This window comes from Salvelinus alpinus, chromosome 31 (genome assembly GCF_045679555.1).
Source record: "Salvelinus alpinus chromosome 31, SLU_Salpinus.1, whole genome shotgun sequence".
In the NCBI taxonomy this organism is placed as follows: domain Eukaryota; kingdom Metazoa; phylum Chordata; class Actinopteri; order Salmoniformes; family Salmonidae; genus Salvelinus; species Salvelinus alpinus.
This window is the reverse complement of record NC_092116.1, coordinates 30,210,042-30,354,220: the sequence shown is the minus strand read 5'-3', so window position 1 is coordinate 30,354,220 and position 144,179 is coordinate 30,210,042. Positions and strand designations below refer to the sequence as shown.

The following is a 144,179-nucleotide window of genomic DNA, read 5'->3' as shown; positions in this document are numbered from 1 at the left end:
GTTCCTAGTGCAGAGCTTGATGTTGATGGGATTAGAACACAGGCCAGTCACATTAGCCTCTGCGGTAGTTAGCTAGTTCGCTAAGTTAGCTACGTCCGTACCTCTGCTCAACTTCTGGATACGGTAATTGATGACATGACTGTACTTGCGTGTAGTTTGTACATCCAGGTACTGAGCACCACGCCATGACTAAACGTAACAGTTGTTGTCTACACAAAAATAAATGGTTATTCACAAGCTGATGTTCTAGGAACGAGTGGCTGGTCCAGTGAGTAACGTTAGCTACCTGTTGATACCCATTCTCAAATGGATCCACCTCGACAGGGGGCGGTACTACATCCTGAAGTCGCTAGGAATTCTGGATATTGTGGTTTGCTTACAACCAGGAAATGTAGATGGCCTGTTTCTAACAGAGATGCAAAAGCTGCATGTGGTCAGGAAATTCAAAAGAAAATTGCACATGTGAATTTCTTTTTTTGGGGGGGGGAAGTCAGAATAGTAAAATACACAATGTGCAATTATGACATGTTGTTTGTGCATCAGCAGTGTTATGTCAGTCACTTGACAGTCAGTCAATTAGCTATGTCAGCTAACACACATGATATGGCTAAGTTATCTAAACTCATTATCATGGTCGAATTACTGGCCCGGGGGGGGGGACCCGTTTGTTAGTCTCACTCACAGCTATGTAGGTAGACTACTAATGTACTAAACCGATGCTCTCTCTCTCCAGGGTAGTTTCACAGCTATGTAGGTAGACTACTAATGTACTTAACTGATGCTCTCTCTCTCCAGGGTAGTTTCACAGCTATGTAGGTAGACTACTAATGAACTTAACTAATGCTCTCTCTCTCCAGGGTAGTTTCACAGCTATGTAGGTAGACTACTAATGTACTTAACTGATGCTCTCTCTCTCCAGGGTAGTTTCACAGCTATGTAGGTAGACTACTAATGTACTTAACTGATGCTCTCTCTCTCCAGGGTAGTTTCACAGCTATGTAGGTAGACTACTAATGTACTTAACTGATGCTCTCTCTCTCCAGGGTAGTTTCACAGCTATGTAGGTAGACTACTAATGTACTTAACTAATGCTCTCTCTCTCCAGGGTAGTTTCGGGGGGCTCTGTATGCTGTATGGAACAGTGACCCACAACTCCTCATCAGACTCCATATTGGTCCAGACCTCCAGTTCTCCTTCTCTCTGTTACTTTGTCTCTGCTATCTCAGTCTGTGTAGCCGTGTTCTGTTTCTCTATATCCCTGTACTGGATATATACATGCTGCCTGGATGGAGGGGTTAACAGGTGAGTGTGTATGGGGGAAGGGGGGGGGGGGGTTGTGTGTGTGTGTACGTATGGTTGATGGCTGTGACACAACTTACTGTATGTCCTATGAGACTTTCTGAGTGTGTGTCATGCCGAGACTTTGTAAAACCATCCATTTAACTTAACCTCATGATATCCTGCTCCTTCAGGAAAGTGTTCAGACCCTTTGGCTTTTTCCACATTTTGTTACGTTACAGCCTTATTCTAAAATGGATTAAATATATAAAACATCCTCATCAATCTACACACAATAACCCCATAATAACAAAGCGAAAACAGATTGTTTGAAATTTTAGCAAATTTTTTGCAAATAAAACAGACCTTATTTACATAAGTATTCAGACACTTTGCTATGAGACTCGAAATTGAGCTCAGGTCCATCCTGTTTCCATTGATCATCCTTGAGATGTTTCTACAACTTGATTGGAGTCCACCTGTGGTAAATTCAATTGGACATGATTTGGAAAGGCACACACCTGTCTATATAAGGTCCCACAGTTGACAGTGCATGTCAGTGCAAAAACCAAGCCATGAGGTCGAAGGAATTGTCCCTAGAGCTCAGAGACAGGATTGTGTCGAGGCACAGATCTGGGGAAGGGTACAAAAATGTCTGCAGAATTGAAGTTCCCCAAGAACACAGTGGCCTCCATCATTCTTAAATGGAAGACGTTTGGAACCACCAAGATTCTTCCATGAGCTGGCCGCCCAGCAATCAGGGGAGAAGGGCCTTGGTCAGGGAGGTGACCAAGGACCCGATGGTCGCTTTGACAGAGCTCCAGAGTTCCTCTGTGGAGATGAGAGAACCTTCCAGAAGGACAACCATCTCTGCAGCACTCCACCAATCAGGCCTTTATGGTCGAGTGGCCAGACGGAAGCCACTCCTCAGTAAAAGGCACATGACAGCCCGCTTGGAGTTTGTCAAAAGGCACCTAAAGGACTCTCTGACCATGAGAAACAAGATTCTCTGTTCTGATGAAACCAAGATTGAACTATTTGGCCTGAATGCCAAGCGTCACGTCTGGAGGAAACCTGGCACCATCACTTCGGTGAAGCTTATGCTGTTGGGATATTTTTCAGCGGCAGGGACTGGGAGACTAGTCAGGATCGAGGGAATGATGAACGGTGCAAAGTACAGAGATGCTTAATGAAAACCTGCTCTAGAGCGCTCAGGACCTCAGACTGGGGTGAAGGTTCACCTTCCAACAGGACAACGACCCTAAACACACAACCGAGACAACGCAGGAGTGGCTTCGGGACGAGTCTCTGACTGTCCTTGAGTGGCCCAACCAGAGCCCGGACTTGAACCCGATCGAACATCTCTGGAGAGACTTGAAAATAGCTGTGCAGCGACGCTCCCCATCAAACCTGACAGAGCTTGAGAGGATCTGCAGAGAAGAATGGGAGAAACTCCCCAAATACAGGTGTGACAAGCTTGTAGCGTCATACTCAAGAAGACTCAAGGCTGTAATCACTGCCAAAGGTGCTTCAACAAAGTACTGAGTAAAGGGTCTGAATACTTATTTAAATGTAATGGTTCAGTATATTTAATACATTTGCTAAAATGTCTAAACATGTTTTTTGCTTTGTCATTATGGGGTATTGTGTGTAGATTGATGATTGGGGGGGGGGGATCAGATTTTAATCATTTTTAGAATAAGGCTGTAATGTAACACAATGTGGAAAAGGACAAAGGGTCTGAATACTTTCCGAAGGCACTGTATGTCTGAATCTGACCGTGTGTGTGTCATGCCGAGATGTTCACATTTTGAAACCATTCTACCCATAATTCAACATTCCGCAATGTCTATGTAACCTTATGACCGGTGTGTGTTTCCAGAGAGCGTGTATGTAACCTTATGACCGGTGTGTGTTTCCAGAGAGCGTGTATGTAACCTTATGACCGGTGTGTGTGTTTCCAGAGAGCGTCTATGTAACCTTATGACCGGTGTGTGTGTTTCCAGAGAGCGTCTATGTAACCTTATGACCGGTGTGTGTGTTTCCAGAGAGCGTGTATGGCTGAACATGAGCCTGGTGGTGTGTGGAGTCTTTCTCTTCTTCCTCCTGGTGACGGGCTGTGTGTTGAAGGTCGGAAGAGACTCTCTGTGTGACTCTGTCCTACACGCTGTCCCCAAAGTCACCAGGTACCATAACACGTCTAGATTCACAACTTCTTCATGTTAAATCTGTGGTTACTGCTACTACCAGTACAACAACAACAAAATTCCGTACAGTTTTTATCCCAATAATGCTAAATAAAAATAAATAGTAACACAATAAAATAACAATAATGAGGTTATATACAAGGAGTAGCAGTTCTGAGGCTATATGGAGGGGTACCAGGTGGTAATGAGGCTATATGTAGGGGTACCAGGGGGTAATGAGGCTATATGTAGGGGTACCAGGGGGTAATGAGGCTATATGTAGGGGTACCAGGGGGTAATGAGGCTATATGGAGGGGTACCAGGTGGTAATGAGGCTATATGTAGGGGTACCAGGTGGTAATGAGGCTATATGGAGGGGTACCAGGGGGTAATGAGGCTATATGTAGGGGTACCAGGGGGTAATGAGGCTATATGGAGGGGTACCAGGGGGTAATGAGGCTATATGTAGGGGTACCAGGGGGTAATGAGGCTATATGGAGGGGTACCAGGTGGTAATGAGGCTATATGTAGGGGTACCAGGTGGTAATGAGGCTATATGGTAGGGGTACCAGGGGGTAATGAGGCTATATGGAGGGGTACCAGGGGGTAATGAGGCTATATGTAGGGGTACCAGGGGGTAATGAGGCTATATGTAGGGGTACCAGGGGGTAATGAGGCTATATGGAGGGGTACCAGGGGGTAATGAGGCTATATGTAGGGGTACCAGGGGGTAATGAGGCTATATGTAGGGGTACCAGGGGGTAATGAGGCTATATGGAGGGGTACCAGGGGGTAATGAGGCTATATGGAGGGGTACCAGGGGGTAATGAGGCTATATGGAGGGGTACCAGGTGGTAATGAGGCTATATGTAGGGGTACCAGGTGGTAATGAGGCTATATGGAGGGGTACCAGGGGGTAATGAGGCTATATGTAGGGGTACCAGGGGGTAATGAGGCTATATGTAGGGGTACCAGGGGGTAATGAGGCTATATGTAGGGGTACCAGGGGGTAATGAGGCTATATGTAGGGGTACCAGGGGGTAATGAGGCTATATGTAGGGGTACCAGGGGGTAATGAGGCTATATGGAGGGGTACCAGGGGGTAATGAGGCTATATGGAGGGGTACCAGGGGGTAATGAGGCTATATGGAGGGGTACCAGGTGGTAATGAGGCTATATGGAGGGGTACCAGGTGGTAATGAGGCTATATGGAGGGGTACCAGGTGGTAATGAGGCTATATGGAGGGGTACCAGGTGGTAATGAGGCTATATGGAGGGGTACCAGGTGGTAATGAGGCTATATGGAGGGGTACCAGGGGGTAATGAGGCTATATGTAGGGGTACCAGGGGGTAATGAGGCTATATGTAGGGGTACCAGGTGGTAATGAGGCTATATGTAGGGGTACCAGGTGGTAATGAGGCTATATGTAGGGGTACCAGGTGGTAATGAGGCTATATGGAGGGGTACCAGGTGGTAATGAGGCTATATGTAGGGGTACCAGGGGGTAATGAGGCTATATGTAGGGGTACCAGGTGGTAATGAGGCTATATGGAGGGGTACCAGGTGGTAATGAGGCTATATGGAGGGGTACCAGGTGGTAATGAGGCTATATGGAGGGGTACCAGGTGGTAATGAGGCTATATGTAGGGGTACCAAGTGGTAATGAGGCTATATGTAGGGGTACCAGGTGGTAATGAGGCTATATGTAGGGGTACCAGGTGGTAATGAGGCTATATGGAGGGGTACCAGGTGGTAATGAGGCTATATGGAGGGGTACCAGGTGGTAATGAGGCTATATGGAGGGGTACCAGGTGGTAATGAGGCTATATGGAGGGGTACCAGGGGGTAATGAGGCTATATGTAGGGGTACCAGGTGGTAATGAGGCTATATGTAGGGGTACCAGGTGGTAATGAGGCTATATGTAGGGGTACCAGGTGGTAATGAGGCTATATGGAGGGGTACCAAGTGGTAATGAGGCTATATGGAGGGGTACCAGGTGGTAATGAGGCTATATGGAGGGGTACCAGGTGGTAATGAGGCTATATGTAGGGGTACCAGGTGGTAATGAGGCTATATGTAGGGGTACCAAGTGGTAATGAGGCTATATGTAGGGGTACCAGGTGGTAATGAGGCTATATGTAGGGGTACCAGGTGGTAATGAGGCTATATGTAGGGGTACCAGGGGGTAATGAGTCAATATGTAGGGGTACCAGGTAGTAATGAGGCTATATGGAGGGGTACCAGGTGGTAATGAGGCTATATGTAGGGGTACCAGGGGGTAATGAGGCTATATGTAGGGGTACCAGGGGGTAATGAGTCAATATGTAGGGGTACCAGGTAGTAATGAGGCTATATGTAGGGGTACCAGGTGCTAATGAGGCTATATGTAGGGGTACCAGGTGGTTGAGGTAATATGGAGGGGTACCAGGTAGTAATGAGGCTATATGTTAGGGGTACCAGGTGGTTGAGGTAATATGTAGGGGTACCAGGTAGTAATGAGGCTATATGTTAGGGGTACCAGGTGGTTGAGGTAATATGTAGGGGTACCAGGTAGTAATGAGGCTATATGTTAGGGGTACCAGGTGGTTGAGGTAATATGTAGGGGTACCGGGTAGTAATGAGGCTATATGTAGGGGTACCAGGTAGTAATGAGGCTATATGTTAGGGGTACCAGGTGGTTGAGGTAATATGTAGGGGTACCAGGTAGTAATGAGGCTATATGTTAGGGGTACCAGGTGGTTGAGGTAATATGTAGGGGTACCAGGTAGTAATGAGGCTATATGTAGGGGTACCAGGTAGTAATGAGGCTATATGTTAGGGGTACCAGGTGGTTGAGGTAATATGTAGGGGTACGAGGTAGTAATGAGGCTATATGTTAGGGGTACCAGGTGGTAATGAGGCTATATGTTAGGGGTACCAGGTAGTAATGAGGCTATATGTTAGGGGTACCAGGTAGTAATGAGGCTATATGTAGGGGTACCAGGGGGTAATGAGGCTATATGTAGGGGTACCAGGTAGTAATGAGGCTATATGTAGGGGTACCAGGGGGTAATGAGGCTATATGTAGGGGTACCAGGTAGTAATGAGGCTATATGTTAGGGGTACCAGGTGGTTGAGGTAATATGTAGGGGTACCAGGTAGTAATGAGGCTATATGTTAGGGGTACCAGGTGGTTGAGGTAATATGTAGGGGTACCAGGTAGTAATGAGGCTATATGTAGGGGTACCAGGTAGTAATGAGGCTATATGTTAGGGGTACCAGGTGGTTGAGGTAATATGTAGGGGTACCAGGTAGTAATGAGGCTATATGTTAGGGGTACCAGGTGGTAATGAGGCTAATATGTAGGGGTACCAGGTAGTAATGAGGCTATATGTTAGGGGTACCAGGTGGTTGAGGTAATATGTAGGGGTACCAGGTAGTAATGAGGCTATATGTTAGGGGTACCAGGTGGTAATGAGGCTATATGTTAGGGGTACCAGGTAGTAATGAGGCTATATGTAGGGGTACCAGGGGGTAATGAGGCTATATGTAGGGGTACCAGGGGGTAATGAGGCTATATGTTAGGGGTACCAGGTGGTAATGAGGCTATATGTAGGGGTACCAGGGGGTAATGAGGCTATATGTAGGGGTACCAGGGGGTAATGAGGCTATATGTAGGGGTACCAGGTGGTAATGAGGCTATATGTAGGGGTACCAGGGGGTAATGAGGCTATATGTAGGGGTACCAGGGGGTAATGAGGCTATATGTAGGGGTACCAGGGGGTAATGAGGCTATATGTAGGGGTACCAGGGGGTAATGAGGCTATATGTTAGGGGTACCAGGTGGTTGAGGTAATATAGACCTCTCTTTCCTTTAGATGTCATCTTTTCTGAATTGTGTGGGCAGTAGTAGTTTGTAAACTGTGTCAACATTCCTCTAGAAAATGTTTAAATTCTGGATTTACTCCCATCTAGATGTGAACAGGCTCAGTCTAGGACCTGGATCAGTCCTTACACGGGAACTCAGTTCTACACTGGACTGTACAACGCTGGGGTCAGTATTAACACAGTACTACTCTGGACTGTACAGGGCTGGGGTCAGTATTAACACAGTACTACTCTGGACTGTACAGGGCTGGGGTCAGTATTAACACACAGTTCTACACTGGACTGTACAACGCTGGGGTCAGTATTAACACAGTTCTACACTGGACTGTACAGGGCTGGGGTCAGTATTAACACACAGTTCTACACTGGACTGTACAGGGCTGGGGTCAGTATTAACACACAGTTCTACACTGGACTGTACAGGGCTGGGGTCAGTATTAACACACAGTACTACACTGGACTATACAGGGCTGGGGTCAGTATTAACACACAGTTCTACACTGGACTGTACAGGTCTGGGGTCAGTATTAACACACAGTTCTACACTGGACTATACAGGGCTGGGGTCAGTATTAACACACAGTTCTACACTGGACTATACAGGGCTGGGGTCAGTATTAACACACAGTTCTACACTGAACTATACAGGGCTGGGGTCAGTATTAACACACAGTTCTACACTGGACTATACAGGGCTGGGGTCAGTATTAACACACAGTTCTACACTGGACTATACAGGGCTGGGGTCAGTATTAACACACAGTTCTACACTGGACTATACAGGTCTGGGGTCAGTATTAACACACAGTTCTACACTGGACTATACAGGGCTGGGGTCAGTATTAACACACAGTTCTACACTGAACTGTACAGGGCTGGGGTCAGTATTAACACACAGTTCTACACTGTACTATACAGGGCTGGGGTCAGTATTAACACACAGTTCTACACTGGACTATACAGGGCTGGGGTCAGTATTAACACACAGTTCTACACGGGACTATACAGGGCTGGGGTCAGTATTAACACACAGTTCTACACTGGACTATACAGGTCTGGGGTCAGTATTAACACACAGTTCTACACTGGACTATACAGGGCTGGGGTCAGTATTAACACACAGTTCTACACTGGACTATACAGGGCTGGGGTCAGTATTAACACACAGTTCTACACGGGACTATACAGGTCTGGGGTCAGTATTAACACACAGTTCTACACTGGACTATACAGGGCTGGGGTCAGTATTAACACACAGTTCTACACTGGACTATACAGGGCTGGGGTCAGTATTAACACAGTTCTACACTGGACTGTACAGGGCTGGGGTCAGTATTAACACACAGTACTGGACTGTACAGGGCTGGGGTCAGTATTAACACACAGTACTGGACTATACAGGGCTGGGGTCAGTATTAACACACAGTACTGGACTGTACAGGGCTGGGGTCAGTATTAACACACAGTACTGGACTGTACAGGTCTGGGGTCAGTATTAACACACAGTACTGGACTGTACAGGGCTGGGGTCACTATTAACACAGTTCTACACTGGACTGTACAGGGCTGGGGTCAGTATTAACACACAGTACTGGACTGTACAGGGCTGGGGTCAGTATTAACACACAGTACCTGACTGTACAGGGCTGGGGTCAGTATTAACACACAGTACTGGACTATACAGGGCTGGGGTCAGTATTAACACACAGTACTGGACTGTACAGGGCTGGGGTCAGTATTAACACACAGTACTGGACTGTACAGGGCTGGGGTCAGTATTAACACACAGTACTGGACTGTACAGGGCTGGGGTCAGTATTAACACACAGTACTGGACTATACAGGGCTGGGGTCAGTATTAACACACAGTACTGGACTGTACAGGGCTGGGGTCAGGATTAACACACAGTACTGGACTGTACAGGGCTGGGGTCAGTATTAACACACAGTACTGGACTGTACAGGGCTGGGGTCAGTATTAACACACAGTACTGGACTGTACAGGGCTGGGGTCAGTATTAACACACAGTACTGGACTGTACAGGGCTGGGGTCAGTATTAACACACAGTACTGGACTATACAGGTCTGGGGTCAGTATTAACACACAGTTCTACACTGGACTATACAGGGCTGGGGTCAGTATTAACACACAGTTCTACACAGGGCTGGGGTCAGTATTAACACACAGTTCTACACTGGACTATACAGGGCTGGGGTCAGTATTAACACACAGTTCTACACTGGACTATACAGGTCTGGGGTCAGTATTAACACACAGTTCTACACTGGACTATACAGGGCTGGGGTCAGTATTAACACACAGTTCTACACTGGACTGTACAGGGCTGGGGTCAGTATTAACACACAGTTCTACACTGGACTATACAGGTCTGGGGTCAGTATTAACACACAGTTCTACACTGGACTATACAGGGCTGGGGTCAGTATTAACACACAGTTCTACACTGGACTGTACAGGTCTGGGGTCAGTATTAACACACAGTACTGGACTGTACAGGTCTGGGGTCAGTATTAACACACAGTACTGGACTGTACAGGTCTGGGGTCAGTATTAACAGAAAGTAATGACGTCAGATCTCATTAACAGAGACTATTATTTGCTTCTACTCTCTCCCTCTTTCTACTCTCTCCCTCTTTCTACTCTCTCCCTCTTTCCGCTTCTCTCCCACTTTCCTCTCTCCAGACAGCAGTGTGGGTGAACTTCTTTTTCTGGATTCTGATTGGCGTACTGGTGGTGATCCAGAGAGGTCAAGGGTCAGATTCCAGAAGGATGACACCCTCTGAGACCGAACGTTTTTTCCCAGGCCAGGCCCAGCAGCAGTGACTCATAACCGTCTCGCTGTACGACCTGTTGACGCTCACACACAAACACACATATCTATCACTCCTCACTGTCTGACCTGCAAGAGAATGAATTAACCTTAGTGTGTGTGTGTGTGTGTGTGTGTGTGTGTGTGTGTGTGTGTGTGTGTGTGTGTGTGTGTGTGTGTGTGTGAGAGAGAGAGGCTGTGTAGGTTTCTCACAGTCGTTCTTCTTCTACTGTTCCTGGGCTCGGTGTGTATGTGGACCTCTGAGTACTGCAGACTAGTGAAGCAGAGATGTTCTACAATGGAATACAGTATATTACATAGTGTCACTGTAGGGGTTCACCTTGTTTTGAAACTGTTTTACTGAGAACAATTAATTTACCTTTGTTAAGCTCTTATACATTTCCCTGTGGTCCCTCCATCCGAAGTCCTTTCATTCTTCCTGTATTTAGGGAGAGAGGTGTGTGACTGGCTAACAGGGACATCCAATTGTCTCAGATAATATCTCTCCGTGTGTGTCCACTCAGGACCACAGACAAACCAAGTCAGTCGGCATTGTCACACTGTCCTACGCAAACACACACTAAGATTCCTTCCTGGCTACTCAGAAGCTAAGCAACCATTTTGTTACTTCATTCCCTTTCTGCCTGCAATTATTTGTACTTTTTATTTTATTTTTATGAATATTGAAAAGCATAAATGTGTATTTTGATTTGAATGAGGTTTTGTTGATGTTCTTTTACAGAAGTTTCTAAAACAGTTATCGACCAATAACAGTAGGTGTGAGCAGAGCATCTTGACCAATAAAGATGCATTGGTTTGTCAGATATCCTTCCCTTTTTTTATTGTAGTTTCCATCAGAGACACCTGATCTCTCCTCTACGACATGAGGGAAAGGCTACTGTAGGCCAGACAGATGTTTACATGCTGTTTCTTTACATCGCTAAGCTACTGTAGGCCAGCCAGATGTTCACATGCTCTCTCCCAGGCTGTTTCTTTACATCGCTGAGCTACTGTAGGCCAGACAGATGTTTACATGCTCTCACCCAGGCTGTTTCTTTACAATGCTAAGCTACTGTAGGCCAGCCAGATGTTCACATGCTCTCTCCCAGGCTGTTTCTTTACAATGCTAAGCTACTGTAGGCCAGACAGATGTTTACATGCTCTCTCCCAGGTTGTTTCTTTACATCGCTAAGCTACTGTAGGCCAGACAGATGTTTACATGCTCTCTCCCAGGCTGTTTCTTTACATCGCTAAGCTACTGTAGGCCAGCCAGATGTTTGCATGCTCTCTCCCAGGCTGTTTCTTTACATCGCTAAGCTACTGTAGGCCAGACAGATGTTTACATGCTCTCTCCCAGGCTGTTTCTTTACATCGCTAAGCTACTGTAGGTTCTGCTCCGTAAAACTAAATGAACATGACTCCAGACTGTATAAAAGTCTGTCAAATGTGGCATTAGCCTTTTTCTGTGTGTGTGTGTGTATATATATATATACACGCACGCACTACTGTTCAAAAGTTTGGAAATGTGCTTGTTTTTGAAAGAAACGCCACTTTCTATTCTGGTTAGAGCCAGTTTGCGCTGTTCTGTAAAGGGAGTAGTACACAGCGTTGTACGAGATCTTCAGTTTCTTGACAATTTCTCGCATGGATTAGCCCTCATTTCTCAGAACCAGAATAGACTGACGAGTTTCAGAAGAAAGTTCTTTGTTTCTGGACATTTTGAGCCTGTAATCGAACCCACAAATGCTGATGCTCCAGATACTCAGCTAGTCTAAAGAAGGACAGTTTTATTGCTTCTTTAATCAGGACAACAGTTTTCAGCTGTGCTAAAAATAATTGCAAAAGGGTTTTCTAATGATCAATTCGCCTTATAAATGATAAACTTGGATTAGCTAACACAACATGCCATTGGAACACAGGAGTGATGGTTGCTGATAACGGGCCTCTGTACACCTATGTAGATATTCCATTAAAAATCAGCCGTTTCCAGCTACAATAGTCATTTACAACATTAACAATGTCTACACTGTATTTCTGATCAATTTGATGTTATTTTAACGGGGGGAAAATGTATTTCAAAAACAAGGACATTTCTAAGTGACTCAACTTTTGAACGGTAGTGTGTGTGTATATATAGCTAGTGTGAGAACTGGTCTTAAAGCAGCACATCTATTGATTAGGGATGGGAGATGAGGTTCGCTATATACAGCGGTATGTGGACACCCCTTCAAATGAGTGGCCGGCTATTTCAGCACACCTGTTGCCGACGGGTGTAAAATCGAGCACACAGCCATGCAATCTTCATAGACAAACATCGGCAGTAGAATGGCCTTAATGAAGATCTCAGTGACTTTCAACGTGGCACCGTCATAGGATGCCACCTTTCCAACAAGTCAGTTTGTCAAATTTCTGCCCTGTTATTGTGAAGTGGAAGGCCACACAAGCTCACATAACGGGACCGCTGAGTGCAGAAGCGCGTAAAAATCGTCTGTCTGTTGCAACCATTGGCGGCTGCTGAAGGGAGGACGGCTCACAATAATGGAGTCAATGGAAGGGTATCAATCACATGGAAACCACGTCTTCGAAGTGTTTAATGCCATTCCATTTACTCCATTCCAGCCATTATTATGAGACGTCCTCCCCTCAGCAGCCTCCTCTGGTTGCAACACTCACTAACCGGTTCAAAACCTCCTCTGGAAGCGATGTCAGCAGGAGAACTGTTCGTCGGGAGCTTCATGAAATGGGTTTCCGTGGCCGAGCAGCCGCACACAAGCCTAAGATCACCATGTTCAATGCCAAGCGTCAGCTGGAGTGGTGTAAAGCTTGCCTCTATTGGAGTCTGGAGTAGTGGAAACACGTTCTCTGGAGTGATGACTCACGCTTCACCATCTAACAGTCCAACCGATGAATCTGGGTTTTTTGCGGATGCCAGGAGAACACTACATGTCCCATTGCATAGTGTCAACTGTAAAGTTTGGAGGAGGAATAATGGTCTGGGCTGTTTTTAATGGTTCAGGCCCCTTAGTTCCAGTGAAGGGAAATCTTAATGCTACAAGTATACAATGACATTCTAGAAAAGTACGTACTTCCAACTTTGTGGTAACAGTTTGGGGCAGGCCCCTTCCTGTTTCAGCATGACAATACCCCGGTGCACAAAGCCAGGTCCATACAGAAATTGTTTGTCGATCGTTGTGAAATAACTTGACTGGCCTGCACAAAGCCCTGACCACAACCCCATCAAACACCTTTGGGATGAATTGGAACGCCGACTGCGAGCCAGGCCTAATCACCCAACATCAGTGCAAGGGGGGACCAACTACATATTAATGCCCATGATTTTGGAATCAGATGTTTGACGAGCTGGTGTCCACATAGTTTTGGTCATGTAGTGTAGCGTGATGGTTAGTGATGATAAATAGGGTTAGAGAACAGGAGACGGTGTACGTTGTTAAAATAATTATTTATTTAACTAAAGTCTGCCAGACTTATTTCCAAGGGTGTGTTCACACCGGGACTCCATCGCAGCCTTGGTTTCCAGCTGTTCTCCTCTCTACCTCTCTCTCCTTTCTCTTCTCTCTCTCCCAGTTCCTCCCCCTTTTCCCCTCTCCCTTCTCTCTCTCTCTCTCTCTCGGTTCCTCCCCCTTTTCCCCTCTCCCTTCTCTCTCTCTCGGTTCCTCCCCCTTTTCCCCTCTCTCTTCTCTCTCTCTCTCCCCCTTTTCCTCTCTCCCCTCTCTCTTCTCTCCTCTCCCCCTTTTCCTCTCTACCCTCTCTCTTCTCTCTCTCCTCTCTCCCGGTTCCTCCCCCTTTTCCCCTCTCTCCCGGTTCCTCCCCCTTTTCCTCTCTTCCATTCAGAGTGTCTTGCTGAGTTTCCGGTGCATTCTATCACTGGCCTCCATCTGAGCCTTGGTATCCAGCAGTTCTTCTAACTGTCTTCTCATCCAGGCCATATCCAGCTGGGTGGCTTGACACTGTTAAATCAATCAATCAATCACTTATCTGTCTACATATATAAATAGCGATCCATCCACAAATCAATCCACACCTCACCTGTTCTCTCAAGCAGGCCGACTCCTCCCTCAGTGCGGCGGCGGCCACGGCTAGCTGCTCACTACGCTCCCGACACTGGGACTGCATCTTAACTGCGTCGGTTAAAAGGGACTCGATGCTCACTGCTACGGATTCACACTGGTCCTTAGACATGGTCTGAAGAGAGACGGAGGGATGTGGAGAGAGGAGGAGAGGAAAAAGGCATTTAGAGACTAGTCCTTTGACATGGTTATGGTGGTGATGGTTGGACTACACAGGTGGAGAGAGAGAAAGTCCCCAGATAGGATAAAGGTAAAGAGAAAAAAAAGCTTCACATCTACAGCAGTGGTAGCTCGACATGTCCGTCTGTGTAACTCTCTAAACACTGGACACACACACACTGGAAACAGATTCACAAAACACTTGTTAAGAAGCTTCTTAAGATAGGAACTATGTGCAATTCCTCAACATCTTAAGATATCATTTTCTTAAACGCTCATATCTTCTTAGAAACTTCTTAACTATCTATGTACGTAAGAATATTGCTGCTAGGCAACCGATCTAGCTAGCTATGTAGCTAGCAATGTCAATTGCGTTAGCATATTTATTACCGAGATTACTGTTCTAAAACATGTTCTTGGGTTTAAAAGAATCAATACTGAAACTTTCAGGTTAAGTTTGTGAGTGAATTAAACATGATAAATGGCTTTTATGAGCGTATTTTCTCAACGCCCTGAGTTCAACATGAGGCTTTAACCATCTTGGAATAAATAAACATTTCCAAGATGAAATCAAACAACTTTATTTTCAAGAATCATATTTCTTCTTTACTTTAATTGCTTATGTTTCTCCTTAAGCAAAAAGTTAAGAACATTTCCAAAAACTTCATGAAGAATATCAACTTAGCTTAACTTCATAAATCTATAGTTAAATGTGTGTGGGCAGTTAAGACATTTTGTTCTTAAGGTTTTGTGAATCTGGTTACTGGACCCCATACGTCCAGAGCTTAGCCTGGCATCTGAAGCTTACAGGGGCTTGTCTCTCCCCAGCAAGCCCCTGGCATAACAACCAGGTGCAAGCCTGACCGGCCCCATAGTGTGTGTCCCACATTTAAAGAGCTTTAAACACAAACACATATGTGAGCTGAGGGATGATACCTATCTAGGGCTCACAGCATTTAATCGACAGTGTGTGCGTGCGTGTGAGTATGGTGACGCAGACAGAGACACAGACAACCAGGTCACGCCCTCTAACCTGTGTACAAACAAGATCACCGTCTGGACAACCCTAGCAGAGTGTTTTATAGAGCTGGGACATCTTTTAGAATGTAGAGTAGTGTTCCAATTCTAGATGTTCAGTCACATGACATTATTTGTTAATGGTGGCGTTGCCATGGCTGCCATAGAATGGTGTAGGGTCATGTAAATGACTCATAATGCAGAAACCTCATTGGTCCAACTATAGTAGTTGTTCACCTAGCAGTAGCTAGATGCTGTAGTCGGGGGGGGGGGCATCAGTCAAACACGGAATATTAAATACTTCAGATAGAACTGACTGAATGATCCATGAGGCTAGAAGTGGCCTGAAAGAGGCTTACTCCTGGCTTATCTAGCGTAACCCTTCATCCCCCTCTCTCTCTCCCTTTTTTTGTGTGGCTTTGACACATAAATCAAATGTACAAAAACAACAAAGACATCTAAAATAAAATGAATTTAGTCAATAGCAGGATTCACACTAGCCCTTTTGTATTCATTCATTTGTTCCGTTGTCATAGCAGTTAACAAGACTTTGACGACATTAAAGCTTACCAAAAATGACAGGTGCCTTTTCAATATGGAGCACCTTGTTCAGGTAGATCCTCAGCTCGTTTTATTCTCCTGTTTTCTGGACGTTCGACTCAACACCGTCTCTCTCTCTCTCTCCTTCAATGATCTGTCTCTTCCGTCACCAGTGTCTTTCTTCTCTCCCTTGAACATGCCCGATACTCGACCGCACGTTAATCCCACCAGATTAGAGAGAGAGACAGAGAGAAAGAGAGCGCAGTAAGCTCCTCTACAATCCATTTAAATATCCAGGAGACACGATATAAGTAAACGAACAGGTCCAATCAAGATCCTGGTTATTAGGCTTACAGCAAATTAGGCCCTCTGCTGTTGCTTCATTTCACAGCTAGAGGGCGCCAGTCACAGCACAAAAAAGTATTAAAAGATATTTAGCCAGTGGTGCTAGACATTTTCTATATAAAATGATAAGTAGCATATTGTTTTTAAACAGGTGCCTGTTTTTCTCCTTTGACAATACAACAGCTGATTTCAAACGGGGCAAAAATGAATTATTCTGTAAAGTACTCAGGTAGGATACTCTCGTGCTTCCTCAGCGGAAAGAGGCGATCGAGGAGGGGTGGACAATCTTCTGTCCTACTAACAAATTGACCCTCTCCTCGACCACCCATCGAAGAAGTCACACTGACTGACACATTGACTTCAATAGAGATCATGTCCAAATAGACCAGAATGGTATAGCAACATCAGAGAGAGAGGGGGAGAGGACAGACTAGGGTCCCCCAGCCGCATCATAATTCACACGGGCACAAACGACCTGAGGGCCCAGCAGGCAAGGGTGGCCACAGCACTCAAGGGAGTGATTGAAAAAGCTTCTTCCACTTTCCCCAACGCACAAGTGGTTATCTCCACCCTGCTACCACGAAAATACTTTCACCCTGCCACCATACAATGGGTGAATGCAAACATTTCCCGGGACTGTGCCTCAAAACCTAATGTATATCTGGCCCACGACTCCAAGGCAGCAATCTAAACTTTTGCCAGGACCCTGAAGGACGTCACCCTCAACCGTAGCCCTAGCACCACACACAGGAGCAACAGAGCAACGGACACCCCGCACAGACCAACAGAGCAACGGACACCCCGCACAGACCAACAGAGCAACGGACACCCCGCACAGACCAACAGAGCAACGGACACCCCGCACAGACCAACAGAGCAACGGACACCCCGCACAGACCAACAAGACAACCTCCCAGACCTGAAGGACCTGCACTGAGAGAACCCACGCCAAGAGGACCTACACCCAGACCACAGCATCACCAGCCACACCCCAACCAGCTGAGACCACCCCAAGCAACCCACGCCCTATATAGCCCACCCCATGTCAGACCTATGCCCCTTCTGCCCACCCCATGCCCCCCGCCCCAAAGGCAAGGACCTCAACATGACAGCAGGACATATGTCCAGGCTGTGAGCAGAGCAACAGGCTCAACCCCCGCTATTACACCCCCCCAAGCCCCATCCTGCGACCTAAGAGGTATGTATCAGATGGTCAATATGCTCTGCTCACACCTACTGTGATGGTCCGGGACTAAACCACACAAAAACAACACTAGACACTATGGAACACAAAGCTTTTACTTTCTCATCCTGGAATATACAAGGTCTGAGGTCATCTGTCTTTGGCCTAAAGAGCAGGAACCCAGACTACATCAAAGAAATTGGAAATACAGACATTGTCATCCTACAAGAAACATGGTATAAAGGAGACGGACCCACTGGTTGCCCTCTAGGTTACAGAGAGCTGGTAGTACCATCCACCAAACTACCAGGTGTGAAACAGGGAAGAGACTCAGGGGGCATGCTAATTTGGTATAGAGCAGACCTAACCCACTATTAAATTAATTAAAACAGGAACATTTTACATCTGGCTAGAAATTAATAAGGAAATGATCTCAACAGAGATAAATGTCCTCCTGTGTGCTACCTATATCCCCCACTAGAATCCTCATACTTTAATGAAGACAGCTTCTCCATCCTGGAGGGGGAAATCAACCATTTCCAGGGACATGTACTAGTCTGTGGCGACCTAAATGCCAGAACTGGACAAGAACCTGACACCCTCAGCACACAGGGGTCAAACACCTGCCTGTAGGTGACAGATTCCCTCCCCCATATGCCCCCAAGACACAACTACGACAACATAACCAACAAAAACGGGTCACAACTCCTACAGCTCTGTCGGACGCTGGGTATGTACACAGTCAATGGTAGGCTTCGAGGAGACTCCTATAGTAGGTTCACCTATAGCTCATCTCTTGGTACTGTAGACTACCTTTTCACTGACCTCAACCCAGAGCCTCTCAGAGCATTCACAGTCAGTCCACTGACACCCCTATCAGATCACAGCAAAATCAGTCTACCTGAACAGAGCTTTGCTCAATCATGAGGCATCAAAGCCAAAGGAACTGAATAATATTTAGAAATGCTATAGATGGAAGGAAAGTAGTGTGGAAATCTACCAAAAAACTATTAGGCAACAACAAATTCAATCCCTTTTAGACAATTTCCTGAACAGAATCTTTCACTGTAATAGTGAAGTTGTAAACTTGGCAGTAGAAAACCTAAACAGTATATTTGACCTCTCAGCTTCCCTATCAAATATAAAAATGTCAAACAGAAAACCTAAGAAAATGAACAACAATGACAAGTGGTTTGGTGAAGAATGCAAAAATCTGAGAAACCTGTCCAACCAAAAACATAGAGACCCAGAAAACCTGAGCCTACGCCTTCACTATGGTGAATCACTAAAACAATACAGAAATACACTACGGAAAAAGAAGGAACAGCACGTCAGAAATACGCTACGGAAATTAACAGCACTACTATCATTAACAGCAGACTAGTTAATTTCCTCAGTGATAACAATGTACTGAGCAAATGTCAAATAGGCTTTTTACCTAATTACTGTCCACAGACCACGTATTCACCATGCGTACCCTAACTGACAAAAAAACAAACCAAAACAAAGGCAGTCTTGTTGTTGATTTAAAAAAAAAAAAAAAAAAGCCTTTGACTCAATTTGGCATAAGGTTGGTGTTGGGGGAAAAATATAGGACAGTATGAAATCCATGTACACAAACAACATTTGTGCGGTTAAAATTGGCAAAAAACACACATTTCTTTCCAAGGGGCCGGGGGGTGAGTCAGGGATGCAGCTTAAGCCCCACCCTCTTCAACATATACAGTGGCTTGACTTTTTCCACATTTGTTTTTACATTACAGCCTTATTTTAAAATGGGTTCAGATTAATATTTTTCCTCATCAATAATGACATCACAATACCCCATAATGACATCACAATACCCCATAATGACAAAGTGAAAACATGTTTTTAGAAATGTTTGAAAATGGATTAAAAATGAAAAACTGGATTGAGACGCTTTGGTACAAACACCAAATTGAGAGTCTTCATGCAGAATATCCTCCATGTACAATGTAAAACAACAAATAATGCATGCAGAGCAGAATTAGGCCGACACCTGCTAATTATCAAAATCCAGAAAAGAGACGTTGAATTCTACAACCACCTAAAAGGAAGCAATTCACAAACCTTCCATAACAAAGTCATCACCTACAGAGAGATGCACCTGGAGAAGAGTCCCCTAAGCAAGCTGGTCCTGGGGCTCTGTTCACAAACACAAACAGACCCAACAGTTTATCCTGGCTGGTGTTCAATTCTGCTCTCCGTCAGATCCTGTATACCTTGTGAAGAATAACCTTGTTGTGGTAGCTTGTGTCAACAGAACAGCCAGCTCTGAAATTATATATCCATTTAGCAGGAACACAATTAGACCCAACCAAATCATGAGAAAACAAAAAAATAATTACTTGACACATTGGAAAGAATTTACAAAAAAACAGAGCAAACTAGAATGCTATTTGGCCCTAAACTGAGAGTACACAGTGGCAGAATACCTGACCACTGTGACTGACCCAAAGTTAAGGAAAGCTTTGACTATGTACAGACTCAGTGAGCATAGCCTTGCTATTGAGAAAGGCCGCCGTAGGCAGACCTGGCTCTCAAGAGAAGACAGGCTATGTGCACACTGCCCACAAAACGAGGTGGAAACTGAGCTGCACTTCCTAACCTCCTGCCCAATGTATGACCATATTAGAGACACATATTTCCCTCAGATTACACAGATCCCCCAAAGAATTCAAAAACAAACCCGATTTTGATAAACTCCCATATCTACTGGGTGAAATACCACAGTGTGCCATCACAGCAGCAAGATTTGTGACATGTTGCCACAAGAAAAGGTCAACCAGTGAAGAACAAACACCATTGTAAATACAACCCATATTTGTTTATTTTCCCTTTTATACTTTAGCTATCTGCACATCAGTACAACACTGTATATATATATGACATTTGAAATGTCTTTATTCTTTTGTAACGTTTGTGTAATGTTTACTGTTAATTTTGTATTGTTTATTTCACTTTTGTTTATCTATTTCACTTGCTTTGGTAATGTAAACATATGTTTCCCATGTCAATAAAGCCCTTAAATTGAATTGACAGAGAGACAGAGAGAAAGACAGACGAGACAGAGAGCGAGAGAGAGATAGACAGAGAGACTGTTCCCAAATTAATATAGTTGGTTCAGAGTTATTTTTGATATTTCAAATTGCATGTCCTGATCGCGTCTGGTGTGGATGAATCCACATCCTGGTGTAGTCAGCATGTAAACACTAACCTTAACTTCAGGCATTAACATCGAAGGATCATACTTAAAATATTGATGTCATCATGTGATGACATGCATTCGGGAAGTAGCTGTAATATCATAGAGAACCACAGGGGGCGCTAAAACCTCACCATGTTGTTCCTGTCTGTCCTCTGGAGCTGTAATATCATAGAGAACCACCGGGGGTGCTAAAACCTCACCATGTTGTTCCTGTCTGTCCTTTGGAGCTGTAATATCATAGAGAACCACAGGGGGTGCTAATACCTCACCATGTTGTTCCTGTCTGTCCTCTGTAGCTGTAATATCATAGAGAACCACAGGGATGCTAATACCTCACCATGTTGTTCCTGTCTGTCTTCTGTAGCTGTAATATCATAGAGAACCACAGGGGGTGCTAATACCTCACCATGTTGTTCCTGTCTGTCCTCTGTAGCTGTAATATCATAGAGAACCACAGGGGGTGCTAATACCTCACCATGTTGTTCCTGTCTGTCCTCTGGAGCTGTAATATCATAGAGAACCACAGGGGGTGCTAATACCTCACCATGTTGTTCCTGTCTGTCCTCTGTAGCTGTAATATCATAGAGAACCACAGGGGGTGCTAATACCTCACCATGTTGTTCCTGTCTGTCCTCTGGAGCTGTAATATCATAGAGAACCACCGGGGGTGCTAATACCTCACCATGTTGTTCCTGTCTGTCCTCTGGAGCTGTAATATCATAGAGAACCACAGGGGGTGCTAATACCTCACCATGTTGTTCCTGTCTGTCCTCTGGAGCTGTAATATCATAGAGAACCACCGGGGGTGCTAATACCTCACCATGTTGTTCCTGTCTGTCCTCTGGAGCTGTAATATCATAGAGAACCACAGGGGGTGCTAATACCTCACCATGTTGTTCCTGTCTGTCCTCTGTAGCTGTAATATCATAGAGAACCACAGGGGGTGCTAATACCTCACCATGTTGTTCCTGTCTGTCCTCTGGAGCTGTAATATCATAGAGAACCACCGGGGGTGCTAATACCTCACCATGTTGTTCCTGTCTGTCTTCTGTAGCTGTAATATCATAGAGAACCACAGGGGGTGCTAATACCTCACCATGTTGTTCCTGTCTGTCCTCTGTAGCTGTAATATCATAGAGAACCACAGGGGGTGCTAATACCTCACCATGTTGTTCCTGTCTGTCCTCTGGAGCTGTAATATCATAGAGAACCACAGGGGGTGCTAATACCTCACCATGTTGTTCCTGTCTGTCCTCTGTAGCTGTAATATCATAGAGAACCACAGGGGGTGCTAATACCTCACCATGTTGTTCCTGTCTGTCCTCTGGAGCTGTAATATCATAGAGAACCACCGGGGGTGCTAATACCTCACCATGTTGTTCCTGTCTGTCCTCTGGAGCTGTAATATCATAGAGAACCACAGGGGGTGCTAATACCTCACCATGTTGTTCCTGTCTGTCCTCTGGAGCTGTAATATCATAGAGAACCACCGGGGGTGCTAATACCTCACCATGTTGTTCCTGTCTGTCCTCTGGAGCTGTAATATCATAGAGAACCACAGGGGGTGCTAATACCTCACCATGTTGTTCCTGTCTGTCCTCTGTAGCTGTAATATCATAGAGAACCACAGGGGGTGCTAATACCTCACCATGTTGTTCCTGTCTGTCCTCTGGAGCTGTAATATCATAGAGAACCACCGGGGGTGCTAATACCTCACCATGTTGTTCCTGTCTGTCCTCTGGAGCTGTAATATCATAGAGAACCACAGGGGGTGCTAATACCTCACCATGTTGTTCCCAGTTTTTCCCCCTCATCAATCTATACACCATATCCCATAATGACAAAGCAAAAACAGTTTTTTGAAATTTTTGCAAATGTATAAATAAATAAATCACATTTACACACACAGTGGCAAGACAAAGTATGTGAACCCTTTGGAATTACCTGTATTTCTGCATAAATTGGTCATCAAATTTGATCTGATCTTCATCACAACAATAGACAAATACAGTGTGCTTAAACTAATAACACACAAATTATTGTAATTTTCTTGTCTATGTTGAATACATCACTTAAACTTTCACAGTGTAGGTTGGAAAAGGTATGTGAACCCCTAGGCTAATGACTTCTCCAAAAGCTAATTGGAGTCAGGAGTCAGCTAACCTGGAGTCCAATCAATGAGACAGATTGGAGATGTTGGTTAGAGCTGCCTTGCCCTATAAAAAAATAATCACAAAATGTGAGTTTGCTATTCACAAGAAGCATTGCCTGATGTGAACCATGCCTCAAACAAAAGAGATCTCAGAAGACCTAAGATTGAGAATTGTTGACTTGCATAAAGCTGGAAAGGGTTACAAAAGTATCTCTAAAAGCCTTGATGTTCATCAGTCCACGGTAAGACAAATTGTCTATAAATGGAGAAAGTTCAGCACTGTTGCTACTCTCCCTAGGAGTGGCTTTCCTGCAAAGATGGCTGCAAGAGCACAGCGCAGAATGCTCAATGAGGTTAAGAAGAACAGCTAAGTGTCAGCTAAAGACTTACAGAAATCTCTGGAACATGCTAGCATCTCTGTTGACGAGTCTACGATACATAAAACACTAAACAAGAATGGTGTTCATGGGAGGACACAGTGGAAGAAGCCACTGCTGTCCAAAAAATACATTGTTGCACGTCTAGTCCTAAGAAGATTTATGTAAATAAGGTATGTCTGTTTTTTTTATTTTGAATAAATTTGGCTAAATTAAATTTTAAAAAACTTTCGCTTTGTCATTGTAGTTGATTTAATTTAATAGATTTTAGAATGAGGCTGTAACGTAACAAAATGTGTAAAAGGGGAAGGGGTATGAATACTTTCCGAATGCACTGTAGATTAAAAATATCGTACAATATGTTGAATTTCTACATCGGAAAAACAGCAGGTCTTCAGCTAACGTTTACTATCAGAAAACAAACTGGGCAGCAGCACCTGTTGGCAAATTAATCTATAGTACAATCTATCTACAGTCCATTCTAAGCCCTATCCTGTCCTGCATATATAGAGAGGGAGGAGGGAGAGAGAGGGATAGCAAAGAAAAGAAAACATTAGCTTGCATTCCTGTATTATGGACCAAGGGCTAAAAATAACATTTACAGAAATACTAGAAATACTTAAATACATTTTGCTCATTGAGCCACAATAAAATAACAAAGTTGTAGCCCACACATACACACACAGACACACAGACACACACACACACGCACGCACACAGACACACACACACACACACACACACACACACACACACACACACACACACACACACACACACACACACACACACACACACACACACACACACACACACACACACACACACACACACACACACACACACACACACACACACACACACACACACACACACACACAGAAGAGCAGAGCAGGACGTGTGAATCATCACAAGGTAAACCAATGATATCCTGGTATATCAAGCAGGGTGACTTTATTATTGGTAACATTCACCATCAGTACCATCACAGGTATTGTAGCATATTCATTCAATTACATTTATTATCGGAAATATATAATAGACCTTTCCTTTTAGTTTGCGTGAATATAAAGCTGTGTTGATAGAGGTGGCCAGTAAAGTAAACACTGTATTACAATGTTAGCTCGTCCATTCACTTACCCCAACCGACTAGCTGGCCAGCACACACAAGACTTGGTTCTGAGATCGGAGATTAGTGGAAACCAACAGGGTCATAAAATAATCTGGGATTTTAAAATACAGATGATAATCCAGACTGTATGTCTGTCCCCTGTAGACCATAATGGTACTGACCAGTAGTAATATCTGTCCCCTGTAGACCATAATGGTACAGACCAGTAGTAGTAATATCTGTCCCCTGTAGACCATAATGGTACTGACCGGTGGTAATATCTGTCCCCTGTAGACCATAATGGTACAGACCAGTAGTAATATCTGTCCCCTGTAGACCATAATGGTACTGACCAGTAGTAATATCTGTCCCCTGTAGACCACAATGGTACTGACCAGTAGTAATATCTGACCCCTGTAGACCATAATGGTACTGACCAGTAGTAATATCTGTCCCCTGTAGACCATAATGGTACTGACCAGTAGTAATATCTGACCCCTGTAGACCATAATGGTACTGACCAGTAGTAGTAATATCTGACCCCTGTAGACCATAATGGTACTGACCAGTAGTAATATCTGACCCCTGTAGACCATAATGGTACTGACCAGTAGTAATATCTGTCCCCTGTAGACCACAATGGTACTGACCAGTAGTAATATCTGACCCCTGTAGACCATAATGGTACTGACCAGTAGTAATATCTGTCCCCTGTAGACCATAATGGTACTGACCAGTAGTAATATCTGTCCCCTGTAGACCATAATGGTACTGACCAGTAGTAATATCTGTCCCCTGTAGACCACAATGGTACTGACCAGTAGTAATATCTGACCCCTGTAGACCATAATGGTACTGACCAGTAGTAATATCTGTCCCCTGTAGACCATAATGGTACTGACCAGTAGTAATATCTGACCCCTGTAGACCATAATGGTACAGAGCAGTAGTAGTAATATCTGACCCCTGTAGACCATAACGGTACTGACCAGTAGTAATATCTGTCCCCTGTAGACCATGATGGTACTGACCAGTAGTAATATCTGACCCCTGTAGACCATAATGGTACTGACCAGTAGTAGTAATGTCTGTCCCCTGTAGACCATAATGGCACTGACCAGTAGTAATATCTGACCCCAGTAGACCATAAAGGTACTGACCAGTAGTAATAATATCTGTCCCCTGTAGACCATAATGGTACTGACCAGTAGTAATAACAACAGTACAATCATTAATAGTATCTTATATAAAGCAGAGCAGAATAATAACAGGTTGAAATATCAGGAGGAATAGTTTTTGTTTTGGAGCTTTTTGGTGCCTGTTAAAAAAAAAGTAAGTTTAAATCTTAATCCAAGTTGAGCAAACGCTTTAGTCTTTAACTCTGTAAATGGCCCCTCTTTCTCCCCTCAGAACTGACACATCCTCACGTGTAGACAAATAGTAATGTGTACAGCACTGGACTGTTACAATGACTGGAGTGTGTTAGTGGGTACACTGTTATAGCATAGACCTTACAAAGGCTAGGTCTTAAATGATACTCTATTCCCTATGTAGTCCACTACTATTGGCTCTAAATGAGGATTTTATTTTTTATTTAACCTTTACAGGAATACAGATGTAGGATCTTAATTTGAGCCAGTTTGCTACAGCAGGAAAATAGTCCTGCAGCAACAGGAAATGTGGATTATAATAGCATTTTTTTTGTAGGGGTTGATATTTTTCTGTAAGGGAAAAGTCTGAAAAAAGTATTCAGAAGCCTTTTTAAACCTCAAATCCACTACAAGATTAAAATTTCCAGCATTGCAGGACAGTTGTCCTGCAATAGGATGATCAAATTAAGATCCTACACCTGTAGGGAATAGGGTGTGTTTTGAGACTTGCTTAATCGTAGTAATAATATAATGGTCATTATCAGCCTGTCCACATTCGTGCTGCAACACAAAGACATTCCAACAGCTTAGCGATGAATTTACAGCCACAAAATGTAACCGACGTCTACAAGCACGTGGCTCCACAGTTGGCTGAACACGCAAATGGAGATCAGTGTGTGTGTGTGTGTGTGTGTGTGTGTGTGTGTGTGTGTGTGTGTGTGTGTGTGTGTGTGTGTGTGTGTGTGTGTGTGTGTGTGTGTGTGTGTGTGTGTTTTCTCTTGGCACTCTACCTGCTCAGAAAGAGACAGAAGCGGTGTGTGAATATAACGGCACGAAAAGTAACCAAATCAGGTTGAAGGCTTAGTCAGGAAGTGAAGTGAAGGCTCAGTGTGTGTGTGTGTGTGTGAGAGAGAGATAGCTAGGTCCACACAATCAAAACCAGGGCATCTGTTTGTGGTCTAGATTCATTCTGGAAGGTTCTTTTCATTTAGTAGAATAAAATACTACCATCTCTCTCTCTCTCTCTCTCTCTCTCTCTCTCTCTCTCTCTCTCTCTCTCTCTCTCTCTCTCTCTCTCGGCTGGAAGTCCTTGGTCAGCTGGCTATGTTTTTCAGTGTGCAGTAGGTTCTTGGAGAGAGAGATCCATAACGAGGGGGCCGTCCGTGAAAGCCAACCCAGGGGCTTGAATCGCAGCCCCTGGACCGACCTCTGACCCCCATAGAACCTCTGACCTCTAACCCTAACCCATAGAACCTCTGACCTCTAACCCTAACCCATAGAACCTCTGACCTCTAACCCTAACCCATAGAACCTCTGACCTCTAACCCTAACCCATAGAACCTCTAACCCTAACCCATAGAACCTCTGACCTCTAACCCGTAGAACCTCTGACCTCTAACCCGTAGAACCTCTGACCTCTAACCCTAACCCATAGAACCTCTGACCTCTAACCCTAACCCATAGAACCTCTAACCCTAACCCATAGAACCTCTGACCTCTAACCCGTAGAACCTCTGACCTCTAACCCGTAGAACCTCTGACCTCTAACCCTAACCCATAGAACCTCTGACCTCTAACCCTAACCCATAGAACCTCTAACCCTAACCCATAGAACCTCTGACCTCTAACCCGTAGAACCTCTGACCTCTAACCCTAACCCATAGAACCTCTGACCTCTAACCCTAACCCATAGAACCTCTGACCTCTAACCCGTAGAACCTCTGACCTCTAACCCGTAGAACCTCTGACCTCTAACCCTAACCCATAGAACCTCTAACCCTAACCCATAGAACCTCTAACCCTAACCCATAGAACCTCTGACCTCTAACCCTAACCCATAGAACCTCTGACCTCTAACCCTAACCCATAGAACCTCTGACCTCTGACCCCCATAGAACCTCTGACCTCTAACCCTAACCCATAGAACCTCTGACCTCTAACCCTAACCCATAGAACCTCTGACCTCTAACCCTAACCCATAGAACCTCTGACCTCTAACCCTAACCCATAGAACCTTTGACCTCTAACCCTAACCCATAGAACCTTTGACCTCTAACCCTAACCCATAGAACCTCTGACCTCTAACCCTAACCCATAGAACCTTTGACCTCTAACCCTAACCCATAGAACCTCTGACCTCTAACCCTAACCCATAGAACCTCTGACCTCTAACCCTAACCCATAGAACCTCTGACCTCTGACCCCCATAGAACCTCTGACCTCTAACCCTAACCCATAGAACCTCTGACCTCTAACCCTAACCCATAGAACCTCTGACCTCTAACCCTAACCCGTAGAACCTCTGACCTCTAACCCTAACCCATAGAACCTTTGACCTCTAACCCTAACCCATAGAACCTTTGACCTCTAACCCTAACCCATAGAACCTCTGACCTCTAACCCTAACCCATAGAACCTTTGACCTCTAACCCTAACCCATAGAACCTCTGACCTCTAACCCTAACCCATAGAACCTCTGACCTCTAACCCTAACCCATAGAACCTCTGACCTCTAACCCTAACCCATAGAACCTCTGACCTCTAACCCTAACCCATAGAACCTCTGACCTCTAACCCTAACCCATAGAACCTCTGACCTCTAACCCTAACCCATAGAACCTCTGACCTCTAACCCTAACCCATAGAACCTCTGACCTCTAACCCTAACCCGTAGAACCTCTGACCTCTAACCCTAACCCGTAGAACCTCTGACCTCTAACCCTAACCCGTAGAACCTCTGACCTCTAACCCTAACCCATAGAACCTCTGACCTCTAACCCTAACCCATAGAACCTCTGACCTCTAACCCTAACCCATAGAACCTCTGACCTCTAACCCTAACCCATAGAACCTCTGACCTCTAACCCTAACCCATAGAACCAAGAGAGTATCCAGTAATCCATATAGATTCCGGCCTGGGGGGAGGTTGGAGAGAGAGAGGGGGGGGGGGGGGTATGCTGCTTTAAACTCAAGGCCCAGTCCCTCACCTCAAACGCTGGCTAGATGCAGACAGCATTGAAAGGCAAAAGTGACAGAAAAAGAGATTATTAAAAATATATTATTTTTGTTCAAAGGCAGTCGGGTTGAGATTGGAGTGAGGTCATCTACAAACGGTAGCGTATTACGTACGTAGTACACTACTTCCATACACTATGAGGTACAGTGTACATACACATAGGGCTGTCCCATAAACGCAGGGCACTACATAGGGAATAGGGTGGGATGTGAGAGCAGTGGATGCTGCTGAGAGGAGGAGCAGTGGAGGCTGGTGAGGGGGAGGAGCAGTGGAGGCTGCTGAGAGGAGGAGCAGTGGAGGCTGGTGAGGGGGAGGAGCAGTGGAGGCTGCTGAGAGGAGGAGCAGTGGAGGCTGGTGAGGGGGAGGATCAGTGGAGGCTGGTGAGGGGGAGGAGCAGTGGAGGCTGGTGAGGGGGAGGAGCAGTGGAGGCTGAGGACGGATCATAATAACGTCCGGAACGAAGCAAATGGAATGGCACCAAACACCTGGAAAATAATGTCTTTGATGTATTTGATACCATTCCACTGTTTCCACTCATCTCGCCAATTAAGGTGCCAGCAACCTCCTGTGGTAAGGAGACTATAGGAGGTCAGAGAGGAGGATCAGACATCCTCCATTTTGTTTTGCTGTGCTGGGTCGTTGGCTGATTAAGAAGACAGGGTCCAGTGTGATGGACCATAGATAGCCTGTAGAGCTGACGGTGAAGCCAAACATACAGGGAGTTTCTGTCCACGGTTTATAGATGGACTGGTTCATGATAACAGTCAGACGTGTGGATTCTCAGTGTCCATGTTTATACATATAGCATGCTGACCTGCCTCTGAGTGTTCAATTCAGTTGAAACTACAATAATATAATGTTCCCTTTAGTCCTCTCTTTTAGTTGAAGGGGAATGGAACTCTCCTTCTCCCTCTGTCCTTCAGTTGAAGGGGAATGGAACTCTCCTTCTCCCTCTGTCCTTCAGTTGAAGGGGAATGGAACTCTCCTTCTCCCTGTCCTTCAGTTGAAGGGGAATGGAACTCTCCTTCTCCCTCTGTCCTTCAGTTGAAGGGGAATGGAACTCTCCTTCTCCCTCTGTCCTTCAGTTGAAGGGGAATGGAACTCTCCTTCTCCCTTTGTCCTTCAGTTGAAGGGGAATGGAACTCTCCTTCTCCCTCTGTCCTTCAGTTGAAGGGGAATGGAACTCTCCTTGTCCCTCTGTCCTTCAGTTGAAGGGGAATGGAACTCTCCTTCTCCCTCTGTCCTTCAGTTGAAGGGGAATGGAACTCTCCTTCTCCCTTTGTTCCATGGAAGACAAAATAAAAGGAGTGCAGATTCTCTGTTTTGTCTCCAGCATCCTGTCTTTTTTGCCCTCCTCTCCTCTGACTTAAGAGAGCAGATCCTAAATGGTGGCATCAGATGTCTGTGCTCGGCTGTCTCTCTGTCCGTCTCTCCTCTTCCCTCCTCTTCCCTTATTCCTAAGCAACCGTTCTTCTAGGCTTTGTCCTAAAAGCCACCCTGTTCCCTTTATAGCGGCTAGCCTCTTCGCCCCGGGAGACCTGTAACTTTACACACTGATCTCCCATACCCCGAAACCATATTTACCAGCCCTCTAGTTGACCTAAATAATGTGTGAAAAGAAACATTTATATCCAACTTTTCCTGAGTTGACCCGAATTCACACCATATCTCCTTAAAAGGCGGTGTGCTGCCATCTGGGATCACGTGGTAATCTATATCGAACAGAAATATCAAAGCAACATACAAAAATGTCAACGATTTGACGGAGTTACAGTTCATATAAGGAAACCAGTCAATTGATATGAATTCATTAGGCCCTAATCTATGGATTTGACAGGACTGGGAATACACATATGCATCTGTTGGTCACAGATACCTTAAACAAAAAGTTGGGGCGTGGATCAGAAAACCAGTCAGTATCTGGTGTGACCATGTGCCTCATGCAGTGCGACACATCTCCTTCACATAGAGTTGATCAGGCTGTTGATTGTGGCCCGTGGTGGAATGTTGTCCCACTCCGCTTGAATGGCTATGTAAAGTCGCTGGATATTGGCGAGAACTGGAACACGCTGTCGTACACGTCGATCCAGAGCATCCCACACATGCTCAATGGGTGACATGTCTAGTGAGTATGCAGGTCATGGAAGAACTGGGAAATGTTCAGCTTCCAGGAATTGTGTACAGATCCTTGTGACATGAGGCTGTGCTTTATCATGCTGAAACATGAGGTGATGGCGGCGAATGAATGGCAAGACCATGGGCCTCAGGATCTCATCACAGTATCTCTGTGCATTCAAATTGCCATCGATAAAATAAAATTGTGTTCGTTGTCCATAGCTTATACCTGCCTATACCATAACCCCACCACCACCATGGGGCACTCTGTTCACAATGTTGACATCAGCAAACCGCTCGCCCACACGACGCCATGCACGCTGTGTACCATCTGCCCGGTACAGTTCAAACCGGGATTAATCCATGAATAGCACACTTCTCCAGTGTGCCAGTGGCCATCGAAGGTGAGCATTTGCCCTCTGAAGTCGGTTACGACGCCAAACTGCAGTCAGGTCAAGACCCTGGTGAGGAAGACGAGCACGCAGATGAGCTTCCCTGAGAGTTTGTGTAGAAATTCTTTGGTTGTACAAACCCACAGTTTTACCAGCTGTCCGGGTGGCTGGTCTCAGATGATCCCCCTGGTGAAGAAGCCTGGGCTGATGTGGTTACACGTGGTCTGCGGTTGTGAGGCCGGTTGAAAGTACTGCCAAATTCTCTAAAACGATGTTGGAGGCGGCTTATGGTAGAAAAATAAACATAAAATTCCCTGGCAACAGCTCTGGTGGACATTCCTGCAGTCAGCATGCCAATTGCACGCCCACTCAACTTGAGACATCTGTGGCATTGTGTTGTGACAAAACGGCACATTTTAGAGTGGCCTTTTATTGACCCCAGCACAAGGTCCACCTGTGTAATTATTATGCTGTTTAATCAGCTTCTTGCTATATCACACCTGTCAGGTGGATGGATTAACTTGGCAAAGGAGAAATGCTCACTAACAGGAATGTAAACAAATTTGTGCACAACATTTGAAAGAAATCCATTTTTTTTATACGTATGGAACATTTCTGGGATCTTTTATTTCAGCTCATGAAACATGGTACTTTACATATTGCGTTTTATATTTTTTTTCAGTGTAGCGTCGGAAATGATTACATGTAAATGTTTATTTTGACCACAGCTCACACATTGTACAGCCCAAAACGACTGGTAAGGTATCCCGGATCCTAGATTTGCCTTCAGTGACGGGAAAAGTTGATTGGAAATAGGTCAACCAGAGGTCTGTTTAAATGTGTTTTTCGGGGTACGGGATGTCGCCGTCAGCGACGAGAGATCTATGTGCAGTATGGGTCTATGTGCAGTATGGGTCTATGTGCAGTATGGGTCTATGTGCAGTATGGGTCTATGTGCAGTATGGGTCTATGTGCAGTATGGGTCTCCCGGAGAGAAGAGCACTAAATAGGGAATAGGGTGCATCCATCCTTCTATAGAGCCTCCTACAGTATCCTACAGTATCCTACAGCCTCCTACTGTATCCTACAGTATCCTACAGCCCCCTACTGTATCCTACAGCCTCCTACAGTATCCTACAGTATCCTACAGCCCCCTACTGTATCCTACAGTATCCTACAGCCTCCTACAGTATCCCACAGCCTTCTACAGTATCCTACAGCCTCCTACAGTATCCTACAGCCTCCTACAGTATCCTACAGCCCCCTACTGTATCCTACAGCATCCTACAGCCTCCTACAGTATCCTACAGCCCCCTACTGTATCCTACAGTATTCTACAGCCTCCTACAGTATCCTACAGTATCCCACAGCCTTCTACAGTATCCTACAGCCTCCTACAGTATCCTACAGCCTCCTACAGTATCCTACAGCCCCCTACAGTATCCTACAGCCTCCTACAGTATCCTACAGTATCCCACAGCCTTCTACAGTATCCTACAGCCCCCTACAGTATCCTACAGTATCCTACAGCCTCCTACAGTATCCTAGATCCTCCTACAGTATCCTAGATCCTCCTACAGTATCCTAGATCCTCCTACAGTATCCTACAGCATCCTAGCATAGATATCTGGAAAACAAACATTCCAATGTGCAGTCAACGGCCTTCCACTTAAGACTGCTCTCTCACTACAAACCTCTCTCCATCCCTTTCTTTCTCCCTCCCTCTCCTCCTCTTCCTACATCCCTATCTCTCTCTCCACCCCCACCTCTCTCTCTGTCTCTCTCTCTCTGCCTCGCCTCTCTCTCTGTCTTTCTCTCTCTCTCTCTCTGCCTCGCCTCTCTCTGTCTTTCTCTCTCTCTCTCTCTGTCTCTCTCTCTCTCTCTCTCTCTCTGCCTCGCCTCTCTCTGTCTTTCTCTCTCTCTCTCTCTGCCTCGCCTCTCTCTCTGTCTTTCTCTCTCTCTCACTCTGCCTCGTCTTTCTCTCTCTCTCACTGTTAAGATATTTTATCAAGGTTTAAGATAAATGATTAAATAATTCTACCCAGAAACTTAACCATTAGGATTAGAGGTTATGTAGCATGTACAGGGGGAGAAAGGAATGTCTGTGTGTGTGCCTAAAGAAAACTAAATGGATCATTAACCTATGTTTGAACCGACTAAGCTATAACTCTGTGGAGATAAGGGAAGACAGCAAAAGCCCCTCTAGCTTTTCCATATCTGGGGGGGGGGGGCTGGAACTGTCTGCTAAGTGGTAATAAACTGTGGTGAGACTTCAGGAGATAATCCAGATTAGTGTGTATGTATGTGCGTTAGTAATAGAAGGGATAAAAATAACGGTTTTGTATATGCACGTCAGAGATCTCTCGAGAATAAACGCTATTGATTAATTTGGACACGGGTCTATGTCTATTTTATGCAAATAAGGATCTTACAAATTCTTAGAAACGGACAGAGTGTTTGCTTTGTTATAATTAAATTGGTTAACGAACATAAAGGAAACAAATTCCTTCATCACTCACTCTGCCTCACCTCTCTGTCTCTCTTTCTTTCTCTCTCTCACTCTGCCTCGCCTCTCTCTGTCTCTCTTTCTTTCTCTCTCTCTGCCTCGCCTCTCTCTCTCTCTCTGTCCTTCTCTCTCTCACTCTGCCTCGTCTCTCTCTCTGTCTTTCTCTCTCTCTCACTACAAACCTCTCTCCATCCCTTTCTTTCTCCCTCCCTCTCCCCCTCTTCCTACATCCCTATCTCTCTCTCTCCACCCCCCCTCTCTCTCATATTATCCAACGTCTACCAATATCTTCCCTTTTTCTCTCAGTTGATTTACATCCCCCTCTTTCTTGTCCTGTTCTACAATATCCCCTCCTTTCCACTGTCTCTCAGACTATGGCAACCATTCTTTTTCCATTTAATCTTTTTATTCCTTTCTTTTCTGTTAGTTTACTATTGTGTCCATCACGTCATCTCCACCGTGGCAGCTCTCCTCTCCGTGTACGATCAACACCGGGAAGAAAAATGCATCGTGGTAAGACGGAGGCCTATCCCTCACCCCCTCATCCACCTCTCCTCCTCCCTCCTGCTCATCGTGGTAAGACGGAGGCCTATCCCTCACCCCCTCATCCACCTCTCCTCCTCCCTCCTGCACTTCTTCCTCATCCCTCTCTCCCTCCTCTTCCTCCTCCCTCTCTCCTTCCAGCACTCCTCTACTTTCCTCATCATCCTGACCCTGCCAGGACCCTAACCCCAGAAACCCTCCTCCTCCGTCTTCCCCCCGTCCTCCTCCCAGTCCTCCCCCCATACTACGAGAGTGAAATAGACTTGCTGGTCTCGGCCGTGTCCCTAGAGAAAACCCACTACGACTCAACACTAACCTGCCACCACCCTGACCCCCACCCCCTACGCCATTCGCCCTCATCCCAGCCACAGTGCCGTTCAGCAGGGCTTGATTCCCCGTCGGGGCCCTTAGCCTGGAGGGCAGGCTTGAGCTTGACGTGGTACTCCGGCACCGGGGACAGCTCTGGAGGAGGTAAGCCGTGGAGAAAGCCACTGGGCGGGTCATGCTGACTGGAAAGCCTCCCTGGATGGAGCCTGGAGCTCCAGGTGTGGAGGAGGTGGTGTTAGTTCCTCCTGTTCCACTAACTCCTCCATTACTCTCTCTCTCCAAGTCCATGAGAAGAGCTTCGGAATATGAAGGAACCATTTGTTGATTACAGCGAATGTGCCACTCCAGCTCCGTCATATCCACCGTGTTCACCCGCGATATCGCTCTGTAGCTCGACCCGCCGTTGCCACTCCTCTCGCCTGTCGTTCCTCCGTTCTCCGTCACTCCGTCCTCACGGATCGTCTCCTCTCCGAACAGTTTCTCCACGTGGTAGTGTACATGGGCCGTGCAGTACTCCGACACGACCCGGATGGGCCAGGAGAAGAGGAACGCTGAGGCTAGCCAGAAGACCCGGTGTCGGGAATACCACGGTTGCCGGGTCGGGTCTGGGAACGCCAGAATATGCTCCTTGAAATCCACGTTCTTTAGATGCATCCCTTCCCGTGCTTCCATGTAATCGTCCAGACCCTCGTTGTCTCCGAAGAAGCGTGCTCGCTGGGTGAGGTATGCAGCCTCCGCACGGGCGCTGGCAAAACTGAAACAGAGGAACAATTGATTCATTGATTGATTAATTCACTGATTTGATTTATATAGCGTTTTTACAGTAGCTCAAAGCAGGCTAAGGTGAGAAACTCACCTAGCTGAACATCTAGAATTCCAAATGTGTGTATGCTGTGTGTATTTGTGTGTATGCTGTGTGTATTTGTGTGTATGCTGTGTGTATTTGTGTGTATGCTGTGTGTATTTGTGTGTATGCTGTGTGTATGCTGTGTGTATTTGTGTGTATGCTGTGTGTATTTGTGTGTATGCTGTGTGTATTTGTGTGTATGCTGTGTGTATTTGTGTGTATTTGTGTGTATGCTGTGTGTATTTGTGTGTATGCTGTGTGTATTTGTGTGTATGCTGTGTGTATGCTGTGTGTATTTGTGTGTATGCTGTGTGTATTTGTGTGTATGCTGTGTGTATTTGTGTGTATGCTGTGTGTATTTGTGTGTTTGCTGTGTGTATTTGTGTGTATTTGTGTGTATGCTGTGTGTATGCTGTGTGTATTTGTGTGTATTTGTGTGTATTTGTGTGTATGCTGTGTGTATGCTGTGTGTATGCTGTGTGTATGCTGTGTGTATTTGTGTGTATTTGTGTGTATTTGTGTTAACCTGAAACACTTGGTGAAGCGTAGCCTGACAGCCGGGTGCTCCTGAAGTCCCTGGAGCTCCTTGGAGACGTCTTTAACCCCGTGGCGACCGTAGTCAAACTCAGAGCTGGAGGCGTGGGTGTTAACCCTCTCATGGTATACCTGTGAGCGAGGGGAATAAAAAAAAAAAGTTTATTGTTTTATAGTAACGCTGTCCTATTTTCAGAGTAACTATAAGGACATTTCTACTTAAAGTGACAATGTGTAACTTTTTGGCCGACCCGACCAAATTCACATAGAAATATGTGTTATGGATCATTCATTCTATTAGAAAACAAGTCTAAGAAGCGGTAGATCTGTTCTATGTGTGCTATTTCTATGCTTCCAGAGCTTCAGTTTCATTTTTTGCCTTTTTTACTTTCGGTTTTGCTTCAAACAGCTGAAAGAAAAATATTTTTGCTTATACTTCCGAGTGGCGCAGTCGTCTAAGACACTGCATCTCAGTGCAAGAGGTGTCACTACAGTACCTGGTTCGAATCCAGGCTGCATCACATCCGGCCGTGATTGGGAGTCCCATAGGGTGGCGTACAATTTGCCCAGCGTTGCCGGGGTAGGCCGTCATTGTAAATAAGAATTTGTTCTTAACTGACTTGCCTAGTTACATAAAGGTTAAATAAAAATGTTTTTAAAATATACAATTTTTTCGGTATCCAATTGGTAGTTACCTTCTTGTCCCATCGCTGCAACTCCAGTACGGACTCGGGAGAGGCGAAGGTCGAGAGGCATGCGTCCCCAGAAACATAACCCAGCCAAGCCAAGCCGCACTGATTCTTGACACAACGCTCGCTGAACCCCGAAGCCAGCCGCACCAATGTGTCGGAGGAAACACCGTACACCTGGTGACCGTGTCAGCGTGCAGTGCGCGCGGCCCGCCACAGGAGTCGCTAGTGCGCGATGGACAGGGACATCCCTGCCGGCCAAACCCTCCCCTAACCTGTACGACGCTGGGCCAAACCTTCCCCTAACCCGGACGACGCTGGGCCAATTGCGCGCCGCCCCATGGGTCTCCCGGTCACAGCCAGTTATGACAGAGCCTGGACTCTAACCAGGTTTTCTAGTGGGACAGCTAGCAGTGCGATGCAGTTCCTGCACCACTCAGAGGCCCTGGAAAATATATTTCACAGTGGTTTAGATGGTACAATGATTCTCTACACTGTACTAGCTTGTTTTGTCACATAAACTGAAATTAAGCGAACTATTGAGAGTTTTAGCAACCAGGAAATGATTGATTTCTGCATAGTGCAACTTAAACATTTGAAGCTGAAATTGTAACTGAACAAAGGGGCAATATCGTCAGAACGTTTTGCCCCGGACTTACTTTTAGGGCCTCAATTCTCAGGTGTTCCTCTACTTCTTCATGCTCACCTGTGTAGTGGTATAAGGATCTCCGTTGTGATACCTACTCACCTGTGTAGTGGTATAAGCGTCTCCGTTGTGATACCTACTCACCTGTGTAGTGGTATAAGCGTCTCCGTTGTGATACCTACTCACCTGTGTAGTGGTATAAGCATCTCCGTTGTGATACCTACTCACCTGTGTAGTGGTATAAGCATCTCCGTTGTGATACCTACTCACCTGTGTAGTGGTATAAGCATCTCCGTTGTGATACCTACTCACCTGTGTAGTGGTATAAGCATCTCCGTTGTGATACCTACTCACCTGTGTAGTGGTATAAGCATCTCCGTTGTGATCGCTACTCACCTGTGTAGTGGTATAAGCATCTCCGTTGTGATACCTACTCACCTGTGTAGTGGTATAAGCGTCTCCGTTGTGATACCTACTCACCTGTGTAGTGGTATAAGCATCTCCATTGTGATACCTACTCACCTGTGTAGTGGTATAAGCATCTCCGTTGTGATACCTACTCACCTGTGTAGTGGTATAAGCATCTCCGTTGTGATACCTACTCACCTGTGTAGTGGTATAAGCATCTCCGTTGTGATACCTACTCACCTGTGTAGTGGTATAAGCATCTCCGTTGTGATCGCTACTCACCTGTGTAGTGGTATAAGCATCTCCGTTGTGATACCTACTCACCTGTGTAGTGGTATAAGCATCTCCGTTGTGATCGCTACTCACCTGTGTAGTGGTATAAGCATCTCTGTTGAGATACCTACTCACCTGTGTAGTGGTATAAGCATCTCCGTTGTGATACCTACTCACCTGTGTAGTGGTATAAGCATCTCCGTTGTGATACATACTCACCTGTGTAGTGGTATAAGCGTCTCCGTTGTGGTACCTACTCACCTGTGTAGTGGTATAAGCATCTCCGTTGTGATACCTACTCACCTGTGTAGTGGTATAAGCATCTCCGTTGTGATACCTACTCACCTGTGTAGTGGTATAAGCATCTCCGTTGTGATCGCTACTCACCTGTGTAGTGGTATAAGCATCTCCGTTGTGATCGCTACTCACCTGTGTAGTGGTATAAGCATCTCCGTTGTGATCGCTACTCACCTGTGTAGTGGTATAAGCATCTCCGTTGTGATACCTACTCACCTGTGTAGTGGTATAAGCATCTCCGTTGTGATCGCTACTCACCTGTGTAGTGGTATAAGCATCTCCGTTGTGATCGCTACTCACCTGTGTAGTGGTATAAGCATCTCTGTTGAGATACCTACTCACCTGTGTAGTGGTATAAGCATCTCCGTTGTGATACATACTCACCTGTGTAGTGGTATAAGCATCTCCGTTGTGATCGCTACTCACCTGTGTAGTGGTATAAGCATCTCCGTTGTGATACCTACTCACCTGTGTAGTGGTATAAGCATCTCCGTTGTGATACCTACTCACCTGTGTAGTGGTATAAGCATCTCCGTTGTGATCGCTACTCACCTGTGTAGTGGTATAAGCGTCTCCGTTGTGGTACCTACTCACCTGTGTAGTGGTATAAGCATCTCCGTTGTGATACCTACTCACCTGTGTAGTGGTATAAGCATCTCCGTTGTGATACCTACTCACCTGTGTAGTGGTATAAGCATCTCCGTTGTGATACCTACTCACCTGTGTAGTGGTATAAGCGTCTCCGTTGTGATACCTACTCACCTGTGTAGTGGTATAAGCGTCTCTGTTGAGATACCTACTCACCTGTGTAGTGGTATAAGCATCTCCGTTGTGATACCTACTCACCTGTGTAGTGGTATAAGCATTTCTGTTGAGATACCTACTCACCTGTGTAGTGGTATAAGCGTCTCCGTTGCGATACCTGGTCACCTGTCTGGTCCGTCTGACGTAGTGGTAACTGATGGCCTTCCACCAGATACAGGGAGTAGCCTGCTGGAGCCTTGTGACACGCTCATACACCTGGACACACACACACACACACACACACACACACACACACACACACACACACACACACACACACACACACACACACACACACACACACACACACACACACACACACACACACAATATATCAAAGTCTAGTTGTTCTCTTCACCAAAGTCAATTAAAATTCCCCCCAAAATAACGACGGATGGAGTAACGACAGACAGGGTAACGACGGACGGGGTAGCGACGGACGGGGTAGCGACGGACGGGGTAACGACGGACGGGGTAACGACGGACGGGGTAGCGACGGACGGGGTAGCGACGGACGGGGTAGCGGCGGACGGGGTAACGGCGGATGGGGTAACGGCGGACGGGGTAACGGCGGACGGGGTAGCGACGGACGGGGTAACGGCGGACGGGGTAACGGCGGACGGGGTAACGGCGGACGGGGTAGCGGCGGACGGGGTAACGGCGGACGGGGTAACGGCGGATGGGGTAACGGCGGACGGGGTAACGGCGGACGGGGTAGCGGCGGACGGGGTAACGGCGGACGGGGTAACGGCGGACGGGGTAACGGCGGATGGGGTAACGACAGATAAGGACTCACAAGAGTCCCAACCAAAACAAAAGTCAGTAGCATACCTCTGCCGTCTCTGCGTGAGCCAAAATGGCGGTCTTGGAGTAACAGTGCCAGCACTCCACCAGATACACCACGTACAGCATAGCTAGGAAGGCTAGAGGGATGTACACATAACCACTGGAACATGGGCTGTTAGAGGAGGGGGGAGAGGAGGGGAGGGGAGGGGGGGAGAGGAGGGGGGAGGGCGGAGAAAGGAAGAGAAGAGAAAGGTCATGTTCATACAAACATAGTCAAACTTTATTTAAACACTTGTGTTAGGGATGTACAGATAGCCACTGGAACACAGGCTGTTAGAGATACAAACACAATCAAACTGTGGATTTAACTTCATCTAAAGTTCATTTAACTTCATTTAAAGTTCATTTAACTTCATTTAAAGTTCATTTAACTTTTATTTAAAGTTCATTTAACTTTTATTTAAAGTTCATTTAACTTTATTTAAAGTTCATTTAACTTTATTTAAAGTTCATTTAACTTCATCTAAAGTCCATTTAACTTCATCTAAAGTGCATTTAACTTCATTTAAAGTTATTTTAACTTCATTTAAAGTTATTTTAACTTCATCTAAAGTTCATTTAAATTCATTTAAAGTGCATTTAACTTCATTTAAAGTGCATTTAACTTCATTTAAAGTTAATTTAACTTCATTTAAAGTGCATTTAACATCATTTAAAGTGCATTTAACTTCATTTAAAGTGCATTTAACTTCATTTAAAGTGCATTTAACTTCATTTAAAGTTAATTTAACTTCATTTAACTTCATTTAAAGTTAATTTAACTTCATTTAACTTTATTTAAAGTGTATGTAAAATCCCATCAACATGTTCTTACAGCAGTAGAAAGAACAATAAAACCATCAAACAAACGAGAAGATTAACATTGAACATTAACATAGAAAACACACAAGGAAAACTTCAGCTGTATACAAGTATTTTTAGGGTAGTGGGAGAGGTTTAAGGCCAGAGTGACACACACACTAACTAACCTGTCGTGCTGGAGGTGCAGCTGAGGTAAGTCAGGGAAGGTGGTGGCGGTCGTAGCCGAGACAACAGCATACTCCCCGGAGCCCAGAACTGGGACGCGGCAGACGACACACCAACCCAGCGTGGTGAAACACCCGTACATGAGGAGAGTGAGGACGAGGCACTTCCAGTAAGACTCACGACACAGAGAGGCAGCCAGGGACTGCTGCAGGGGAAGCTGCTATTAGGACAGAGAGAAGACAGACAGACAGACAGACAGAGGAGGGACAGACAGACAGACAGACAGACAGACAGACAGACAGACAGACAGACAGACAGACAGACAGACAGACAGACAGACAGACAGACAGACAGACAGACAGACAGACAGACAGACAGACAGACAGACAGACAGACAGACAGACAGACAGACAGACAGACAGACAGACAGACAGACAGACAGACAGACAGACAGAGACAAACAGAGACAGACAGACAGACACACAGAGACAGACAGACAGAGACAAACAGAGGAGAGACAGACAGACACACAGAGACAGACAGACAGACAGACACACAGAGACAAAGACATATAGACAGACAGAGGACAGACAGACAGACAGACAGACAGACAGACAGACAGACAGACAGACAGACAGACAGACAGACAGACAGACAGACAGACAGACAGACAGACAGACAGACAGACAGACAGACAGACAGACAGACAGACAGACAGACAGACAGACGAGGAAGGGAGGGAGGAGAAGAGAGAGAAAGTTCATATTGAGGAGAGTTATGAGCAGACACTGTTGCCATTGGAGGGAGAGAGGAAGGAAGAAGGGCAGGACAGAGAAGCTGTAATACACAAGGATAATGGTGTAATACACAAGGATAATGGTGTAATACGCAACGATAATGGTGTAATACACAATGGCAATGTTGCAATACACAATGGTAATGGTACCATAAACAACGATAATGCGGTAATACATAATAATGTGTAATACACAACGGTAATGCGGTAATACACAAGGATAATGCTGTGATATGCAATGATAGTGATGTGATACGCAATGATAATACTGTAATAAACAATGAGAATGCTGTAATACGCAATGATAATGTTGTGATACAACAACGATAATGCTGCAACACATAACGGTAATGGTGTAATATACAATGATAATGCTGTCATAAACAACGATAAGGTTGTAATAAACCAGTGGTTCCCAAACTTTTTATAGTCCCGTACCCCTTCAAACATTCAACCTCCAGCTGTACCCCCTCTAGCACCAGGGTCAGCGCACTCTAATGTTGTTTTTTGCCTTCATTGTAAGCCTGCCACACACTATACGATACATTAATTAAACATAAGAATGAGTGTGAGTTTTTGTCACAATCCGGCTCGTGGGAAGTGACAAAGAGCTGTTATAGGACCAGAGCACAAATAATAATATAATAATAATCAATAATTTTGCTGTTTATTTAGCCATCTTACATATAAAACTTTATTTGTTCATCAAAACTTGTGAATAACTCACAACAGGTTAATGAGAAGGGTGTGCTTGAAAGGATGCACATAACTCTGCAATGTTGGGTTGTATTGGAGAGAGTCTCAGTCTTAAATCATTTTCCACACACAGTCTGTGCCTGTATTTAGTTTTCATGCTTGTGAGGGCCGAGAATCCACTCTCACATCGGTACGTGGTTGCAAAGGGCATCAGTGTCTTAACAGCGCGATTTGCCAAGGCAGGATACTCTGAGCACAGCCCAATCCAGAAATCTGGTCGTGGCTTCTAATTTAAATACAATTTTCACAGAACCGCTTGTTGCAATTTCGATGAGGCTCTCTTGTTCAGATATCGGTAAGTGGACTGGAGGCAGGGCATGAAAGGGATAACGAATCCAGTTGTTTGTGTGATCCGTTTCGGGAAAGTACCTGCGTAATTGCGCACCCAACTCACTCAGGTGTTTCGCTATATCACATTTGACATTGTCCGTAAGCTTGAGTTCATTTGCATACAAAAAATCATACAATGATGGAAAGACCTGTGTGTTGTCCTTGTTAATGCAGACACAGAAGAACTCCAACTTCTTAATCATAGCCTCAATTATGTGCCGCACATTGAATATAGTTGCGGAGAGTCTCTGTAATCCTAGATTCAGATCATTCAGGCGAGAAAAAACATCACCCAGATAGGCCAGTCGTGTGAGAAACTCGTCATCATGCAAGCGGTCAGACAAGTGAAAATTATGGTCAGTAAAGAAAACTTTAAGTTCGTCTCTCAATTTAAAAAAACGTGTCAATACTTGTGCACTTCTTTCTGTATATTGTAAAAGCGTTACATGGTCGCTGTCCATATCATTGCATAGTGCAGAAAATACACGAGAGTTCAGGAGCCTTGCTTTAACAAAGTTAACCATTTTCACTGTAGTGTCCAAAATGTCTTTCAAGCTGTCAGGCATTCCTTTGGCAGCAAGAGCCTCTGGGTGGATGCTGCAGTGTACTCAAGTGGCGTTGGGAGCAACTGCTTGCACACACGTTACCACTCCACTATGTCTCCCTGTCATGGCTTTTGCGCCATCAGTACAGATACCAACACATCTTGACCACCAAAGTCCATTTGATGTCACAAAGCTGTCCAGTACTTTAAAAATATCCTCTCCTGTTGTCCTGGTTTGCAGCGATTTGCAGAATAGGATGTCTTCCTTAATTGACCCTCCATAAACGTAACGGACATATACCAGGAGCTGTGCCAGGCCTGCCACGTCTGCTGACCCATCATCCAGCTGCAACGCATATAATTCACTGGCTTGTATGCGAAGCAGGAATTTTTCTAAACATCTCCTGCCATGTCACTGATGCATTGTGAAACAGTGTTGTTTGATGAAGGCATTGTCTGTATAGTTTTTTGGGGCCTTTTCCCCCAGCATTGTCCCAGCCATATCCACGGCAGCAGGAAGAATTAAGTCCTCCACAATAGTATGGGGCTTGCCTGTCCTAGCCACTCGATAGCTCACCATATAAGACGCTTCTAGCCCCTTCTTACTAATGGTATCTGTTGCTTTTATCCATGTCTTACTACTCGAAAGTCGTCTTTATTCTCGCAAATAAAAAACTTCTGTAGCTTATTTTTCACATTTCCATGTTCCGTTTCTAAATGTCTGCGCAAGAGTGAAGGTTTCCCACGAGAGAGTAACGGTTAATGTGATTGGATGTTAACTATTTGACTAGGCTACCTGACATTGTGTTGTTATTTCGCTGAACACTAGATGGTTTAATTTTATTTTTCGCAGTGAAATGAGGCAACTCAGGCGAGAAAAAAACCTTACCCAAATGTATAGCCCCGTTGGAAATTATAATTTTTTATTAATAATGTGAATCACATTTTTATTTGGCGTACCCCCGACGGCATGCGTACCCCAGTAATACACAATGACAACAGGTAATGGCGGACTGAATGTAGTTATGTAGAGCACCTCAAGATAAAAACGTAATATTCAATATCGGCAAGTTAGACTAAATATTAGCACTACACAATCTGGTGGGTGATAACCTTCAATCTGGATAATAACACAAAACAAATCTTAAGACTAGAGACATTTATCGACAAATATTGCGAAAACAAGCAACACCCAAACATGACGGAGAGTAAGACGGGGGAACCGATTTCAAAACGAAAACGTGACTCTTCTACAGACGATATAATATTTTCACCACCGGAAATGGTAAAGGTCGAAACCGATCTGTTAAAATCAATAAATGACAAACTGGGTATACTTGAATTAGTCAGTAAGGATATAAAAGAGTTGAAGGCAAGCCTCGAGATGAGTGATGAAAAAGCTGCGACATTGGAGAAGGAAACACACAAGCTAAAAGTGACAGTCAGTAAGATTGAAACCCAAGTGAATGAACTTAAAAAGGAGAACATCGTTCTGAGAGAAGCCTGACTGTCACGTTCTGACCTTAGTTCCTTTGTTATGTCTTTATTTTAGTTTGTCAGGGCGTGAGTTGGGGTGGGCATTCTATGTTGTTTTTCTATGTTTTGTTCTGTTGTTAGATTTCTATGTGTTGGGCCTAGTATGGTTCTCAATCAGAGGCAGGTGTCAGTCGTTGTCTCTGATTGGGAGCCATATTTAGCTAGCCTGTTTTTCATTGTGTTTTGTGGGTGATTATTTTCTGTTCTGTGTTTTGCTTCACCGTAGAGGACTGTTCGTTTGTCGTTTTATTGTTTTTGTTCAGTGTTCATTATTATTATTATATCAATATGGACACTTACCACGCTGCACATTGGTCCTCCTCTTCTTCCAACCACGACGAGCGTTACACCTACTTGACATACAGACTAGATCCATGAGAGAGAATCTGGTACTTACAGGTATCCAAGAGAAAGAAGGAGAAGTTCCTGAATCTGAAGTTAGAGAGTTCCTCCTTACAGCGCTTCAGATTCCACGCCAAGCTATCGACAAAATCCAACTCGAACGTGTAAACCGCTTCGGACAGAGAGGGCAGAGGTACGAACGCCCGATCGTTGTCAAATATGCTTCCTTTAAAGATAAAATAATGGTTAAAAGCCTGGGTAAAAGACTTGCTGGGATCAAAATTGGCATGAATGACCAGATCCCGAAGGAAATTGCAGAACGGCGTAAAGTTCTGTATCCAATTAGATAGATTTTTTAAAAATAGATTAAAAGGGAAACGAGTAGCTCTTGTCATCGATAAACTATATATTGATAACCAGTTGTTCAGAGACACAGTTGTTCAGAGACACACACACACTCTCCGTTACAGTAATGTCCAGTAACAGTAATGTCCAGTAACAGTAACGTCCAGTAACAGTAATGTCCAGTAACAGTACCATCCAGTAACAGTAATGTCCAGTAACAGGAATGTCCAGTAATGTCCAGTAACAGTAACGTCCAGTAACAGTACCATCCAGTAACAGTAATGTCCAGTAACAGTAATGTCCAGTAACAGTAACGTCCAGTAACAGTAACGTCCAGTAACAGTAATGTCCAGTAACAGTACCATCCAGTAACAGTCATGTCCAGTAACAGTAATGTCCAGTAATGTCCAGTAACAGTAACGTCCAGTAACAGTAACGTCCAGTAACAGTAACGTCCAGTAACAGTAATGTCCACTAATGTCCAGTAACAGTAACGTCCAGTAACGTAACGTCCAGTAACAGTAACAGCCAGTAACAGTAAAAGCCAGTAACGTCCAGTAACAGTAACGGCCAGTAACGTCCAGTAACAGCCAGTAACGTCCAGTAACAGTAACGGCCAGTAACAGTAACGTCCAGTAACAGTAACGGCCAGTAACGTAACGTCCAGTAACGTCCAGTAACAGTAACGTCCAGTAACAGTAACGGCCAGTAACAGTAACGGCCAGTAACAGTAACGTCCAGTAACAATAACGTCCAGTAACAGTAACGTACAGTAACAGTAACGTCCAGTAACAGTAACAGTAACGTCCAGTAACGTAACGTCCAGTAACAGTAACGTCCAGTAACAGTAACAGTAACGTCCAGTAACGTAACGTCCAGTAACAGTAACGTCCAGTAACAGTAACGTCCAGTAACAGTAACAGTAACGTACAGTAATGTAACGTCCAGTAACAGTAACGTCCAGTAACAGTAACAGTAACGTCCAGTAACAGTAACGGCCAGTAACAGTAACGGCCAGTAACAGTAACGACCAGTAACAGTAACGGCCAGTAACAGTAACGGCCAGTAACAGTAACGGCCAGTAACGTAACGTCCAGTAACCGTAACGTCCAGTAACAGTAATGTCCAGTAACAGTAATGTCCAGTAACAGTAATGTCCAGTAATGTCCAGTAACAGTAACGTCCAGTAACGTAACGTCCAGTAACAGTAATGTCCAGTAACAGTAATGTCCAGTAACAGTAACGGCCAGTAATGTCCAGTAACAGTAATGTCCAGTAACAGTAATGTCCAGTAACAGTAATGTCCAGTAACAGTAACGTCCAGTAACAGTAACGTCCAGTAACAGTAATGTCCAGTAACAGTAATGTCCAGTAACGGCCAGTAATGTCCAGTAACAGTAACGTCCAGTAACAGTAACATCCAGTAACAGTAACGTCCAGTAATGTCCAGTAACAGTAACGTCCAGTAACAGTAACGTCCAGTAACAGTAACATCCAGTAACAGTAATGTCCAGTAACAGTAATGTCCAGTAACAGTAATGTCCAGTAACAGTAATGTCCAGTAACAGTAACGTCCAGTAACAGTAACATCCAGTAACAGTAACGTCCAGTAATGTCCAGTAACAGTAACGTCCAGTAACAGTAACGTCCAGTAACAGTAACATCCAGTAACAGTAATGTCCAGTAACAGTAATGTCCAGTAACGTCCAGTAACAGTAACATCCAGTAACAGTAATGTCCAGTAACGTCCAGTAACAGTAACATCCAGTAACAGTAACGTCCAGTAATGTCCAGTAACAGTAATGTCCAGTAACAGTAACATCCAGTAACAGTAATGTCCAGTAACATCCAGTAACAGTAACGTCCAGTAATGTCCAGTAACGTAACGTCCAGTAACAGTAATGTCCAGTAACAGTAACGGCCAGTAATGTCCAGTAACAGTAACGTCCAGTAACAGTAACATCCAGTAACAGTAACGTCCAGTAACAGTAATGTCCAGTAACGTCCAGTAACAGTAACATCCAGTAACAGTAACGTCCAGTAACAGTAATGTCCAGTAACGTCCAGTAACAGTAATGTCCAGTAACGTCCAGTAACAGTAACATCCAGTAACAGTAACGTCCAGTAACAGTAATGTCCAGTAACATCCAGTAACAGTAACATCCAGTAACAGTAACGTCCAGTAACAGTAATGTCCAGTAACGTCCAGTAATGTCCAGTAACAGTAACGTCCAGTAACAGTAATGTCCAGTAACGTCCAGTAACAGTAACATCCAGTAACAGTAACGTCCAGTAACAGTAACGTCCAGTAACAGTAACGTCCAGTAACAGTAACGTCCAGTAATGTCCAGTAACAGTAACGTCCAGTAACAGTAATGTCCAGTAACGTCCAGTAACAGTAACGTCCAGTAACAGTAATGTCCAGTAACAGTAACGTCCAGTAACAGTAACGTCCAGTAACAGTAATGTCCAGTAACGTCCAGTAACTGAAAAAGAGGAGAGAGAGAGGAGAGAGACGAGAGAGAGGAGAGCGACAGAGAGGGGAGAGAGAAGAATGGGGGAGGTTTGACATTGATGTGCTAATGTTGTCTGTAATGTCTGTCTGTGTTATGGTGAGAGGGAGGCAAGGAAACAACAGACCAGATGAAGAAAGAGAGGAAGTCACCAGAGCCCTCACCGAATCAAAATCAAATCAAATGTTATTGGTCACATACACATGTTTAGCAGCTGTTATTGTGGGTGTAGCGAAGTGCTTGTGTTTCTAGCTCCAACAGTGTAGTAGTATCTAACAATTCACAACAAAACACACAATACCCACAACCTAAAAGTAAAAGAAGGAATATATGCATGTAAATATTCGGATGAGCAATGTTGGAGTGGCATAGACTAAAATAATAATAATAATATAGTATAGACATATGAGATGAGTAAAGCAAAAATATGTAAACATTATTAAAGTGACTAGTGTTCCATTATTAAAGTGACTAGTGTTCCATTATTAAAGTGACTAGTGTTCCATTATTAAAGTGACTAGTGTTCCATTATTAAAGTGACTAGTGTTCCATTATTAAAGTGACTAGTGTTCCATTATTAAAGTGACTAGTGTTCCATTATTAAAGTGACTAGTGTTCCATTATTAAAGTGACTAGTGTTCCATTATTAAAGTGACTAGTGTTCCATTATTAAAGTGACTAGTGTTCCATTATTAAAGTGACTAGTGTTCCATTATTAAAGTGACTAGTGTTCCATTATTAAAGTGACTAGTGTTCCATTATTAAAGTGACTAGTGTTCCATTATTAAAGTGACTAGTGTTCCATTATTAAAGTGACTAGTGTTCCATTATTAAAGTGGCCAGTGATTTCATGTCTATGTATTTGGGGCAGCAGCCTCTAAGGTGTAGCGTTACGTAACCGGGTGGAAGCAGCCTAGTGATGATCTTGAGATAGAAGCTGTTTTTCAGTCTCTCGGTCCCAGCTTTGATGCACCTGTACTGACCTCGCCTTCTGGATGATAGCGGGGTGAACAGGCAGTGGCTCGAGTGGTTGTTGTCCTTGATGATCTTTATGGCCTTCCTGTGACATCGGGTGTTGTAGGTGTCCTTGAGGGCAGGTAGTTTGCCCCCGGTGAAGCGTTGTGCAGACCGCACCACCCTCTGGAGAGCCCTGCAGTTGTGGGCGGTGCAGTTGTCATATCAGGCGGTGATACAGCCCAACAGGATGCTCTCGATTGTGCATCTGTAAAGGTTTGTGAGGGTCTTAGGTGCCAAGCTGAATTTCTTCAGCCTCCTGAAGAACTAGAGCCCAGATCAGGACCTTCCTTCTTCCCCTTAGTGGAAGGCCTCTCCCTTCTTCCCCTTAGTGGAAGGCCTCTCCCTTCCTCCCCTTAGTGGAAGGCCTCTCCCTTCCTCCCCTTAGTGGAAGGCCTCTCCCTTCTTCCCCTTAGTGGAAGGCCTCTCCTGTAATTGAGTGTCAGAATCGGAGGGAGGGTGGGGGGGTGGGCATCTCTCTAAATATACAGTACAAATACCTCAGGATCTCGAGAACCCCTCTTCCTTTCGCTGAGCTGTTGACAGACAAACTGGAACACCCTGCAGGCTTCTGTTGTGTTCGTATTGTGACGATTCATTCACAAACTCCAACTGTTACATCCAGCGGAACCTGGAGAATCTCTTTTAGGCAGACCTGGGTTTACTCTGGCGGAATGGAACCAATGGATTAGTCTCCCTGCTTTCCAGGCACTCCAGGCAGGCTACATCAAACACTCAATAAGTATTGGAAAGAAAATAAGTTTGAACCAAGTCCAGATGTCCAGTCAGCACTATGTCCTTCCTTCTCGCTCTCTCTCGCTCTCTCTCTCTCTCTCTCTAGCTCCAACCCTGTGACAGCCAGCACTATGTCCTTCCTTCTCTCTCTCTCTCTCTCTCTCTCTCTCTCTCTCTCTCTCTCTCTCTCTCTCTCTCTCTCTCTCTCTCTCTCTCTCTCTCTCTCTCTCTCTCTCTCTCTCTCTCTCTCTCTCTCTCTCTCTCTCTCTCTCTCTCTCTCTCTCTCTCTCTCTCTCTCTCTCTCTCTCTCTCTCTCTCTCTCTCTCTCTCTCTCTCTCTCTCTCTCTCTCTCTCTCTCTCTCTCTCTCTCTCTCTCTCTCTCTCTCTCTCTCTCTCTCTCTCTCTCTCTCTCTCTCTCTCTAGCTCCAACCCTGTGACAGCCAGCACTATGTCGACAATCTGCAACAGCTCTGATAACTTGTCTCCCCACACACCACTGCTGACTGCAAGGCCTATCTGTGAGAGGTGCCAAAGATTAAGGGCATTCTATACCTCTCCACCCCCCCATCCCTCTCCCTCTCGCTCTCTCTACCCCCTCTATCTCTCTCTCTCCACCCCCCTCTATCCCACTCTCTCTGCACCCCCTCTACCCCTCTTCCTTTCCACCCTCTCCACCCCCTATCCCTCATCCTCTCTATCTCCAACCCCTCTCTCTTCCCTCCATCCCCCTCTCTCCATTCCCCTTCTCTCATCCCTCTTCCTCTCTATCCCTCTCGCTCTCTCCATTACCCTCTTCCTCACTCTCGCTCTCTCCATCCCCCTCTTCCTCTCTTTTTCCAAACACCTGAAACTGATTTTTTTCCTTCAATCTAGAGACATTAATTATATGTAAAAACAAATATGTATATTTTTCTGCATATGTAAGCATACAGTGGTTCCTCAATTAAAAAATTTGAGTTTATGCCGCGACCGTTTGTGGTAGATGGTGGCATTCTGTCATTGCACCACACTATCACAAGAGGAAGTTAGAACGCAGATCTATTGGTAGTCTAAACTGTGGCACAAATTGATTATATTTTCCTAAATTAATGAAGGTGTGAATGTTTTCAGTCCGAGAGTCTCTTCTCTGGCACTAGAGTCCTGCATCAGGCAAGAAAATGATTTCCTGGCGGGTGGTCCTGGAGTTGAGCAAGAACTTGAGTAAATACAATGGCGCAAAATGCACTTGACATGTGGAATGACGATTTTCAAAAAATATGTACGGTGGGCTTTTGGTTTCTCTCCTACTAAAAACAGAAATAAATAATTCTAAATAACAAACTGTCTTTATTTACCACTGTGTGAAAGACTGACATCTATATAAATCTATATAAAGTGAGTTTCTGAAACACGGAGTCCTTTGCTGACACGAAGAAGAAACTGAATGGAAGGGAGTCCAGCGAGGAGAGGGAGGGGAAAAAGACTGCCCATATTATCAAGACCTGAACTACTTCATTTATTTATGAAATGTACTCGTTTATTTGGGCAATTTAATACATTTGTCAGCATAAAACTGAGTGACTCACTCATTCGCGGCTTTGGATCAAAATAAATAAGTACCAACATCGTTTCTGATAGATAAATAAATGTTTTGACCAAGTTAATCTGCTTATGTTGTGTGTTCAATTATTTGTGACATTGTGGTCACAATGAAGAATGTAAACAAACTAAATCCTTGTCACGGCTGTCGTAGGAAGGAGACCAAGGCGCAGCGTGATAAGCGTACATTCTTATTTATTTATAGAACGAACACTGAACAAAACGAACAAAATAACAAATCGAACCGTGAAGCTAATATGGCTAGTGCAGACAGGCAACTAAACATAGAATAAGAACCCACAAAACCAAAAGGGAAAATGGCAACCTAAATATGATCCCCAATCAGAGACAACGATAAACAGCTGCCTCTGATTGGGAACCAATTCAGGCCACCATAGACCTACATATGCCTAGACTTACAAACACCCCATGACATACAAAAACCCCTAGACAATACAAAACAAGCATACCCACCCTCGTCACACCCTGACCTAACCAAAATAAATAAGAAAACATAGATAACTAAGGTCAGGGCGTGACAGTCCTATTCATAATAAATAATCAGATGCGTGTTGCAAGCTTGTAATTTTTGTAAGATTTTATTTTATATTTTTAGACAATACAAAACATACACATACAAACATCAACTACATCACACCTCCATCTCCAGACCAACTACATCACACCTCCATCTCCAGACCAACTACATCACACCTCCATCTCCAGACCCACTACATCACTCTCTCCAGACCAACTACATCACTCTCTCCAGACCAACTACATCACACCTCCATCTCCAGACCAACTACATCACACCTCCATCTCCAGACCAACTACATCACACCTCCATCTCCAGACCAACTACATCACACCTCCATCTCCAGACCAACTACATCACACCTCCATCTCCAGACCAACTACATCACACCTCCATCTCCAGACCAACTACATCCCACCTCCATCTCCAGACCAACTACATCACACCTCCATCTCCAGACCAACTACATCACACCTCCATCTCCAGACCAACTACATCACACCTCCATCTCCAGACCAACTACATCACACCTCCGTCTCCAGACCAACTACATCACACCTCCATCTCCAGACCAACTACATCACACCTCCATCTCCAGACCAACTACATCACACCTCCATCTCCAGACCAACTACATCACTCTCTCCAGACCAACTACATCACACCTCCGTCTCCAGACCAACTACATCACACCACCATCTCCAGACCAACTACATCACACCTCCATCTCCAGACCCACTACATCACACCTCCATCTCCAGACCCACTACATCACACCTCCATCTCCAGACCAACTACATCACACCTCCATCTCCAGACCAACTACATCACACCTCCATCTCCAGACCAACTACATCACACCTCCATCTCCAGACCAACTACATCACACCTCCATCTCCAGACCAACTACATCACACCTCCATCTCCAGACCCACTACATCCCACCTCCATCTCCAGACCCACTACATCCCACCTCCATCTCCAGACCAACTACATCCCACCTCCATCTCCAGACCAACTACATCACACCTCCATCTCCAGACCAACTACATCACACCTCCAGACCAACTACATCACACCTCCATCTCCAGACCAACTACATCACTCATCTCCAGACCAACTACATCACACCTCCATCTCCAGACCAACTACATCACTCATCTCCAGACCAACTACATCACACCTCCATCTCCAGACCAACTACATCACACCTCCATCTCCAGACCAACTACATCACACCTCCATCTCCAGACCAACTACATCACACCTCCATCTCCAGACCAACTACATCACACCTCCATCACCAGACCAACTACATCACACCTCCATCTCCAGACCAACTACATCACACCTCCATCTCCAGACCAACTACATCACACCTCCATCTCCAGACCAACTACATCACACCTCCATCTCCAGACCAACTACATCACACCTCCATCACCAGACCAACTACATCACACCTCCATCTCCAGACCAACTACATCACACCTCCATCTCCAGACCAACTACATCACACCTCCATCTCCAGACCAACTACATCACACCTCCATCTCCAGACCAACTACATCACACCTCCATCTCCAGACCAACTACATCACACCTCCAGACCAACTACATCACACCTCCATCTCCAGACCAACTACATCACACCTCCATCTCCAGACCAACTACATCCCACCTCCATCTCAACTACATCACACCTCCATCTCCAGACCAACTACATCACACCTCCATCTCCAGACCAACTACATCACACCTCCATCTCCAGACCAACTACATCACACCTCCATCTCCAGACCAACTACATCACATCTCCAGACCAACTACATCACACCTCCATCTCCAGACCAACTACATCACATCTCCAGACCAACTACATCACATCTCCAGACCAACTACATCACATCTCCAGACCAACTACATCACATCTCCAGACCAACTACATCACATCTCCAGACCAACTACATCACACCTCCATCTCCAGACCAACTACATCCCACCTCCATCTCCAGACCAACTACATCACACCTCCATCTCCAGACCAACTACATCACACCTCCATCTCCAGACCAACTACATCACATCTCCAGACCAACTACATCACACCTCCATCTCCAGACCAACTACATCACATCTCCAGACCAACTACATCACATCTCCAGACCAACTACATCACTCTCCGCCACACGGCCTCAAACTGCACCGTTTTGTTTCTCTCCGTCGCCCACAAACACGTTCAACATTTAGATAATAAAGCATTTAAAGGCTGACATTGGTTGATTTTCATTTTTTAAGTATATGTTTTTTCAAGATTGACGAGAAAAGTACTGCACCCTTATATGCCGTGTCTTGAAACATGCAAACAGACTAATGATTAAAAGTTAGTTTCCAGTGTAATACTTCTGACAGCTAAATGTCTACCTCCGCCCACAACTGTTGGACTTTATAACATTCCCAGAAGGCATGGATTATCATAACCTGATGAAAAATGATGAACCTGGTAATTTAATTTAATATAAAATATATTTAATATATTTAATATACTGCATATGGATTTAACCTTCTGAATGAATGATTATATTGAAGATAGAAGCCGCCTCTTTAATGAGTTCCGAGAGCCGATCCGTTACAAAACAAAATAATGTATGTTTATTAACTGTTAATTGTTTATTAATTGTTTTTATGACTACACACAGTAGGCTAATATTCCTCTTTTCCTTGCATTAATTAATTTGTCTGCATGTCTATTCAACATTTGGCTAAAAGGAAACCATATTGAACAGCTGCAGTACCAGTGACGACACATATGGAATCACCTAGTAACAAAAAAAAGACCAGTCAAAAGCTTGGACACACCTACAGTTTTTCTTTATTTTTACTATTTTCTACATTGTATAATATTAGTGACGACATCAAAACTATGAAATAACACATGGAATCATGTAGTAACCAAAAAAGTGTACAACAAATCAAATGTTTTTCAAATATTTTTAGATTCTTCAAAGTAGCCACCCTTTGCTTTGATGACAGCTTTGCACACTCTTGGCATTCTCTCAACCAGCTTCGTGAGGTAGTCACCTGGAATGCATTTCAATTAACAGTCTTGTCATTCTCTCAATAGCAGAACAATAGACTGTTGCCGAGTTTAGGGGCTTTAAATGTATTAATGGATGTTAGCGAGGTAAGTCACTTCACCCGTCTCTTTTGCATAGCCCACCAAATACACGGGTTTCTAACCATATCTGGATGGATCCATAACGAATTACTATGGGAATAAATATCACTGAATGACAGAATAAAGTATGATAATGCAATTGAAGACAACAAATTGTTACTTACTGAAACACCCAAAGTCATCCAATTGTTATCATAGGATTTTGAAGCAATAGCCAACCCGCGTGTGGTCAACTATTTCAGCACCGTTTCACGCTGCCTTGAGACAATCATGGGGACTGGTCTTTTTCGGGAATCATTCATTAGCCTACAATTAGGGTGTGGAAATTTTAGGATTATTTTGCTCTTCACTCGCAGTCGCTTAGTAGCCTAGGCCTACTCCCGACCGGTAACGTTGTACAGCGCCATATTATCCTAACTGAAACCCTGAGGCCTACTCCCAACCGGTCACGTTGTACAGCGCCATATTATCCTAACGGAAACCCTGAGGCCTACATAGGCTACAGTAAGAAATGCATTTTCGTTTTTTCTTGGAATAGAAACGCCATAATATTAATCAATTTAACTGAGCGACGTTTCAGTATAAACAAGAAATACAACATTAATTTACAAACCAATTACAATCAATCGCATATAGTCTGTTCTAACAAAAATAGGTTTTAAAGTCTCTAGTGCAGCCAATATTAAAAACAATCAAATGCATTCGTGAATTCAATCTCTTTAGCCGACATGTTGAGGTTTATTCATTGTATAAGTGTTCAAGGATCCCTTTGTTATTTAGTTTTATAACTAAAATGCTTGACTGTATTTAACGACATGGATGACTTGTATGTTGTGTGATGACATGCACAAATGAGTGAATCATTGATTGATATCCTGTATATTGAAATACAGTAGGTCTTTTTGACAATAAGTAAGTTACACTAAGACAGCTACAGTAAACAGGACTGTTAGGCCGTCAGCTCCATGTTCTTTCAATAACTCAGCTTCTCACAGACGCCCTCTGGTGGTCGAAACTAGCTTCAACGGCAACAATGGCTGTCAGTAAAATACTATGACTTCATGCACTTCAACATTCCACACAATTCCTCAGCACCCCACCAAGCTCTGCTGCAGTATGATGCAACTTTTACAGGAAGAATCCCTGTACCTCTCCTCAAAGTACTCCCATACAGGACTTCGCTGCTGTCGCTTGACATTTTCCTGACATTTTTCCAACTTTTCCAATGACGTAGTGGTCGATTGGACTCCAAAATAATTGATCCTCGACTCCTGGTGATGACTCTTAAGATTCAGTATTTTTGGAACGGAGGAGACTGATTAGTTGCGTACTTTCGAGAACACAAACACTTGCATTTTTCAAAAGCGAGCTAGCGAGGGACAGAGAGGGAGGGGAGGGCCACAGTATAGTCGGGTCAGCCACCAGACAGACAGAACCGTGCACTAGGCTTATCTATCAGTATAGGCAGGTCAGCACCCAGTCAGAACCGTGCACTGGGTCTATCTATCAGTATAGGCAGGTCAGCACCCAGTCAGAACCGTGCACTGGGTCTATCTATCAGTATAGGCAGGTCAGCCACCAGTCAGAACCGTGCACTAGGTCTATCTATCAGTATAGGCAGGTCAGCCACCAGACAGAACCGTGCACTAGGCTTATCTATCAGTATAGACAGGTCAGCACCCAGTCAGAACCGTGCACTAGGCTTATCTATCAGCAATCAATAGCTGTTTTTCAATTTCTTGGCTTACAATGTCTAGCAACTTCAGTAAAGCAGGGTCAATCATCAATGAATAAGCTATGATCTTCTACACGCAACAGACCGAATACTGAACAACACACTGGCATCATTAGCGAAGAGAAAGAGCAGGCAGGCCAGCGTGAGGGAGGAGAGAGCAGGCAGGCCAGCGTGAGGGAGGAGAGAGCAGGCAGGCCAGCGTGAGGGAGGAGAGAGCAGGCAGGCCAGCGTGAGGGAGAAAGAGCAGGCAGGTCAGCGTGAGGGAGGAGAGAGGAGGGGGCAGGCAGGCCAGCGTGAGGGAGAGAGAGCAGGCAGGCCAGCGTGAGGGAGGAGAGAGCAGGCAGGCCAGCGTGAGGGAGGAGAGCGCAGGCAGGTCAGCGTGAGGGAGGAGAGAGCAGGCAGGCCAGCGTGAGGGAGGAGAGAGCAGGCAGGCCAGCGTGAGGGAGGAGAGAGCAGGCAGGTCAGCGTGAGGGAGGAGAGAGGAGGGAGCAGGTAGGCCAGTGTGAGGGAGAGAGAGGAGGGAGCAGGCAGGTCAGTGTGAGGGAGGAGAGAGCAGGCAGGTCAGCGTGAGGGAGAGAGAGCAGGCAGGTCAGCGTGAGGGAGGAGAGAGCAGGCAGGCCAGCGTGAGGGAGGAGAGAGGAGGGAGCAGGCAGGCCAGCGTGAGGGAGGAGAGAGCAGGCAGGTCAGTGTGAGGGAAAGAGAGGAGGGGGCAGGCAGGCCAGCGTGAGGGAGAGAGAGCAGGCAGGTCAGTGTGAGGGAGGAGAGAGCAGGCAGGTCAGTGTGACAGAGGAGGGAGCAGGCAGGTCAGCGTGGGGGAAGAGAGCAGGCAGGCCAGCGTGAGGGAGGAGAGAGCATGCAGGTCAGCGTAAGGGAGAGAGAGCAGGCAGGTCAGCGTGAGGGAGAGAGAGCAGGCAGGCCAGCGTGAGGGAGAGAGAGCAGGCAGGTCAGCGTGAGGGAGAGAGAGCAGGCAGGCCAGCGTGAGGGAGGAGAGAGCAGGCAGGCCAGCGTGAGGGAGGAGAGAGCAGGCAGGCCAGCGTGAGGGAGGAGGGAGCAGGCAGGTCAGCGTGGGGGAGGAGGGAGCAGGCAGGTGAGTGTGAGGGAGAGAGAGAGAGGAGGGGGCAGGCAGGCCAGCGTGAGGGAGAGAGAGAAGGGAGCAGGCAGGTCAGTGTGGGGGAGGAGAGAGCAGGCAGGTCAGTGTGAGGGAGAGAGAGGAGAGAGCAGGCAGGTCAGTGTGAGGGAGAGAGAGAGCAGGCAGGCCAGCGTGGGGGAGGAGGGAGCAGGCAGGTGAGTGTGAGGGAGAGAGAGGAGGGGGCAGGCAGGCCAGCGTGAGGGAGAGAGAGAAGGGAGCAGGCAGAACAAATCGTATGCATATGTCTTGGTAATCTGTATCTTGCAATGTCTTGTCTAGCATGCCTCTCAAATTCACCAGGCATTTACAGCCTATCGTCTAGTTAGGCTATAACATGGAAAATAATATGTTTTGTGATTACCGCACTGTAATGGCTTCCGGGTATCTAGTCATGAGGTTGTAAAGGTTGGGAATCTATCTGGGCTAAAAACAACTTCATTACAATTGCTAGGCGGCTAGTAGTATTACAGAGAAACAACTATCATTTATTATTTTATTCCATTTTTTGACGAAAAATAAAATCTTTACAACAGGATAAATCTGAGAGGGCATGTGCCCCTGTTCCCCCTATGGGTGTGACACCTCTGACAGAAACCTTAGTGACAAACAAGAGAGAGAGACAGACAGAGAGAGATACAGAGGAAAGAGAGAGACAGAGAGAGAGAGAGACAGAGAGAGAGAGAGAGAGAGAGAGAGACACAGAGAGAGAGAGACTTTGGCAATGTTAACATATGTTTCCCATGCCAATAAAGCCCCGTGAATTGACATAGTTTTTTTTATTGAATTGAGAGAGACAGAGACAGAGAGAGAGAGATACAGAGAGCGAGAGATACAGAGAGAGAGATACAGAGAGAGATACAGAGAGAGATACAGAGAGAGAGACAAAGGAGAAGCCAGAAAAAAGACAGATTGTCCCTCCCAGGGAACCGTACTACTGCCAAAAAAAACAGCCTCTTTTTCCTCTGTTGTGATTTGACACTGACTGCACCATGTGTATGTTTCCTGTGTCATCTCCAAACATTCACATCTAGGGTACGTGTCCATCTACGAGCCTAGATGATGTCACCACTGACAGTTGGCTACCACGTGTTTTCTAGCCTTTCTGTGTGAGGTCATCGGGCAAAATGTTTAGCAGAGAAAAATACAACTGTCAGTAAAACCGTTAGTTGCCATTTTACAACAACAACAACAACAGAAAAGGCCCTAAACGATTGGCAGGAGAAGAGGTTTTCTCCCTCTATTTCACGATCGACAGTTGAATCAGCTGGATTCTGATTGGCTATAATTAGTGGACTCGAAGTGCGTTGGTTGGCGAAGCAGGGAGGAAGGGAGCGAGCAACAGAGTGGAAAACAGATGGCTCACGGTATGGAATATAATAAATCAAGAAACGGTAAACGGACAAAACTGACAGCTGAGAACAATGTTTATATCTTCAAAAATGTTCAGTTTGCCTCTCTCTCTCTCTCCCGTAAAAATGTTCAGTTTGCCTCTCTCTCTCTCTCCCGTAAAAAAATCACTAACCTACACGTCTGCTGCCAAAGGCTTTCTTCAAACATGACTAGCCCTCCCCCTTATAATTGATATTAGTCGAGACGGGGATCCCTTGAGAAATCTAATTTAGTGAGAGAGGGGGAAGCAGATAGCAGTGGTGTGTATTCATGGAAGCCAAGGGAAGCCAGGCTTCCCCAAACAAATTGGGGGGAAAAAAACAACAACAACAAAAAAACATTTTAGCCAGGTAGCCTAGGACAACAAAAACTAAAAGTGTGTACTGTATAACAGAGTGATAGACCGTTTACTGTATAACAGAGTGATAGACCGTTTACTGTATAACAGAGTGATAGACCGTTTACTGTATAACAGAGTGATAGACCGTTTACTGTATAACAGTGTGATAGACCGTTTACTGTATAACAGAGTGATAGACCGTTTACTGTATAACAGAGTGATAGACCGTTTACTGTATAACAGAGTGATAGATCGTTTACTGTATAACAGAGTGATAGACCGTTTACTGTATGACAGAGTGATAGACCGTTTACTGTATAACAGTGTGATAGACCGTTTACTGTATAACAGAGTGATAGACCGTTTACTGTATAACAGAGTGATAGACCGTTTACTGTATAACAGAGTGATAGACCGTTTACTGTATAACAGAGTGATAGACCGTTTACTGTATGACAGAGTGATAGACCCTTTACTGTATAACAGAGTGATAGACCGTTTACTGTATAACAGAGTGATAGACCGTTTACTGTATAACAGAGTGATAGACCGTTTACTGTATAACAGAGTGATAGATCGTTTACTGTATAACAGAGTGATAGACCGTTTACTGTATGACAGAGTGATAGACCGTTTACTGTATAACAGAGTGATAGACCGTTTACTGTATAACAGAGTGATAGACCGTTTACTGTATAACAGAGTGATAGACCGTTTACTGTATAACAGAGTGATAGACCGTTTACTGTATAACAGAGTGATAGATCGTTTACTGTATAACAGAGTGATAGACCGTTTACTGTATAACAGAGTGATAGATCGTTTACTGTATGACAGAGTGATAGACCGTTTAGGCAACATCAAAGAGAAGAGGTCATTTGTGTTTCACTACAAGTAGGGTGAGTCAACATGTTTTTTCAACTTGCATGCTCAAACACGCACACGCACGCACACACACACACACGCACGCACACACACACACACACGCAAACACACACACAGACAGACAGAGAAATCAGTACCATGGACAGCCACGTCATATTTAGCTTACGTTGGACTAAGTCATTTTTTGGTATCTTTTAGTTGTCACTGTGTTAGACTAATCAGAGGTGATTAGATGATGTGGAAATGGTGCTGGACTAGTGAAGGAAGCTCCTGTATACTTTGCGACGTGAGGTAACTAAATCAACAGTTGTTTAGTAGTCTGAAACTGTTGGAAACTTGAACTTGATGCTGTAGGTCTGGTAACTGTTGGGTAACGTGAACTTGATGCTGTAGGTCATGTAACTGTTGGGAAAACGTGAACTTGATGCTGTAGGTCATGTAACTGTTGGGAAACGTGAACTTGATGCTGTAGGTCTGGTAACTGTTGGGAAACGTGAACTTGATGCTGTAGGTCTGGTAACTGTTGGGAAACGTGAACTTGATGCTGTAGGTCATGTAACTGTTGGGAAAACGTGAACTTGATGCTGTAGGTCTGGTAACTGTTGGGAAACGTGAACTTGATGCTGTAGGTCATGTAACTGTTGGGAAAACGTGAACTTGATGCTGTAGGTCATGTAACTGTTGGGAAACGTGAACTTGATGCTGTAGGTCTGGTAACTGTTGGGAAACGTGAACTTGATGCTGTAGGTCATGTAACTGTTGGGAAACGTGAACTTGATGCTGTAGGTCATGTAACTGTTGGGAAAACGTGAACTTGATGCTGTAGGTCTGGTAACTGTTGGGAAACGTGAACTTGATGCTGTAGGTCTGGTAACTGTTGGGAAACGTGAACTTGATGCTGTAGGTCATGTAACTGTTGGGAAAACGTGAACTTGATGCTGTAGGTCTGGTAACTGTTGGGAAAACGTGAACTTGATGCTGTAGGTCTGGTAACTGTTGGGAAACGTGCTAAATGTTTCGTGGACTTCACAAGACAGATGTCGCTCTCTGGTTTAGTGATGAAACAAAAGTGTGGTTGACTTTACTCTGCCACTGTGTCTTCTTATTGTCTCGGCCTTAAGGCCTGTACAGTATATCACGGTGTCAAGACGCATCAACTAACAGGTTAGAGAGCAAACAACGCTACTATCACAACACACGGGTTGTAAGAGGACGGAGAGATGGAGGGAGAGAGAGAGACGGAGAGAGAAAGAGATGGAGGGAGAGGACAGCGAGATGGAGGAGGAGAGAGACGGGGGAGAGATGGTGAAGACAGAGAGATGGAGAGATGGTGAGGACAGAGAGATGGAGGGAGAGATAGACGGGGGAGAGGACAGAGAGATGGAGGGAGAGAGAGAGACGGAGAGAGAGAGAGAGAGAGAGAGAGAGATGGTGAAGACAGAGAGATGGAGGGAGGGAGAGATGGTGAGGACAGAGAGATGGAGGGAGAGAGCGACGGGGGAGAGGACAGAGAGATGGAGGGAAAAATGGAGGCAGAGGACAGAGCGAGATGGAGAGAGGACAGAGAGAGATGGAGAGAGAGGACAGAGAGAGATGGAGGGAGAGGACAGAGAGATTAAGGAATAGAGAGATGGTGAGGTAGGTAGATGAGGCAGGGAGCAGCGGTTGTGGCAGGGAGACTGCAATGCAGACATGCAGCAGACTGCACAGGAAATATGGAGCGGGAGATGGAGGGAGAGAGAAAAGGAACGGGGGAGGGATGCAGGCATGGCTGAGGATGGAGAGATGGGAATATCAGCCTACCAAAATAAACATCCAGGCTGTTGTCTTGAGTAGGACTACTTCTATATGCTGTGGAATAGGACAGGCTACTGCCTATTGATAATGTGTTTAGGACAGGTTACAGCTGCCTAATCATAATGTGTTTAGGACAAGCTACTGCTGCCTAATCATAATGTGTTTAGGACAGGCTATAGCTGCCTAATCATAATGTGTTTAGGACAGGCTACAGCTGCCTAATCATAATGTGTTTAGGACAGGTTACAGCTGCCTAATCATAATGTGTTTAGGACAGGCTACAGCTGCCTAATCATAATGTGTTTAGGACAGGTTACAGCTGCCTAATCATAATGTGTTTAGGACAAGCTACAGCTGCCTAATCATAATGTGTTTAGGACAGGTTTCAGCTGCCTAATCATAATGTGTTTAGGACAGGCTACAGCTGCCTAATCATAATGTGTTTAGGACAGGCTCCAGCTGCCTAATCATAATGTGTTTAGGACAGGCTACAGCTGCCTATTCATAATGTGTTTAGGACAGGCTACAGCTGCCTAATCATAATGTGTTTAGGACAGGCTCCAGCTGCCTAATCATAATGTGTTTAGGACAGGCTCCAGCTGCCTAATCATAATGTGTTTAGGACAGGCTACAGCTGCCTATTCATAATGTGTTTAGGTCAGGCTACAGCTGCCTATTCATAATGTGTTTAGGACAGGCTACAGCTGCCTAATCATAATGTGTTTAGGACAGGCTACAGCTGCCTAATCATAATGTGTTTAGGACAGGCTACAGCTGCCTAATCATAATGTGTTTAGGACAGGCTCCAGCTGCCTAATCATAATGTGTTTAGGACAGGCTCCAGCTGCCTAATCATAATGTGTTTAGGACAGGCTACAGCTGCCTAATCATAATGTGTTTAGGACAGGCTACAGCTGCCTAATCATAATGTGTTTAGGACAGGCTACAGCTGCCTATTCATAATGTGTTTAGGACAGGCTACAGCTGCCTAATCATAATGTGTTTAGGACAGGCTCCAGCTGCCTAATCATAATGTGTTTAGGACAGGCTCCAGCTGCCTAATCATAATGTGTTTAGGACAGGCTACAGCTGCCTAATCATAATGTGTTTAGGACAGGCTACAGCTGCCTAATCATAATGTGTTTAGGACAGGCTACAGCTGCCTATTCATAATGTGTTTAGGACAGGCTACAGCTGCCTAATCATAATGTGTTTAGGACAGGTTACAGCTGCCTATTCATAATGTGTTTAGGACAGGCTATAGCTGCCTAACCATAATGTGTTTAGGACAGGTTACAGCTGCCTATTCATAATGTGTTTAGGACAGGCTACAGCTGCCTAATCATAATGTGTTTAGGACAGGCTACAGCTGCCTAATCATAATGTGTTTAGGACAGGTTACAGCTGCCTGGTCATAATGTGTTTAGGACAGGCTACAGCTGCCTAATCATAATGTGTTTAGGACAGGCTACTGCCTAATCATAATGTGTTAAGGACAGGTTACAGCTGCCTATTCATAATGTGTTTAGGACAGGCTACTGCTGCCTATTGATAATGTGTCTAGGACAGGCTCCAGCTGCCTAATCATAATGTGTTTAGGACAGGCTCCAGCTGCCTAATCATAATGTGTTTAGGACAGGCTCCAGCTGCCTAATCATAATGTGTTTAGGACAGGTTACAGCTGCCTAATCATAATGTGTTTAGGACAGGCTACAGCTGCCTAATCATAATGTGTTTCAGAGGGCTGCATCAAACAGCCTGAAATACACTACATGGCCAAACGTATGTGGACACCCCTTCAAATTAGTGGATTCTACTATGTCAGCCACACCCGTTGCTGACAGGTGTATAAAATCGAGCACACAGCCATGCAATCTCCATAGACAAACATTGGCAGTAGAATGGCCTTATTGAAGAGCTCAGTGACTTTCAAAGTGGCACCGTCATAGGATGCCACCTTTCCAACAAGTCAGATCGTCAAATTTCTGCCCTGCTAGAGATGCCCCGTTCAACTGTAAGTCCTGTTATTGTGAAGTGGATTAATTTAGGAGCAGCAACGGCTCAACCGCAAAGTGGTAGGCCACACAAGCTCACAGAATGCGACCACCAAGTGCTGAAGCGTGTAGCTCATAAAATGTGTCTGTCCTCGGTTGCAACACTCACTACCGAGATACAAACTGCCTCTGGAAGCAACGTCAGCACAAGAACTGTTCATCGGGAGCTTCACGAAATGGGTTTCCACGGCCGAGCAGCCGCACACAAGCCTAAGATCACCATGCTCAATGTCAAGTGTCGGCTTGAGTGGTGTAAAGCTCGCCGCCATTGGACTCTAGAGCAGTGGATACGCGTTCTGTGGAGTGATGAATCACGCTTCGCCATCTGGCAGTCCGATGGACGTATCTTCGCCATCTGGCAGTCCGATGGACGTATCTGGGTTTGGCGGATGCCAGAAGAACGCTACTTGCCCCAATGCATAGTGCCAACTGTAAAGTTTGGTGGAGGAGGAATAACGGTCTGGGGCGTTTTTTCATGGTTCAGGCCTCTTAGTTACAGTTAAGGGAAATCTTAATGCTACAGCATACAATTACATTCTAGACGATTCTGTGCTTCCAACTTTGCGGCAACAGTTTGGGGAAGGCCCTTCCTGTTTCAGCATGACAATGCCCCCATGCACAAAGCGAGGTCCATACAGAAATGGTTTGTCGAGATCGGTGTGGAAGAACTTCACTGGCTTGCACAGAGCCCTGACCTCAACCCCACTGAACACCTTTGGGATGAATTGGAACGCCGACTGCGAGCCAGGCCTAATCGCCCAACATCAGTGCCCGACCTCACTAATGCTCTTGTGGCTGAATGGAAGCAAGTCCCCACAGCAATGTTCAAACATCTAGTGGAAAGCCTTCCCAGAAGAGTGGAGGCTGTTATAGCAGCAAAGGGGGGACCAACTCCATATTAATGCCCATGATTTTGGACCAGCAGGTGTCCACCTACTTTTGTAGTACCATGTAGTATATTATATGGAGAGCCATTATAGTGCCTGTAAGAGTATTTAGACACTTAAAACTAGTCGTTTCGAATTGTTCACTTTTTTGTTTGTTAATTTAATCTAGTTTATCGACAACATGCGGCATGTCCACGCTCAGACATAATGTAATTTACAGTAGGCCCCTATATGTAGGCCATAATTGTAAATAAGAATTTGTTCTTAACTGACATGCCAAGTTAAATAAAGGTTAAATTAAATAAATAAATATATATCAGTATGAATGTTATGTCCACATACTTCTGGTCATGTAGTGTATATAAGGTGAGTGAAATAGGGCACCTTGCTTTTCACTGCCCTTTCATCCGCACCGTGGTAATGTTTTGTCCCTATCTGGATGTGCTATAGGCAACATTAGTTTCCCCTTTAACTAAACACATCTTGTGGAAAATTTCAAACAATACTAATAGGCTATAGTCAGACTATGTTTAAAAAAAAAATTGAATTAACCAATAATGTATGTTGATGCTCCTACTATGTACAATATTCAATTATGTTTCCATATGATAACAATAGCCTAATATATTTAATATGCCATAAACTATAGTTTTTTTTTTTTTACAGTTTCACTCAATTCATTCTAATTAACTTAATCATTATGACACACCCTTCATTGTTGTCATTGGTTCGAGCATTCATGACATCACCCTGAAGAAGGCACAGAGATGCAGAAACGTTGGTGTTTTTTTTTTTACCCAATAAATGACTGGGAGTTTATATATAGAGCGTGTGACTGTGTTTATTTTTATAGCTTATAGTTTATATTCCACGTTAGTCAGCACCTCTACATAAAATACGTTTCTCTGGGTGTGTGCCAGCTCATGTTTTTTATAGGACTATAGACCTACCATCCCTATAAATTGGCAATTCATTTGTAGGCTAAAAGTGTTGAGTAGGCCAAGACATGCATCTTCAGTCACGTGTTATCATCTACAGTAAAACTTGCACCATCACCCATGACAACAAGGCCACCGGAAGCAAAGGTGTCAAATCTATAAAAACTAAGGATAAACTAAAAAGGCGCGTCTGATCTATTGATGGACCTTAAAGACAATTAGGCTAAGCGCGCCTGTCCCCCATGTAGCCTATACACCCAGTCATTCAGCCAGTCAGTCAGTCACACCGCAGTGTTCCCCTACCTCCTCTCTCCCTGCTCGGTCTTCTAAGGTCTCCTCTCCTGTCTCCGGTGGTACTGGCACCTCCGTCTGCATGTTATCTTTCCTCTTCCACCCTGACACGTGCCCTACCGTTAGCCCTACGGTTAACGGTGCCAGGGATGTGGACCCACCCCAGCAGTGGCGGCCCTGGACAGAGGCTGGGACCACCTCCTCGGCACGGAGGGAATCACCCCATCCGTCACCGGTCGAGATCCGGTTTCACTGTAGTGATGACAGTACAGCCTGCGGCAAATGCGCATAATCCACGCCGATTGAAAGTCGTCTCTGTCGGGATCAGAAGAGTTCATTCACCCGGTGCCTCTCGGTTCTTCTTCACGCCTTCCATGGTTTGATTAATTCACCTTTCCCATGCAAACATAGCATAGATTAGATAAAAACCCACATTTCTTCCGTTAAAGATTAGATTAACGCCTGTTCGTTAGTCCTGTGCGCTTCAGTGTTTGGCGGTGATAACCGTGATGCTTCTAGGCTTCGTTCTAGACGCAGGTGGGGCGGTGTGTGTGCATACGCTCGAGATGACTAATGCTGAGTTCATGTGCTATTCGGAATTAGAAAACTCTGAAATGTCCAACTTGCTAACTGGTTGTTCAATCGGTTAGCAAGTCGAACATTTCCGAGTTTCCTAGTTCCGACTAGCACATGAACGCGGCAGGAGCCAACGGTTACTGTTTCGTTCAGAGTGAGCACGAGGGGCAGGCACGAGAGCGCTGATGTGAAAGATGGATGGGTAGGAGGAGGATGTGAAGGCAGACAGCGATCTCGGTAAAAGGCAAAACCAGGAACAACCGATTCCTTTTCTATGGTAAACAGTTTATTCTCTGAATTAAAATAAATAAATAACAACGATAAAACCCATCTCTGGTAGTTATTTTCTTTCTATTTTGTCTCCTTAGAACTAGAAGGTTCCACCTACTCATCCTTCTGCTTGCCCACCGACGTCGCCCACCACCTGAGCATATAGCCAACATACATTAGAGATGCGCAGGTCAGCTGTTTGTTCACCTGGTCACCAGCATTTGCTAATAACAACATTCTCAACCGTATAATTATATGTGTTCAAGTGAACATTTGAGACATGCAAATAGCCTACCGAAAAGCATAAGCAGAAACGTAGGACTAGGAGGTTGCGGATGTGTTATTAGCAATTGTGGGTGAGGGTGACCAAACAGCTGACCCATGCATCACTAATCCACCACAGGAGGTTGGTGGCACCGTAATTTGGGAGGACAAGCTCGTGGTAATGGCTGGAGTGGAATGGTATCAAATACATCAAACACATGTAATCCACACAGTATTTCATGACCCTAAAACCGCCAACCACACACTTCGGGAACTCTTATACGGAACTCACTTCGGAACTCTTATATACGGCTATACAAACAAGTCATATCACCATGATTTACATGACTCATCATTAACTCTGGTTCCTGTATGTGACTGACCAATATCTCACAAGGTTTCTTCTCTCAAAACTGAGAACTTGAAACTGAGATACCTCTTTCGGTTCTCAAAACAATGTTCTGGGCGTACTGACAAATTGCTTATACTTATAGTGAGGATCCCTCCAAGGCACAATCAGTCACTCGCATTAATCCAGTGAAATTAGTCGGCAGAAAAGCAACTGTGTACAATCTGATACACACAAATATAACATGTTCCCTCACAGTCCTTTGGGTGGTGGACCATTCTAGATGCACACCGGAAACTGTTGAGCATGAAAAACCCAGCAGTGTGTCACGTTCCTGACCTTATTTCCTTTGTTCAGTCTTGTTTAGTTGGTCAGGACGTGAGCTGGGTGGGCATTCTATGTTATGTGTTCCTAGGTTGGGTTTATTGTTTGGCCTAATATGGTTCTCAATCAGAGGCAGGTGTTTGTCATTGTCTCTGATTGGGAACCATATTAAGGTTGACTGTTTTCACTGTTTATTTGTGGGTGATTGTTGCCGTGTCTGTGTTTGTTTCGCCACACGGTACTGTTTTCGTTCGTTTGTTCACGTCGTTTATTGTTTTTGTATTTTGTCAAGTGTTTTTCGTCTTCGTTGATAATATTAAATTATGTATTCAAACCACGCTGCGCTTTGGTCCGATCCTTGCTCCTCCTCAGACGAGGAGGAAGACGAGCGTTACACAGTGTTGCAGTTCGTGACACAAACCGGTGTGCCTGGCACCTACTACCCTACCTTCTGAGTCACGCACATCCATGTCTCAAGGATTAAAAGTCCTCCGTTAACCTGTCTCCTCCCTAATGGCGGGTTTAGCATGGAAATCTTGGTGGGGCAAACACAATTTTTTTAAATGCATACCAGCAAAGCCACTACACAACACAAAACAATACATTCATTGCACTACTATAACGGTGACAAACGGTGCCCACAAACTGTTAACATAAAGCTGTCCCAACAGCAGAGTCCCAACACGTTACCACTGCTACAGCTGGCTTTCAGCAGAGCCTTGTCTGACAGGGAAACAGTTCATTCAGCCTCATTTACTGCCTTTTAAGAAAACATAGCTGATATGGCTGACTTGCTGAAACAAATGTGTTTTTTTCTTCTGACAATTGAGATGTACAAACTATGGCATCAGGGGACGACGAGTGGTAAGAGGCAATTCGTAATTTCGATTAAGACATTAATGAGCGAGCTAGGACGGACGTAGTCAATATAGCTATTAGTGGCTCCCGAGTGGCGCAGCGGTCTAAGGCACTTCATCTTGGCGCTAGAGGCGTCACTACAGACCCTATTTCGATCCCTGGCTGTATCACAACCGGCTGTGATCGGGAGTCCCATAGGGCGAGAGGGCCCAGAGTTATTTGGGTTAGGGAAGGGTTTGGCTGCTGTAGGCCTTCATTGTTAAATAAGAATTTGTTCTGAATTGACTTGCCTAGTTAAATAAAGGTTAAAAATAATTGTTAAGCACTTTTGAAATGTACAGCGACAGAATTCAGAACATGGGCCGTTCTTACAGTATTCTCCCTGTACACCAAGTCAGAACCGTAGGATAAATAAAGGGGGCTTATAAGCAGACAATGAAAGCTCTTACAATATTCAATGATTACATTTATCTAAAACAGGCTATAGGCTACATGTGCACTACCAAGTCAGAACAGTAGGCTAAATTATGAGAGGGAAAAGGGACCAAATTATTAGGGTGAGGCACATGGGCTTCTAACAGCTTACTACACAACACACACTAAGTATTACTTTTTTAGCTACAGTATACATATCTCCCTGGCATACAGGGTTGGGTAGGTTACTGTAATCCTTTACAGTTACTAGTTACCTGTCCAAAATTGTAATCAGTAACATCATTTTTGGATTACCCAAACTCAATAACGTAATCTGATTACATTCCGTTTCTTTTAGATTACTTTACCCGTAAGAGGCATTAGAAGAAGACAAAAATGTATGTTACCAATTGAACGACATGTATTGCAGGATAAATCAATGTTAAAGTTTACATAGCTGGCCATATATGGATGTTAAGTTTTACTTTATGGGTTGGTTATGTAGGCTTCTTCTAACCCATCGCTTTCTACTACACATAATAATACGATTAAATTATATCTTTACATTAAAAACCAAAGTCTATCAGAATTCCAGTCATTACAATAAATGTTATTCCCTTTGATCTTCAAGAAGAGGACTTGGAAATATGGAAGTATAGATTATCCATATTGTTTTACCTGAGCATAACCCCAAAACTAAGGACTTATTACCCAGCCTTACTCTGTTGTTTATGATTTTGTTGTCATGAAATGGCATGCTTTGAATACTACTGAAAAGTGCTATTTACATGTGAAAAATGTATGCCATGTGCTGCATTGGCTATAGGCCTGTTGTTTACCTTTTTGTTGGTGACACTTTGATATCTTGATAATATGCATCTGTTTAAAGGGCAAATCCACAAGATGAAACAATAACAAAACGACCGCTCCGCCTCTGTTTTGGTAAAAAGCTGTGATTCACATCAGTGCGCTATGTAGATATCACTAAGAAGTGACATCCGTATCGCCGTTGACTACCCCACTGCTGTCATCCTTACCTCCAAGCGTTTATTCAAGTTGGATAAGCTTTGGATGCAGACAGCAGTTGCACCATTGGAAGACATAGCTTGGACTGTAGCCAACAAAAACCTATTCCTGCTCTTTTCCCACAATCCATCAAACACATTTGGTGTGACATCATAGTGGTCTCTGAATTATGGTCAGACTCGTTCACATTGAACAAATTTAAACTTGCTCCTTTTTCAATGCTGATTTGAATGTCATTCAAAAAAACAGATTACATTTTTTATTTTCATTATTCTGAATGAAAAAACATCCTTTTTGAATGTAAAAGTAATCCTCAAAGTAATCAAGTTTTTCAAAAGAATCTAATCTGATTACAATATTTTTGCTGGTAATGTAACGGAATCCCTCCCATGTAACTGATTACATGTAATCAGTTACGCCCCAACCCTGCTGGCATAATACATCATTTATGAAACATTTATGAAGCTCTTACAATATTCAATGACTATATTTCTCTAAAACAGGTTATAGGCTACATGTGCACCACCAAGTCAGAACAGTAGGAGAAGTTATGAGAGGGAAAAGGGACCAAATTATTAAGGTGAGGCTTATTGGCTACTAACAGATTACTACACAACATACACTTAGTATTACTTTCTTAGCTACAGTATACACATCTCCCTGGCATATTACATCATTTATACAGCAGCATACAAGACATTTCTGGACTCACCTTGTGATATGCTCACTTGAACAGGAAGGGGTTGCGGCAGTCCTTGTGGGCAAATTTTGTCATCAAACTTTGACATCAAAGTCTGGCATTCTCTGGATTTATGGTGCTTCCAAGACAACTGGGAACTCTGGGAAAAAAACAAGGTTGAATCATGACGTCAGTGATCTTCAGGTCGGAGCTCTAGAAAGAGGCCAGAGTTCCCGACTTAAAATTCCGAGTTGGGATGACCATTTGACAACGTATTTTCCCAGTCGGAGCTCGTTTGTTCCCCGAGTTCCCAGTTCGCTTGGACTCACTGAAGTCAGATTTCAGTTTCCAGCGCAGCAGAAATCATGCTTCATTGACAATATGGCAAATGTTGAATGTTTATCCTTTTAAGCTTGGATAAGAGACCCTTAAACCCATACTTGGGACCACACAGCCACTCCACTGAATAGCAGGATAGTGATGCTTTGCAATGCTTGCAGGTAGCCACTGATTCCTTCCAAACCTCTCATTGTTGGATTTGCGATTTCCAGTTTTGTAATGTTTATGTTCTATGGCCGATGAGCACCGATACATTTTATCTTCATATGAATAAGGATTAAAACGTATTTGCCAGTAGATTGTCAACTTGATTCATGATGACTGCTAGCTCAGATTTTGAAAGTATGTTGTTGACATGATCAGTCCAATCAAAGCTACGGTAGATATAACGTTATCTGTGGCCAATGATCTTGAGCCTTCTTGGATGGGCACTTCTAATGTAACTCTATGTCAGCACCCAGGGGGCTTGAATTTTCAAACTCTCCCCATAGATTTTGCGGTGACGTAGTGTCCCCATGAGTGACAGAACACTGGGCCAATCACGGCGCAACTAGAGAACATTACCAACCCCTAATCTCTATTTTCCGCTGGCTGCCCCACCACCACAGAAAGCACGAGGCTGAAACACCTGCATTTTGAAGCTGCTTTACTCAAGAAAACTAAAAGAGATGTTTGTATACAGCTTTATTACATTGTTTACATTCTTTGCAAACTGATATGTGACACACGTATCGATGCCAAAATAACATTAAAAAACAGTCTCTAAGCTAACAAGGCAGGGCTCAAAACAGAATGACGTGTCGCCACTGCTCCTCCACCTTCATCTACACTGATTGAAGTGGATTGAACAAGTGACATCAATAAGGGATCGTAGCTTTCACCTGGATTCACCTGGTCAGTCTATGTCATGGGAAGAGCAGGTGTTCATAATGTGTTGTACACTCCGTGAATTAGGGCTGTTTTAAAATGCTTTAATGTGATAAACTGGAACATCTTTGGGTGTTATGGGTGACACATCCATTTATAACAACAACAAATAATCTTTCTCCAAACTACAGCCAAGACTTTTATTCATTCTTAAACATAATTTCTGGAACTTTTTAAAACAACACTTAATTCTTTTACCTTTATTTAACTAGGCAAGTCAGCTAAGAACAAATTCTTATTTTCAATGACGGCCTAGGAACGGTGGGTTTAACTGCCTTGTTCAGGGGCAGAACGACAGATCTGTACCTTGTCAGCTCGGGGATTCGATCTAGCAACCTTTCGGTTACTAGTCCAACGCTCTAACCGCTAGGCTACCTGCTGCCGCATTTGACTAGAAAATAGTAGAAAAATCACAACAATAGCAGCATTTACATATAGGTTTACCTTGGCAGGGAATGACAAAGGAACAAAGTATTTTAAACACTACATTGTAGAGGTGTGTGTGTGTTGTGTGTTGTGTGTTGTGGTGCGTGTGTCTATGACAGTGCTCCTTTCGTACAGTAGAGCTGGTAGACTGTGCGACTCAAAGCTGGACCCAAGTTCCTGAAATGCAAAACAGAACCGACAATAAGCAGTCAATTAATTAACATCTGCAGTTCTTTTCACACGTTCTCACCTTTTCAGTTTTCCATATCGGATGGAGGAGAGTAGTTTCTCTCTTTCTGTGTCGCTGGAGCACTGCTCATACGCTTTCAACAGACTGGAGGGATGAGAGGAGAGAGAGAGATGAGAGAGATAAAGGACATGCTGGTATAGCCCATCTGTAAATAGCCAATCCAACTACCTCATCCCCATAGTGTTTTTTTTCTTCTTTTGCTCCTTTGCACCCCAGTATCTCTACTTGCACATTCATCTTCAGCACATCTATCACTCACTTTTATTGCTAAATTGTAATTGTTTCGGCACTATGGCCTATTTATTACCTTACCTCCCTTATCTTACCTAATTTGCACACACTGTATATAGACATTTCTATTGTGTTATTGACTGTATGTTTGTTTATCCCATGTGTAACTCTGTGTTGTTGTTTGTGTCGCACTGCTATGCTTTATCTTGGCCAGGTCGCAGATGTAAATGAGAACTTGTTCTCAACTGGCCTACCTGGTTAAATAAAGGTGAAATAGAAAAAATTGAAAGTAGTCAGCCCCATCTCACCTATGTCAACAGAGAAACCAGCCCTCTCTCACCTACGTCAACGGAGAAACCAGCCCTCTCTCACCTGACAATGGAGAAACCAGCCCTATCTCACCTGTCAACGGAGAAACCAGCCCTCTCTCACCTGTCAATGGAGAAACCAGCCCTCTCTCACCTACGTCAACAGAGAAACCAGCCCTCTCTCACCTGTCAACGGAGAAACCAGCCCTCTCTCACCTGACAATGGAGAAACCAGCCCTATCTCACCTGTCAACGGAGAAACCAGCCCTCTCTCACCTGTCAACGGAGAAACCAGCCCTCTCTCACCTGACAATGGAGAAACCAGCCCTATCTCACCTGACAATGGAGAAACCAGCCCTATCTCACCTGACAATGGAGAAACCAGCCCTCTCTCACCTGTCAACGGAGAAACCAGCCCTATCTCACCTGTCAACAGAGAAACCAGCCCTCTCTCACCTGTCAATGGAGAAACCAGCCCTCTCTCACCTGTCAATGGAGAAACCAGCCCTCTCTCACCTGTCAACGGAGAAACCAGCCCTCTCTCACCTGTCAACGGAGAAACCAGCCCTATCTCACCTGTCAACGGAGAAACCAGCCCTCTCTCACCTGACAATGGAGAAACCAGCCCTATCTCACCTGTCAACGGAGAAACCAGCCCTCTCTCACCTGTCAATGGAGAAACCAGCCCTATCTCACCTGTCAATGGAGAAACCAGCCCTCTCTCACCTGACAATGGAGAAACCAGCCCTATCTCACCTGACAATGGAGAAACCAGCCCTATCTCACCTGACAATGGAGAAACCAGCCTCTCTCACCTGTCAACGGAGAAACCAGCCCTCTCTCACCTGACAATGGAGAAACCAGCCCTATCTCACCTGACAATGGAGAAACCAGCCCTCTCTCACCTGACAATGGAGAAACCAGCCCTATCTCACCTGACAATGGAGAAACCAGCCCTCTCTCACCTGACAATGGAGAAACCAGCCCTATCTCACCTGACAATGGAGAAACCAGCCCTCTCTCACCTGACAATGGAGAAACCAGCCCTATCTCACCTGTCAACGGAGAAACCAGCCCTCTCTCACCTGTCAACGGAGAAACCAGCCCTCTCTCACCTGTCAACGGAGAAACCAGCCCTCTCTCACCTGTCAACAGAGAAACCAGCCCTCTCTCACCTACGTCAACAGAGAAACCAGCCCTCTCTCACCTGTCAACGGAGAAACCAGCCCTCTCTCACCTACGTCAACAGAGAAACCAGCCCTCTCTCACCTACGTCAACAGAGAAACCAGCCCTCTCTCACCTGTCAATGGAGAAACCAGCCCTCTCTCACCTACGTCAACAGAGAAACCAGCCCTCTCTCACCTACGTCAACAGAGAAACCAGCCCTATCTCACCTGTCAACGGAGAAACCAGCCCTCTCTCACCTGTCAATGGAGAAACCAGCCCTCTCTCACCTGTCAACGGAGAAACCAGCCCTCTCTCACCTGTCAAAGGAGAAACCAGCCCTTTCTCACCTACGTCAACGGAGAAACCAGCCCTCTCTCACCTATGTCAACAGAGAAACCAGCCCTCTCTCACCTGTCAACGGAGAAACCAGCCCTCTCTCACCTGTCAAAGGAGAAACCAGCCCTTTCTCACCTGTCAACGGAGAAACCAGCCCTCTCTCACCTGTCAACGGAGAAACCAGCCCTCTCTCACCTGTCAACGGAGAAACCAGCCCTCTCTCACCTGTCAACGGAGAAACCAGCCCTTTCTCACCTGTCAACGGAGAAACCAGCCCTCTCTCACCTGTCAACGGAGAAACCAGCCCTCTCTCACCTGTCAACGGAGAAACCAGCCCTCTCTCACCTGTCAAAGGAGAAACCAGCCCTCTCTCACCTGTCAACGGAGAAACCAGCCCTCTCTCACCTGACAATGGAGAAACCAGCCCTATCTCACCTGACAATGGAGAAACCAGCCCTATCTCACCTGACAATGGAGAAACCAGCCCTCTCTCACCTGACAATGGAGAAACCAGCCCTCTCTCACCTGACAATGGAGAAACCAGCCCTCTCTCACCTGTCAACGGAGAAACCAGCCCTCTCTCACCTACGTCAACGGAGAAACCAGCCCTCTCTCACCTGTCAACGGAGAAACCAGCCCTCTCTCACCTACGTCAACAGAGAAACCAGCCCTCTCTCACCTACGTCAACGGAGAAACCAGCCCTCTCTCACCTACGTCAACAGAGAAACCAGCCCTCTCTCACCTGTCAACGGAGAAACCAGCCCTCTCTCACCTACGTCAACGGAGAAACCAGCCCTCTCTCACCTATGTCAACAGAGAAACCAGCCCTCTCTCACCTGTCAATGGAGAAACCAGCCCTCTCTCACCTACGTCAACAGAGAAACCATCCCTCTCTCACCTACGTCAACAGAGAAACCAGCCCTCTCTCACCTGTCAACGGAGAAACCAGCCCTCTCTCACCTGTCAACGGAGAAACCAGCCCTCTCTCACCTATGTCAACGGAGAAACCAGCCCTCTCTCACCTGTCAACGGAGAAACCAGCCCTCTCTCACCTACGTCAACAGAGAAACCAGCCCTCTCTCACCTATGTCAACAGAGAAACCAGCCCTCTCTCACCTGTCAACGGAGAAACCAGCCCTCTCTCACCTACGTCAACAGAGAAACCAGCCCTCTCTCACCTACGTCAACAGAGAAACCAGCCCTCTCTCACCTGTCAACGGAGAAACCAGCCCTCTCTCACCTATGTCAACAGAGAAACCAGCCCTCTCTCACCTGACAATGGAGAAACCAGCCCTCTCTCACCTACGTCAACAGAGAAACCATCCCTCTCTCACCTATGTCAACAGAGAAACCAGCCCTCTCTCACCTGTCAACGGAGAAACCAGCCCTCTCTCACCTGTCAAAGGAGAAACCAGCCCTTTCTCACCTGTCAACGGAGAAACCAGCCCTCTCTCACCTACGTCAACAGAGAAACCAGCCCTCTCTCACCTACGTCAACAGAGAAACCAGCCCTCTCTCACCTGTCAACGGAGAAACCAGCCCTCTCTCACCTACGTCAACAGAGAAACCATCCCTCTCTCACCTATGTCAACAGAGAAACCAGCCCTCTCTCACCTGTCAACGGAGAAACCAGCCCTCTCTCACCTGTCAAAGGAGAAACCAGCCCTTTCTCACCTGTCAACGGAGAAACCAGCCCTCTCTCACCTACGTCAACAGAGAAACCAGCCCTCTCTCACCTACGTCAACAGAGAAACCAGCCCTCTCTCACCTGTCAACGGAGAAACCAGCCCTCTCTCACCTACGTCAACAGAGAAACCAGCCCTCTCTCACCTACGTCAACAGAGAAACCAGCCCTCTCTCACCTGTCAATGGAGAAACCAGCCCTCTCTCACCTACGTCAACAGAGAAACCAGCCCTCTCTCACCTACGTCAACAGAGAAACCAGCCCTCTCTCACCTACGTCAACAGAGAAACCAGCCCTATCTCACCTGTCAACAGAGAAACCAGCCCTCTCTCACCTGTCAACGGAGAAACCAGCCCTCTCTCACCTATGTCAACAGAGAAACCAGCCCTCTCTCACCTGACAATGGAGAAACCAGCCCTCTCTCACCTACGTCAACAGAGAAACCATCCCTCTCTCACCTATGTCAACAGAGAAACCAGCCCTCTCTCACCTGTCAACGGAGAAACCAGCCCTCTCTCACCTGTCAAAGGAGAAACCAGCCCTTTCTCACCTGTCAACGGAGAAACCAGCCCTCTCTCACCTGTCAACGGAGAAACCAGCCCTCTCTCACCTGTCAACGGAGAAACCAGCCCTCTCTCACCTGTCAACAGAGAAACCAGCCCTCTCTCACCTGTCAACAGAGAAACCAGCCCTTTCTCACCTGTCAACGGAGAAACCAGCCCTCTCTCACCTGTCAACGGAGAAACCAGCCCTCTCTCACCTGTCAACGGAGAAACCAGCCCTCTCTCACCTGTCAAAGGAGAAACCAGCCCTCTCTCACCTGTCAACGGAGAAACCAGCCCTATCTCACCTGTCAACGGAGAAACCAGCCCTCTCTCACCTGTCAACGGAGAAACCAGCCCTATCTCACCTGTCAACGGAGAAACCAGCCCTCTCTCACCTGTCAACGGAGAAACCAGCCCTCTCTCACCTGTCAACAGAGAAACCAGCCCTCTCTCACCTGTCAACAGAGAAACCAGCCCTATCTCACCTGTCAACGGAGAAACCAGCCCTATCTCACCTGTCAACGGAGAAACCAGCCCTATCTCACCTGTCAACGGAGAAACCAGCCCTCTCTCACCTGTCAACGGAGAAACCAGCCCTATCTCACCTGTCAACGGAGAAACCAGCCCTATCTCACCTGTCAACGGAGAAACCAGCCCTCTCTCACCTGTCAAAGGAGAAACCAGCCCTCTCTCACCTGTCAACGGAGAAACCAGCCCTCTCTCACCTGTCAACGGAGAAACCAGCCCTCTCTCACCTGTCAACAGAGAAACCAGCCCTCTCTCACCTGTCAACGGAGAAACCAGCCCTATCTCACCTGTCAATGGAGAAACCAGCCCTATCTCACCTGTCAACGGAGAAACCAGCCCTCTCTCACCTGTCAACGGAGAAACCAGCCCTATCTCACCTGTCAACGGAGAAACCAGCCCTATCTCACCTGTCAATGGAGAAACCAGCCCTCTCTCACCTGTCAACGGAGAAACCAGCCCTCTCTCACCTGTCAACGGAGAAACCAGCCCTCTCTCACCTGTCAACGGAGAAACCAGCCCTCTCTCACCTGTCAACGGAGAAACCAGCCCTATCTCACCTGTCAACAGAGAAACCAGCCCTCTCTCACCTGACAACGGAGAAACCAGCCCTATCTCACCTGTCAATGGAGAAACCAGCCCTCTCTCACCTGTCAAAGGAGAAACCAGCCCTCTCTCACCTGTCAACAGAGAAACCAGCCCTCTCTCACCTGTCAACGGAGAAACCAGCCCTATCTCACCTACGTCAACGGAGAAACCAGCCCTCTCTCACCTGTCAACGGAGAAACCAGCCCTATCTCACCTACGTCAACAGAGAAACCAGCCCTATCTCACCTACGTCAACAGAGAAACCAGCCCTATCTCACCTACGTCAACAGAGAAACCAGCCCTATCTCACCTACGTCAACAGAGAAACCAGCCCTATCTCACCTACGTCAACAGAGAAACCAGCCCTCTCTCACCTGTCAACGGAGAAACCAGCCCTCTCTCACCTGTCAACGGAGAAACCAGCCCTCTCTCACCTGTCAATGGAGAAACCAGCCCTCTCTCACCTGTCAATGGAGAAACCAGCCCTCTCTCACCTGTCAAAGGAGAAACCAGCCCTCTCTCACCTGTCAACAGAGAAACCAGCCCTCTCTCACCTGTCAACAGAGAAACCAGCCCTCTCTCACCTGTCAACGGAGAAACCAGCCCTCTCTCACCTGTCAACAGAGAAACCAGCCCTCTCTCACCTTGTCAACAGAGAAACCAGCGCTCTCTCACCTGTCAACGGAGAAACCAGCCCTCTCTCACCTGTCAATGGAGAAACCAGCCCTCTCTCACCTGTCAAAGGAGAAACCAGCCCTATCTCACCTGTCAACAGAGAAACCAGCCCTCTCTCACCTGACAATGGAGAAACCAGCCCTCTCTCACCTGTCAAAGGAGAAACCAGCCCTATCTCACCTGTCAACAGAGAAACCAGCCCTCTCTCACCTGACAATGGAGAAACCAGCCCTCTCTCACCTGTCAAAGGAGAAACCAGCCCTCTCTCACCTGACAATGGAGAAACCAGCCCTCTCTCACCTGTCAACGGAGAAACCAGCCCTCTCTCACCTGTCAATGGAGAAACCAGCCCTCTCTCACCTGTCAACGGAGAAACCAGCCCTATCTCACCTGTCAATGGAGAAACCAGCCCTCTCTCACCTGTCAAAGGAGAAACCAGCCCTCTCTCACCTGTCAAAGGAGAAACCAGCCCTCTCTCACCTGTCAAAGGAGAAACCAGCCCTCTCTCACCTGTCAAAGGAGAAACCAGCCCTCTCTCACCTGTCAAAGGAGAAACCAGCCCTCTCTCACCTGTCAAAGGAGAAACCAGCCCTCTCTCACCTGTCAAAGGAGAAACCAGCCCTCTCTCACCTGTCAAAGGAGAAACCAGCCCTCTCTCACCTGTCAAAGGAGAAACCAGCCCTCTCTCACCTGTCAAAGGAGAAACCAGCCCTCTCTCACCTGTCAAAGGAGAAACCAGCCCTCTCTCACCTGTCAAAGGAGAAACCAGCCCTCTCTCACCTGTCAAAGGAGAAACCAGCCCTATCTCACCTGTCAAAGGAGAAACCAGCCCTATCTCACCTGTCAAAGGAGAAACCAGCCCTCTCTCACCTGTCAAAGGAGAAACCAGCCCTCTCTCACCTGTCAATGGAGAAACCAGCCCTCTCTCACCTGTCAAAGGAGAAACCAGCCCTCTCTCACCTGTCAAAGGAGAAACCAGCCCTCTCTCACCTGTCAATGGAGAAACCAGCCCTCTCTCACCTGTCAAAGGAGAAACCAGCCCTATCTCACCTGTCAATGGAGAAACCAGCCCTCTCTCACCTGTCAAAGGAGAAACCAGCCCTCTCTCACCTGTCAAAGGAGAAACCAGCCCTCTCTCACCTGTCAACAGGAGAAACCAGCCCTCTCTCACCTACGTCAACAGGAGAAACCAGCCCTCTCTCACCTGTCAACAGGAGAAACCAGCCCTCTCTCACCTGTCAAAGGAGAAACCAGCCCTCTCTCACCTACGTCAACAGGAGAAACCAGCCCTCTCTCACCTACGTCAACAGGAGAAACCAGCCCTCTCTCACCTGTCAAAGGAGAAACCAGCCCTCTCTCACCTACGTCAACAGGAGAAACCAGCCCTCTCTCACCTACGTCAACAGGAGAAACCAGCCCTCTCTCACCTGTCAACAGGAGAAACCAGCCCTCTCTCACCTGTCAAAGGAGAAACCAGCCCTCTCTCACCTATGTCAACAGGAGAAACCAGCCCTCTCTCACCTGACAATGGAGAAACCAGCCCTCTCTCACCTACGTCAACAGGAGAAACCAGCCCTCTCTCACCTATGTCAACAGGAGAAACCAGCCCTCTCTCACCTGTCAAAGGAGAAACCAGCCCTCTCTCACCTGTCAACAGGAGAAACCAGCCCTCTCTCACCTGTCAACAGGAGAAACCAGCCCTCTCTCACCTGTCAACAGGAGAAACCAGCCCTCTCTCACCTGTCAACAGGAGAAACCAGCCCTCTCTCACCTGTCAAAGGAGAAACCAGCCCTCTCTCACCTGTCAAAGGAGAAACCAGCCCTCTCTCACCTGTCAAAGGAGAAACCAGCCCTCTCTCACCTATGTCAACAGGAGAAACCAGCCCTCTCTCACCTGTCAAAGGAGAAACCAGCCCTCTCTCACCTGTCAAAGGAGAAACCAGCCCTCTCTCACCTGTCAACGGAGAAACCAGCCCTCTCTCACCTACGTCAACAGGAGAAACCAGCCCTCTCTCACCTACGTCAACAGGAGAAACCAGCCCTCTCTCACCTGTCAAAGGAGAAACCAGCCCTCTCTCACCTACGTCAACAGGAGAAACCAGCCCTCTCTCACCTATGTCAACAGGAGAAACCAGCCCTCTCTCACCTGTCAACGGAGAAACCAGCCCTCTCTCACCTGTCAAAGGAGAAACCAGCCCTCTCTCACCTGTCAACGGAGAAACCAGCCCTCTCTCACCTACGTCAACAGGAGAAACCAGCCCTCTCTCACCTGTCAAAGGAGAAACCAGCCCTCTCTCACCTGTCAAAGGAGAAACCAGCCCTATCTCACCTGTCAAAGGAGAAACCAGCCCTATCTCACCTGTCAAAGGAGAAACCAGCCCTCTCTCACCTGTCAAAGGAGAAACCAGCCCTCTCTCACCTGTCAATGGAGAAACCAGCCCTCTCTCACCTGTCAAAGGAGAAACCAGCCCTCTCTCACCTGTCAAAGGAGAAACCAGCCCTCTCTCACCTGTCAATGGAGAAACCAGCCCTCTCTCACCTGTCAAAGGAGAAACCAGCCCTATCTCACCTGTCAATGGAGAAACCAGCCCTCTCTCACCTGTCAAAGGAGAAACCAGCCCTCTCTCACCTGTCAAAGGAGAAACCAGCCCTCTCTCACCTGTCAAAGGAGAAACCAGCCCTCTCTCACCTGTCAAAGGAGAAACCAGCCCTCTCTCACCTGTCAAAGGAGAAACCAGCCCTCTCTCACCTGTCAAAGGAGAAACCAGCCCTCTCTCACCTGTCAAAGGAGAAACCAGCCCTCTCTCACCTGTCAAAGGAGAAACCAGCCCTCTCTCACCTGTCAAAGGAGAAACCAGCCCTCTCTCACCTGTCAAAGGAGAAACCAGCCCTCTCTCACCTGTCAAAGGAGAAACCAGCCCTATCTCACCTGTCAAAGGAGAAACCAGCCCTATCTCACCTGTCAAAGGAGAAACCAGCCCTCTCTCACCTGTCAAAGGAGAAACCAGCCCTCTCTCACCTGTCAAAGGAGAAACCAGCCCTCTCTCACCTGTCAAAGGAGAAACCAGCCCTCTCTCACCTGTCAAAGGAGAAACCAGCCCTCTCTCACCTGTCAAAGGAGAAACCAGCCCTCTCTCACCTGTCAAAGGAGAAACCAGCCCTCTCTCACCTGTCAAAGGAGAAACCAGCCCTCTCTCACCTGTCAAAGGAGAAACCAGCCCTCTCTCACCTGTCAAAGGAGAAACCAGCCCTCTCTCACCTGTCAAAGGAGAAACCAGCCCTCTCTCACCTGTCAAAGGAGAAACCAGCCCTCTCTCACCTGTCAAAGGAGAAACCAGCCCTCTCTCACCTGTCAAAGGAGAAACCAGCCCTCTCTCACCTGTCAAAGGAGAAACCAGCCCTCTCTCACCTGTCAAAGGAGAAACCAGCCCTATCTCACCTGTCAAAGGAGAAACCAGCCCTATCTCACCTGTCAAAGGAGAAACCAGCCCTCTCTCACCTGTCAAAGGAGAAACCAGCCCTCTCTCACCTGTCAAAGGAGAAACCAGCCCTCTCTCACCTGTCAAAGGAGAAACCAGCCCTCTCTCACCTGTCAAAGGAGAAACCAGCCCTCTCTCACCTGTCAAAGGAGAAACCAGCCCTCTCTCACCTGTCAAAGGAGAAACCAGCCCTATCTCACCTGTCAAAGGAGAAACCAGCCCTATCTCACCTGTCAAAGGAGAAACCAGCCCTCTCTCACCTGTCAAAGGAGAAACCAGCCCTCTCTCACCTGTCAAAGGAGAAACCAGCCCTCTCTCACCTGTCAAAGGAGAAACCAGCCCTCTCTCACCTGTCAATGGAGAAACCAGCCCTATCTCACCTGTCAAAGGAGAAACCAGCCCTCTCTCACCTGTCAAAGGAGAAACCTGCCCTCTCTCACCTGTCAAAGGAGAAACCAGCCCTCTCTCACCTGTCAAAGGAGAAACCAGCCCTCTCTCACCTGTCAAAGGAGAAACCAGCCCTCTCTCACCTGTCAAAGGAGAAACCAGCCCTCTCTCACCTGTCAAAGGAGAAACCAGCCCTCTCTCACCTGTCAAAGGAGAAACCAGCCCTCTCTCACCTGTCAAAGGAGAAACCAGCCCTCTCTCACCTGTCAAAGGAGAAACCAGCCCTCTCTCACCTGTCAAAGGAGAAACCAGCCCTCTCTCACCTGTCAAAGGAGAAACCAGCCCTCTCTCACCTGTCAAAGGAGAAACCAGCCCTCTCTCACCTGTCAAAGGAGAAACCAGCCCTCTCTCACCTGTCAAAGGAGAAACCAGCCCTCTCTCACCTGTCAAAGGAGAAACCAGCCCTCTCTCACCTGTCAAAGGAGAAACCAGCCCTCTCTCACCTGTCAAAGGAGAAACCAGCCCTCTCTCACCTGTCAAAGGAGAAACCAGCCCTCTCTCACCTGTCAAAGGAGAAACCAGCCCTCTCTCACCTGTCAATGGAGAAACCAGCCCTCTCTCACCTGTCAAAGGAGAAACCAGCCCTCTCTCACCTGTCAAAGGAGAAACCAGCCCTCTCTCACCTGTCAAAGGAGAAACCAGCCCTCTCTCACCTGTCAAAGGAGAAACCAGCCCTCTCTCACCTGTCAAAGGAGAAACCAGCCCTCTCTCACCTGTCAAAGGAGAAACCAGCCCTCTCTCACCTGTCAAAGGAGAAACCAGCCCTCTCTCACCTGTCAAAGGAGAAACCAGCCCTCTCTCACCTGTCAATGGAGAAACCAGCCCTCTCTCACCTGTCAAAGGAGAAACCAGCCCTCTCTCACCTGTCAAAGGAGAAACCAGCCCTCTCTCACCTGTCAAAGGAGAAACCAGCCCTCTCTCACCTGTCAAAGGAGAAACCAGCCCTCTCTCACCTGTCAAAGGAGAAACCAGCCCTCTCTCACCTGTCAAAGGAGAAACCAGCCCTCTCTCACCTGTCAAAGGAGAAACCAGCCCTCTCTCACCTGTCAAAGGAGAAACCAGCCCTCTCTCACCTGTCAAAGGAGAAACCAGCCCTCTCTCACCTGTCAAAGGAGAAACCAGCCCTCTCTCACCTGTCAAAGGAGAAACCAGCCCTCTCTCACCTGTCAAAGGAGAAACCAGCCCTCTCTCACCTGTCAAAGGAGAAACCAGCCCTCTCTCACCTGTCAAAGGAGAAACCAGCCCTCTCTCACCTGTCAAAGGAGAAACCAGCCCTCTCTCACCTGTCAAAGGAGAAACCAGCCCTCTCTCACCTGTCAAATGAGAAACCAGCCCTCTCTCACCTGTCAAAGGAGAAACCAGCCCTCTCTCACCTGTCAAAGGAGAAACCAGCCCTCTCTCACCTGTCAAAGGAGAAACCAGCCCTCTCTCACCTGTCAAAGGAGAAACCAGCCCTCTCTCACCTGTCAAAGGAGAAACCAGCCCTCTCTCACCTGTCAAAGGAGAAACCAGCCCTCTCTCACCTGTCAAAGGAGAAACCAGCCCTATCTCACCTGTCAAAGGAGAAACCAGCCCTATCTCACCTGTCAAAGGAGAAACCAGCCCTCTCTCACCTGTCAAAGGAGAAACCAGCCCTCTCTCACCTGTCAATGGAGAAACCAGCCCTCTCTCACCTGTCAAAGGAGAAACCAGCCCTCTCTCACCTGTCAAAGGAGAAACCAGCCCTCTCTCACCTGTCAATGGAGAAACCAGCCCTCTCTCACCTGTCAAAGGAGAAACCAGCCCTATCTCACCTGTCAATGGAGAAACCAGCCCTCTCTCACCTGTCAAAGGAGAAACCAGCCCTCTCTCACCTGTCAAAGGAGAAACCAGCCCTCTCTCACCTGTCAAAGGAGAAACCAGCCCTCTCTCACCTGTCAAAGGAGAAACCAGCCCTCTCTCACCTGTCAAAGGAGAAACCAGCCCTCTCTCACCTGTCAAAGGAGAAACCAGCCCTCTCTCACCTGTCAAAGGAGAAACCAGCCCTCTCTCACCTGTCAAAGGAGAAACCAGCCCTCTCTCACCTGTCAAAGGAGAAACCAGCCCTCTCTCACCTGTCAAAGGAGAAACCAGCCCTCTCTCACCTGTCAAAGGAGAAACCAGCCCTATCTCACCTGTCAAAGGAGAAACCAGCCCTATCTCACCTGTCAAAGGAGAAACCAGCCCTCTCTCACCTGTCAAAGGAGAAACCAGCCCTCTCTCACCTGTCAAAGGAGAAACCAGCCCTCTCTCACCTGTCAAAGGAGAAACCAGCCCTCTCTCACCTGTCAAAGGAGAAACCAGCCCTCTCTCACCTGTCAAAGGAGAAACCAGCCCTCTCTCACCTGTCAAAGGAGAAACCAGCCCTCTCTCACCTGTCAAAGGAGAAACCAGCCCTCTCTCACCTGTCAAAGGAGAAACCAGCCCTCTCTCACCTGTCAAAGGAGAAACCAGCCCTCTCTCACCTGTCAAAGGAGAAACCAGCCCTCTCTCACCTGTCAAAGGAGAAACCAGCCCTCTCTCACCTGTCAAAGGAGAAACCAGCCCTCTCTCACCTGTCAAAGGAGAAACCAGCCCTCTCTCACCTGTCAAAGGAGAAACCAGCCCTCTCTCACCTGTCAAAGGAGAAACCAGCCCTATCTCACCTGTCAAAGGAGAAACCAGCCCTATCTCACCTGTCAAAGGAGAAACCAGCCCTCTCTCACCTGTCAAAGGAGAAACCAGCCCTCTCTCACCTGTCAAAGGAGAAACCAGCCCTCTCTCACCTGTCAAAGGAGAAACCAGCCCTCTCTCACCTGTCAAAGGAGAAACCAGCCCTCTCTCACCTGTCAAAGGAGAAACCAGCCCTCTCTCACCTGTCAAAGGAGAAACCAGCCCTATCTCACCTGTCAAAGGAGAAACCAGCCCTATCTCACCTGTCAAAGGAGAAACCAGCCCTCTCTCACCTGTCAAAGGAGAAACCAGCCCTCTCTCACCTGTCAAAGGAGAAACCAGCCCTCTCTCACCTGTCAAAGGAGAAACCAGCCCTCTCTCACCTGTCAATGGAGAAACCAGCCCTATCTCACCTGTCAAAGGAGAAACCAGCCCTCTCTCACCTGTCAAAGGAGAAACCTGCCCTCTCTCACCTGTCAAAGGAGAAACCAGCCCTCTCTCACCTGTCAAAGGAGAAACCAGCCCTCTCTCACCTGTCAAAGGAGAAACCAGCCCTCTCTCACCTGTCAAAGGAGAAACCAGCCCTCTCTCACCTGTCAAAGGAGAAACCAGCCCTCTCTCACCTGTCAAAGGAGAAACCAGCCCTCTCTCACCTGTCAAAGGAGAAACCAGCCCTCTCTCACCTGTCAAAGGAGAAACCAGCCCTCTCTCACCTGTCAAAGGAGAAACCAGCCCTCTCTCACCTGTCAAAGGAGAAACCAGCCCTCTCTCACCTGTCAAAGGAGAAACCAGCCCTCTCTCACCTGTCAAAGGAGAAACCAGCCCTCTCTCACCTGTCAAAGGAGAAACCAGCCCTCTCTCACCTGTCAAAGGAGAAACCAGCCCTCTCTCACCTGTCAAAGGAGAAACCAGCCCTCTCTCACCTGTCAAAGGAGAAACCAGCCCTCTCTCACCTGTCAAAGGAGAAACCAGCCCTCTCTCACCTGTCAAAGGAGAAACCAGCCCTCTCTCACCTGTCAATGGAGAAACCAGCCCTCTCTCACCTGTCAAAGGAGAAACCAGCCCTATCTCACCTGTCAATGGAGAAACCAGCCCTCTCTCACCTGTCAAAGGAGAAACCAGCCCTCTCTCACCTGTCAAAGGAGAAACCAGCCCTCTCTCACCTGTCAAAGGAGAAACCAGCCCTCTCTCACCTGTCAAAGGAGAAACCAGCCCTCTCTCACCTGTCAAAGGAGAAACCAGCCCTCTCTCACCTGTCAAAGGAGAAACCAGCCCTCTCTCACCTGTCAAAGGAGAAACCAGCCCTCTCTCACCTGTCAAAGGAGAAACCAGCCCTCTCTCACCTGTCAAAGGAGAAACCAGCCCTCTCTCACCTGTCAAAGGAGAAACCAGCCCTCTCTCACCTGTCAAAGGAGAAACCAGCCCTATCTCACCTGTCAAAGGAGAAACCAGCCCTATCTCACCTGTCAAAGGAGAAACCAGCCCTCTCTCACCTGTCAAAGGAGAAACCAGCCCTCTCTCACCTGTCAAAGGAGAAACCAGCCCTCTCTCACCTGTCAAAGGAGAAACCAGCCCTCTCTCACCTGTCAAAGGAGAAACCAGCCCTCTCTCACCTGTCAAAGGAGAAACCAGCCCTCTCTCACCTGTCAAAGGAGAAACCAGCCCTATCTCACCTGTCAAAGGAGAAACCAGCCCTATCTCACCTGTCAAAGGAGAAACCAGCCCTCTCTCACCTGTCAAAGGAGAAACCAGCCCTCTCTCACCTGTCAAAGGAGAAACCAGCCCTCTCTCACCTGTCAAAGGAGAAACCAGCCCTCTCTCACCTGTCAATGGAGAAACCAGCCCTATCTCACCTGTCAAAGGAGAAACCAGCCCTCTCTCACCTGTCAAAGGAGAAACCTGCCCTCTCTCACCTGTCAAAGGAGAAACCAGCCCTCTCTCACCTGTCAAAGGAGAAACCAGCCCTCTCTCACCTGTCAAAGGAGAAACCAGCCCTCTCTCACCTGTCAAAGGAGAAACCAGCCCTCTCTCACCTGTCAAAGGAGAAACCAGCCCTCTCTCACCTGTCAAAGGAGAAACCAGCCCTCTCTCACCTGTCAAAGGAGAAACCAGCCCTCTCTCACCTGTCAAAGGAGAAACCAGCCCTCTCTCACCTGTCAAAGGAGAAACCAGCCCTCTCTCACCTGTCAAAGGAGAAACCAGCCCTCTCTCACCTGTCAAAGGAGAAACCAGCCCTCTCTCACCTGTCAAAGGAGAAACCAGCCCTCTCTCACCTGTCAAAGGAGAAACCAGCCCTCTCTCACCTGTCAAAGGAGAAACCAGCCCTCTCTCACCTGTCAAAGGAGAAACCAGCCCTCTCTCACCTGTCAAAGGAGAAACCAGCCCTCTCTCACCTGTCAAAGGAGAAACCAGCCCTCTCTCACCTGTCAAAGGAGAAACCAGCCCTATCTCACCTGTCAAAGGAGAAACCAGCCCTATCTCACCTGTCAAAGGAGAAACCAGCCCTCTCTCACCTGTCAAAGGAGAAACCAGCCCTCTCTCACCTGTCAATGGAGAAACCAGCCCTCTCTCACCTGTCAAAGGAGAAACCAGCCCTATCTCACCTGTCAATGGAGAAACCAGCCCTCTCTCACCTGTCAAAGGAGAAACCAGCCCTCTCTCACCTGTCAAAGGAGAAACCAGCCCTCTCTCACCTGTCAAAGGAGAAACCAGCCCTCTCTCACCTGTCAAAGGAGAAACCAGCCCTCTCTCACCTGTCAAAGGAGAAACCAGCCCTCTCTCACCTGTCAAAGGAGAAACCAGCCCTCTCTCACCTGTCAAAGGAGAAACCAGCCCTCTCTCACCTGTCAAAGGAGAAACCAGCCCTCTCTCACCTGTCAAAGGAGAAACCAGCCCTCTCTCACCTGTCAAAGGAGAAACCAGCCCTCTCTCACCTGTCAAAGGAGAAACCAGCCCTCTCTCACCTGTCAAAGGAGAAACCAGCCCTCTCTCACCTGTCAAAGGAGAAACCAGCCCTATCTCACCTGTCAAAGGAGAAACCAGCCCTATCTCACCTGTCAAAGGAGAAACCAGCCCTCTCTCACCTGTCAAAGGAGAAACCAGCCCTCTCTCACCTGTCAAAGGAGAAACCAGCCCTCTCTCACCTGTCAAAGGAGAAACCAGCCCTATCTCACCTGTCAAAGGAGAAACCAGCCCTCTCTCACCTGTCAAAGGAGAAACCAGCCCTCTCTCACCTGTCAAAGGAGAAACCAGCCCTATCTCACCTGTCAAAGGAGAAACCAGCCCTATCTCACCTGTCAAAGGAGAAACCAGCCCTCTCTCACCTGTCAAAGGAGAAACCAGCCCTCTCTCACCTGTCAAAGGAGAAACCAGCCCTCTCTCACCTGTCAATGGAGAAACCAGCCCTATCTCACCTGTCAATGGAGAAACCAGCCCTATCTCACCTGTCAAAGGAGAAACCTGCCCTCTCTCACCTGTCAAAGGAGAAACCAGCCCTCTCTCACCTGTCAAAGGAGAAACCAGCCCTATCTCACCTGTCAAAGGAGAAACCAGCCCTATCTCACCTGTCAAAGGAGAAACCAGCCCTATCTCACCTGTCAAAGGAGAAACCAGCCCTATCTCACCTGTCAAAGGAGAAACCAGCCCTCTCTCACCTGTCAAAGGAGAAACCAGCCCTCTCTCACCTGTCAAAGGAGAAACCAGCCCTCTCTCACCTGTCAAAGGAGAAACCAGCCCTCTCTCACCTGTCAATGGAGAAACCAGCCCTATCTCACCTGTCAATGGAGAAACCAGCCCTATCTCACCTGTCAAAGGAGAAACCAGCCCTATCTCACCTGTCAAAGGAGAAACCAGCCCTATCTCACCTGTCAAAGGAGAAACCAGCCCTATCTCACCTGTCAAAGGAGAAACCAGCCCTATCTCACCTGTCAAAGGAGAAACCAGCCCTCTCTCACCTGTCAAAGGAGAAACCAGCCCTCTCTCACCTGTCAAAGGAGAAACCAGCCCTCTCTCACCTGTCAAAGGAGAAACCAGCCCTCTCTCACCTGTCAATGGAGAAACCAGCCCTCTCTCACCTGTCAAAGGAGAAACCAGCCCTATCTCACCTGTCAACAGAGAAACCAGCCCTCTCTCACCTGTCAAAGGAGAAACCAGCCCTCTCTCACCTGTCAAAGGAGAAACCAGCCCTATCTCACCTGTCAAAGGAGAAACCAGCCCTATCTCACCTGTCAAAGGAGAAACCAGCCCTCTCTCACCTGTCAAAGGAGAAACCAGCCCTCTCTCACCTGTCAAAGGAGAAACCAGCCCTCTCTCACCTGTCAAAGGAGAAACCAGCCCTCTCTCACCTGTCAAAGGAGAAACCAGCCCTCTCTCACCTGTCAATGGAGAAACCAGCCCTCTCTCACCTGTCAAAGGAGAAACCAGCCCTATCTCACCTGTCAACAGAGAAACCAGCCCTCTCTCACCTGTCAAAGGAGAAACCAGCCCTATCTCACCTGTCAATGGAGAAACCAGCCCTCTCTCACCTGTCAAAGGAGAAACCAGCCCTATCTCACCTGCCAACAGAGAAACCAGCCCTCTCTCACCTGTCAAAGGAGAAACCAGCCCTCTCTCACCTGTCAAAGGAGAAACCAGCCCTCTCTCACCTGTCAAAGGAGAAACCAGCCCTCTCTCACCTGTCAAAGGAGAAACCAGCCCTCTCTCACCTGTCAAAGGAGAAACCAGCCCTCTCTCACCTGTCAAAGGAGAAACCAGCCCTCTCTCACCTGTCAAAGGAGAAACCAGCCCTATCTCACCTGTCAAAGGAGAAACCAGCCCTCTCTCACCTGTCAACAGAGAAACCAGCCCTCTCTCACCTGTCAAAGGAGAAACCAGCCCTCTCTCACCTGTCAACAGAGAAACCAGCCCTCTCTCACCTGTCAAAGGAGAAACCAGCCCTCTCTCACCTGTCAAAGGAGAAACCAGCCCTCTCTCACCTGTCAATGGAGAAACCAGCCCTATCTCACCTGTCAATGGAGAAACCAGCCCTATCTCACCTGTCAAAGGAGAAACCAGCCCTCTCTCACCTGTCAACAGAGAAACCAGCCCTCTCTCACCTGTCAACAGAGAAACCAGCCCTCTCTCACCTGTCAACAGAGAAACCAGCCCTCTCTCACCTGTCAACGGAGAAACCAGCCCTCTCTCACCTGTCAACAGAGAAACCAGCCCTCTCTCACCTGTCAAAGGAGAAACCAGCCCTCTCTCACCTGTCAACAGAGAAACCAGCCCTCTCTCACCTGTCAAAGGAGAAACCAGCCCTCTCTCACCTGTCAACAGAGAAACCAGCCCTCTCTCACCTGTCAACAGAGAAACCAGCCCTCTCTCACCTGTCAACAGAGAAACCAGCCCTCTCTCACCTGTCAACAGAGAAACCAGCCCTCTCTCACCTGTCAACGGAGAAACCAGCCCTCTCTCACCTGTCAACAGAGAAACCAGCCCTCTCTCACCTGTCAAAGGAGAAACCAGCCCTCTCTCACCTGTCAACAGAGAAACCAGCCCTCTCTCACCTGTCAAAGGAGAAACCAGCCCTCTCTCACCTGTCAACAGAGAAACCAGCCCTCTCTCACCTGTCAACGGAGAAACCAGCCCTCTCTCACCTGTCAACAGAGAAACCAGCCCTCTCTCACCTGTCAAAGGAGAAACCAGCCCTCTCTCACCTGTCAACAGAGAAACCAGCCCTCTCTCACCTGTCAACAGAGAAACCAGCCCTCTCTCACCTGTCAAAGGAGAAACCAGCCCTCTCTCACCTGTCAACAGAGAAACCAGCCCTCTCTCACCTGTCAACGGAGAAACCAGCCCTCTCTCACCTGTCAACAGAGAAACCAGCCCTCTCTCACCTGTCAAAGGAGAAACCAGCCCTCTCTCACCTGTCAACAGAGAAACCAGCCCTCTCTCACCTGTCAACAGAGAAACCAGCCCTCTCTCACCTGTCAAAGGAGAAACCAGCCCTCTCTCACCTGTCAAAGGAGAAACCAGCCCTATAACCTTCACTTCTAGACAAGGCAAATGCTTCTAGAAAGAAATGACCTAAAAAGAGCTTTAGTCAGTCTAAACTTCACTACTTTTGACCAGGACTCATAGGGCTCTAGTGCACTATGTAGGGAATAGGGTGCCCTCTGACTCCTAACTGCATGACTGGAGGGGAAACTAGGGGCCAGTGACTGGAGGGAAAACTAGAGGTGGTCAGTGACTGGAGGGGAAACTAGGGGTCAGTGACTGGAGGGGAAACTAGAGGTCAGTGACTGGAGGGAAAACTAGGGGCCAGTGACTGGAGGGAAAACTAGAGGTGGTCAGTGACTGGAGGGAAAACTAGGGGTCAGTGACTGGAGGGGAAACTAGGGGTCAGTGACTGGAGGGGAAACTAGGGGTCAGTGACTGGAGGGGAAACTAGGGGCCAGTGACTGGAGGGGAAACTAGGGGTCAGTGACTGGAGGGAAAACTAGAGGTCAGTGACTGGAGGGGAAACTAGGGGTGGTCAGTGACTGGAGGGGAAACTAGGGGCCAGTGACTGGAGGGGAAACTAGGGGCCAGTGACTGGAGGGGAAACTAGGGGTCAGTGACTGGAGGGGAAACTAGGGGTCAGTGACTGGAGGGGAAACTAGGGGTCAGTGACTGGAGGGGAAACTAGGGGCCAGTGACTGGAGGGGAAACTAGGGGCCAGTGACTGGAGGGGAAACTAGGGGCCAGTGACTGGAGGGGAAACTAGGGGTCAGTGACTGGAGGGGAAACTAGGGGCCAGTGACTGGAGGGGAAACTAGGGGCCAGTGACTGGAGGGGAAACTAGGGGTCAGTGACTGGAGGGGAAACTAGGGGCCAGTGACTGGAGGGGAAACTAGGGGCCAGTGACTGGAGGGGAAACTAGGGGCCAGTGACTGGAGGGGAAACTAGGGGCCAGTGACTGGAGGGGAAACTAGGGGTCAGTGACTGGAGGGGAAACTAGAGGTCAGTGACTGGAGGGGAAACTAGGGGCTGGTTCAGTGACTGGAGGGGAAACTAGGGGCCAGTGACTGGAGGGGAAACTAGGGGTCAGTTACTGGAGGCAAAACTAGAGGTCAGTGACTGGAGGGGAAACTAGGGGTGGTCAGTGACTGGAGGGGAAACTAGGGGCCAGTGACTGGAGGGGAAACTAGGGGCCAGTGACTGGAGGGAAAACTAGAGGTGGTCAGTGACTGGAGGGGAAACTAGGGGCCAGTGACTGGAGGGGAAACTAGGGGTCAGTGACTGGAGGGGAAACTAGGGGTGGTCAGTGACTGGAGGGGAAACTAGGGGCCAGTGACTGGAGGGGAAACTAGGGGCCAGTGACTGGAGGGGAAACTAGAGGTGGTCAGTGACTGGAGGGGAAACTAGGGGCCAGTGACTGGAGGGGAAACTAGGGGCCAGTGACTGGAGGGGAAAATAGAGGTCAGTGACTGGAGGGGAAACTAGGGGCCAGTGACTGGAGGGGAAACTAGGGGCCAGTGACTGGAGGGGAAACTAGGGGTCAATTAATCATGTTTGCCTGAGAGACTACATCCTTAGCTTTAATGTGCGCCCCAAATCGCACCCTATTCCCTCATAGGACTCTGGTCAAAAGTAGAGCACTTTATAGTGACAAAATGGTGCTTCCAGAGCCAGCAGGCAGAGTCAATCAATAACTCTCTGATCAATCAATGACCTTGTCAATCAACTAATCAATCATAGAGAGAGACACAGAGAGCGCCGGGGATCGACACAGAGAGCGCCAGGGATCGGGAGAGATCGACAGAGAGACCGACAGACACAGACAGACAAAGAGACAGAGAGACAGACCCAGAGACAGACAGATAGAGAGAGACACAGAGAGCGCCGGGGATCGACACAGAGAGCGCCGGGGATCGGGAGAGATCGACAGAGAGACAGACAAAGAGACAGAGAGTGAGACAGAGACAGACAGAGAGAGGCTTTTTACCAAATCATCTTCTCATGCTTTGTTAATCTAAAAAAAGACTTTGACTCAATTTGGCATAAGAGTCTGCTATACAAACTGGTGGAAAGTGGTGTTGGGGGAAAAACATAAAACATAATAAAATCCATGTACACAAACAACTGGTGTGCGGTTAAAATAGGCAAAAAACACACTAATTTCTTCCCACAGGGCCGTGTGGTGAGACAGGGATGCAGCTTAAGCCCCACCCTCTTCAACATATATATCAACGAATTGGCGAGGGCACTAGAACAGTCTGCAGCACCCGGCCTCACCCTACTAGAATCTGAAGTCAAATGTCTACTGTTTGCTGATGATCTGGTGCTTCTGTCCCCAACCAAGGAGGGCCTACAGCAGCACCTAGATCTTCCACACAGATTCTGTCAGACCTGGGCCTTGACAGTAAATCTCAGTAAGACCAAAATAATGGTGTTCCACAAAAGGTACAGTCGCCAGGACCACAAATACAAATTCCATCTAGACACCGTTGCCCTAGAGCACACACAAAACTATACATACCTCGGCCTAAACATCAGCACCACAGGTAACTTCCACAAAGCTGCGAACAATCTGAGAGACAAGGCAAGAAGGGCATTCTATGCCATCAAAAGGAACATACAATTCAACTTACCAATTAGGATCTGGCTAAATATACTTCAATCAGTCATAGAACCCATTGCCCTTTATGGTTGTGAGGTCTGGGGTCCGTCTCACCAACCAAGATTTCACAAAATGGGACAAACGCCAAATTGAGACTCTTCATGCAGAATTCTACAAAAATATCCTCCGTGTACAACGTAGAACACCAAATAATGCATGCAGAGCAGAATTAGGCCGATACCCGCTAATTATCAAAATCCAGAAAAGAGACGTTAAATTCAACAACCACCTAGAAGGAAGCGATTCCCAAACCTTCCATAACAAAGCCATCACCTACAGAGACCAGCTTGCTTAGGGGACTCTTCTCCAGGTTCATCTCCAAACTTAAGGAAAGACTTTGACTCAGTGAGCATAGCCTTGCTATTGAGAAAGGTTGCCGTAGGCAGACCTGGCTCTCAAGAGAAGACAGGCTATGTGCACACTGCCCACAAAATGAGGTGGAAACTGAGCTGCACTTCTTAACCTCCTGCCAAATGTATGACCATATTAGAGACACATATTTCCCTCAGATTACACAGATCTACAAAGAATTTGAAAACAAATCCAATTTTGATAAACTCCCATATCTACTGGGTGAAATACCACAGTGTGCCATCACAGCAGCAAGATTTGTGACCTGTTGCCACAAGAAAAGGGCAACCAGTGAAGAACAAACACCATTGTAAATACAACCCATATTTATGTTTATTTATTTTCCCTTTTGTACTTTAAAACTATCGTTACAACACTGTATATAGACATCGTTACAACACTGTATATAGACATAATATGACATTTGAAATGTCTTTATTCTTTTGGAACTTCTGTGAGTGTAATGTTTACTGTTCACATTTATATATTATCTTCTTCAATTGCTTTGGCAATGTTAACATAAAGCCCCTTAAATTGAAAAGCCAAGAGGTCAGCTTTGTGTGTGTGTGTGGGTGTGTGGGTGTGTGTGTGTGGTGTTTGTTACCTGTGTAAAGTACTGTAGTGCTCTAGTATAGCAACAGCCTTATCACCAGATAGTCCAGAGATCTGCATCAGCTGTCTGGCAAACACCTCTCTCACTGTCTGACACTGTAGAGAGACGGGGAGAGGGTTAACATACACCTCTCTCACTGTCTGACACTGTAGAGAGACGGGGAGAGGGTTAACATACACCTCTCTCACTGTCTGACACTGTAGAGAGAGGGTTAACATACACCTCTCTCACTGTCTGACACTGTAGAGAGACAGAGAGAGGGTTAACATACACCTCTCTCACTGTCTGACACTGTAGAGAGACAGGGAGAGGGTTAACATACACCTCTCTCACTGTCTGACACTGTAGAGAGACGGGGAGAGGGTTAACATACACCTCTCTCACTGTCTGACACTGTAGAGAGAGGGTTAACATACACCTCTCTCACTGTCTGACACTGTAGAGAGACAGAGAGGGTTAACATACACCTCTCTCACTGTCTGACACTGTAGAGAGAGGGTTAACATACACCTCTCTCACTGTCTGACACTGTAGAGAGACAGAGAGAGGGTTAACATACACCTCTCTCACTGTCTGACACTGTAGAGAGACAGAGAGAGGGTTAACATACACCTCTCTCACTGTCTGACACTGTAGAGAGACAGAGAGAGGGTTAACATACACCTCTCTCACTGTCTGACACTGTAGAGAGACAGAGAGAGGGTTAACATACACCTCTCTCACTGTCTGACACTGTAGAGAGACAGGGAGAGGGTTAACATACACCTCTCTCACTGTCTGACACTGTAGAGAGACAGGGAGAGGGTTAACATACACCTCTCTCACTGTCTGACACTGTAGAGAGACAGGGAGAGGGTTAACATACACCTCTCTCACTGTCTGACACTGTAGAGAGACAGAGAGAGGGTTAACATACACCTCTCTCACTGTCTGACACTGTAGAGAGACAGAGAGAGGGTTAACATACACCTCTCTCACTGTCTGACACTGTAGAGAGACAGAGAGAGGGTTAACATACACCTCTCTCACTGTCTGACACTGTAGAGAGACAGGGAGAGGGTTAACATACACCTCTCTCACTGTCTGACACTGTAGAGAGACAGGGAGAGGGTTAACATACACCTCTCTCACTGTCTGGCACTGTAGAGAGACAGGGAGAGGGTTAACATACACCTCTCTCACTGTCTGACACTGTAGAGAGACAGGGAGAGGGTTAACATACACCTCTCTCACTGTCTGACACTGTAGAGAGACAGAGAGAGGGTTAACATACACCTCTCTCACTGTCTGACACTGTAGAGAGACAGAGAGAGGGTTAACATACACCTCTCTCACTGTCTGACACTGTAGAGAGACAGAGAGAGGGTTAACAAACACCTTGTTCTTGACAGCTCCTTGGTTGAACTCTGGGAAGGAGATGAGAGAACAGGAGGGGTCCTCTCTCTCCCTCCCTCCACACTCTTCCTCGTTCTGTCCATCCCCCTCCAGCTCCCTGGAGCGACAGACCAACGTACGGTTCTAAATCAGAAAACAATGAAAATCAGTGAACACCATTTGATGAATAATGATATATATGGACACATCAGGGAACAGCGCCAGAGTTGGCATTTACCGTTATATTACCGCTATATTACCGTTATATTACCGTTATATTACCGTTATATTACCGCTATATTACCGTTATATTACCGCTATATTACCACTATATTACCGTTATATTACCGCTATATTACCACTATATTACCATTATATTACCACTATATTACCGCTATATTACCGCTATATTACCATTATATTACCGTTATATTACCGCTATATTACCGCTATATTACCATTATAGTATCACTATATTACCATTATATTACCACTATATTACCATTATATTACCGTTATATTACCATTATATTACCGTTATATTACCGTGACATTACCAATATTTTACCATTCTATTAACATTATATTACCATTATATTACCATTATATTACCACGATATTACCGCTATATTGCCACTATATTACCATTATATTACCGCTATATTACCGCTATATTACATTATAGTATCAATATATTACCACTATATTACCATTACATTATCAATATTTTACCATTATATTACCACTATATTACCATTATATCACCATTATATTACCACTATATTACAATTATATTACCGCTGTATTACCATTATATTACCACTATATTACCATTATATTACCATTACATTACCAATATTTTACCATTATATTACCATTACATTACCGCTATATTACCGCTATATTACCGCTATATTACCAATACTTTACCATTATATTACCATTATATTACCGTTCTATTCAGTATGGGGCTAGAGTCAAATGCTGAATACTGTAGTTACCTTTTTAGTTTTAAAATGTTAATTCTATTCAAAATAATGTAGAATCCAAAACAGCAATATCATGACCTGGTATAGCTTGGTGAGGAATCTGGTCAGTTGTGTGTATAGTTACCAGTGGAGTATACCACCAGTCAAAAGGTTAGAACACCTACTCATTCAAAGGTTTTCTTTATTTTTACTATTTTCTACGTTGTAGAATAATAGTGAAGACATAAAAAACTATAAAATAACACATATGGAATCATGTGGTAACCAAATAAAGTGTTAAACAAATTAAAATACATTTAGATTCTTCAAAGTAGCCACCCTTTGCCTTGATGACAGCTTTCCACATTCTCTCAACCAGCTTCACCTGGAATGCTTTTCCAACAGTCTTGAAGGAGTTCCCACATATAATGAGCACTTGTTGGCTGCGGTCCGACTCATCCCAAACCAACTCAATTGGGTTGAGGTCGGGTGATTGTGATTTTTTGCATTGCACCTTACCCAATTCCCGAAATTAAACTGAAAGAAAAGTTATTGTACAAATCCCTCAGGTTATGGTGGGATATAGGCTTTCAGAAGTGCCTCAGGTAATGGTGGGATATAGGCTTTCAGAAGTGCCTCAGGTAATGGTGGGATATAGGCTTTCAGAAGTGCCTCAGGGTATGGTGGGATATAGGCTTTCAGAAGTGCCTCAGGCTATGGTGGGATATAGGCTTTCAGAAGTGCCTCAGGTAATGGTGGGATATAGGCTTTAAGAAGTGCTATGGTCAGGCATCTGGTCAAGTGTGTGTGTGTGTGTGTGTGTGTGTGTGTGTGTGTGTGTGTGTGTGTGTGTGTGTGTGTGTGTGTGTGTGTGTGTATATAGTTACCTGGTATAGCTTGGTGAGGTATCGGGTCATGACAGTGAGGTAGGCTACAGACTCCTTCACATCCTGGACTCTCTTCACAAAGAAGCCATCTACCACCTGACAGAGTTGGAAAGGTAAGCTATAGCCAATAGTCATAAAACACGGCCAATAGTCATAAAACACGGCCAGTAGTCATGAAACACGGCCAGTAGTCATGAAACACGGCCAGTAGTCATGAAACACGGCCGGTAGTCATAAAACACGGCCGGTAGTCATGAAACACGGCCAGTAGTCATAAAACACGGCCAGTAGTCATAAAACACGGCCAGTAGTCATGAAACACGGCCAGTAGTCATGAAACACGGCCAGTAGTCATGAAACACGGCCAGTAGTCATAATACACGGCCAGTAGTCATAATACACGGCCAGTAGTCATAATACACGGCCAATAGTCATGAAACACGGCCAATAGTCATAAAACACGGCCAGTAGTCATGAAACACGGCCAGTAGTCATGAAACACGGCCAGTAGTCATTAAACACGGCCAGTAGTCATTAAACACGGCCAGTAGTCATAATACACGGCCAGTAGTCATAATACACGGCCAGTAGTCGTAATACACGGCCAGTAGTCGTAATACACGGCCAGTAGTCGTAAAACACGGCCAGTAGTCGTTAAACACGGCCAGTAGTCGTGAAACACGGCCAGTAGTCGTGAAACACGGCCAGTAGTCGTGAAACACGGCCAGTAGTCGTGAAACACGGCCAGTAGTCGTGAAACACGGCCAGTAGTCGTGAAACACGGCCAGTAGTCGTGAAACACGGCCAGTAGTCGTGAAACACGGCCAGTAGTCATGAAACACGGCCAGTAGTCATGAAACACGGCCAGTAGTCATGAAACACGGCCAGTAGTCGTGAAACACGGCCAGTAGTCATGAAACACGGCCAGTAGTCATGAAACACGGGTCGTATGTCTGCTGTAGAGGGGGGGTCTCAGGTTGTATTAACTATAGTCTGCTGTAGGGGGGTCTCAGGTTGTATTAACTATAGTCTGCTGTAGGGGGGGTCTCAGGTTGTATTAACTATAGTCTGCTGTAGAGGGGGGGGGTCTCAGGTTGTATTAACTATAGTCTGCTGTAGGGGGGGTCTCAGGTTGTATTAACTATAGTCTGCTGTAGGGGGGGTCTCAGGTTGTATTAACTATAGTCTGCTGTAGAGGGGGGGTCTCAGGTTGTATTAACTATAGTCTGCTGTAGGGGGGTCTCAGATTGTATTAACTATAGTCTGCTGTAGGGGGGGGTCTCAGGTTGTATTAACTATAGTCTGCTGTAGGGGGGGGTCTCAGGTTGTATTAACTATAGTCTGCTGTAGGGGGGTCTCAGGTTGTATTAACTATAGTCTGCTGTAGGGGGGGGGTCTCAGGTTGTATTAACTATAGTCTGCTGTAGGGGGGTCTCAGGTTGTATTAACTATAGTCTGCTGTAGGGGGGTCTCAGGTTGTATTAACTATAGTCTGCTGTAGGGGGGGGGGTCTCAGGTTGTATTAACTATAGTCTGCTGTAGAGGGGGGGTCTCAGGTTGTATTAACTATAGTCTGCTGTAGGGTTGTCATGAAACACGGCCAGTAGTCATGAAACACGGCCAGTAGTCATGAAACACGGCCAGTAGTCATGAAACACGGCCAGTAGTCATGAAACACGGCCAGGTAGTCATGAAACACGGCCAGTAGTCATGAAACACGGCCAGTAGTCATTAAACACGGCCAGTAGTCATGAAACACGGGTCAGCTATAGTCTGCTGTAGAGGGGGGGTCTCAGGTTGTATTAACTATAGTCTGCTGTAGGGGGGTCTCAGGTTGTATTAACTATAGTCTGCTGTAGAGGGGGGGTCTCAGGTTGTATTAACTATAGTCTGCTGTAGGGGGGGTCTCAGGTTGTATTAACTATAGTCTGCTGTAGGGGGGGGGTCTCAGGTTGTATTAACTATAGTCTGCTGTAGGGGGGGGTCTCAGGTTGTATTAACTATAGTCTGCTGTAGGGGGGTCTCAGGTTGTATTAACTATAGTCTGCTGTAGGGGGGGGGTCTCAGGTTGTATTAACTATAGTCTGCTGTAGGGGGGTCTCAGGTTGTATTAACTATAGTCTGCTGTAGGGGGGTCTCAGGTTGTATTAACTATAGTCTGCTGTAGGGGGGGGGGTCTCAGGTTGTATTAACTATAGTCTGCTGTAGAGGGGGGGTCTCAGGTTGTATTAACTATAGTCTGCTGTAGGGGGGTCTCAGGTTGTATTAACTATAGTCTGCTGTAGGGGGGTCTCAGGTTGTATTAACTATAGTCTGCTGTAGGGGGGTCTCAGGTTGTATTAACTATAGTCTGCTGTAGGGGGGTCTCAGGTTGTATTAACTATAGTCTGCTGTAGGGGGGTCTCAGGTTGTATTAACTATAGTCTGCTGTAGGGGGGTCTCAGGTTGTATTAACTATAGTCTGCTGTAGGGGGGGTCTCAGGTTGTATTAACTATAGTCTGCTGTAGGGGGGTCTCAGGTTGTATTAACTATAGTCTGCTGTAGGGGGGGTCTCAGGTTGTATTAACTATAGTCTGCTGTAGGGGGGTCTCAGGTTGTATTAACTATAGTCTGCTGTAGGGGGGGGTCTCAGGTTGTATTAACTATAGTCTGCTGTAGGGGGGGTCTCAGGTTGTATTAACTATAGTCTGCTGTAGGGGGGGTCTCAGGTTGTATTAACTATAGTCTGCTGTAGGGGGGGTCTCAGGTTGTATTAACTATAGTCTGCTGTAGGGGGGGTCTCAGGTTGTATTAACTATAGTCTGCTGTAGGGGGGGTCTCAGGTTGTATTAACTATAGTCTGCTGTAGGGGGGGTCTCAGGTTGTATTAACTATAGTCTGCTGTAGGGGGGGGTCTCAGGTTGTATTAACTATAGTCTGCTGTAGGGGGGGGGGTCTCAGGTTGTATTAACTATAGTCTGCTGTAGGGGGTCTCAGGTTGTATTAACTATAGTCTGCTGTAGGGGGGTCTCAGGTTGTATTAACTATAGTCTGCTGTAGGGGGGGGGGTCTCAGGTTGTATTAACTATAGTCTGCTGTAGGGGGGGGTCTCAGGTTGTATTAACTATAGTCTGCTGTAGGGGGGGTCTCAGGTTGTATTAACTATAGTCTGCTGTAGGGGGGGGTCTCAGGTTGTATTAACTATAGTCTGCTGTAGGGGGGGGGGGGGGTCTCAGGTTGTATTAACTATAGTCTGCTGTAGGGGGGGGGTCTCAGGTTGTATTAACTATAGTCTGCTGTAGGGGGGGGTCTCAGGTTGTATTAACTATAGTCTGCTGTAGGGGGGGGGTCTCAGGTTGTATTAACTATAGTCTGCTGTAGGGGGGGGGTCTCAGGTTGTATTAACTATAGTCTGCTGTAGGGGGGGTCTCAGGTTGTATTAACTATAGTCTGCTGTAGGGGGGGGGGTCTCAGGTTGTATTAACTATAGTCTGCTGTAGGGGGGGGGTCTCAGGTTGTATTAACTATAGTCTGCTGTAGGGGGGGGGTCTCAGGTTGTATTAACTATAGTCTGCTGTAGGGGGGGGGTCTCAGGTTGTATTAACTATAGTCTGCTGTAGGGGGTCTCAGGTTGTATTAACTATAGTCTGCTGTAGGGGGGGGGTCTCAGGTTGTATTAACTATAGTCTGCTGTAGGGGGGGGGTCTCAGGTTGTATTAACTATAGTCTGCTGTAGGGGGGTCTCAGGTTGTATTAACTATAGTCTGCTGTAGGGGGGGGGTCTCAGGTTGTATTAACTATAGTCTGCTGTAGGGGGGGGGGTCTCAGGTTGTATTAACTATAGTCTGCTGTAGGGGGTCTCAGGTGTACCTGCGTATTAACTATAGCCTGCTGTAGGGGGTCTCAGGTGTACCTGTGTATTAACTATAGCCTGCTGTAGCGTGGTCTCAGGTTGTATTAACTATAGCCTGCTGTAGGGGGTCTCAGGTTGTATTAACTATAGTCTGCTGAAGGGGGTCTCAGGTGTACCTGCGTATTAACTATAGTCTGCTGTAGGGGGTCTCAGGTTGTATTAACTATAGCCTGCTGTAGGGGGTCTCAGGTGTACCTGCGTATTAACTATAGCCTGCTGTAGGGGGTCTCAGGTGTACCTGTGTATTAACTATAGCCTGCTGTAGCGTGGTCTCAGGTTGTATTAACTATAGCCTGCTGTAGGGGGTCTCAGGTTGTATTAACTATAGTCTGCTGAAGGGGGTCTCAGGTGTACCTGCGTATTAACTATAGCCTGCTGTAGGGGGTCTCAGGTGTACCTGCGTATTAACTATAGTCTGCTGTAGGGGGTCTCAGGTTGTATTAACTATAGTCTGCTGAAGGGGGTCTCAGGTGTACCTGTGTATTAACTATAGCCTGCTGTAGGGGGTCTCAGGTGTACCTGTGTATTAACTATAGCCTGCTGTAGGGGGTCTCAGGTGTACCTGCGTATTAACTATAGCCTGCTGTAGCGTGGTCTCAGGTTGTATTAACTATAGCCTGCTGTAGGGGGTCTCAGGTTGTATTAACTATAGTCTGCTGAAGGGGGTCTCAGGTGTACCTGCGTATTAACTATAGCCTGCTGTAGGGGGTCTCAGGTGTACCTGCGTATTAACTATAGTCTGCTGTAGGGGGTCTCAGGTTGTATTAACTATAGTCTGCTGAAGGGGGTCTCAGGTGTACCTGTGTATTAACTATAGCCTGCTGTATGGGGTCTCAGGTGTACCTGTGTATTAACTATAGCCTGCTGTAGGGGGTCTCAGGTGTACCTGCGTATTAACTATAGCCTGCTGTAGGGGGTCTCAGGTGTACCTGCGTATTAACTATAGTCTGCTGTAGGGGGTCTCAGGTTGTATTAACTATAGTCTGCTGAAGGGGGTCTCAGGTGTACCTGCGTATTAACTATAGCCTGCTGTAGGGGGTCTCAGGTTGTATTAACTATAGCCTGCTGTAGCGTGGTCTCAGGTGTACCTGTGTATTAACTATAGCCTGCTGTAGGGGGTCTCAGTGTTGTATTAACTATAGTCTGCTGTAGGGGGTCTCAGGTGTACCTGTGTATTAACTATAGTCTGCTGTAGGGGGGTCTCAGGTTGTATTAACTATAGCCTGCTGTAGGGGGTCTCAGGTGTACCTGTGTATTAACTATAGTCTGCTGTAGGGGGGTCTCAGGTTGTATTAACTATAGCCTGCTGTAGGGGGTCTCAGGTGTACCTGTGTATTAACTATAGCCTGCTGCAGCGTGGTCTCAGGTGTACCTGCGTATTAACTATAGCCTGCTGCAGCGTGGTCTCAGGTGTACCTGTGTATTAACTATAGCCTGCTGTAGCGTGGTCTCAGGTGTACCTGTGTATTAACTATAGCCTGCTGCAGCGTGGTCTCAGGTGTACCTGTGTATTAACTATAGCCTGCTGTAGCGTGGTCTCAGGTGTACCTGTGTATTAACTATAGCCTGCTGCAGCGTGGTCTCAGGTGTACCTGTGTATTAACTATAGCCTGCTGCAGCGTGGTCTCAGGTGTACCTGTGTATTAACTATAGCCTGCTGCAGCGTGGTCTCAGGTGTACCTGCGTATTAACTATAGCCTGCTGTAGCGTGGTCTCAGGTGTACCTGTGTATTAACTATAGCCTGCTGCAGCGTGGTCTCAGGTGTACCTGTGTATTAACTATAGCCTGCTGCAGCGTGGTCTCAGGTGTACCTGTGTATTAACTATAGCCTGCTGCAGCGTGGTCTCAGGTGTACCTGTGTATTAACTATAGCCTGCTGCAGCGTGGTCTCAGGTGTACCTGTGTATTAACTATAGCCTGCTGCAGCGTGGTCTCAGGTGTACCTGTGTATTAACTATAGCCTGCTGTAGCGTGGTCTCAGGTGTACCTGTGTATTAACTATAGCCTGCTGCAGCGTGGTCTCAGGTGTACCTGTGTATTAACTATAGCCTGCTGCAGCGTGGTCTCAGGTGTACCTGTGTATTAACTATAGCCTGCTGCAGCGTGGTCTCAGGTGTACCTGTGTATTAACTATAGCCTGCTGCAGCGTGGTCTCAGGTGTACCTGTGTATTAACTATAGCCTGCTGCAGCGTGGTCTCAGGTGTACCTGTGTATTAACTATAGCCTGCTGCAGCGTGGTCTCAGGTGTACCTGTGTATTAACTATAGCCTGCTGCAGCGTGGTCTCAGGTGTACCTGTGTATTAACTATAGCCTGCTGCAGCGTGGTCTCAGGTGTACCTGTGTATTAACTATAGCCTGCTGTAGCGTGGTCTCAGGTGTACCTGTGTATTAACTATAGCCTGCTGCAGCGTGGTCTCAGGTGTACCTGTGTATTAACTATAGCCTGCTGCAGCGTGGTCTCAGGTGTACCTGTGTATTAACTATAGCCTGCTGCAGCGTGGTCTCAGGTGTACCTGTGTATTAACTATAGCCTGCTGTAGCGTGGTCTCAGGTGTACCTGTGTATTAACTATAGCCTGCTGCAGCGTGGTCTCAGGTGTACCTGCGTATTAACTATAGCCTGCTGCAGCGTGGTCTCAGGTGTACCTGCGTATTAACTATAGCCTGCTGCAGCGTGGTCTCAGGTGTACCTGCGTATTAACTATAGCCTGCTGCAGCGTGGTCTCAGGTGTACCTGTGTATTAACTATAGCCTGCTGCAGCGTGGTCTCAGGTGTACCTGTGTATTAACTATAGCCTGCTGTAGCGTGGTCTCAGGTAAACTCAGGTGAGCAGCAGCAGAGCCACACTCCTCCACCAGGTAGATGGGCTTCTGTAGACCACACCTCTTCAGACGAAACTGAGGGAGAAAGAGCATGAAATGTCTGGAAACTAACTGCAGGGAGAAAGAGCATGAAATGTCTGAAAACTAACTGAGGGAGAAAGAGCATGAAATGTCTGAAAACTAACTGCAGGGAGAAAGAGCATGAAATGTCTGGAAACTAACTGAGGGAGAAAGAGCATGAAATGTCTGGAAACTAACTGCAGGGAAAAAGCATTATGTTGATGAGTCCTGCGCGAGCGCACACACACACACACACACACACACACACACACACACACACACACCTTCTGTTCCCTGAATCGCCCGTCGATGATGCTACCACACAAGTCGTCCATCCTCTTCCTCTCGATGATGTAATCAAGGACCAGCTCCCTACTTGGGGGGGCACGCAACTGACCTGGAGGGGGGAGGGAGAGAGAGAAAGAGAGAGCGAGCGGGATGGGGAGAGAGAGAGGGATGGGGAAAGAGAGAGGGAGAGAGCGAGAGCGAGTGGGATGGGGAGAGAGAGCGAGAGAGTAGGTTGAAAATAAAACAGTGGATATTCAAAAGAACCTGTAAAAAAATATTTCACATTAACTTCTTATGGCTAGGGGGCAGCATTTTCACATTTGGATGAAAAGCATGCCCAGAGTAAACTGCCTGCTACTCAGTCCCAGTTGCTAATTTATGATTTGGATAGAAAACACTCTGAAGTTTCTAAAACTGTTTGAATGATGTCTGTGAGTATAACAGAACTCATATGCTAGGCGAAAACCTGAGAAAAATCCAACCAGGAAGTGGGAAATCTGAGGTTTGTAGTTTTTCAACTCTTGGCCTATCGAATACACAGTGTCTATGGGGTCATTTTGCACTTCCTAAGGCTTCCACTAGATGTCAACAGTCTTTAGAACCTTGTTTGATGCTTCTACTGTGAAGTGGGGGCGAATGAGATGGGATTGAGTAAGGTCTCTGCCAGAGAGCCACGAGCTGACCATGCGCCCTCACGTGAGAGCGACCTGCTTTCCATCGCATTTCTGAAGACAAAGGAATTCTCCGGTTGGAACATTATTGAAGATTTATGTTGAAAACATCCTAAAGATTGATTCTATACTTTGTTTGACATGTTTCTACAAACTGTAATATGACTTTTCGTCTGATTTTTTGCCTGGACCTGCCCGCGCGTCGTGAGTTTAGATTGTGTACTGAACGCGCGAACAACAAGGAGGAATCTGGACATAAATGATGGACTTTATGGAACAAATCAAACATTTATTCTGGAACTGGGATTCCTGGGAGTGCATTCTGATGAAGATCATCAAAAGTAAGTGAATATTTATAATGCTATTTCTGACTTATGTTGACTCCAACATGGCGGATATCTTTTGGGGTTGTGTTGGTCTCTGAGCGCCGTACTCAGATTATTGCATGGTTTGCTTTTTCCGTAAAGTTTTTTTGAAATCTGACACAGCGGTTGCATTAAGGAGAAGTATATCTTTAAATCTGTGAATAACACTTGTATCTTTTATCAATGTTTATTATGAGTATTTCTGTAAATTGATGTGGCTCTGTGCAAATTCACGGGATGTTTTGGAGGCAAAGCCAAATGTAAACTGAGGTTTTTGGATATAAATATGAACTTGATCGAACAAAACATACATATATTGTGTAACATGTTGTCCCGGGAGTGTCATCTGATGAATATCAAAGGTTAGTGATTAATTTTATCTATATTTCTGCTTTTTGTGACTCCTCTCTTTGGTTGGAAAATCGCTGTATGCTTTCTGTGACTAGTTGCTGACCTAACATAATGATATGTTCTGCTTTTGCCGAAAAGCTTTTTTGAAATCGGACACTGTGGTTGGATTAACGAGAATTTTATCTTTAAAATGGTGTCTAATACTTGTATGTTTGAGAAATTTGAATTATGAGATTTCTGTTGATTGAATAGCGGAACCCCAGTCCTAGACAGGTCCAGGTCCAGAGGAAAATGTCAGATAGAACAGTGAATCACGGCCCTTTACAAGGTCGCCATCTAGTGGATAAACATGATATACAGTCTACTATTGACATTCATCACGCCCTCGCTTTCAGCACCCAGGGGGAAAGGACTTTTAGTACCCAGGGGTGGAAAGGACTTTTAGTACCCAGGGGGGGAAGAGACTTTTAGTACCCAGGGGGAAAGGACTTTTAGTACCCAGGGGGGAAGAGACTTTTAGTACCCAGGGGGGAAAGGACTTTTAGTACCCAGGGGGGAAAGGACTTTTAGTACCCAGGGGGGAAAGGACTTTTAGTACCCAGGGGGGGAAGAGACTTTTAGTACCCAGGGGGGAAAGAGACTTTTAGTACCCAGGGGGGGAAGAGACTTTTAGTACCCAGGGGGAAAGAGACTTTTAGTACCCAGGGGGAAAGAGACTTTTAGTACCCAGGGGGAAAGAGACTTTTAGTACCCAGGGGGAAAGAGACTTTTAGTACCCAGGGGGAAAGAGACTTTTAGTACCCAGGGGGGAAAGACTATTAGCGCCCAGGGGGAAAAATACTTTTAGTACCCAGGGGGAAAAGAAGACGAGCTCAGTGTGTTACCTGACACGGGAGCGACCCTCTCCTTGGCCACCCACAGGAAGTCACCTACGTTTAACTTCCTGACGTCAAAGGTTACGCCGTTCCTCTGCAGCTCCTTCACCAGCTCCTGCTTACAGGCCGTGCTGCCCCTACACACACACACACACAGGAGGAACGCATTAACACACACTAGGGCTGGGAATTACCAAGGATCTCACAATACCATATTATCATGACAATTTGGTGATTCTACCTGCATTGCGATTCTCATGATTCTACCTGCATTGCGATTCTCATTAATCTATCTGCATTGCGATTCTCGTGATTCTACCTGCATTGCGATTCTCATGAATCTACCTGCATTGCGATTCTCGTGAATCTACCTGCATTGCGATTCTCGTGAATCTACCTGCATTGCGATTCTCGTGAATCTACCTGCATTGCGATTCTCGTGATTCTACCTGCATTGCGATTCTCGTGATTCTACCTGCATTGCGATTCTCGTGATTCTACCTGCATTGCGATTCTCGTGAATCTACCTGCATTGCGATTCTCATGAATCTACCTGCATTGCGATTCTCATGATTCTACCTGCATTGCGATTCTCATGAATCTACCTGCATTGCGATTCTCATGAATCTACCTGCATTGCGATTCTCATGATTCTACCTGCATTGCGATTCTCATGATTCTATCTGCATTGCGATTCTCATGATTCTACAAGCATTGTGATTCTCATGATTCTATATGCATTGTGATTCTATATGCATTGAGATTCTATATGCATTGTGATTCTCATGATTCTACATGCACTGTGATTCTCATGATTCTACATGCACTGTGATTCTCATGATTCTATATGCTTTGTGATTCTATATGTATTGTGATCCTCACGATTCTATATGTATTGTAATTCTCATGATTCTATATGTATTGTGAATCTATATGCATTGTGATTCTCGTGATTCTATATGCATTGTGATTTTATTCATTGTGATTCTCATGATTCTATATGCATTGTGATTCTATATGTATTGTGATTCTCATGATTCTATATGTATTGTGATTCTATATTCATTGTGATTCTCATGATTCTATATGCATTGTGATTTTATTCATTGTGATTCTCATGATTCTATATGCATTGTGATTCTACATGTATTGTGATTCTCATGATTCCGTATGCATTGCAATTCTCATGAATCTACCTGCATTGCGATTCTCGTGAATCTACCTGCATTGCGATTCTCGTGAATCTACCTGCATTGCGATTCTCGTGAATCTACCTGCATTGCGATTCTCATGAATCTACCTGCATTGCGATTCTCATGAATCTATATGCATTGTGATTCTATATGCATTGTGATTCTATATGCATTGTGATTCTCATGATTCTACATGCACTGTGATTCTCATGATTCTATATGCACTGTGATTCTCATGATTCTATATGCTTTGTGATTCTATATGTATTGTGATCCTCACGATTCTATATGTATTGTGATTCTCATGATTCTATATGTATTGTGATTCTATATGCATTGTGATTCTCATGATTCTATATTTATTGTGATTCTATTTGTATTGTGATTCTCATGATTCTATATTTATTGTGATTCTACATGTATTGCGATTCTCATCATTCCATATGTATTGTGATTCATGATTCTGTATGCATTGTGATTCTCAATGTATTGTGATTCTATTTGTATTGTGACTCATGAATCTATATGCATTGTGATTCTCATGATTCTATATGCATTGTGAATCTATATGCATTGTGATTCTCATGATTCTATATGCATTGTGATTCTCATGATTCTATATGCATTTTGATTCTCATGATTCTATATGCATTGTGATTCTATATGCATTGTGATTCTCGTGATTCTATATGTATTGTCATTCTATATGCATTGTGATTCTCATGATTCTATATGTATTGTGATTCTCATGATTCTATATGCATTGTGATTTTATTCATTGTGATTCTATATGTATTGTCATTCTATATGCATTGTGATTTTATTCATTGTGATTCTCATGATTCTATATGCATTGTGATTCTATATGCATTGTGATTCTCATGATTCTATATGTATTGTGATTCTACATGTATTGTGACTCTCATGATTCTATATGTATTGTGACTCTCATGATTCTATATGCATTGTGATTCTCATGATTCTATATGCATTGCGATTGGATACTGTGATTTTATTTGCTATTGGATGTTCCCAACATATTCCTCACCATATGTCTGCTAGAGACAGAGAGAGCCATTAGAAAATTAGTTTTGATCAGTCATGGAAACACAAGACCTGAACACTAAATTGTCTCCCTATTTAAAAAAAGATGGAGAACGAGCTATGAAGGAAAAATACTGGATGATATGATATATAGTCAACAAAATATTTCCCAATATGTAACTACCGATTTTTCCCCCCCACCACTAGCACGCATTCATGTTGTGTTCTACACAGAAACCTCAAACTCAACCACACCTATACAGACAGACCTCTTACCCAGTAGTCTCAATGAAGTCCACACATAGCACAATGTCATAACTGCCTGGGTACAGACAGCCTCCAGCCGGCCTAGTCTTTGTCTCTGCAGCCTGGGGCTTTTCTGAGGAGTTTACCCCAGGCACCTCACTCCCTCTCTGGGCAACATAGGCTGCCGGGGTAGGCCCCGCTATGGGCCTAACACAGGCCGAGAGAAAGAGAGAGAGAAACGAATCTTAGTTAATTACATTACTACAATAATCAAACAAAACCCATCCAAAACACCAATGATAAAACATAATTTGTGTCTCTCATTCACTCACTCTGTTCTCTTCTTTTTCTCATCTTCCTCGGCAGTAAGATCAACAACACCGGGCCCACTTCCCTCCTCTTCTTCCCCCAGGTCACTCCTCCTGTCCTCTTCTTGTTCTCTCTCTCCGTCCTCTAGTCTCTGTGCCAGGGCCAAACCCAGCTCAGTCAGGGAATACCTAGGAGAGGGGGGGATGAGGGACAGACAGAGAGAGAGATGGAAAGAGATCACTACAGGGTAACAGACGAAGAGGAACAAACGAGGTAGAAAGAACACGGAGCGTTTGAAAAAGAAGACAAGGTGTTGTCTTGTCGTTTACCTGGCGGGGTTGTGTGTCTTCTGGACCAAGTCTTTCTGTATCAGTGTGCTCACTGACGACCAGGCTGTGTATTTACTACCTAGATCAGGCTACAGGCAACGAGAGGGATGAGAGGACAGGGGGGGGGGGGACAAGGGGGAGGAGGACAGGAGGAAGGGGGACAGGGGGGATGGGACAGGGGGAGGAGGACAGGAGGGAGGGGGACAGGGGAACAGGGGGGAGGAGGACAGGAGGGAGGGGGACAGGGGGGAGGGGGACAGGGAAAAAGAGGGTATGTTAGAGTCATTGATTGTTTGTGCTAGCATGACAAGAGACCAAGTTCAACGTTGTAGCAAATGTTGTCTGAATGTGGCTCAGACTCACCACAGAGAAGGACTTGTCAGACAGATGCTGGGCCTCAGCCTGTAGCTCCAGTTTAAACATAAAGCCCTTACCCCCAGGAACCTAGAGAGAGGACAGGGGGAGGGGCTATCAATGTCACACGCCTGAGAAAACAAAACAGCATCTTACTTACATTTACTGGGAATCACAGTGCACAGATCCTTCTGTTTTTTAATAGAGGAGGGAAAGATGAAGGATCGGGAGAGAGGCACAGGGAGCGAGGGGAGAGGGAGCGAGGGACAGGGATAGGGAGCGAGGGACAGGGATAGGGAGCGAGGGGAGAGGGACAGGGAGCGAGGGGAGAGGGACAGGGAGCGAGGGGAGAGGGACAGGGAGCGAGGGGAGAGGGACAGGGAGCGAGGGGAGAGGGATAGGGAGCGAGGGGAGAGGGACAGGGAGCGAGGGGAGAGGGACAGGGAGCGAGGGGAGAGGGACAGGGAGCGAGGGGAGAGGGACAGGGAGCGAGGGGAGAGGGACAGGGAGCGAGGGGAGAGGGACAGGGAGCGAGGGGAGAGGGACAGGGAGCGAGGGGAGAGGGACAGGGAGCGAGGGGAGAGGGATAGGGAGCGAGGGGACAGGGAGCGAGGGGAGAGGGACAGGGAGCGAGGGGAGAGGGACAGGGAGCGAGGGGAGAGGGACAGGGAGCGTGGGGAGAGGGACAGGGAGCGAGGGGAGAGGGACAGGGAGCGAGGGGAGAGGGACAGGGAGAGGGACAGGGAGCGAGGGGAGAGGGACAGGGAGCGTGGGGAGAGGGACAGGGAGCGAGGGGAGAGGGACAGGGAGCGAGGGGAGAGGGACAGGGAGCGAGGGGAGAGGGACAGGGAGCGAGGGGAGAGGGACAGGGAGCGAGGGGAGAGGGACAGGGAGCGAGGGGACAGGGAGCGAGGGGAGAGGGACAGGGAGCGAGGGGAGAGGAAAAGGGAGCGAGGGGAGAGGGATAGGGAGCGAGGGGAGAGAGACAGGGAGCGAGGGGAGAGGGACAGGGAGCGAGGGGAGAGGGACAGGGAGCGAGGGGAGAGGGACAGGGAGCGAGGGGAGAGGGACAGGGAGCGAGGGGAGAGGGACAGGGAGCGTGGGGAGAGGGACAGGGAGCGAGGGGAGAGGGACAGGGAGCGAGGAGAGAGGGACAGGGAGCGAGGGGAGAGGGATAGGGAGCGAGGGGACAGGGAGCGAGGGGAGAGGGACAGGGAGCGAGGGGAGAGGGACAGGGAGCGAGGGGAGAGGGACAGGGAGCGTGGGGAGAGGGACAGGGAGCGAGGGGAGAGGGACAGGGAGCGAGGGGAGAGGGACAGGGAGAGGGACAGGGAGCGAGGGGAGAGGGACAGGGAGCGTGGGGAGAGGGACAGGGAGCGAGGGGAGAGGGACAGGGAGCGAGGGGAGAGGGACAGGGAGCGAGGGGAGAGGGACAGGGAGCGAGGGGAGAGGGACAGGGAGCGAGGGGAGAGGGACAGGGAGCGTGGGGAGAGGGACAGGGAGCGTGGGGAGAGGGAGCGAGGGACAGAGAGCGAGGGACAGAGAGCGAGGGACAGAGAGCGAGAACAGACCTGAGACTCTCTGTAGAGTGTTAACAGACCTGAGACTCTCTGTAGAGTGTTAACAGACCTGAGACTCTCTGTAGAGTGTTAACAGACCTGAGACTCTCTGTAGAGTGTTAACAGGACAGCATATCCACCAGACCTCTTCTGGGGCACGTATTCCCTTTTCCTCCTCCCTCCTTCCCTCTCTTTCCTAGAGGGCTGTTTGGTGGGCTGAGCCAGGTTGTTGTTGCTACGGCGACTAGGGGCCACCGTCACACCGCTGGGAAGGGAGTGGATGGGAGCGTCCGGACCTGGAAGGGGGTGGGAGGGATGGGGAGGAGAAACTTATGATCAATCTATCACTCCATTCATCTCTTCACATTTCTCTATCGCCCCCTTTCTACAGTCCAGAATACACCCCCCATCCTTTATCCATCTCTCTCTCTCTGTATCCATCCATCTCCCTCCCTCTCTCTCTGTATCCATCCATCCATCCATCTCCCTCCCTCTCTCTCTGTATCCATCCATCCATCCCTCTCTCTCTGTATCCATCCATCCATCTCTCTCTCTCTCTGTATCCATCCATCCATCTCTCTCTCTCTGTATCCATCCATCTCCCTCTCTCTCTCTCTGTATCCATCCATCCATCCCTCTCTCTCTGTATCCATCCATCCATCCCCCTCTCTCTGTATCATCCATCCATCTCTCTCTCTGTATCCATCCATCCATCCCTCTCTCTGTATCCATCCATCCATCTCTCTCTCTCTGTATCCATCCATCTATCTCTCTCTCTCTGTATCCATCCATCCATCCCTCTCTCTCTGTATCCATCCATCCATCTCTCTCTCTGTATCCATCCATCCATCCCCCTCTCTCTGTATCATCCATCCATCTCTCTCTCTGTATCCATCCATCCATCCCCCTCTCTCTGTATCCATCCATCTCTCTCTCTCTGTATCCATCCATCCCCCTCTCTCTGTATCCATCCATCTCTCTCTCTCTGTATCCATCCATCTCTCTCTCTCTGTATCCATCCATCTCTCTCTCTGTATCCATCCATCTCTCTCTCTGTATCCATCCATCTCCCTCTCTCTCTGTATCCATCCATCTCCCTCTCTCTCTGTATCCATCCAACTCTCTCTCTGTATCCATCCATCTCACCATTCTCTCTGTATCCATCCATCTCTCTCTCTGTATCCATCCATCTCCCTCTCTCTCTGTATCCATCCATCTCCCTCTCTCTCTGTATCCATCCATCTCTCTCTCTGTATCCATCCATCTCTCTCTCTCTCTGTATCCATCCATCTCTCTCTCTCTCTGTATCCATCCATCTCTCTCTCTGTATCCATCCATCTCTCTCTCTGTATCCATCCATCTCTCTCTCTCTCTGTATCCATCCATCTCTCTCTCTGTATCCATCCATCTCTCTCTCTCTCTGTATCCATCCATCTCTCTCTCTCTCTCTGTATCCATCCATCTCTCTCTCTGTATCCATCCATCTCCCTCTCTCTCTGTATCCATCCATCTCCCTCTCTCTCTGTATCCATCCATCTCCCTCTCTCTCTGTATCCATCCATCTCTCTCTCTGTATCCATCCATCTCTCTCTCTGTATCCATCCATCTCTCTCTCTGTATCATATCTCTCTCTCTCTGTATCCATCCATCTCTCTCTCTCTCTGTATCCATCCATCTCCCTCTCTCTCTGTATCCATCCATCTCTATCTCTCTCTGTATCCATCCATCTCTCTCTCTCTGTGTGTATCCATCTCTCTCTCTCTCTGTATCCATCCATCTCTCTCTCTGTATCCATCCATCTCTCTCTCTGTATCATCTCTCTCTCTCTCTGTATCCATCCATCTCTCTCTCTCTCTGTATCCATCCATCTCTCTCTCTCTCTGTATCCATCCATCTCTCTCTCTGTATCCATCCATCTCTCTCTCTGTATCATCTCTCTCTCTCTCTGTATCCATCCATCTCTCTCTCTGTATCCATCCATCTCTCTCTCTCTCTGTATCCATCCATCTCTCTCTCTGTATCATCTCTCTCTCTCTCTGTATCCATCCATCTCACCATTCTCTCTGTATCCATCCCCATCTCTCTCTCTGTATCCATCCCCCTCTCTCTCTCTGTATCCATCCATCTCTCTCTCTGTATCATCTCTCTCTCTCTCTGTATCCATCCATCTCTCTCTCTGTATCATCTCTCTCTCTCTCTGTATCCATCCCCATCTCTCACTCTGTATCATCTCTCTCTCTCTCTGTATCCATCCATCTCTCTCTCTGTATCATCTCTCTCTCTCTCTCTGTATCCATCCCCATCTCTCTCTCTGTATCATCTCTCTCTCTCTCTGTATCCATCCATCTCTCTCTCTGTATCCATCCATCTCTCTCTCTGTATCCATCCATCTCACCATTCTCTCTGTAATGCCTCTGTAACTTCTCATCCAGTATCTTGCAGATTCCGTCTCCAAAGTTCTGTAGAATCTTAGCCTCTCGAGCGTTCTGGAGGGGGAGGGGGTACTTCTTCAACGAGCTGATAGCCTGGTAACACAGAGAGGGGGGGGGGGGGTACTTCTTCAACGAGCTGATAGCCTGGTAACACAGAGAGGGGGAGGGGGTACTTCTTCAACGAGCTGATAGCCTGGTAACACAGAGAGGGGAGGGGGTACTTCTTCAACGAGCTGATAGCCTGGTAACACAGAGAGGGGGAGGGGGTACTTCTTCAACGAGCTGATAGCCTGGTAACACAGAGAGGGGGGGAGGGGGTACTTCTTCAACGAGCTGATAGCCTGGTAACACAGAGAGGGGGGGGGGGTACTTCTTCAACGAGCTGATAGCCTGGTAACACAGAGAGGGGGAGGGGGTACTTCTTCAACGAGCTGATAGCCTGGTAACACAGAGAGGGGGGGGGGGGTACTTCTTCAACGAGCTGATAGCCTGGTAACACAGAGAGGGGGGGGGGTACTTCTTCAACGAGCTGATAGCCTGGTAACACAGAGAGGGGGAGGGGGTACTTCTTCAACGAGCTGATAGCCTGGTAACACAGAGAGGGGGAGGGGGTACTTCTTCAACGAGCTGATAGCCTGGTAACACAGAGAGGGGGAGGGGGTACTTCTTCAACGAGCTGATAGCCTGGTAACACAGAGAGGGGGGGGGGGGTACTTCTTCAACGAGCTGATAGCCTGGTAACACAGAGAGGGGGAGGGGGTACTTCTTCAACGAGCTGATAGCCTGGTAACACAGAGAGGGGGAGGGGGTACTTCTTCAACGAGCTGATAGCCTGGTAACACAGAGAGGGGGGGGGGGGGTACTTCTTCAACGAGCTGATAGCCTGGTAACACAGAGAGGGGGGGGGGTACTTCTTCAACGAGCTGATAGCCTGGTAACACAGAGAGGGGGAGGGGGTACTTCTTCAACGAGCTGATAGCCTGGTAACACAGAGAGGGGGAGGGGGTACTTCTTCAACGAGCTGATAGCCTGGTAACACAGAGAGGGGGGGGGGGTACTTCTTCAACGAGCTGATAGCCTGGTAACACAGAGAGGGGGAGGGGGTACTTCTTCAACGAGCTGATAGCCTGGTAACACAGAGAGGGGGAGGGGGTACTTCTTCAACGAGCTGATAGCCTGGTAACACAGAGAGGGGGAGGGGGTACTTCTTCAACGAGCTGATAGCCTGGTAACACATGGGGGGGGGAGTACTTCTTCAACGAACTGATAGCCTGGTAAGAGAGGGGGAGGGGGTACTTCTTCAATGAACTGATAGCCTGGTAAGATGGAGAGGGAGTACTTCAATGAACTGATAGCCTGGTAAGAGAGGGGGAGGGGGTACTTCTTCAATGAACTGATAGCCTGGTAAAACGGAGAGGGGGTACTTCAATGAACTGATAGCCTGGTAAGACGGAGAGGGGGTACTTCAATGAACTGATAGCCTGGTAAGAGAGGGGGAGGGGGTACTTCTTCAATGAACTGATAGCCTGGTAAAACGGAGAGGGGGTACTTCAATGAACTGATAGCCTGGTAAGACGGAGAGGGGGTACTTCAATGAACTGATAGCCTGGTAAGACGGAGAGGGGGTACTTCAATGAACTGATAGCCTGGTAAGACGGAGAGGGGGTACTTCAATGAACTGATAGCCTGGTAAGACGGAGAGGGGGTACTTCAATGAACTGATAGCCTGGTAAGACGGAGAGGGGGTACTTCAATGAACTAATAGCCTGGTAAGAGAGGGGGAGGCGTAATTCTTCAACGAACTGATAGCCTGGTAAAACAGAGAGGGAATACTTCAATGAACTGATAGCCTGGTAAGACAGAGAGGGGGTACGTCTTCAACTAACTGATAGCCTGGTAAGACGGAGAGGGAGTATTTCAACGAACTGATAGCCTGGTAAGACGGAGACGTGTGGGATATGCAACAGAAAAGGTGTCTTGCTAGCTAATAGCGTTCTTCAGCGCAGGCTTTTGTTCCCAGCCCAGCACTACCACACCTGATTCAACCGACTATCTTCCGGCGCCGAAAAGAGATGGCCGCCTCGCTTCGCGTTCCTTGGAAAATATGCAGTATTTTGTTTTTTTATGTGTTATTTCTTACATCGGTACCCCAGGTAATCTTAGGTTTCATTACATACAGTCGGGAGGAACTACTGAATATACGATTAACGTCAACTCATCATCGTTCCTACCAGGAATATGACCTTCCCGAAACGGATCCAGTGTTTTGCCTTCCACCCAATACAATGGATCTGATCCCAGCCGGCGACCCTGTGCGACGCCGAAAAAGGGGCAAACGAGGCGGTCTCGTGGTCAGGCTTCGGAGACGGGCACATCGCGCTCCACTCCCTAGCATACTACTCGCCAATGTCCAGTCTCTTGACAATAAGGTTGACGAAATCCGAGCACGGGTAGCATTCCAGAGAGACATCAGGGATTGCAACGTGCTCTGCTTCACGGAAACATGGCTAACTCAAGAGACGCTAACGGAGTCGGTGCAGCCAGCTGGTTTCTTCATGCATCGCGCCGACAGAAACAAACATCTTTCCGGTAAGAAGAGGGGCGGGGGGGTATGCCTTATGATTAACGAGACGTGGTGTGATCATCATAACAACACACAGGAACTCAAGTCATTCTGTTCACCTGATCTAGAACTCCTCACAATCAAATGTCGACCGCATTATCTACCAAGGGAATTCTCTTCAATCATAATCACAGCCGTATATATTCCCCCCCAAGCAGACACATCGATGGCCCTGAACGAACTTTATCTGACTCTTTGTAAACTGGAAACCACACACCCTGAGGCTGCATTCATCGTAGCTGGGGATTTTAACAAGGCTAATCTAAAAACAAAACTCCCTAAATTCTATCAGCATATCGATTGTGCTACCAGGGCTGGAAAAACCCTAGATCATTGTTATACTAATTTCCGCGACGCATATAAGGCCCTCCCCCGCCCCCCTTTCGGAAAAGCTGACCACGACTCCATTTTGTTGATTCCAGCCTACAAACAGAAACTCAAACAACAAGCTCCCGCGCTCAGGTCTGTTCAACGCTGGTCCGACCAATCTGAATCCACGCTTCAAGACTGCTTCGATCACGCGGATTGGAATATGTTCCGCATTGCGTCCAACAACAATATTGACGAATATGCTGATTCGGTGAGCGAGTTCATTAGGAAGTGCATTGACGATGTCGTACCCACAGCAACGATTAAAACATTCCCAAACCAGAAACCGTGGATTGACGGCAGCATTCGCGTGAAACTGAAAGCGCGAACCACTGCTTTTAACCAGGGCAAGGTGACCGGAAGCATGACCGAATACAAACAGTGTAGCTATTCTCTCCGCAAGGCAATCAAACAGGCTAAGTCCCAGTACAGAGACAAAATCGAGTCGCAATTCAACAGCTCAGACACAAGAGGTATGTGGCAGGGTCTACAGTCAATCACGGATTACAAAAGAAAACCAGCCCCGTCGCGGACCAGGATGTCTTGCTCCCAGACAGGCTAAACAACTTTTTTGCCCGCTTTGAGGACAATACAGTGCCACTGACACGGCCCCCTACCAAAACCTGCGGGCTCTCCTTCACTGCAGCCGAGGTGAGTAAAACATTTAAACGTGTTAACCCTCGCAAGGCTGCAGGCCCAGACGGCATTCCCAGCCGCGTCCTCAGAGCATGCGCAGACCAGCTGGCTGGTGTGTTTACGGACATATTCAATCAATCCTTATCCCAGTCTGCTGTTCCCACATGCTTCAAGAGGGCCACCATTGTTCCTGTTCCCAAGAAAGCTAAGGTAACTGAGCTAAACGACTACCGCCCCGTAGCACTCACTTCCGTCATCATGAAGTGCTTTGAGAGACTAGTCAAGGACCATATCACCTCCACCCTACCGGACACCCTAGACCCACTCCAATTTGCTTACCGACCCAATAGGTCCACAGACGACGCAATCGCAACCACACTGCACACTGCCCTAACCCATCTGGACAAGAGGAATACCTATGTGAGAATGCTGTTCATCGATTACAGCTCAGCATTTAACACCATAGTACCCTCCAAACTCGTCATCAAGCTCGAGACCCTGGGTCTCGACCCCGCCCTGTGCAACTGGGTCCTGGACTTCCTGACGGGCCGCCCCCAGGTGGTGAGGGTAGGTAACAACATCTCCACCCCGCTGATCCTCAACACTGGGGCCCCACAAGGGTGCGTTCTGAGCCCTCTCCTGTACTCCCTTTTCACCCACGACTGCGTGGCCATGCACGCCTCCAACTCAATCATCAAGTTTGCGGATGACACTACAGTGGTAGGCTTGATTACCAACAACGACGAGACGGCCTACAGGGAGGAGGTGAGGGCCCTCGGAGTGTGGTGTCAGGAAAATAACCTCACACTCAACGTCAACAAAACAAAGGAGATGATTGTGGACTTCAGGAAACAGCAGAGGGAGCACCCCCCTATCCACATCGACGGGTCAGTAGTGGAGAAGGTGGAAAGTTTTAAGTTCCTCGGTGTACACATCACGGACAAACTGAATTGGTCCACCCACACAGACAGCGTTGTGAAGAAGGCGCAGCAGCGCCTCTTCAACCTCAGGAGGCTGAAGAAATTCGGCTTGTCACCAAAAGCACTCACAAACTTCTACAGATGCACAATCGAGAGCATCCTGTCGGGCTGTATCACCGCCTGGTACGGCAACTGCTCCGCCCACAACCGTAAGGCTCTCCAGAGGGTAGTGAGGTCTGCAGAACGCATCACCGGGGGCAAACTACCTGCCCTCCAGGACACCTACACCACCCGATGTCACAGGAAGGCCATAAAGATCATCAAGGACAACAACCACCCAAGCCACTGCCTGTTCACCCCGCTATCATCCAGAAGGCGAGGTCAGTACAGGTGCATCAAAGCAGGGACCGAGAGACTGAAAAACAGCTTCTATCTCAAGGCCATCAGACTGTTAAACAGCCACCACTAACATTTAGCGGCCGCTGCCAACATACTGACTCAACTCCAGCCACTTTAAAAATGGGAATTGATGGAAATTATGTAAAAATGTACCACTAGCCACTTTAAACAATGCCACTTAATATAATGTTTACATACCCTACATTACCCATCTCATATGTATATACTGTACTCTATATCATCTACTGCATCTTGCCATCTTTATGTAATACATGTACCACTAGCCACTTTAAACTATGCCACTTTATGTTTACATACCCTACAGTACTCATCTCATATGTATATACCGTACTCTATACCATCTACTGCATCTTGCCATGCCGTTCTGTACCACCACTCATTCATATATCTTTATGTACATATTCTTTATCCCTTTACACTTGTGTGTGTGTATAAGGTAGTAGTTGTGGAATTGTTAGGTTAGATTACTTGTTGGTTATTACTGCATTGTCGGAACTAGAAGCACAAGCATTTCACTACACTCGCATTAACATCTGCTAACCATGTGTATGTGACTAATAAAATTTGATTTGATTTGATTTGAACTAGTCAAGGTCTGGATGATAATCTTGTTAGCAATGAGTCAGGTGTTTACGCGCTGGTCTGGAACGAAAGCCTGCACACCCCGAGGGACCCCAGTGACATGCAGAAAGTGTCCTGGGGTATAAAGGCTTTTGTTCCAGACCCAGCAGCTTATGTAGCGAGTTACCTTGTGATACACCTAGTGCAAGTCATTATAGCCCGAGTGTGTTTGTTTACCTTCTGATAAACGTACTGTGTCTTCTGTCCCTTCTCTGCCGCCTGGTCCCGTAGCTCTGACAGCCACTGGAGGAAGAGGGGGTTGGGGCACGGGGGCAAGGTGCGCTTCCTACCCAGACGGACATGCTCTACAGCTGGCATCACTGTGTCTCTAGTCCAGCCACATGGCTAATGGTACTGGGAGAGAGAGAGAGATAAAGACATGCGGAGTGTTGTTGTTGATTTGCTCCGCGCCCAGCACACCTTTTCCCGTTTTCTAAACGTTTTACGCATGTGCTAACGTTATACAAAACGCTGTGAAGAAAACAGCTGCTGCCGATTTTTTTTTTTAAACATTCCATTTAAGACGATATTTTATAAATAAAGTTTATTAAATAGTCTACTCAACTAAACTACAAGAACATTAAAGTAACGGTACATCTGCCACAATAACTTGTGTTTAACAGCTGTTAGATGATAAACTAGCTACAGTAGCTACACATTGAAGTTGATTAGCAAGCTAACGTTAGCTGGCTAACAATCTGCAGTCACTGTCTGCTCTGCCAATATTTAAAACAGCGCGTTGGATGAATACACATAATGTAAAGTCAGATCTGTTTTTATATTATTAATAGTTTCATTAAAAAGTACCTTTAGTTTGCTGGTTCTGTTTCAACCACGCAACCTGCCGCCTTCCGAGTCAAAGGGTCATGTGACATGCAAGGAGCAAAACGTTTGATACGATCCGACAGCGTATTAGCGCCATCCGTCGGCGACAATACAACTTTAAAAGTTACAACTGTATCTTGTATCAAGTAAAGAAAGATGAAAGTCAACGATGTAGTCTAATGCACAATGAAGCTACATGCACAAAATAATATTTTATTTAAACGCGAGGTAGGAAGCCTACGTGCAGAACCAATTGTTAACCTTTAAGTGAAGCACAGGTGGTCGTTTTCAAATCAGTATTATGAAATGTTAACTCAGTAAACATGCTTGTGACTTTCAAAATTGCCATTGTTTGTTATATATTAGCCTACAAATGTGTAGCCCAAAGATTTCCAGATAAATAGACCTTTTAATGCAATTGTTTTCCCAAATCAGGCTCCCGTGTACCGTTAACGCCCGAGAACCGCCTCCGAGTACAGAACGCAGAAGGAGATTTTCCGTTGGATTCCATCAACAAGACCAAACAACGACCAACTGGAATCTACTGCCTCAGACGCTACTCCCACCCTACTTTCCTCTCTCTCTCACCCTACTTTCCTCTCTCTCTCTCTCCCCTCTCACCCATCGCTATCTCGCTCCCCTAGGTCTCAATTAAATTAAATTCAAAGGGCTTTATTAGCATGGGAAACGTGTTTACACCAAAGAAAGTGAAATAGATAAAACAAAAGTTAAATAAACATTAAACATTACACTCACCAAAGTTCCAAATTAATAGACATGTCATATTATGTCTATTAACGGTGTTATTTTTTAAATTTTATTTAACTAGGCAAGTCAGTTAAGAACAAATTCTTAATTTCAATGACGGCCTACCCGGGAACAGTGGGTTAACTGCCTTGTTCAGGGGCAGAACAACAGATTTTTACCCTGTCAGCTCGGGGATTTGATCTAGCAATCTTTCCGTTACTAGTCCAACGCTCTAACCACTAGGCTACTAGTACAAAAGGGTACAAAAAGTACAAAAGGGAAAATAAATAAACATAAATATGGGTTGTATTTACAATGGTGTTTGTTCTTCACTGGTTGCCCTTTTCTTGTGGCAACAGGTCACACACCTTGCTGCTGTGATGGCACACTGTGGTATTTCACCCAATAGATATGGGAGTTTATCAACATTGGATCTGTTTTCAAAATCTTTGTGGGTCTGTGTAATCTGTCTCACCCCCCCCCCCCCCCCTACACACACATCCCCCAACAGCTTTCTTATTTTCTATTCATTTAAACAGAATCAAAACTAAACTGATTGAACTACAGATACACAGGAGGCCAATACCTTATACATTCCAGGAAATAGATTTAATATTGAGTAACGAGTGACACCATGATTGTCATATAAAACACCGACTGAACACACAGACAGCATCCACAACCCACCACAGCAGCAAAACCATCTTTTGGCGTTAACCGACAGCAAGTCAAGTTTTGCAACACGGAAAGTCTTTGAAAGAAAGAAACATTTCGAATCTCACTGTTTTACTGGCCATAGACAACCACAGCAACAAACAAACAAACAAACGCAGTAGTGTTTTTTTTTTTATACAGTACACAACTAAATAGAACAGTTTGATACAACAAGTTATATTTTAGTGTGATAAAATGCTCATAAAAAAAAAAGATAAACTGAAAACAAAACCCCAGATACAGTCATGTCCATAATTATTGGCACCCTGGATAAAGATGAGCAACAAATATTGTATAAATAAACAATATAAATACTGAGATATATTTCATGCAAAAAAAACAAAAAAAAGGGTGAAATTATACTATTTTATAACAATGCAATTGCTCACAAAATGAGATTTTGTTGAACAAGAAATACGTACAAAAATCAACAACAAAAAAAGGATTGGGGTTCTGGGCCCCCCTGTTCCAGCACCCTCCCCTTGCGACGATAACATCACTGAGCCTATTTCTAAAATGTTTTATGAGACTGTAGAACACATTGGGAGGGATCTTAGTCCATTCCTCCATACAGAACCAAAGTCCAGAGACTGAGGTGACCATTGCAGCATTTAGATGTATGGGTAAAATGTTTGATTAGTCCTGGGGGTCATTATCTTGCTGGAAGATCCACTTGTGTCAGCCTCCTGGCAGAAGAAATCAGGTTTTTGGCACACAAAAAAAATGTCCTGGTACTGGATAAAGTTCCTGATGCCGGTGACCTTTAACAAGGGCCCCATGACCAGTGGAAGCAAAACAGCCCCATAACATCAAAGATCCACCACCATATTTTACAGTAGGTATGGAGGTTCATTCCTGCATATGCTTCTGTTTTTCAACACCAAACCCACCGCTGTTGTATGTTGCCAAGGAGCTCTATTTACATGTCATCTGACCAAAGCACCGGTTCCAATCCAAGTGCCAATGCTGTTTATCAAAACACCAGGCGGTGCAAACTCCAGGCGGTGCTATGGTCAGATGACATGAAAATAGAGTTCTCTTTCGCTGAGCAATTGTATTGGTAAAAAAATATATATACATTTCCCCATTTTGTTGAGCAATATAGCTCAGAATTAGTATTTTGTACAGAATAATGTTGCTCATCTTTATCAAGGCGGGTCAATAATGACAGACCTGACAATACCTACAGTACAGTCATCATTCAAATGCCTGTCATCAATAGAAAACCCCTCTGTCTCTCTCTCCATTGTTTAAACTCTATTATACAGTGATAGAAACTATCATCGTGATCTCAGCAATGCAGAAAGCAGATAGCCTTTTGGTTCTCTTTAGCTTATGAGTAGTCAGGCACTTATACAGTAGAAACACACACACACACACACAAAAAAAATGCAGATTCCCAATCTCTAATAACAATGTCGCATACAAAAAAAGGAAAACAGCACATCAAACATGACGTGAAAACCTACAACAAACGCTACTTACAGAGAAAAAAATAGAAAAACAAAACAGTGTTATATAATGGAGTTCTTTGTAACCCAGGAATCAGACTAAATCCTTTACTATACCTACAACAATCTTAGCCTGGATCCAGATCTGCTTGTGTTGTCTTGTCAAATGCAACAAGAGCTTGCTACACAGGACAAACAGGTCTTGGACCGGGCTATAGTGGAATGTTTTCTAATCTGAGCATCAGTGTAAAATCGAGCCTGGTTCTAGATCTGTTTGTGTTGTCTTGTCAAATGCAACAGGAGTTGGCCACACAGCACAAACAGGTCTTGGACCGGGCTATAGTGGAATGTTTTCTAATCTGAGCGTCGGTGTAAAATCGAGCCTGGTTCTAGATCTGTTTGTGTTGTCTTGTCAAATGCAACAAGAGCTGGCTACACAGCACAAACAGGTCTTGGACCGGGCTATAGTGGAATGTTTTCTAATCTGAGCATCAGTGTAAAATCGAGCCTGGTTCTAGATCTGTTTGTGTTGTCTTGTCAAATGCAACAGGAGTTGACTACACAGCACAAACAGGTCTTGTACCGGGCTATAGTGGAATGTTTTCTAATCTGAGCATCAGTGTAAAATCGAGCCTGGTTCTAGATCTGTTTGTGTTGTCTTGTCAAATGCAACAAGAGTTGGCTACACAGCACAAACAGGTCTGGGACCAGGATAGAATAAACTAACTGTGCTTTTCCAGTATGCTAGTAGTAATCTCTTCCATAGAAGTTATATCCCTTCCAAGTCCTATTGGATATGAATGTAAACATGACTGGCACTTTGTCTCACAATCTCGGTCTTTAAACAGCAGTTACAGTTATACAACACAGGATTGGGATCAATTCCATTTTTAATTCCAGTCAATTCAATTGCACCTTTCAGAAGCTGTGGCATCACCCAGGTGGGTGCTACATGTTCGGCAATGGAGGACCAGTACCTACGGAGGACCAGTACCTGTGGAGGACCAGTACCTATAGAAGGACCAGTACCTATAGAAGGACCAGTACCTGCGGAGGACCAGTACCTATAGAGGACCAGTACCTGCGGAGGACCAGTACCTACAGAGGACCAGTACCTACAGAGGACCAGTACCTACAGAGGACCAGTACCTACAGAGGACCAGTACCTACAGAGGACCAGTACCTACAGAGGACCAGTACCTACAGAGGACCAGTACCTACAGAGGACCAGTACCTACAGAGGACCAGTACCTATAGAGGACCAGTACCTATAGAGGTCCAGTACCTATAGAGGTCCAGTACCTGCGGAGGACCAGTACCTATAGAAGGACCAGTACCTATAGAAGGACCAGTACCTATAGAAGGACCAGTACCTACAGAGGACCAGTACCTAGAGAGGTCCAGTACCTAGAGAGGTCCAGTACCTACAGAGGACCAGTACCTACAGAGGACCAGTACCTACAGAGGACCAGTACCTACAGAGGACCAGTACCTACAGAGGACCAGTACTGAGTTGACAAACATACAATCCAAACGGCCTCAACTCCCAACCTTTCATCTGAAATCAAACAGAGACATTCAGTCTCTCCACCATCTCTATTTAAAATGTGTTGTTTGTTTATTTAGCTTTTTATGTGTTTTGAGATTATTTTCTGTAATGAAAAGTGCTATACAAGTTAAATGAATGATTATTGTTATTATTTATTCAAAAGCAAACCAAATTCCAAATGTTGCTCATTGAAAAGCATTGGAATACTTCCTGAATTGACTGGAATTGAAAAGGAATTGACCCCAACCTTTGCAGTAGTAGTATAGGGTAATGTAGTTACAGCACCGTACAGTAGTATAGGGTAATGTAGTTACAGCACCTTACAGTAGTATAGGGTAATGTAGTTACAGCACCTTACAGTAGTATAGGGTAATGTAGTTACAGCACCATACAGTAGTATAGGGTAATGTAGTTACAGCCCCGTACAGTAGTATAGGGTAATGTAGTTACAGCACCGTACAGTAGTATAGGGCAATGTAGTTACAACACCTTACAGTAGTATAGGGTAATGTAGTTCCAGCCCCGTACAGTAGTATAGGGTAATGTAGTTACAGCACCGTACAGTAGTATAGGGTAATGTAGTTACATCACCATACAGTAGTATAGGGTAATGTAGTTACAGCACCGTACAGTAGTATAGGGTAATGTAGTTACATCACCATACAGTAGTATAGGGTAATGTAGTTCCAGCCCCGTACAGTAGTATAGGGTAATGTAGTTACAGCACCGTACAGTAGTATAGGGTAATGTAGTTACATCACCATACAGTAGTATAGGGTAATGTAGTTACAGCACCGTACAGTAGTATAGGGTAATGTAGTTACAACCCCTTACAGTAGTATAGGGTAATGTAGTTCCAGCCCCGTACAGTAGTATAGGGTAATGTAGTTACAGCACCGTACAGTAGTATAGGGTAATGTAGTTACATCACCATACAGTAGTATAGGGTAATGTAGTTACATCCCCGTACAGTAGTATAGGGTAATGTAGTTACATCACCATACAGTAGTATAGGGTAATGTAGTTACAGCCCCGTACAGTAGTATAGGGTAATGTAGTTACATCACCGTACAGTAGTATAGGGTAATGTAGTTACATCACCGTACAGTAGTATAGGGTAATGTAGTTACATCACCGTACAGTAGTATATGGTAATGTAGTTACATCACCTTACAGTAGTATAGGGTAATGTAGTTACATCACCGTACAGTAGTATAGGGTAATGTAGTTACATCACCGTACAGTAGTATAGGGTAATGTAGTTACATCACCGTACAGTAGTATAGGGTAATGTAGTTACATCACCGTACAGTAGTATAGGGTAATGTAGTTACAGCACCGTACAGTAGTATAGGGTAATGTAGTTACATCACCGTACAGTAGTATAGGGTAATGTAGTTACATCACCGTACAGTAGTATAGGGTAATGTAGTTACATCACCGTACAGTAGTATAGGGTAATGTAGTTACAGCACCGTACAGTAGTATAGGGTAATGTAGTTACAGCACCATACAGTAGTATATGGTAGTTACAGCACCTTACAGTAGTATAGGGCAATGTAGTTACAATACCTTACAGTAGTATAGGGTAATGTAGTTACAGCACCATACAGTAGTATAGGGTAATGTAGTTACAGCACCGTACAGTAGTATATGGTAATGTAGTTACAGCACCGTACACTAGTATAGGGTAATGAAGTTACAACACCTTACAGTAGTATAGGGTAATGTAGTTCCAGCCCCGTACAGTAGTATAGGGTAATGTAGTTACAGCACCGTACAGTAGTATAGGGTAATGTAGTTACAGCACCGTACAGTAGTATAGGGTAATGTAGTTACATCACCTTACATTAGTATAGGGTAATGTAGTTCCAGCCCCGTACAGTAGTATAGGGTAATGTAGTTACAGCACCGTACAGTAGTATAGGGTAATGTAGTTACATCACCATACAGTAGTATAGGGTAATGTAGTTACATCACCTTACAGTAGTATAGGGTAATGTAGTTCCAGCCCCGTACAGTAGTATAGGGTAATGTAGTTACATCACCATACAGTAGTATAGGGTAATGTAGTTACATCACCTTACAGTAGTATAGGGTAATGTAGTTCCAGCCCCGTACAGTAGTATAGGGTAATGTAGTTACAGCACCGTACAGTAGTATAGGGTAATGTAGTTACATCACCATACAGTAGTATAGGGTAATGTAGTTACAGCCCCGTACAGTAGTATAGGGTAATGTAGTTACAGCACCGTACAGTAGTATAGGGTAATGTAGTTACAGCCCCGTACAGTAGTATAGGGTAATGTAGTTACAGCACCGTACAGTAGTATAGGGTAATGTAGTTACAGCACCATACAGTAGTATAGGGTAATGTAGTTACAGCACCGTACAGTAGTATAGGGTAATGTAGTTACAGCCCCGTACAGTATTATAGGGTAATGTAGTTACAGCACCGTACAGTATTATAGGGTAATGTAGTTGTGCAAAAGATTTCCTAAACCCCAAAACAAACATTGTCTCTTTTTATCAATCAAATTCATAATAACATACACATATTCAATTTATAACAAAATAAATATATTAAACCCTTTACTGCATAATATATATATATATTTATATATATTTTTCTTTGTACAGAGAGGAGTGTTACGATAAGAACCATAACAAACTAGACATCATCTCAATCCTAATCTCACATGTTGCCACTACGTTAGATTTCCCTTAACGTTTTACATTTACCTGGGTCGTGTTCATTAGGCACCAAACGGAAGTAAATGGACTGAAACAGGGAGAGACAACCTTGCATCTGTCCAATAGGAAACGGTTAAATTGTCATACATACATTACTTTGCCCTAATGAATATGACCCTGTTGCTGGTTTTGGTCAAAGACACAACCGTTATCCTGTTCCAAACCGCCGCACCTCCTCATCCCTCCCTCTACTGCCCCCCTGATCCTGTAGCATCATCACTATACTGACTGTTCGAAAGCGGCGACCCAGGCATTGACTCCTCACCCCCCTCACCCCCTGCCCCTCTCCCCCCCTTCGCCCTCAGGAAGGCGGAGTTGGGGTGGAGGGCGTGGTAGTGTTCGAGCAGTGCATCCTGGGAAGGGGCGGTGTGGCCACACTCCTCACAGACGTAGAGTTTGTTGCGTCTCTCCTTATAGGCGTACTGCAGGGTCACACCGTGGATCTTCTTCATGTGAGACTCCAGAGAGCAGCGCTGGGTGAAGGCCTTGTCACAGAGAGAACACTTGTAGGGACGCACTCCTAGAGGGAGAGAGGGACTGGATTAGAGACGGAGGGATGGAGGGAGGAAGAGATGGGAGAGGAATGAGAGAGGAGCAGCACTGGGTGGAGTTAGGGGTGGGGTTTAGTGAGGGGTGGGTGGGGTTTAGTGAGGGGTGGGTGGGGTTTAGTGAGGGGTGGAGTGAGGGGTGGGTGGGGTTTAGTGAGGGGTGGGCTGAGGGGTTTAGTGAGGAGTGGGTGAGGGGTGGGTGGGGTTTAGTGAGGGGTGGGTGGGGTTTAGTGAGGGGTGGGTGGGGTTTAGTGAGGGGTGGGTGGGGTTTAGTGAGGGGGGCTGAGGGGTTTAGTGAGGGTTTAGTGAGGGGGGGTGGCTGAGGGGTTTAGTGAGGGGGGGCTGAGGGGTTTAGTGAGGGTTTAGTGAGGGGGGGCTGAGGGGTTTAGTGAGGGGGTACGTCTCTCTGTCCTACCTGTGTGTGTGTGTGCGTGCATGTGTATGTGTGTGTGTGTGTGTGTCCTACCTGTGCTTGTGTGTGTATGTGTGTGTGTGTGTGTGTGTGTCCTACCTGTGTGTGTTCTGACATGTCTCTTCAGGTCGAAGGTGTCGTTGAATCCTTTACCACAGTGGTTACACAGGTGTCTCTTAGTATCACTGTGACACTTCAGGTGCCGGTTCAACATCCTCTGGTGCTGGAACACCTTCTGGCACATCTGATGGGTTACACGGGAAGAGGAGAGAGAGAGAGACGGGTTACACGGGAAGAGGAGAGAGAGAGAGACGGGTTACACGGGAAGAGGAGAGAGAGAGAGACGGGTTACACGGGGAAGAGAGTGGAGAGAGTGGAGGATTAGACATGGAGAGAGTGGAGGATTAGACATGGAGGGATTGGAGGATTAGACATGGAGAGAGTGGAGGATTAGACATGGAGAGAGTGGAGGATTAGACATGGAGAGAGTGGAGGATTAGACATGGAGAGAGTGGAGGATTAGACATGGAGAGAGTGGAGGATTAGACATGGAGAGAGTGGAGGATTAGACATGGAGAGAGTGGAGGATTAGACATGGAGGGATTGGAGGATTAGACATGGAGAGAGTGGAGGATTAGACATGGAGAGAGTGGAGGATTAAACATGGAGAGAGTGGAGGATTAGACATGGAGGGATTGGAGGATTAGACATGGAGAGAGTGGAGGATTAAACATGGAGGGATTGGAGAGAGGGGGGATTAGACAGAGAGAGTGGAGAGAGGGGGGATTAGACATGGAGGGATTGGAGAGAGGGGGGATTAGACAGAGAGAGTGGAGAGAAGGGGGATTAGACATGGAGGGAGAGGCGAGAGGATGGGATTAGACATGGAGGGAGAGGCGAGAGGATGGGATTAGACATGGAGGGAGAGGAGAGAGGGGGCGATTAGACATGGAGGGAGAGGAGAGAGGGGGCGATTAGACATGGAGGGAGAGGAGAGAGGGGGCGATTAGACATGGAGGGAGAGGCGAGAGGGGGGATTAGACAGAGAGAGTGGAGAGAGGGGGGATTAGACATGGAGAGAGTGGAGAGAGGGGGGGATTAGACAGAGAGAGTGGAGAGAGGGGGGATTAGACATGGAGGGAGAGGAGAGAGGGGGGGGGATTAGACATGGAGGGAGAGGAGAGAGGGGGGGGGGATTAGACATGGAGGGAGAGGAGAGAGGGGGGATTAGACATGGAGGGAGAGGAGAGAGGGGGGATTAGACATGGAGAGAGTGGAGAGAGGGGGGGATTAGACAGAGAGAGTGGAGAGAGGGGGGATTAGACATGGAGGGAGAGGAGAGAGGGGGGATTAGACATGGAGGGAGAGGAGAGAGGGGGGATTAGACATGGAGGGAGAGGAGAGAGGGGGGATTAGACATGGAGGGAGAGGAGAGAGGGGGGATTAGACATGGAGCGAGAGGCGAGAGGGGGGATTAGACATGGAGCGAGGGGCGAGAGGGGGGATTAGACATGGAGGGAGAGGAGAGAGGGGGCGATTAGACATGGAGGGAGAGGAGAGAATTAGACATGGAGTGAGAGGCGAGAGGATGGGATTAGACATGGAGAGAGGGGGGGGATTAGACATGGAGAGAGTGGAGAGAGGGGGGGATTAGACAGAGAGAGTGGAGAGAGGGGGGATTAGACATGGAGGGGGAGGAGAGAGGGGGGATTAGACATGGAGAGAGTGGAGAGAGGGGGGGATTAGACAGAGAGAGTGGAGAGAGGGGGGATTAGACATGGAGAGAGTGGAGAGAGGGGGGATTAGACATGGAGAGAGTGGAGAGAGGGGGGATTAGACATGGAGAGAGTGGAGAGAGGGGGGGATTAGACAGAGAGAGTGGAGAGAGGGGGGGATTAGACAGAGAGAGTGGAGAGAGGGGGGATTAGACATGGAGGGAGAGGAGAGAGGGGGGATTAGACATGGAGGGAGTGGAGAGAGGGGGGATTAGACATGGAGGGAGAGGAGAGAGGGGGGATTAGACATGGAGGGAGAGGAGAGAGGGGGGATTAGACATGGAGGGAGAGGAGAGAGGGGGGATTAGACATGGAGCGAGAAGCGAGAGGGGGGATTAGACATGGAGGGATTGGAGAGAGGGGGGATTAGACATGGAGGGATTGGAGAGAGGGGGGATTAGACATGGAGGGATTGGAGAGAGGGGGGATTAGACATGGAGCGAGAGGCGAGAGGGGGGATTAGACGTGGAGGGAGAGGCGAGCGGGGGGGATTAGACATGGAGGGAGAGAGGGGGGATTAGACATGGAGGGAGAGGCGAGAGGATGGGATTAGACATGGAGAGTGGAGAGAGGGGGGATGGTGAGAGAGGAGGTTATTTGACATACCTGGCACACGAACGTCGCCTGAGCACCTGTCCCTGACCTCGTTACTGTGGAGACCGGGACAGTAGCGGACGTCGTCAAGGCAACAGGTGTGGTGGTGATTTCGGGGACGGAAGGCTGGGGAGGTTTTGGAATCTCACTGGGTAGCTCACCTGTGGTCACCTATAGAAGAGACAGAGAAACAGACAGGAGAAAAAAAAGAGTTAAGAGATGATTGGGGGCTTTATATTCCCAGAACAACAAACACAATGTCAACAAAAAAGACTACATTCTCCATGATGCCTCAGTCACTCACCTTGATTTTGGAGCGGACGTAGGGACTGCTCTGTGCCCTCCTCTTGACCTCTAACCCCTGACCCGGGCTTTGGGGTCTACCCAGCACCGTGCACGAGGGCAGCTCCGCTCTAGGGGTCATCACGCTGTGCACGTCACGCAGGAGTGATTCTGTGCGTTTGGTGTATTCGTAGCGTGTCGTCGTGGAGAGACAGAGAGCGGTCTCTGCTGGGCTGGCTTCAGTCTCCTCCAATAAGGGGAATGCAGACACTGGAACAAGAGAGGAGAAAAGATACATTACATATAGAATATAACCTACAATATGCTAACACACACACACACGCACAAGAAGGACAGAGGGAAATGGTTTAGCTTGATAAAGGATATAATCTAGGGATTCTAGTGTGGTGATGTTGTTAACAGTTAATATGAGCTTGTGCCAGTCTAAGTGAGTGTGTAAAGGGTGACAGAGAGGACCGGGGGGGTTGTGTGTGTGATTAAAGGCATTGTCTTGTGCCTCACACACACTATAGTTACCGTCGGACCAGTCTGACCGGCCAGTCCAGAGACACAGGTTCCCGCTGTAAACTCCTCAAACACACACACACCTCCGCAGGCAGTACAGACACACCTCCAGACAGTACAGACACTCCTCCAGACAGTACAGACACCCCTCCCCCTCCAGACAGTACAGACACCCCTCCCCCTCCAGACAGTACAGACACCCCTCCAGACAGTACAGACACTCCTCCAGACAGTACAGACACCCCTCCAGACAGTACAGACACCCCTCCAGACAGTACAGACACCCCTCCAGACAGTACAGACACTCCTCCAGACAGTACAGACACACCTCCAGACAGTACAGACACACCTCCAGACAGTACAGACACCCCTCCAGACACACCTACAGACAGTACAGACACCCCTCCAGACAGTACAGACACACCTCCAGACAGTACAGACACCCCTCCAGACACACCAGACACACCTCCAGACAGTACAGACACCCCTCCAGACAGTACAGACACACCTCCAGCCAGTAATTGTAGAGACGTATGTGTGTGTGTGTGTTCTATAAATGTCAGTTGATCACACAATTGAATCTGTTGATTCTATAACAGGACAGGAGCCAAATCGGATAACTCACAAATCAAAGCATTGCGTGAGGTCCCGTTGTTTTGTGTGGGTCATGATCAGGGGTGTCAACCTAAAACCCTGAGGGCTTTTTTAAAAAAGTAAGTAAAATATGCATCTCTGCTAAAAATCTGGGTAAAAGATTTAAAGGAATGTGAGTCTTATTCAGTACATGTAGTTGTTGGCTGCTTTTCTAAAGTCTAATAACCTTGCCAACAGGCTTGCCAGCTAAATTAGTTAGACAAGATAGCAATTCAAACTTGATTTATAGCTTGAAATGGCTTCTTGGTGGTCAATTGAATTTACAAACATACGGTACATTCGGAAAGTATTCAGAACCCCTTGACTTTTTCCGCATTTTGTTACGTTACAGCCTTATTCTAAAATGTATTAAATCTTTTTTTCCCACTCATCAATCTTCAAACAATGCCCCATAATGACATCACAATGCCCCATAATGACAAAGCAGAAAGAGGTTTTTAGACATTTCTGCAAATGTATTAAAAATTTACAAAAATGAAATATAACATTTACATAAGTATTCAGACCCTTTACTCAGTACTTCGTTGAAGCACCTTTGGCAGTGATTACAGCCTCGAGTCTTGTTGGGTATGACGCTACAAGCTTGGCACACCTGAATTTGGGGAGTTTCTCTCATTCTTCTCTGCAGATCCTCTCAAACTCTGTCAGGTTGAATGGGAAGCGTCGCTGCACAGCTATTTTCAGGTCTCTCCAGAGATGTTAGTTCAGTCGGTGACGTCACTTGCTCTGAGACTTGAAGTAGTGGTCCCCCTTGCTCTGCAAGGGCCGCGGCTTTTGTGGAGCGATGGGTAACGACGCTTCGTGGGTGACTGTTGTTGATGTGGTGCAGAAGGTCCCTGGTTCGCGCCCGGGGTCGGGGCGAGGGGACGGTCTAAAGTTATACTGTTACACTTAGGGTCGTTGTCCTGTTGGAAGGTGAACCTTCGCCCCAGTCTGAGTTCCTGAGCACTCTGGAGCAGGTTTTCATCATCATCTCTGTACTTTGCTCCGTTCATCTTTCCCCTCGATCCTGACTAGTCTCCCAGTCCCTGCCGCTGAGAAAAACATCTCCACAGCATCCTTCGCTGGGCAGGCCGTTTGGGAAATTTGGGGCAAAATTAGAGTATACCCACTTCTCCAGGTGAAACAACACCACTGCTTAAGGTGGTTGCTCCCCGTAAGACACAACGGGTTTACTTAGCTCACTGAGTTCCTTTGAAAACAGGGAAAAAGAAAAAGAAAAAGTCTCCGCTTCCTCTTCCGCTCTACACTTTCCTCTACTGATGGATCCGGGCACCTCGGAAGGAACCATTTACTAGGGAGAATAGGGGGGGTTACTCTTTGCCTGGTCCAGTCAGTGTGCTCCCTCCTCAAAATACAGCTGACAGATTTTTTTTATACATAATTATGATAAAACGTGGGCTTTAAAATGAAGTTTAGTAATGAATATATATATATATTTTTTAATGTAACAGTTTAATCTGAGGAGCAGGTTCTACCTATTCCCAGTGTCATATTGGGACAGAATTAAGTTGTTTTTATTGTGACCGTTTAATTGCTCAACTGAAGTCATATTTCATTTCAAACAATAAAAAAAACGTACACACACACACACCTGATTAGACATGTTGGTGAATTGTTAACCTCGAGCTGTTTGCTCACCCCTCCCTTCCCTCACACCAGCACCAAGTGCGCCTCCAGGCAAACAATGACTATCCATATAACCAGATATTATGACACGGATATCTGAAACCTTGGTTCAGTCTCATCTTTGAAAACCTAATTCATGTTATCAAACAGTCTGAAACTAACCCGCCTGTTCTCATAGACTAGACCAGGGGTAGGCATCCCTGGTTCTGGACTGGCACCAGTGTGTTGAATTTAGGCAGTCACTGAACAAATCAATTAGTTTAATTGGTCAGGTGTGGGTTGCCTACCCCTGGACTAGACGTAATAAAGTCAACGTAAATCCTGGACACTCAAATGAGTATAATATTTGACGTCTGGTATGGTTACAGAAGACAATAAGGTTACTTAAGGCAAAACTAAAGTAGGCTGGTATAACCCAAAGGCTGTGTTTTCAAATCTCATCACGGACAACTTTTCTACTACTTACTACTTTTTAGTTACTTTGCAACTATTTTGCATGTTAGCTAACCCTTCCTCTAACCCTAACCTTAACCCATAGCCCCTAACCTTAACCTTTAATCTAATCTAACCCTAACCTTAACCTTTAATCTAACCTAACCCTAACCTTAACCTTTAATCTAACCTAACCCTAACCTTAACCTTTAATCTAACCTAACCTTAATCTTTAATCTAACCTAACCCTAACCTTAACCTTTAATCTAACCCTAACCTTAACCTTTAATCTAATCTAACCCTAACCCATAGCCCCTAACCTTAACCTTTAATCTAATCTAACCCTAACCCATAGCCCCTAACCTTAACCTTTAATCTAACCTAACCCTAACCTTAACCTTTAATCTAACCTAACCCTAACCTTAACCTTTAATCTAACCTAACCCTAACCTTAACCTTTAATCTAACCTAACCTTAACCTTTAATCTAACCTAACCCTAACCTTAACCTTTAATCTAACCTAACCCTAACCTTAACCTTTAATCTAACCTAACCCTAACCTTAACCTTTAATCTAACCTAACCCTAACCTTTAATCTAACCTAACCCATAGCCCCTAACCTTAACCCCAAACTATAACCCCTAGCCTAGCTAATGTTAGCCACCTAGCTAATGTTAGCCACCTAGCCAAAGTTATCCACAACCAATTGGAATTTGTAACATATCATACATTTTGCAAATTTGTAACACAATGTACGTATTGCACATCATATGAAATGGAAGATGGACATCGACAATTTAATACATGCCATACGAAACATATCATACTAATTGGAGTGTCCCCAATTTAAGTTTACTATGTTACGTCTATCCCTGAGTACAGGCTGAACTAACGGTTTAATGAAAAGTGTCAAACACAGGATGAAGTCAAAGACAATGTATCGGCTAATATTCAAAACAATAGGCCTAGGTGCTATCTTAACCTCCCATGGAGAGAGAGGGAGTCAACAGAAGAACAGGCGGTAGTGGTTTGGTGTGTTTGCTAAGGGTGTATGACTGTGTGTTGGGAGACGAGGGTACTAGCCCTAGTCCGTTATTTCACCCAGCATCTACCATCCTGAACATTACCCAGACGGCGGGGGCGCGTCGAGGGCACTCAATGAAGAATGCTTCTTCCCAAATGTGCACAGGTACTGTTAGCGCCGTTTTTTTTCTTCTCAACTTACAAAAAATATCTCCTGTGCCATTTTATTTATTTATTAGTTGAAGCTACAAAAATAATAGAATAGCTACTAAGCACATGCGTTTCAATGTCCAACTATCAAATTATCTTGCTCAGAATTATGGTGAGAAATGTGTAACCTAACCTACGCTAAACGCATAATGTGATAAACGCCACGGAAGCATTGTTAGTAAGCACAATGATAACAGCTGTAGTTGGAGTGAAACACAAGTCGAGTCGGTGGGGCAGGTAACTTCACACAGCCGCGTAATAACTAGGCTGTGGGCTGCCGCTAGCGTTGTCACCATGACTACTGCTGTTGATTTGGCTCGTCAGGCAATAACCTAAACGTTCACATCTTTGCAGTTTGAAATAGCCTTGGTTTTCAATCGTTTTCATTCAAAACATATTCAACTTAGACAATTTGATAACAATCAAATAACACACATCAGCAAAAGATAGATCTTACAGCCTACCCCATAACCACACTGAGAGGTTTGGTTTGTTTCTTACTTAACGCGTTCTTAATGTTTTTTAAATATATTAGTTCAGGAAGTGAAATCTATCTCCTGTTCGGTGCTAATCTAACGATCGTTTTCAGTACCAGAGACTTTTAAATGATCTAAAAGGCAATGATTAAAAGTTAACTGTGGTGGGGGAAGGAGGTCTTAAGTGAACGTGTTTACATTGACATTTTAGTCATATAGTAGGGCGCTCTTATACAGACCGACTTACAGGAGCAATATGGGGTTGGTGCCTTGCTCAAGGGCACATCGATAGACTTTTCACCTAGTCGTCTCGAACCAGCAACCTTTCAGTTACTGCACCAACGCTATTAACCGCGAGGCTTCCTGCCCGCTATCAGTTATCTGATATCACAACACATAACAATAACAAAAAGCCCACCGGTACAATGGCGATTGTTCTCAGGACTGTGACGCAAGAGAGACATATCTAGTCTAGATAAAAGAAGAAGAATATGAGGTGAAACGTCCCTCCGTGTAAAACACTGGTCACGTTAAGTGTTCGGCTACTGTGTGGATTATGGCAAAAATAAATAATATATATTTTAGTCTGCATGTCAAGCAGTTAAAGGCATATCTGTTCTACACAGTAGGGCTTACATCTCAAATCTATTGCAAACCAAGATGCTATTTTTTCATGAAGCGCCGCGGTAGACTGCCTATAAGGCCAACCAATGCAGTCTATACAGCGGCGCTTCGTGAAACAAGTGGGTCTTGGTTTACAATAGATATGACAGGCCGTATGGGTGAGGTAGATTGTGGCAGTGCTGCAACCGGTTTCACCCCCCCCTCTTTCTCTCCTTCAAGGAAACTACTCGGGTCTGAAGACCGGACAGCGGGAGTTGTAACCGGGTGTCCTGATTATCTTTGTGGCTCACAGGGGAACATTGCCACATGCACTATAGTTGGGCCTGGCCCGCTGCAACGCAGTGTCTTAACCTCTAGACCAAGAAAAGCTCAATAAAACCCACAAAAAAATGGTATCGGAAGTCCTATGATCTATCCTGGAATATGGCCTGTGATGACAGTGTAAAAATGATGCCAAAACATTCCACCCCGATACTGCTGTAATGTAGCCTACCTACTCGTTTGGATACATAATTGTAACAGTTTCTGGTTGAGTTTTTGTTAAACCGTTATAGCCTAACAATTTATTAATCGTGTCATTGAACACTGATTTCCCGTTATTCGGTGCTGCTGCTCGTGCTCCACGGAAACAAAATGGTTTATTAACGGAACACAACCTCACCTGGGATATAGACGTACCCGCGCTCGTGGTCTGGCAGCTCGCTCCAGTTCCGCTTACCGGGAGAGTATCTCGCCTTCTTTACAAGGAAGGCTCGCGGCATGGTCGGTTTTCACGGTTAATCTGTCGTCTTCGTCTAGTCAATATACTCCTAGTAAACTGATGAAGAAAAAAAAGTGCTTAAAAAAACTTCCCGCTGGGAAAAAAATAACAAAAAGGTAAGGATTGTTCCCCTCCCTCCTCCACCTAACAACAAACTTTGTAGCTCTGTAGTTTCGGTCTTCTACCTATCCCGTTTTGTTTCTCTTTTTATCCGTTGTTTTTCTCCAAGCCCATACTCCACAAAAACAGCAACGGTAGCGTCTCTGCAGGTGAGTTCGCTTGTTCAGGTGTGCCCGTACCTTCAGGCTACGTTCTAACCTCGGAGTTTGTCAGGTAGACCGCTGATAAGTATTCCGATTCACAGCCACACAACACAACACGGTGAACTCAGAGGTTGGTCAAAGGCAACACAGGTAGGCTAGTTCTTCTTTTCCTTTATTCAGGAAGCACAGGTAGCAGCGCGCATGCGTCTCAGAAATAACGGTGACAAACTAGATCTGGGCCAGGCTAGTACCTGTTCGACCGGTTTCTTTTCTTCTTTTTTTTGTTACACACTCCCTCTCGCTTTCTCCATTCCGCTTCGAGGTGGGGACGAGAAGAAGGGCTTGAAAACATATTAGAAAGGGGAGGGGAAATGTTCGAGTATGACAGCAGAGTACGTATAGAGGATAAATAAATAGTTGATTAGTGGGAAAGGGGAAAGGGCTTCGCCACAGTGGCGCACAAGGAACAGGTATGGGAGGCGCTATTCATCCTTCTTTTATTCCCGTGTGTTTGTTCTGGTGAGGGGTGGGGGGGTGGGGGGTGGGGGAGTGCATTCGAAAAGTATTCAGACCCCTTGACTTTTTTCACATTTTGTTACGTTACAGCCTTATTCTTCACATAAGTATTCAGACCCTTTACTCAGTACTTTGCTGAAGCACCTTTGGCAGCGATTACAGCCTCAAGTCTTCTTGGGTATGACGCTACAAGCTTGGCACACCTGTATTTGGGGAGTTTCTCCTTTTCTTCTCTGCAGATCCTCTCAAGCTCTGTCAGGTTGGATGGGGAGCGACGCTGCACAGCGATTTTCAGGTCTCTCCAGAGATGTTCAATTGGGTTCAAGTCCGGGCTCTGGCTGGGCCACTCAAGGACATTCAGAGACATCCCCACAACATGATGCAACCACCAGCATGCTTCACCGTAGGGATGGTGTCAGGTTTCCTCCAGACGTGACGCTTGGCATTCAGGCCAAATGGCCAGACAGAGGTGCATAGTCACTTCACCCTCACCTACATGTACAAATTACCTCAACTAACCTGTACCCCTGCACAGTGACTCGGTACCGGTGCCCCCTGTATATAGCCTCGTTATTCTTATTGTGTTACTTTTTATTATTACTTTTTATTTTAGTCTACCTGGTAAAATACTTTCTTAACTCTTCTTGAACTGCACTGTTGGTTAAGGGCTAGTAAGTAAGCATTTCAAGGTAAAGTCTACCCTTGTTGTATTCGGCGCATGTGACAAATAGTTTGATTTGATTTGAAATAGTTCAATCTTGGTTTTATTAGACCAGAAAGTCTTGTTTCTCATGGTCTGAGAGTCTTTAGGTGCCTTTCGGCAAACTCCAAGCGGGCTGTGGCTGTTATGTGCCTTTTACTGAGGAGTGGCTTCCGTCTGGCCACTCTACCATAAAGTCCTGATTGGTGGAGTGCTGCAGAGATGGTTGTCCTTCTGGAAGGTTCTCCCGTCTCCACAGAGGAACTCTGGAGCTCTGTCAGACTGACCATCGGGTTCTTGGTCACATCCCTGACCAAGGCCCTTCACCCCATATTGCTCAGTTTGGCCGGGCAGCCAGCTCTAGGAAGAGTCTTGGTGGTTCCAAACGTCTTCCATTTAAGAATGATGGAGGCCACTGTGTTCTTGGGGACCTTCAATGCTGCAGATTGTTTTTGGTACCCTTCCCCAGATCTGTGCCTTGACACAATCCTGTCTCGGAGCTCTACGGACAATTCCTTCAACCTCATGGCTTGGTTTTTGCTCTGATATGCACTGTCAACTGTGTGATAGACAGGTGTGTGCCTTTCCAAATCATGCCCAATCAGTTGAATTTACCACAGTCAAGTTGTAGAAACATCTCAAGGATGATCAATGGAAACAGGATGCAACTGACCTCAATTTGAGTCTCATAGCAAAGGGTCTGAATACTTATGTAAATGAGGTTTTTCAGTTTTTTATTTTCATAAATTTGCAAACATTTCAAAAAACCTGTTTTCGCCATGTCATTATGGGGTATTGTGTGTAGATTGATGAGGAACAAAAACAAATTTAATACATTTTAGAATAAGGCTGTAATGTAAAATAAATTGGAAAAAGTCAAGGGGTCTGAATACATTCATGGATTCAGACCCCTTGTTGGACTCACCTTGTTGTGCTGTAGGAAGTGGCACGGCGGTCTTTCGTGGGCAAATTTTGTCATTAAACTTTGTCATCAAAGTCTGGCATTCTCTGGATATATGCTGCTTTCAAGACAACTTGGAACTCGAAAAACCAGATACGTTTTATGATGACGTCAATGATCTTCAGGTCATAACTCTAGAAAGAGACCCAACTTCCGGATTTACAATTCCCAGTTGGATGACAGTTCAAAATGTATTTTCCCAGTCCTAGTTCGTTTCCCCCCCGAGTTCCCAGTTGCCTTGAACTCACCAAAATCAGATTTTGCAGTTCTGAGTTAACAGTTGTTTTGAGCGCTGCACAAATCATGCTTCATTGACAGCATGGCTAACGTTGAATGTTTATCATTTTAAACTTGGAAAAGAGACCCTTAAACCCAGACTTGGGACCACACAGCCGCTCCACTGAATAGCAGGATAGTGATGCTCTGCAATGCTTGCAGGTAGCCACTGATTCCTTCCAAACCTCTCATTGTTGAATTTACGTTTTCCAACTTGTTGTGTAATGTTTATGGCCGATGAGCACCGATACATTTTATCTATAATTACTCTTCCTCCATCCGTAACTGTTACTCTCCTCCTTCTCTCTCTCCCTCCATCTGTACCTGTTACTCTCCTCCTTCTCTCTCTCCCTCCATCTGTACCTGTTACTCTCCTCCTCCTCTCTCTCCCTCCATCCGTACCTGTTACTCTCCTCCTTCTCTCTCTCCCTCCATCTGTACCTGTTACTCTCCTCCTCTCTCTCTCTCCCTCCATCTGTACCTGTTACTCTCCTCCTCCTCTCTCTCCCGCCATCTGTACCTGTTACTCTCCTCCTCCTCTCTCTCCCTCCATCTGTACCTGTTACTCTCCTCCTTCTTTCTCTCCCTCCATCTGTACCTGTTACTCTCCTCCTCCTCTCTCTCCCTCCATCCGTACCTGTTACTCTCCTCCTTCTCTCTCTCTCCCTCCATCTGTACCTGTTACTCTCCTCCTCCTCTCTCTCCCTCCATCCGTACCTGTTACTCTCCTCCTTCTCTCTCTCCCTCCATCCGTACCTGTTACTCTCCTCATCTCTCTCCCTCCATCTTTACCTGTTACTCTCCTCTCTCTCTCTCCCTCCATCCGTACCTGTTACTCTCCTCCTTCTCTCTCCCTCCGTCTGTACCTGTTACTCTCCTCCTTCTCTCTCTTCCTCCGTCTGTACCTGTTACTCTCCTCCTCTCTCTCTCTCCCTCCATCTTTACCTGTTACTCTCCTCTCTCTCTCTCCCTCCATCCGTACCTGTTACTCTCCTCCTTCTCTCTCTCCCTCCATCTGTACCTGTTACTCTCCTCCTTCTCTCTCTCCCTCCATCTGTACCTGTTACTCTCCTCCTTCTCTCTCTCCCTCCATCTGTACCTGTTACTCTCCTCCTCCTCTCTCTCCCTCCATCTGTACCTGTTACTCTCCTCCTCCTCTCTCTCCCTCCATCCGTACCTGTTACTCTCCTCCTTCTCTCTCTCCCTCCATCTGTACCTGTTACTCTCCTCATCTATATAACCTCCATCCGTACCTGTTACTCTCCTCATCTCTCTCACTCCATCTTTACCTGTTACTCTCCTCTCTCTCTCTCCCTCCATCCGTACCTGTTACTCTCCTCCTCCTCCTTTCCTCCTCTCTCTTTCTCTCTCTCTCTCCATCTGTACCTGTTACTCTCCTCCTCCTCCTCTCCTCCTTCTCTCTCTCTCTCTCTCCCTCCATCTGTACCTGTTACTCTCCTCCTCCTTCTCTCCTCCTTCTCTCTCTCTCTCTCTCTCCCTCCGTCTGTACCTGTTACTCTCCTCCTCCTTCTCTCCTCCTTCTCTCTCTCTCTCTCTCTCCCTCCGTCTGTACCTGTTACTCTCCTTCTCTCGCCCTCCAGCCATACCTGTTGCGCTCCTCATCCTCTCTCTCTCCATCCGTACCTGTTACTCTCCTCCTCCTCTCTCTCCCTCCATCCGTACCTGTTACTCTCCTCCTCCTCTCTACCTCCATCCGTACCTGTTACTCTCCTCCTCCTCTCTACCTCCATCCGTACCTGTTACTCTCCTCCTCCTCTCTCTCTCTCCCTCCATCCGTACCTGTTACTCTCCTCCTCCTCTCTCTCTCTCCCTCCATCTGTACCTGTTACTCTCCTCCTCCTCTCTCTCTCTCCCTCCATCTGTACCTGTTACTCTCCTCCTCCTCCTCTCTCTCCCTCCATCTGTACCTGTTACTCTCCTCCTCCTCTCTCTCCCTCCATCTGTACCTGTTACTCTCCTCCTCTTATGATTGTGTTCTGGAACTCTGGCAAGGCTTTTCTTTAGTGTAAAGATTGACAGTGTATCATCACCAACATATTCTTAACAGTTGCAGGCACTAAAACATATTTACTGTGGTACAGGTATTTCTGATACATTTGTATTTATTTAACGTTTATTTAACGAGGCAAGTCAGTTAAGAACACATTCTTATTTATAATGACGGCCTACCACGGCCCAGACCCGGACGACGCTGGGCCAAATGTGCGACGCCCTATGGGACTCCCAATCACAGCCGGTTGTGATACAGCTTGGAATCAAACCAGGGTCTGTAGTGACACCTCTAGCACTG

At 46.4% G+C, this 144,179-nt stretch overlaps 4 protein-coding genes and 1 long non-coding RNA gene across 6 annotated transcripts in view; 1 reads left to right on the top strand and 4 right to left on the bottom strand.

Moving 5' to 3' along the window:
- LOC139561108 (transmembrane protein 179B-like) overlaps positions 1–10,989 on the top strand; it is an 18,713-nt gene extending 7,724 nt beyond the window's left edge. The window contains exons 2-5 of the mRNA XM_071377974.1: positions 1,106–1,302; positions 3,327–3,464; positions 7,421–7,499; positions 10,039–10,989. Of these exons, the coding sequence (XP_071234075.1) occupies positions 1,106–1,302; positions 3,327–3,464; positions 7,421–7,499; positions 10,039–10,179 (555 nt within the window). The 3' untranslated portion in view covers positions 10,180–10,989. The remainder of the gene's footprint in view (positions 1–1,105; positions 1,303–3,326; positions 3,465–7,420; positions 7,500–10,038) is intronic.
- A 2,617-nt stretch (positions 10,990–13,606) lies between these two features.
- On the bottom strand, positions 13,607–16,481 carry LOC139561107 (uncharacterized). Its single transcript, XR_011672060.1, has 3 exons — positions 16,000–16,481; positions 14,213–14,368; positions 13,607–14,133 (listed from the first exon to the last, which is right to left on the bottom strand). It is a non-coding gene; the product is annotated as an uncharacterized lncRNA (long non-coding RNA).
- A 17,578-nt stretch (positions 16,482–34,059) lies between these two features.
- On the bottom strand, positions 34,060–67,134 carry LOC139561256 (transmembrane protein 151A). Its single transcript, XM_071378241.1, has 6 exons — positions 66,608–67,134; positions 40,948–41,165; positions 39,965–40,091; positions 39,218–39,349; positions 36,009–36,148; positions 34,060–35,389 (listed from the first exon to the last, which is right to left on the bottom strand). Exons 1-6 carry the CDS (start codon positions 66,677–66,679, stop codon positions 34,189–34,191), a joined length of 1,890 nt encoding a protein of 629 aa, XP_071234342.1. The 5' UTR covers positions 66,680–67,134; the 3' UTR covers positions 34,060–34,188.
- A 5,229-nt stretch (positions 67,135–72,363) lies between these two features.
- On the bottom strand, positions 72,364–122,082 carry mus81 (MUS81 structure-specific endonuclease subunit). Of its 2 annotated transcripts, XM_071378192.1 has the most exons (16): positions 121,976–122,082; positions 121,346–121,522; positions 115,543–115,672; positions 113,247–113,443; positions 111,598–111,678; positions 111,235–111,323; positions 110,929–111,093; positions 110,627–110,803; positions 108,123–108,250; positions 105,848–105,960; positions 105,459–105,578; positions 98,786–98,881; positions 96,934–97,074; positions 95,548–95,651; positions 73,298–73,381; positions 72,364–73,224 (listed from the first exon to the last, which is right to left on the bottom strand). In XM_071378192.1, exons 2-16 carry the CDS (start codon positions 121,484–121,486, stop codon positions 73,158–73,160), a joined length of 1,833 nt encoding a protein of 610 aa, XP_071234293.1. In that variant the 5' UTR covers positions 121,487–121,522; positions 121,976–122,082; the 3' UTR covers positions 72,364–73,157. The 2 variants fall into 2 exon arrangements, with proteins under 2 accessions (XP_071234293.1, XP_071234294.1); XM_071378193.1 differs by lacking the exon at positions 105,459–105,578.
- A 1,427-nt stretch (positions 122,083–123,509) lies between these two features.
- Positions 123,510–139,550, bottom strand: ovol1a (ovo-like zinc finger 1a). Its single transcript, XM_071378393.1, has 5 exons — positions 139,054–139,550; positions 132,842–133,089; positions 132,550–132,708; positions 130,268–130,412; positions 123,510–129,728 (listed from the first exon to the last, which is right to left on the bottom strand). Exons 1-5 carry the CDS (start codon positions 139,151–139,153, stop codon positions 129,397–129,399), a joined length of 984 nt encoding a protein of 327 aa, XP_071234494.1. The 5' UTR covers positions 139,154–139,550; the 3' UTR covers positions 123,510–129,396.
- Between the last annotated feature and the right edge of the window lie 4,629 nt (positions 139,551–144,179).

Excerpts from the sequence above, each read along its gene's own strand:
- LOC139561256 (XM_071378241.1), bottom strand. The coding sequence starts at position 66,679 with ATGCAGACGGAGGTGCCAGTACCACCGGAGACAGGAGAGGAGACCTTA. Across the intron at positions 41,166-66,607 it reads ACCGAGCAGGGAGAGAGGAG|CAGCTTCCCCTGCAGCAGTC; the intron begins GTAGGGGAACAC and ends CTGTCCTAATAG. Across the intron at positions 36,149-39,217 it reads ACGCTTATACCACTACACAG|GTATACCATGAGAGGGTTAA; the intron begins GTGAGTAGGTAT and ends CCTCGCTCACAG.
- mus81 (XM_071378192.1), bottom strand. The coding sequence starts at position 121,486 with ATGCCAGCTGTAGAGCATGTCCGTCTGGGTAGGAAGCGCACCTTGCCC. Across the intron at positions 111,094-111,234 it reads AAGACACACAACCCCGCCAG|GTATTCCCTGACTGAGCTGG; the intron begins GTAAACGACAAG and ends CCCCTCTCCTAG. Across the intron at positions 108,251-110,626 it reads GACTTCATTGAGACTACTGG|GGGCAGCACGGCCTGTAAGC; the intron begins GTAAGAGGTCTG and ends GTGTGTGTGTAG.
- ovol1a (XM_071378393.1), bottom strand. The coding sequence starts at position 139,153 with ATGCCGCGAGCCTTCCTTGTAAAGAAGGCGAGATACTCTCCCGGTAAG. Across the intron at positions 130,413-132,549 it reads AGGCGACGTTCGTGTGCCAG|ATGTGCCAGAAGGTGTTCCA; the intron begins GTATGTCAAATA and ends GTAACCCATCAG. Across the intron at positions 129,729-130,267 it reads ACATGTCAGAACACACACAG|GAGTGCGTCCCTACAAGTGT; the intron begins GTAGGACACACA and ends CTCTCCCTCTAG.